The sequence below is a fragment of the Corvus cornix genome, chromosome 5 (assembly GCF_000738735.6).
Source record: "Corvus cornix cornix isolate S_Up_H32 chromosome 5, ASM73873v5, whole genome shotgun sequence".
NCBI classification, from domain to species: domain Eukaryota; kingdom Metazoa; phylum Chordata; class Aves; order Passeriformes; family Corvidae; genus Corvus; species Corvus cornix.
The window spans coordinates 8241852-8381071 of NC_046335.1; the positions used below are offsets into that span (position 1 = coordinate 8241852).

Below are 139220 nucleotides of genomic sequence, written 5' to 3' on the forward strand. Positions count from 1 at the left end.
ATGCAGGAAAAAGTCTTTCCGCAGAGGGTGCAAGTGGGGACCGACCCGTCTGGGGACAGGCGGGTCCGGGAGCCGTCCTTGTCACGGAAGTGAGAGCTCAGGTGCAGCTGAAGGATGTGAGGGCTCGGGAACACCTTGCTACAGAGGGGACAAATGCAGATATGCCCAGGAGGCACCAGGACGCCTGAGGAGATGTCCGACGAATCCATGTCGTCCTCACTCTCGTCTCGCTCTTGATCTATATCCTCCTCTCGGGCATGAGAGCTGCCATTCCCCGCGAACATGTGTCCTAACCCTGTCACTAGGCTTTTGGCTGAATTCCCAAAATGCTGACTCTCTGGACTCCTGGCTTCGCTGTCCTCCTGATCTGACAGCAAGTCTTGTTCATCTTTAACAAGTGGCTCGGTACCCTGCTGCTGGCTGTCGGAAGCCAGCTGTCCAAAGACATAGGAGGGGTGTAAGGAATCTCTCCCCGGCACAGGCTTGAAAGACAAATCCAGCGCGCAGTCCACATCACTCGAAGCCAGGGGATGGTTAACAGACCTTTGGGACAAAGGTCCTGTGGAACTATTGACATTAGCCTTTGTTTTTCCAGCTGCTGCGGCGCACGGTTCTGCCTCTGTCGGCACAGAGCTGACACTTATATGATCAGAGGACCAGGCGGGGTGACTGCTGACCTTTTCTTTGCCTGCTGCTCTCTCGTATTCTGCAACGCTGAATTTTTGTTTGTTTCCTGGGTCAAACTCGTGGACCAGGGGCACTCCGGCGTCTAGAAAATGCTCCGCTTTCTCCAAACTAGCCGCCTCATCATTAATCTTCTCTTCCGAACATAATTCTTTATCTTTCAACTTGCCCTTGCAGACTTTCACAATGTCATACATGTGAAGGTAGCTCGCCGCAGCCAGCACATCTTCCACCGGGAGACTGTTGAATTCCAGCTTTCCCTCGTACATGAATTCAAGCAGCAGGCTGAAGGCAGGGGCTGTGACAATGTCACTGTTCAGATGCACAATATCCCTTTTGTCTAACTGGTCCCTGTAGAAAAGATGGAAGTACATACTGCAAGAGGCAAGAACGGCTCTGTGAGCTCTGAATTGAGCTTCTCCAACTAAAACAGTACAGTCACACAGGAAGCCCTGGTGACGCTGCTGACTCAGACACTGCAGCAACTGGCGGCTATGGTCTGGAAACTCCATTCTTCCTTCATAACCTGTTCAAAACAGGAAAAACTTGAATGCTACTGTAAACTAAAGCCTCCTAGCAGCTGTAACAAACAGATCGGCTTTTTGGTAACCCAAGCCAAAGAAACAGCCTTGGAGATAACATTTACTGTTAATTGTCTGTAATAGTTTGGGGGGGGGGAGGGAGGGAGGAAAAAAAAACCCAACACAACATGCTTCTCATCCTTTCGCACCTGCTCCGAACAGGAAAAACTTGATTGTAAGTAAACAAAAGCTAGTAAAGCAGCAGCCCCTCCAACCTTTGTTTCTCCCACTAAGCACTTTAATAAAACTAAGCACAGGAAAGCAAACACACACCCCCCGAAAAGAAAAAAAAGCACATCAACTCCCAGGCTGTCTTCCCAGCAACGCTAACTTGGGGCATCTTTTAATAAAGCATATTCCCCGCGTCACGCACGCACACACACACACACGTTTAAACTTTATCCTTAGTCGTTATGCACCGAATCACAACAAAACAGCGGCGGCTGGCGCTGGGGGAGCGGCGGCTCTGCGGGGAGGAGGGCGCGGGGCAGAGCGGGGAGAGGCCCGGGCCCCCGCATGCGAAAAGGGCGGGGGGGAATAAAGGGGGGAGGAAAAAAAAGTTTCCCTTGAAGTTATTAAAAGCCAAGGAGAAAAATAAGCGGCGGAAGGCCGCCGGGAGGGCAGGGCTGGGGCTGCAGCCGGCTGCGTGCCGCGGCCGGGCGCTTACCTTCCGCGGAGCGCGGCGGGGCCGGCCCGCGGGCGCGGAGCCGGGCGGGCAGGAGGGAGCGCGGTGCGAGTGCGACCGAGGCGCGGCGGGAGGGAGGGAGGGGGAGAGGAGAGAGAGGCAGGCGGGAGGGAGGAGGAGGGAGGGAAGGAGGAGTGCTCGGTTTGCTAATTACACCGCAAGCTGGAGAGTCAGCTGCTCTGACTTCACTGCGATGGAAATGCTACCTCCAGCTGTGCGCCTTTTAATGCCATATGTTACTCCAAATCTCGCTACCAGCCAACCACAGCTTGCTGCCTTTTAAAGTTCCAGCAGCCCCATTTATAGCCCGCGATTAAATCCCACAAACTTGCCCCGAGCCCGCCCCCCCCCCCGACACTCTCGCCACCACCAGCCCCCCAGCCCGGACCCCACCTCCCGCCGCAAAGTTGCTCCCCGCAGCCCGCCGCGGTGACCTTCGCCGGTGCCCGGCTCCGCGCAGCGCTGGGGGGGGCCGGCGGGGGGAAGCACCGCGGAGCCGCTTGTGGGATCTCCCCGCTTCACAGCCGCGCTCCCCAACTTTGCGGGGAGGACTTTCCCCCGCCGGGGTGTGGCGTGGCGGTGGGTTCCCCCCGCGTTTCTTCCGCTCCGCGGGTCTCCCCGCGTTTACTCACCGGCGGGCGGCGGCGGCGCTCGGCGTCCGCATGTGCGCGGCGGCGGCGCGGGCGCTCCGCGGGCGCGGCGCGGGGCTGTGGCGGAGCAGGTTGTTCGCCGGCCACTCTCGCGATACTTTCGCTGCTGCGAGCCGCGGGTGCGGGCGAGGGTGCGGGAGCGAGCGGCCGTGTCCCCGTCTGGAGCACACAATGGCCCCGCCGCCCCGGCCAGCCCCGCCGCCGCCCGGCCGGTGCGCGCTGCCGGCTGCGCCCTCCCCCTCGCCGCCTCCTCCTGCTGCTGCTGCTGCTGCTGCCGCCCTCCCCTCCCGGCCGCTGCATTGGCAGCGCCGCCGTCCCGCTCCCAACTCCGCTGCGCCGCCGCGGACAGGGTGCGCCCGCCCGCCCGCTGCAGCCCGACGTGCCGCGGAGCGCGGGGCCGGAGCAGCGCGGCCGCGGGAGCTGCGCGGCGCCGGCCCCGCTGCGGGGATGGGGCGAGGGCCGCGGCGCTTCCCCCCCACATACCCGCCCCCCGGGTTTATCTGTAGTTGCGCGCCAGCTGATAAATACCAAATGCCGACGGATTGTTCAAGATGACCTTTTCGATAGTTGATTTGAATTTTAAATTTTAATTAGCTGTAATCGCAGCAAAAGTGAGCGCCCTGCGAGGAGGGGGGCGCGGGGTGCCCGCTGGGGTTCCCCCCCGGCTCAGACCCGGCAGACGCCGCCAGAACCCGCTGGGAAGCTGCGGCTGCCCCGCTGGAAGCGGCCCGGGATGTCGCTGCTCTGGGTTGTCCCAGAGCTTCGGGGCTGCAGCAGCGCCGGGAGGGGAGGCAGAGGCAGCGGGCTGTGGATTGAGGCTCCGGGTCGAGGTGGACGTTGAGGTTTTTGAGGAATGAATGTGAGAGTGCTGGTGGGAAAGGGAGAGTGGAGGGGTAGCGGAGCACCGGGGGCACTTCAGAGCTCCCCAGCGAACGCCCTGCCTGGTGCCAGTTTGCCAGATTGTGCTTCAGCTTCCAACAAGTACAGCAGGAAAACTCCTTTCCCTTTCCTTCCTCTAGGTTGCCTTGCCTAGATTGTAGTATCTGCAAAATAGCAACTTTTTTTTTTTTTAATCCATTTTCCCCACATTTTTCTACAATGGTAGCATTAGCACATTAAAACATCGGGTTTAATTTGGATTTAATTCAATTTAATTTGGATCTCTGATATGTTATATTTAGGCTCTTTGTCACAGGAGCCAGGGTCTGCATCACCAACACCACTTTTATCACATGAACCTCAAATGTTTAACTCCTTTTGCAGTGAATGCCAGGATATTTGTGTGGGTTTGAGCATTAATGATTGCATTGTCACAAAGCTCTTCTCAGAATAGCAATATTTGGTAATACTGACAGCTGTAAGGTTTGAATTGAAAAACTGCACCCCAGAATGTGGAGGTGCCCAGCGCCAGCGAAAGAGTTAAAGGTCCTGGGGTTAAATCTGTCACCTTTCAGTAAAGTGGAGAGCTTTATCTGTTTGTCCACCATGGCAGACAGGATTGGGGAGCTCTGTCCTTTAAAGATGGTGTCACTCTACAGTCACAGCCTGTACAGGCTCTACCAAAAGTGGAGCAATTTCTTCCCCAAAGTGCAAGTGCAATCTCCATGAAGTTACTTTGTGGATTTGCTAACTTGTGGGGTTTTGTTTTCCTTGTACACTGGAAATGTTTAGGCAGAATCTTGAGCTCATATGAATTAGGCTTCTTGGCAGAAATCCCTTATTTTGTGTAATTAATAATTCATTTTACCCTCTTCCCTTTAATAAGTAAGTTGAGAAAAAACAAGATTACAAAAAGAACCAAGGTTTTAATTCCTATTTGGATGCTGTAAGCTTGGTATAATTGTCTACAATCTCGCAGCGTCTTATTTTTAGGAAACCAATTTCAATTTCATGGTAAGTCCGTGGTCATTATCGAGTTTGAAATGTCAGAAAATATAACAGCTTTCCCATTTCCTCTAAGTATCCATTTGGCATGTTGCTGGCTTGCTTTTTCAGAACTTAGAAATACTATACTCACCTTCACACCAAGGCAACGCTGGGTACAATACAGGTGTTGTACTGATTTAGCTATGGTTGTATAAAATACTGGTAGTACAACTCTCTAATGTAAACAAGCACAAAGTCATTACTGGAAGCAAGGCAACAGGAAGAACTGCCCCAGAAACTTTATTCCGAGAGCTCCTGTGTTTTTGACAGCCCTCGTGAGAGCACGACAGGGTGAGCAAACTATCTGCTTTCCTCTCCCTGGCCCCTGAGCCCTTCTCAGGCTGAGGGCTCCCCTCCCACCAAACCCAGAGAAGGCTCCGTTTTCAGTCCTTCCTCAAGGGAGCAGAGCCAGGCAGAGCTGCTTGGCAAATACAGAACTTTGTGACTGCTGCCTGTGCTCGGAGGAGATCACAACCACTGTGCCACCAAACATCAGGATGGCTGAATGTGGATGGGGACTGATGGAAGCTGTTGGGAGCGACCATGTTGGGCATCCTTGTGCAGCCTTGTGCACTCCTGGGTCTGGCTAAAACCCTCCAACAAGCCTTTTGCTGCCCATGGAGCCTTCCAGAGTTGAGCAGAAAGCCCAGCTTTAGGGCAGAGAGAGAGTAAAAATCAGTGGTGCTGGCAGGGCTTCCACTTGCCAGGCAAGGCTAGCCCTGCTCCTGGTTGATTTTGCTGCCTGGATGCCAGCCAAAGCCCACAGAAATTAGTAGAAAAACCAACTGGATCAGGTCCATAAAGCCTGAGGACTTGCTTCCATTCTTACCCCTTTGATCCAACAAGAGTAGGTATTTACTGAGTGGGGCCTCTCTAGCCCTCTTTGTTGGCCAGATGCAGAAGCGGTAGCAACAGGTTTTTCATGTGATTTAATCGTTTTCTCTCTCACCGCATTGGGCAGAAGCCTCTTTGTGTTTGTTTCTACATGATTTCAGTGCTTTTATGTTCTTTTATTTTTTATAGGACATCTTCTTTGTGATAGTCCAATTGCATTTCAGAGGGAGAGTCAGGGCCTGAGACTGTCTAATACTTGCAGGATTGAAGCTATTTTAAGTGCATTGGTCATAGTGAGGTTTATTTGCAGAAGTTCCTCCAAACTTTTTCAAAGGCTGTTTTATCCCTTGCAGACAGCAGCAAGCATTAGAAGGACTGAATGCTTCATTCCCTCCTGTGAAACAGGGAGGAATTTAACCCCAAAAGATGCAGAGCTGATGGTGGTAAGACAAGGAGCTGCCCTTGGCATCCACGGAACTTCCCCAGTTAGCAATCTCCTCCAGCACTTACCCTGCAGTCAAATCCAAGGTCAGCATTTGGGGGGTTGCTCAGCTTGCAGTAAAGTCATAAAAGTGGACTTTCCCAAAGATCTTTTCAAGCATGTCATCCAAGACTCCACAAAGCATTAACTTGCACTGCTGCCATTCCAGACATTAATCAGAGCATATATTGCAGACAGTCTCCTCAGCAGTGTGCTTATGTGAGTCGTATTTGTTTTATGGCTGTCCTGCTGATTTCTCCCTGATAACGAGGCCCTGCGTGTGCTGCAGTATTTGTGAGTATATATTGGAGCAGCCAGGGCCGTTGTCAAATCACCCTACCAAATGGAGAGGCTGATGGCACTAAGCTGCATGTATAAATTACATATTGTTCTATTTGCCATAGCGTGGCTATCAATAAGGCTGCATCAATCTAGGAACACACATTAAAATCAAAAAGAACTCTGCAGAGGTACCACTGGCGCAGGTCACATTCGACTCTGCAGTGAGAGCTTGCAACATCCCTGTCCGAGCCAGCCAGGCATCTAATGTCACACCTGCACCTTGGCTCCCCTGTCAGCATCTGGAAGGCAGCTTTCACTCAGTTATTCATCTTCCATAGTTTCACTCAGCTTTCCTAGCCCTTAACTTCTGGTTGTTTGGGTTTTTTTTTACAGTCTGCTGTGTTCTGTTTCTCTAGAAATGGTAAATGAATGTACCTTTTCAGCCTTTATAAATCCATTGCTTTTTCAGTAAAGAGAGCACACTTCTTGCTTTGCAATGCTGAAGGAAATTTGCATGGCATTGATAAGGCACACTCTTCTTTCAGAGGTTTTTTTTCCTCTTTCACCCTTGTTCATCACCCTGGCAGCTGTATTTGAACATTGCTTGGGTTTTCTTTGCCAAATTAATTTTAAAATTCAAAGACAATTAAGCATGTTCCTTCCTTTCTAATATTTGTTTTATTTATTTATCAATGCTTGGCAAGGAACATGAGAACCCACATTATAAAATAACAGGTGTATAGAAGTTCGTAGCAGGATATATAGAGAAGGACAGTGAAAGGCCATAAATACCAGTGGACACTAAGAGACAAAACTGGTGTCTGCTTAGGGACCAGACATAAAATTTATCAGACCCAGACAAAAGTCTTTAAATCAGAAGCTGCTGTGTCCTGAATAAGGGTCCAGTGTAGAGTTACTAATTTCTTATTAAAGGAGAGAATTTAATTGGCGTTGCTCTATTTGTAAGCAAATAATGCACCGTCTTAACAATGCACTTTATTTTGGTAACTCCCAGAAGAGACCTTAATACTGCAGGAGTGTTTTGCTAGATTAGGACTGGGAAATCTCAGGATGAAAATACTTGCTAAGCAAAAAATATAACCTAGAATAAAGGGCTTTGTACTAGAGATGTTCTGATACAACTTTAGCAGCAGTTCCTCAGAAAACATTTCATCCCAGCACAAATCAATTTTTACCTCCAGCTACTGCCCTGAGCTTTGTAAGGCAGAGATCTGTCATATTTATCCCACTATCTGCAAAACGTCTCTTGAGCAGGATCCATTCCTCTCCTGGGACTTGTGGGGTTGGCTGAAGGTGTTCTTAGAGCAAATGTTGGGTTCCTCATTAGATAAATCAGCAATTTCAGGGCATAAAAGACTCTGTCTTTTCCCACATATGTGGTATATAATATCAGTCTTCTCTTAATTTTTGCTTTTCCATGGGATTTCCAAATCAACCTAGCCTGAGTACAAACAAACAAGTACCCCAGATGCCTGTTAAAATAAGAAAATCCCAGACATAACACTTTTCTCCACTGCCCATACTAAAACCTCCCTGTGTAACACAGCTCAGACTGTCATTGCTTCAGTATCTGTTGGTGGCCTTGGTGATACCCACTCCTGCCCTCCCGAAAACATCCCTGTAGCTCTACCAACCACCTCTACTATTCCTTTATCCTTTTATCAGGTACTGAATCAGAACCAAGCTCCCTGTTCTCACCTCCAAACCCTCTGTAACTTGGAGTGCTCACTGGCATCATCTTCTAACCCTTATTCTCCTAAGATGTTTTCTTCTTCCTTCACCCTTGTATCCTTTTTGTGCTGGTTTTTTGGCCCCTTCAGCACGGACATGTCTTGCTCTTTGCCACGCCTCAACCTTGCCTTGATGTTGCTCACAATGTAGTCAGAGGAGCTGGGATGAAGATTTTGGTGACACTGGATAGGAAGGATTTTGGAATGAGTCAGGGAGCTCTGTGCGGAGAGAAGCTGGGCTTGGTGTGCTGTCTCTGCTTGACTCCTTTGGGAGCCTGAATTCCAAACCCGTGCCTCTGAGAGCAGAGCAGCCCCAGGTATGGAGAGAGAAATGGGAGGCTAGGGATGAGGAGAGCAAGACAGACCATTTTTCTAGTCAAAATGAGCTGCTTTTGTCTGAGTACAGTAGCCATCACACTGGTTGCTCCACTTCCCTCTGATGTATTCAGGTGGAGGGGAAGTCCAGAGAATGTAATGTAAGAAATGCAAATAAAAATGTCTTTCTAGACTTCCTTCTCTTACGAACTGTCTGCCAGAACCTTCGCTCTCCTCTTTTACTGTTTTGCCTATGGTTGTATTTTATGCTTTTATGTTGCTCTTCTGGTAAAAGAAGAATTACTTGCTGTGAGTTTACATAACTTGCCTTTTACTGCTCTTAAAATGAATGTGGGACTTCGGTCTTAATTAGACTTTCACTGTAAGTCCTGTTTTAATGAATCACTGAGAGATGTGAATAACATTAAGCTTCAGAATGTGGCTGCAGAGTTGGATACCTGAAGCTGGTCACCCAACTGGGTCTGTGGGAAGATGAGCACTTAGTACCAAGGCGAAGGTGCAGTGAGGGGGAACGGACTCCCTGAAACCTGAGTAGGTTTTGAATTTAGCTGCAGGTAGACCCCTGCCTGTGGAAGAGTTTTGATTTCAGAGCCCGTACTTGTGTCCTCAACACTTTGCTCCTGCATCACAGCTTCACAACAAAGCAACAGACTTCACTGCATCAGGAAGTTCAGGCTGCAGTCTGAGATCCAGGGTATCACATTACTGAGTTCCTCTTGCAACACAGCCACCAGCCTGAGCTCCACCTGCACCCAGGGAGGAGAAGGATTTCAGTAGTTTGCTCTCAAAAATAAAGTGGGGTGGTAGAAATGTCAGAAAATGTACAAAGCCTTGGGAAAAAATACCGGCTCATTAGGGTGTACTCCAGATGCTTTTGCAAAGTGTCAGTCTCATCTGGTGAACCTGGTGATGCTTGCTAAAGAGCAAAATACACTCAGCACCAGACTTAACCTGGAGGCCAGCCCATAATAAATGGAAGGAACAACCTGGAATGGTGATCACCTGCCGGGGACCTGCGGGTGTCACTGGTAGGATGTCACCTGCTCACAGCAGAATGGGATGAATGGAGCACCGTGGAAATGGTGCAGGTGACCGTTTGGTAGACAAAGGGGTTTTGTAGAAGCCGGCACAATGATGAAATGCTCCTTTGCAGAAGGGGCCAAGCTAAAAGTAAAACTAAATGGCCTGGGAGAGTTGCAGAAGAAGTAGCAGTGGGTCAAAACTCTGTGGTTTTTACATCTCCCTTTTTTGTCTGACCTTCACAACCCAGACTTGATTATGTGCCTAGAGGGTCCATTGGGCTGGGGTGACTGTAGGACCCGAGGTTTTTGTAGCCAGCAGTGCACATGGTGTGATGTGCTGCTGCTCATGCCTCCCTTTAATTCCATAGTCCAAAAGGCTAAGTACTTATTTTCAGCCGAGTGAAATAGAGATAGCCTCCAGCTCTAGTCCTGAGCAACGTTCAAACTACACCTTTGTAACTGGGATACTCTCAGGCTCTCTGCTGCATCTTAGGGATGAATATGGGAGAGGATTTGTGACTGCATGCATTTAGACCAGACTCTTAAGAAGGCAAGGATGGAAAAGGAAAGCAGAGGTCCTTTTAAGATCAGTTCTAACAAAAATGTTGTTAAAGAGGAATTTTTTTTTTTTGGTTGGTTATTGGGAGTTACCTGAATTCCCCCAGCTCTTCCAGCACTGCATTTGATGTGGAGTCAATATTGAGAAGATAGGCTCTGATGCAGAAGCTGAAATCCAAACAATCTCTCTCCTAACTTGGAGATCAGATTTCCCATTTGATTCATGGATACAGGTAAGGTGGGAAAAAGTACCAAAGTTTATATAGAATGGAGATGGGAAAGAAAGGAATTGCAAGGTAAATGATGTTTTGAATCATAGGGTACTCTGGGAAAATAGGCAAACATCAAGGAACAGTGAAAGGATAAAAATGGTGAAAAAAGTACATTTTATTCACTGGAAAAATAAGATGCATACAGGCTAAATCCCACAATCCTTTACTCATGCAAGGATTCCTGTTGACTTAAATACTTGTGTAAAAGTATTTCTGTGGGTAAAGGATCCGATGGACTGCGTCCAAAACTGGGTTAAGGTTGATGTTTTCACAGAGGTGGCAGACAAAGACTGCCACCCCAGCTAGTAAATGACAATCATGGGACACGTCTTACAGGACACACCAAACAAATGAACAAACACACAAACAAAAAGCAACCTCTGCCGAAGTGCCTGGGAGGTTCGGGGTGGCGGGGGGCTGGCAGGAAGGTGACTCAGTGGCCTGGGAGGAAGGGTCGGTGGTGTCGGCTCCGTGCGGTGGCTGAGCACGGACCCTCGGCCGGAGGACACGGCTGCCAGCACAAACTCACACAAGTTGTTCTGGCGCCTGGCCTAGAACAACACAGGGCTGTTTTTTCCCTTTTGTGCTCAACTCTGTTGCACTGGGACAATGTGAGATTTTTAATTTTATACGCAGAAGGAAGAAAGTATTCGACCTTTTCCTTTTTTTTTTTACTTTTCTGTTCTCCACTGTACTTATCTTTATGTGTGGCGGTGTTACAAGGCCAGGTCAGCAAATACTTTATTCCAGTGACAAGTTTTTGTGCAAAGGTCACAAGGGGCGGCCATGAGTGATCAGGGCACTTGTAATAGTCACAGACAGATGCACTGCTCCCACCTTTTATTTTCCTCAATGGGTTCTTCTGTGGGCTGCCAGGTCCAGCTGATGCAGAAAGAGGCAGAGAACAACAAGTAGAGCAGTAGAAGGGAGGAGTTTGGTGGTTAAAGCCTGACAGACAAATGAGATAAAAAGTCCTGTCTCCCCTGTGCCCTGCTCTTGGCACCAGTGACTCAGGGAGCCACGTTGCAAACCATGTACTTGTCCAGGTGTGCCTCGATGGAGATGCAGAACTCTGGCCAGCCACAATTCTTCCCACATCTTCAGCAGAGCCATCAGAGTGAGCCTGCATGTTCCTGCCCAGCAGCACCAGGAAGGGCTCCACTCTGCCAACGTGAGCCCAGTCTGAGGAAGAACTGCTCATCACTCTTATCCTCCTCCAGGACTTTGCAGAAGGTGCCATGAACATGCACAGCCCCAGTCTCACTGAGGCTTAACTCGAGGCAGGTGCTCCCTGGATCAGGACCTAAATGGTTAATTTTCAAGTGGCTTCTTAGAGCAGATGTTCCCATGTGTATCCCCTCCTTCCTTCTCCTGACACATTTCCTACACAAACAGCAGATTGCATTGCTGCTGTCCTTTTGATCTGCGGGAGGGGGAGGAAAATCCCACACAAATGATATTAGTTCTCTTTTCAGGCAGGCTGGTGATGGTGGGTACGGGCATGTGCCTCCCTCCCACCTTTCCCTGCCCAGATGCCTTTTCTGGGACTTTCTTCTTTAGCCCCTGCCCCCTTCTGGAGCTGCTTTTGAGGTTGCTTACCTTAAAGTCTGGAAAGGAAGAGGAGGTAAGGTTGGGCAAATTGTGGAAAAATTATGGTTGCAAAACACTGCTGTCTGTCTGAACACATCCAGAGGCCGGGGTACTGTCTGCTCCATCTGCTGCCACGCTGCTGGCTCTCATGCCTGGCACTTGGGTACCTGCACTCCTTGTGGGCACTGATGAATTAAGCCACACTGCCTGGGGAGGCTTAAGTTCTTACCAGACAGGAGACTGTCTTTGAGCTTGTGTCTAGATCATTCCCAATCCCAAACTTGCTGTCCAGCCTAGTGGACATGGCCACATAGTCGCAGGGTGGTTGCAGAGGGACAGCTCTTGCATCCTCGGTGAGAGGGGACTCAGGGTGGGGTGGCAAGAGACTGCAGGATAAGATCATTATGGGGAGATCAAGCCTTCCCTCTTTCTTCCCAGATAAGAACCAGGAACAGCAGATAAACTCAGCAAGATTGCAGGTTCAGGAGGAATTAAAGGAGGTGATTGTCTATGGGATTGTAGTTAAGGTGTGCATCTCCTTTATACAGCACCTTCAGGGTGTCAAGACTGCACGGGTTTGGAGGACCATGAGAAAATATCATGGTCAATGAATTCACCAAAAGGTGTTAAACACAGTGCACAGATTTGGGGTTATAAAGCCACACAGTGCTGACAGCATGAAGAATATTCTGGGGAAGCATCACTGATTGCCTACCCCATTCTTACATTCATCTCACCACATCACTGCTGTTCTTTTTTGGAGAGAAGACACTAGACTTGATGTACCTCTGGTCTGTCCCAAGATGGCCTTTTTATATTATTATGCTGAGACAGGGAAGAAAGCTTCTTCTGGAGTCACTCTGGTATGGGTGGCAGTTGCAGAAGCCCTCTAGATGTGTGATGGAGATGATGAAGTAAAGGTGTGGTAGCTACTAATTTTTCTAGCATAATCCACCTGTGACTTGATTGGGGTGAAAAAGACAAACAGTTCAGTTGAGCTCCTTCCTAGAAAGATCGCTGGTCAGGAAGAGACTTTGGATGGCTGGGGGCTTAACACTGGCAGTGTCACTGGCTTTGCCACAGCAGCCATGTGGATGCACTGACATGGGGCAGGATGCACACGTGAAGCAGTCTAGCACTGAGCTGGCTGCTGCTGAGACATCTAAATGTAGCCAGTGGAGTTTCGGAAATTGGATCTTTTTCTTTATTTAATTTTGTCTTTTTTCCCTGCTTTAGCATTGCCCTCATTTCTAACCCCCAGCAGTGGGCTTATAGCATCAGTGCTCTCTCCTGTTGTCTTTGGAGGCTTGGAGGCTTCCATAACAAGCACCTGATTATTATGAGGGTGATGTTTCTTGAGGCAGGGGATGGGAAAGCTCAAACGTGACACTGTGACCAGCCAAGGCAGCAAGGCAGGGAGTGACTGATTGAAATGCTCTAAATAACAAATTCTTTTAAACCAAAACCAATTCCAAAGAGACTCAGCATATTTGCAGATGTTATTCATATAGAGGGAGAATCAAATATCATCAAATAACCCACTAAGCCTGACTTGCTCACTGGCTTAGATAGGATACGCTAAGCTTTGCATGTTATTTCACTCGATTTCTTGAGCTTGTAACCAGAACCAGGCAGTTTGCAGCAGTCAGCCCACATGTTCGATTCAGCTCCTTCTGTAGCTAAATTTATTAAAATTGCCCAAGAATGTGCACTGAAGCCATCTCCATGTGGCTGTTCACCAGCATTTCTGCAGAGACATCAAGTACATGAGGATCCTGGGAGGGTTGTGTGTATGGGGGAGGGTGTGTGCAGCAATGCGGGCTGGTCCGGGCACTGCCAGCACCTCTGCTTTCCTGGAACATCTGGGGAAGTGCCAGAACATCGGCCACTGGTGTCAAGCAGTGCTGCTCTTGCAATTGCTCTCACAGCAACAGGCAGCAGCAGGGAAAGGGAAGAACAGACTCGTTATACTCCTGCAAGGAAAAGTGCAGGTTGCTTTTCTTTCATGGTGTTTCATATGCGGCAGATTTTACAGTTGCGTTTGGGATGTTTCCTAGATGGTGATTTACTGATCTCTTCGGGTATCACAAAGGTCTGATGTTTAGTGCTTCACCCTGTCTCCAGGGGAAAAAAATAACCTGCCTAGTTCTTTGTTTTCTCCATTTACATTTTTTCATTATTCTTCCATTGCAACCCATCAAGTGAGCTCTCATTTCAAAAAGCACAGGGGTAGAAAAGCTACAGTTTGCTGTACTTTCATTTCCCTGTAACTTTGTTGAAGTTCATGAAATGATAAGTTGGAGACTGAAAAGAAAAAGCAGCCAGGAAAATGGGGACAAGGGAATCCCTCCCTCTCATCGCCCTGGCATCACCCCAACATCTTTCATTTCATTTTGTTCAGCAATAACAATAATAGGAAACAGAATTTTTTATCAAGTTATCAAGTGTCCTTTGTGAATACTCAAAAAAGGTAATGTTTTTCTTTGGTTCATTACCATAAGTATTGGCTTCACTGCTCAATACTTGGAAATGGAAAAATTAAAAATAAAAGCTTTGGAGAAAGGCAGGTTATGATAGGCACAGCCCTGCCACCAGGCGCTCAGACTCAATATGGGAGACAAGGATTTCCCCACAAGCATCAGAACCCTGAGGTCTCCACGAACCATAAGGGTACACTTGCTCTTAGACATTGTTCTGTCCATCAGACCATACTGTCTTTACAATACCAGTAAAAGCTGAAAGGAATTTCTTTGTCTGTGTCTTTCCCAAAGTTGCCATCATCCCTCGGTCCCAACCAGCATCCGGCCCATTGTGTGGTACAAGCTCTCCTTCCCTGATGCTTTTACAGGTCATCCCAGGAATGTTACCAGAGCTCAGGGCTTAGGTGGTTGCCCTTCACATCAGGAAACTGTATGATGCATTTCAGCACTTAAAAAGATAAATGTATCAGTTTCATTGCCTCACGTGTAATATATATTTATGAAGAATGTGTCCATGCAATTTCTACCACTAAATTTTTAACCCTTAGCAGCCCTTAGTAGCCTTAAATGCAGCAAGAATCAAATTATTTCCCTTTAATATCAAATTGTTAGTTATTGTGTGATTTATTCAAAGGCTGCAGCATGGAAAGTAAGAAATGCCCGTTGCTGCCAATCATATAATCACGTGGGGCTTAATCCTGTAAACATGCACAAGGAAAGTTACTTACATATCTAAGTCTTTGGTGCAAGCAGCCTGAACATGCATCTATACAGCATTTAACATGTAGGTTTTGAGCCAGCCTGGGGTCTTTGTACTAAATATGTAATAATTATTATAATGAGGGTATTAATGATTTGTTTGTGTGCTGTTCTTACATCTAGTGCCAAATATTATACAGAATGTGAATCTGGGAAGAATTTGGCCCTTCACATTTTATATCTGTAATAATCCATGACTGAATTGCTGGATTCCATCTCATTTGTATATGCCATATTTTTTTTCCAGAACATCTGTTTAAACCCACACTGGATAGCTGCCAGATTAGTGGAAAGGATATGGTATAAAGAAGACTTTTGTTTCCTCCGAGCAAGGAGAAAAAATAAGTTACAAGTTGGTGCATATTGCCGAGAAGAAGCAACTTTTCTCTCCAGAAGCAGATGTCCTGTAGTGTTTGAAAATGAAATGTTTTTGTGTCTTGCAGGCAAAGGTTCTGTGCTTCAACAATATTGATTGTCAGTTAGTGCAGGCTGTCAGCCTGCCGTGGTTAACCTACCAGTTGTTGGAGAGACAATCACGAGCAATTAAGAATCACATTTCGCAGTTTCAAATGCATCCATATTGCCACTTTATTCAAAATCCTTTTTTTTTTTTTCATGTTGGAAAGTACATTGGTGAGAGAGAGAGAAGGAGTTTTCTTTTTTCCTCCTGCCAACCATATTTTCATTGCTGGCCAAATTAAGAGAGATATATAATGCTCATAAAGTTGCTGCAGTTTCTTGATTAAAATCTTACATCCAGCACTCCTTTCAACATCAATCTATATTAATAAGGAAGGAGCACATTGCATTGCATGTCTCCGTGTTGTGCCTTAGACACAAAGCACCAGGGGAGCATCAGGGAAAGATTCAGCTGCAGAACAAGCAGCAGCACAAAGAGAAAAGGACTGTTCTTCATGAGGGTGGACCTTTGTGATTTGAAACAGGAAAATGGATAGGAAGATTAAAACCAAGAAGAGCCAAGGGCTTAGCAGTTGAAATTACAGCAGTGCTGTCTATGCAGCAGTTATGGGAATGGCTGATGGAGTCAAGGTAGCAAAGTGCTGAAATCAGCTTGATACATTAAGAAAAACAGCCCATGTGAGATGAAACATGGAGTACTAGACATTCCCAAAATCAGCAGTGCCTGGAAAGCCTGTGGCTTTTGTCACCCCTCTGCCAAGCATCCTTCAAGGCTTTGGTAGCTGGTGGCTTTTAAAGAGAAATATCAGAGACACTGGGTCTGGGCACTCTCTTACCATAACTCAATGTGTCACAAAGCCTGTGCCAGGCACTATGCACGTTATGTTGTGACAAACTGTGCATACTGTCACCTTGGTTGGTGGGTTTAGTCCAAACACCTGGGAACCATCTCAATATCATAAACCAGCATGACTTAGAAGGACTTTAGGGGAAGACAAATTCCGCCTCCTTTTCCAGAACTTTTCCATACAAAATCGTTTCCTAAAAGCAGCAAAAATCCATCAGTTCTTCCAAGGCAGCACACCACTCACAGCCTCAAAAGATATTTCTGACCACCAGATGACTCCCACCATGGGATTTCTCCACACCCCAGACCTCAGAAACCCTTCCTATGCCTATGTAACCTGCCTCTCATCAAATCCATGTGTTGTCTGGGTCCATAATGCTCAGGGCAATGGAACTGAGAGCAGCACTTGCAGGTTTTGTTGGTGAGAATATGCCCCTTGCAGACACATGAGGTTGTGCCTTATACACAGGGAGGGCAAGGAAATGTCAAGTCCTAAGCAAACCCGCACACATCGTTCAGAGATTGTCAAGAGCAGCCAGTAGAAAATGTCAGCACAGGCTTCACAGTTCAAAGGATCAGAAAAACAAGTTGGTTGTGAGCCTGTCCATGGGAAGGGTTTTTTCCCATCTTGCACTCCCTTCCATCAGCATTACAACCCCCCCCCTCCCCAAACACAGAGCAGCATTGAAACAGACTAAGCCAGCAATGGACTTGAGCTGAGTCCTACAGAGCTGCTGTGGCACCGCAGCACTGATGGATCAATCCAGTGAAATCTTCATGATTTAGGATCTCAGCAGAAGTATTTCAGAAAGGATGGGCAATTTGGGTCAGCATAGTACAAATGAAAGATGCTCAACTGGGGAATCAAAAGAAAAAAGGGAAATTATGCAGCTGAATAATATTGAGAAACCATCTCCTACGTGCAAATGTACACAGGTTCTGATACCAAGGCTGATATGAGTATAAAAGTGAAGAGTTTCATCTTTAGTAAGACTTTGTCAATTCAAAACTTAGATTAAAGGGATTTCTGTACAGTAGCTCTCTGACCATCTTCACCTCTTCTCTGTACAAAACACTTGTTTGTGGTTTCACAATCACATTTTCCTATTTTTAAAACATGTTTTCTCTGCTGTCTTGCTCTGTGAGAAAGACATTGAAACTGCAAGAGAAACTGTCTCAACAGAGGAAACTGAAATGGTTCTGTGCATGACATGTGAACAAGGGAACAAAGTAAACACCGACAAAAATAGAAAGCAGTGTTTTATTTTCTCTCTGATCTTTCATTTTTAGGGGATATTTGTGATTACAGAGAACTTCCAACATTTCAGGCAAATGGGAAATTTTTAAACAACTGATGTAATAGAGAGTTTAGGTGTTAGCATGCGATGAAACAATATCTTATTCTTACTGACAGCAGGATACAAAGATTGTTTGTATTTAGGACTCTTCCTGAACCAAGCAAGAACGACGGATAAATGGCTTTAAATGGACTGCAGATCTTTGCAGCACACTCCATAACTCTGATAGCTCTGTATCTTTGATTCTTCTAGGGTTAAACTTCCAAGAAAACTAAACATGATTTTTCCCTCTTCTCCTAAGTCTGCCTTTGAGCTCAGGAAGAGCTTTCTATCAAGCGATTCAAGCTGTGGAAGAGTACCCTGAGCATCTCGCTGTTATTTATGATCCCCAAAATCTTGCTCCTGGTACCAGAGATGAGAAACTTGGATCCACATTGAGAAAATCACTTGGTCTTATGCTAATCTCGATCAAACTGTTGACACTGACATTAAGCAAACATACTGGGGTGTAATTACATTTCACACTGATCTATGAAATATTCATGTAATAATAACGAATACATACATGCAATCATACAATATCATCATCATAAACTGTGGTCAAATACATATGATATTTGCAATGCTTATACCATGTTCATATAAATAAATATTCATTAGAACTGAAACTAATTACTGCATAGCTGATGACAGCTGAGAATATTAAGCACCACTACTGAATTACGCCTTCAAAGGCAATGAAATGACATTCATTTTCAAGTTGGGTCAGTTTATTTGTCCAGCTATGATAATATTTTTTTCCAATGGAAAGAATAATGTTTATACTAATTGTCATGAGAATGTCTAAGCATTTTCTGTGACTAGTAATCAAATTAGGGAGCTGCAAGTGTCTGTAACTACACTAATGTTAGTCTATTTTCATATTTAAAATTGGCCTTTCCCACAGCTCATTCACGTTTATGTTCTAGCCACATGTCCCACAGATAAATAAACAGATGCTCTATATAAAGAGTTAGATCATATTCTGAATGAGTGAGGAACATATGTCATCATTAAGAGAAGCTTCAGTGCCAACACTGGCATTAAGGTAGAGGAAAGAAAACAAGGAAGAACTTGAAATAGAGCAACATAATCCCAAGGAAGTTGTCAAAACCAGAAGAGAGGTTATTTGTGCTAGAGTTGGCAAGAAAATGTTGTTCGGCAGTTTTTACTGAAAAACAAAAGAATAGCTAGAGGAAATTTTGATTTTTAATTAAAAAAACATCCTCTGTTGTTGGTAGTTCTGGCCTGAAACCAAAGAGTATGTTTTTCTACCTTAACATGCCAAACTCCTATGTTTTGTTTGCACTGAACTTTTTGTGGGGTGTTTGAGGTGTCCAGTTTTCCAGTGAAAACAAGAAAACAAATAAAACTGAAATTTCCCAAGAATATTTCTCTTTGTGGGAGATCTAATTCTTTTTTTCAAGTGAGAAATTTTCATGGAAGTTTTTTTTTTTTACATGCTGCAAATGAAAGGAGGATATCCAGATATAGCTGATGATAGATCTTTGCTGTCTGAATGCAACCAGATGACATTGCTTTTATTGTTACTGTAGTGTTGTGTGCTTCATAAATAGAGACTGGAAAGACAGTTCATGCCCAAGAGATCATTGTAATCTAAATATAAGTCTAGAGGCTTTATTTATAAAATGTACAGAATCAGGGGTTTTTAATTGCATGCAGAAATATTGTTCAGAGAAAAGTACTATGCACACATAAAAAGAATTTTAGTTGTGAAGTTGTGAGAAAATTGTAGTGAAAACTCGTGCTATAAGTGAGAACAAAAAACCAAAACGAAACAAAACAAAACAAAACAAAAAAAAGAAGAGGAAAAAGTTAATCTGCAGATACCTCAAGGATTTATCTGCAATTCAATCATAGCAAATGAGCAGAGGATTGACAAAGAAAACCTGGAAAAGACCAAAGACGTCCCTGAAGAACCAAAAGAGGGAAGTGAACTCTGTGATGGGCAGAGATCACTGATGCAATAGGAGGGTTTATGCAGGATATTGATCCAAATGATGGTTGATTTCCCTAAATAACAATCTTCCCAAGACACATCCAGAGGTGTGGTGAATAATAATAATGATGCACAAAGCATTGGAAGGACAGAGCTCCTGCTACCCCAATTTTATTGCTAAATTCCCTAAAAAAGGGTTAATTTTTTGTAAGGAATCCACAGGAATTGGGGGATCCAAGGGTGGGAAGGGTGAGACTGTCTGGAGGAAAAGGAAAGACCCAGTTCACTGCTGTCAGTGTAGCATGGGAGGATGAGGATCAGTAAATCGGGGGCCAAGCTGGGGACCCTCTGGCTGATTCTACACGGAGAGGAGGGACGTTGTACATCTGCACATCTCCAACCTCCGGAGGAGGCTGCTGGATTTAGCAGCCACTTTTGGCTGCCAGTTGCATCGGTCAGTGGCAGCGTGTAAAGGTTTGGCAGTACACGGCCGGATCTGTGTGAGACTTGGCTGCCTGCACCATCTTTTTATGCACTTAATTTGAGAAATGAGTACACGACAGAAATTTCTCATGGCCTGACGCGACAGAAAACATCCAGTGCTTTGTAAGCTGAAAACCTCCCATAAAGCCCCAGATCCAGGAAACACCCGCCTGGCACTCTGGGTTTGGAAAAGAAACTTTACAGGAAAGCTGTTGAAAGGCTATTTGGAGCAGGATCATTCATAACAAAAAGCTTTATGCTATTTCTTGCCCATGGTTGTGCAACTGCCCTTCTGTCCAGGTCTTCAGCATTGGCACTAAATGAGTCGGCACTAAATGAGTCTTCACCAACCAGCCCCTGCCAACAGGTTCTGAACTCCTGAAAAGGGAGTGAGGGAAGGGGCAGCCTAGAGCAGGGTGGACGCTGTACTTGTCTTCTCACAGTTGTTGTGGCCATCACCACCTGCTCTGGGTCCGTTGGATAGGCAGGTCTTCTGAAGCTGTCTGGAAGAAGAGCAGAGCCATAGGTTGCCAAACACAGTCAGCAGGCCCTGGCAGACAGTTAGCAGTCAGGTATGTTCCTACCTTGCTCCAGCTATTTCATTTATGTGACAGTTTGGGGGAACCATCTGGCAGAACATCTGACTGACACATATCCAGCTACGGAAAGCTGAGAAAAACCAAAGCAGCCATCAGGGATAACAAAATGCATTTTTGTGCATCTTAAGCCCTATTCTCTTCTCTCAGCCACCAGATGTGAACCAGAAGTAACTCAGCTGAGGTCAGTGAAGGACAGGCTAAAGATGGTGTGATCTTTGGTTAAAATATTCCTGCCTGATGAGACAATCTCTTAACCAAGCCATCCAAATTTCCCTACTTGCACCATCACTGATTTTGTGTAGGACCTGGGATAGTAATTTTTCTTTCCCTCGCCTCAGTTTCTCTCTCTAAATGAGGGAAACAAGAGGCTGCTTTGGTCACACAAGTTGATATCTGCCAGTGCGTTCTAGAAGAGTTAAATATAATTACAGCCATTCTGGCTCCATTGATGATTGTAACGTAACTGTTGGTGAACATCTAACAACCAAAGGTAAAACAGGATCAGCAGCTGGAAAGTGAAACACTTTCAGTTTAGCCTGACTGTATAAAGCATGTTTTCAGGAAAAATGATGAACCACTGCAACAGCTTCCCAGCAACCATGGTGGATTGTCCATGCAGAGTATTTACAGGCCACCTAGCTTTTCTTTCTGATATTAAAGATAGAGGATCTAGAGGACTAGAAATGTGTTTTAACATTTAGCTTTCCTGTATCCAACAGCTGTTGTCCTCACTACTATAAATTAAAGATACTACTATCATGTGAGGGTAGCCCAGGTCTCCGCAGGGCTCAGATGCACGATCCAGTTACTGTGAGTGAACAAGCTCCCTCATGTCAGCTGAGATGTGGTAACTCTGTGGGTGCTTGCTCCTGCAAGCAATAACAACAGCTCCCTACAGCAACTGTAATGTGCTATCTCAGCCCTGCTTTCCCCACCACAGTCAAGCACCATTCTGCTGCCTTTACGGGAGGCAAAGCGGGCCCATGGTTACAATAGTCACCCCACTCAGTGGGGCTGACAAGCAGTAGCTTGTCAGAGGGCAGCATCTCAATTGAAGGTCTAATATTCCAACTCCACTGAGAAGACCTCTCTGGAGATGTGGTCATTCTTCAGTGGACTGTGGCTGTGCAGTGGCAAAGTTCAAACAGGGAGACCACAATCTTCTCCCCAGGTCTACGTGAAGTTCTCCAGCTTAATAAGCAGTCACTGCTGCTGCTATCCAAAGTAACTGCTTAAAATACTTTCTGCTGTTGGAATACGCCAGAACAGCCCTCCTCCCACATCCAGCCCCCATATGGAACAATCTAAATGCAAAAGAAATGACTAAAAGGGTGTTTTCGGAAATAATTAGGTCAATTAGAATGTAACAAGGAGAGTGGTCTAGACATAGAGAGCATTTAAATTAGCAACAAACTGCTCCATTTGGGTTCTTCAGTTCAATCAGCTATTTAATCATCAATTCATCTATGTGAATTCCTAGTAAATTAGGGAATTTGCTAATTTAACGTACCCTCAAGGTGGTGACTAAATTATGTATCAATGTCACTGATGCCTGCTCTGTCTAAAGCACGAGAAACACAGCCAAGCTCCTCAGAGTGGGGCTTTGGTGTCACATGCTCTCCAGGGATCACAAGAACTGGATGTGTTTTAGAAAGGTCCGTAAGGTTCAAAAAGAGACTTTGGTTCTGCATTAGCCAATCTGAATTTTGTTTAACGTTTCCTTGCCCAAACCTGAAGCCCAAGCTCAAAGCTGCTAATAAACGAGAGGGAATTGAAATGAATTTGTTTCCCAGCATGATTGTACTCTGAAGTGGCAGGTGGCCATTTTTGAAGCCAAAGGTAATAAACAATAATCACTTTTATAACTGATATGCCATAAGCAGATCTAAAAGTGGGAGATGACAAAGGAAGCCATAGCATCCTCTTACATGATATGTTAAGAAATTAGTCCTGTGGCATGTACAGCATATCTCCCAGGCAATACAAAATGCCATCGGTCTCTCCTAGTGGAGCTAACCCTTACCTGGGTGAACCTGGCGCCTGTGGAAAGCCGCACAAGAGTTATCCATCACTCAGGTCACTCCTCTAATTGTAACTGACACATTAAAAAAATCTGTTCTGACTCTATAATTGATGCCCTGCCAGAAGCCAAAGTGTCCCTCCTCTGGGGCTCAGATGTGATCATCTCACATCCTTCTTCAGGACTGACACAGACTTTGGTGAGACTGAAGAAAACAAGTGTGTGGTGTGTCTCTGAAAGGGACCTTTGCAGAAAACATGGGTGGGGAGGAAATGGAAGATGAGAAAGCTGGGTGGGAAAGAAAACAAAACTGGAATTTTTGAAAAATTTAATTTTGTGCTGCACAACCTTCATGTTTTACCCTCTTTACCATTCCCTTTCATTTAGACTCAGCAATTTGAGGAAGCCCCCACCGTGTAGTCAATAACAGACTGTGGATTCAATCTTGGGTCCTGCCTAGAGCAAAATGGATGCTATTATTTGTCACACAGTAGCTCTGCTTAAACACCCCGTAGGAAAGGGCGTGCTCCTGTCTGATGAGAGCAGGCTGACAACCCCAGAGATCCTTTCTGGATGGAGTGGTACCTCTACAGGCAAGAGGCAGCATCATTCTAGCACAAGGTGCTCTTTGTGAGACACTATCATCTGCAGGGGTTCCTGAGAGGTTACACGGTGATGGGAAAACAGGCCCCACGTCACAGAGTTCAGATGTTTCTTGAGTGGTATTCAAATGCCTGGAGATAGAGGATGGGTGCAGCCTTGGCAAGATCTTAAAAGCAAGATAAGGAGAAAGGAATAATTAGGCATCTGACTGGAGCTGAAAAATCACATCTCTCCTCAGGATTGGTGAACAGCTTTGGCTAAAATAAGATGCAGTTTGAATCTCTGCCAGTTGCCTGTATTAAACTGAACCCTTTTTTTTTTTTTTTTCTCTCCTTAAGATCAGAGATTGCTTTGTTCAGTGTTGGAGCATGTCAGAAATTCTTCTGTAATCCTTGGAAGTCTAAGTGGGGGGGAGTGGAGAAGAAGGAGTTACCATATTGCTGCATTTGGCACTGGGTGCAACAAAGTGAATGCTGCCTCCAGGTCTGGGTCTGGGATTCAGCAGGGATTTTGAGAAACTAAAGAAGCTGCATAGATGCAGTTACCCACTTTGCTACCTCTCCATGCCTGTTTTTAGGACATTTGTCTCGGTTAAATATAAACTCCAAAGAAAGGGACCCTCTGCTAATGCTGGGGCTGGCTGTATTCAGAGAAGTTTGTCCTTCAGTCCAGGACCTTGCACAGAGATCAGCTTCCTTCCATAGCCATTTGTGGGCTTTAAAATGACTTGCAGCCTTCCCAGATGGGCCTGAGATGGCATGGAGCTGGCCTCCCCAGGTCCTTGGGATTCTGAAAGTTTGCAAGCACCATCACTGAAGCCCAGAGCAGACCCAGGAGAGGGGTTTCAAGAAAAATACCCTTTGACTTCAGCAGAAAGTGAGATTATTTGTGCAATAAATGAATACACCAAGTATAGACTAATGTGGCCAGATCTGAAATGAAAATAAAGACAATTTTAGCATTCCTTTACAGTGCCTGATTGAAGAATTTGGTCACATGGCAGGAAAGAAGGTCACTGAAGAGAGCTCTTTTAACAGAAGCTCATTCGTATTTTAAACTGGTCACATGCCCTTTCATTTGTGTCTTCTCTGATGTGAGTCCCCTCCTCCTTCATCTTATTTACACTAATCTGTTTTCATAATTTGCTTTGAATTGCAAGCAGACTTTTCTCTATCAGCCAGTTTGAAGGGGCAGCAGAGGCATCCCCCTTGACTCCTGTTTGCCCTGTGTCCAAGAGGAATCGCTTCTCCTAACAAAAGAGCATCATGGCAATTGCTTTGACATGATGCATTTCATGCTGACTGGTCAAGATCAATTTTAGAAACAAACTGTAGCACGGGAATGTTGCTATTCTTCCATTTGTCTCTGCAGTCAGGCTCACATCAAACACATTCCACCTCACGTCACAGACCAGAAAGAAAGGTTTGCAGCTGAAACAGTGGGACTCTATCTGACACTATCAGAAGTGCTCCATAGTGATGCCACTGTGGCAAACACACAGATTTCTATCAGAGAAACATATATCATGCTCAGGAGGACAGCAGTGTTTGTAAAAGTGTGCAGTACATAATGAGGAGAATTTCACCACGCACAGCAAGGAGATGTGTCGGCGGCTACAAAGCAATAGACTTAATTCATACCTGCGAATAATTTGATCTTCAATTTTCCTCCACGTTACTCACTACACCCAAACAGCTTGTACAAGCTACAAGAAATTGTCAAGGAGTTATGGCTTTTTAAGATCTGACTTTCTCAGCACTTGCAAATGCAAGAGCAGAATGCTGATTAGCCCTAAGATGACATATGCATAAAAAAAAAAGGACCCCAGGAATATAATAATTCAAGGCTACTTAAAATGAAATGTGTTTTTGTAAACACTACACAAATAGTGATTTGGGGAATCTGAGCCCTGAGCTGAGAGCGAGGCTGAATGCATTTCCAGGGAATATGCAGTTAGTACCTCGACTGTGGTAAGATTACAATGAGCATTTTTGACTATTGCTAGCTATACATTTGAGCTGTGTGGGTCAACATGGTGACTCAGCAATCAAAGTTACTTCATCCTGCTGCAGAGGACTGCAGTTTGGTTTCCAGCACCACATTTAGGATTTCCAGGGGGAGCAGGAGATGAGTCAGGGAATTAGAGCAACCTTGCATTACTTAACTAGTGCTTGTGGCTTGATCAATGGCACTGGGAAGGCTCTGCTGTAGGGAACCCCTGCAACAGTGTCGCAGAGTGCTCGCTGCTACAGAGCGCTGTGGAGGCTGCCAGTGCACTCAGAAATGGGGGGGAAATAGAGAAGACAAAAAATATGCATATGGTCAGCAAATAATGTGAAAAATTACTGTAGCATCACATGGCAGGTATTATTTACCTTACTGTGAATTAACTGATGCATACTGTATCCCATCTGCGATACAGGCAGACACAAAACTTCATATTGCACGGCTAAAAAAATACTGCTATTTTCTAGGTACAGCAAATCCCTGGTAAACTGGAATGTACACAAAGCCCACAACATTCCTTAGAGCCAGGAGTGTGTCCTCGCTGGTCGGCTGCAACATCGGGCAGGTAATTAACAAATGCCTGGATAAAATGAGCAAGGTCTTGTTTATCAATCAACATCATATTAATTAGCTCACGTGTCAATTTTAATTGAAGCGATTTGTATTAATAATGGTCGTCTGTGCAAGTTGTGTGGCATACCTGCAGGGATCTGTGCTTGCTCCTGGGCTTAAATTTTGGCAAATATTCCAGCCTAGGAAATACCTTCACAATTTCAGAACACTGATTTTTGAGAGCTAAATAGCTGTGTAACTGATAGCTATTTATTAATAGAACCTTTGCATGGGAAACCATCACCTGATAACTACATCTGAAGCAAAAACAGAATAACAGTGTTATGTAAGAAACTCTCTAGCTGAATCCATGTCATAAAAAAGCTCCAATGACACACATAAGGGGGTAACATTATTTGCAAATTATAATAATGGCTTTCCACATCTGTTCCCATGAAGAGGGAAAGCTGTGTGGCTGCTGGTATTTTATTTAAGGTTTGAATCCATTCCATATCTCTTTACATTTTGCAAAAAACCCACAAACCTCTATTACTCTTCCTCATTTTACCTTTTCTTATTTTGTTAAAGGTAATGCTGTAGCTCAGGTTACTCGGAGGTTGTCATCATCCCAGGATCAGGTTGAGCCTCTTCTGGTACTGTATTAACCCAGGTGTGCTTTCAATTTAAAAATTACTCTGTGAGGACAAATATTAGGACAATCACAGCTGCTTCTGTGCTACTGCACATGATTGTTATTTTATCATTTATAGGCTTGCCAGAGCTCCCTGGTGCTGTGTGCTGTCCTCGCACTTCACAAGAGGCAACGCCTGCCCCAAGGAACTTATAATCAAAACCCGCAGAATGGGCTGGGAGAAGGGAATTAATCAATGATTGACTTTCTCTGCATTAAATACAGGAGTGTCTGAGGTATGGAGATTCAATGACTTGGCTAGGTTATGCAGAGAGTCTATAAAAGAATTGGGAATTGAAAGTAGCCCTCTTCCATCTAAATCCAGACATGTTGAGTCATCAGTCAATAACAAGACTGATTTCCATGGCAGTAGTGTTTGGAGGCTTTAATCAGGTTTCATGTCCTATTATGCTGGGTACTGTGTAAATATAGAATAACAGATACTCTCTGCAGGCATGTCCTTAAACAGATCCCTGCTGATTTCAGTGGAACTCTACACGTCCAGAAGGATACCCTGGGGTAGATCTGATTTTCTAAATAGGGATGAGGCACAGTAGGTGGGAGTAAAACCTGCAGGATTTATGGGGAACATACCATTATAGGTAATGGGTAGCAACTTCTTTGATCCCTTGTTTTATTTTGTAAGAGGGTAAATGAATAAAGGAAAATCATAAATTTTTCAGTGATAATCTTGTACCTATATGCTTAGAAGTATCTAAGTAGTGGTGTTTTACTGAAATGCAAAGTTTTTCTGCCCAAGAATAAATCAATAACACTTAGAACAACTTTGGCAAAGCTCTTCTCCAGTTTTTAACACAGTCTTTAGCAAGGAATAACCTTTTTGCTAGCTTAAAAGGTGGGACTGTGAAAGGTAGATGGAAAATAAAGATGCTATACTGGGAGAACTGTGAGCACGTTTGGAGGACATCTGCTAAGATGTTATCGGTGGCAAAGAAGCCCTGCCCATTCGGTGACATCATTCCCTACAACTGCCAGCCTGTCCTGGCAGGCTCCGGGGCTGCAGCGGGAACGCTGTGTGAGAGCCAGGCTGGATGCGGCAGAGGAACACAGTGGGCTTGATTCCCTCTGGGCTGGCAGGGAATAAATGGCTGAGGAGCAGTCGCTTCTCCAGCTGAATGCAGATGACAAGGCTGAGGGCAGTGAAGACTGCAAGGCCAGTCAACAGATTGATTTCTTTCATGGTTGCCCTTATTATTTTAAAAGTTAGTGTGTTAGATGAGCACCAAGAAGCTCCTGCAGCGACGGTGCTCAGCACTGGACATGGATATGCCGAGAGCTGGGTCCTGTCCCACACAGCCGTGGAGGGATAGTCTTTTCCTGACTTACACAGGTTCCTCTTGGACCCAGTTAATGCATGAGCCCTTCTGTTCCAGGCTGGGATGGGAAGCTCAGCAGACAGGCAGTGTCTGATGACTAGAGGTCCAAGAAAACTGATGCTACGTGCCAAGTATGGTGAGGGGTGGGGTGGGCAACCAAATAGGTATTTGTTACATCAGCACACGTGCAGGGGTTTTGAGCCTGAATTTTGCAGCACATGTGTCTGATTCTTATTCCTAATACCTTCTTAAACTTCTCCCTAATATCTTCTTAACTTCTGGATACAATCAGCTCATGGTGGCAGCAATGTTTTCAATACCTTACCCTCTACTAGCATGCTTGAATCAGGACTGTGTTGTTGAGGCAGATCTCCAGATCACACCGATTTTGTGCAGTTACATTTGTATCACAGACCAGTCTGGGAGTGCCTGAACTGAGCTCCTCCCTTCCAGTGAACCTAAAGCAGTGTGATCCTCCAAAGCAGTTCACATGAACTCTGGCCATCACTGGGTATATGGCCCATGGGACTCCAAATAAAGCTAGTCTGAAGTACCCCCACTTCACTGAAACACCTTTGGTTTGGAGATGGGGTCCTCAACATCCACAGAATCACTCCTGAAAACCACTCCTCCAGGGCCATTACTGCTCACACAGACCAAGTGCATTGCAGCTTGTTGCTCTTAGGGAACTTCAGGCTGAGGGCAGAGGAAGAGGGTTTGGGCTTGGAGAGGAGCCCAGCCCCCTCAGAGCAGGATGGACGTAATTCACTCTGGCCACAGAGTGCCGTAGCCACAAGCCTATCTGTAGGCACAGCTAACAAAACCAGTACAGAAGTAGCCAAAGGCTAGAAAAAGCACTCAAAAGTTTTGTGACAAGAAGACATCAGGCAGAAAAGAAGAACTCAGTGATTTCACTGAGGGCAAGTGGTAGCATAAGCTCAGACATCAAAGAAACATAGGAGAGAGATGCTCAAACAGAAAAAAAAAAATTATAAATAAATATTTTTATAATATATAAATTATTACTGCACTTCTCACAGGACTGCTTCTTGTATTAAAAATAAAGCAGAATATGAATATAAATGAAAACATCAGTAAGCACAATTTTGTGGCTGCAGTAGCCAGAGTGTCAGACCAGAATGATGCTGGAACGGTCACTTCTGCCCTTAAGTTTCCAAACTAAGTAATTTTGAGCAGGTGATTCAAAACATAGCAGATTGTTGTACACATGCAGATGCCATTAAAAACACACTGAAGAAATTATAAGCAATCCCCTCTCTTCTAGCATTGTTATGCAAATAATAAAAACACTTGCCAGTCCACTGGGTAAATGTCATATGTATATACACTTTAAAGGATATGGGAAGCCCCTGTGACCATAATGCTTAAAACCTTAAAAACTTGATTGCAGCTCTTGCTCTTTAGGAAACTGCAAATGTCATGAGGAAAACTGAGCTGCTCTGCACTGGCTGTTACCTGGAGATCAATGTGGCCAGAACCAGTGCTCCAAGAATCCACTGCTATGACTGTGCCCTCATCCAGCAGTGTGGCTGCTGCTCCTTTCACAGAGATCTGCATGTGTGGATCTGCAGGGGTAATCAACCACTGAAACAGCCCCCAAGTTAATATGCCCACACCTTGCTTAGCTCTGTAATTTTAGGTGAAGAACATAATCAGCACTGGGCGTGTGAGGGGTGGGAAGGCAACAGGAACCTGACAGTTTTTACTTTTCTTTTAATATGTGTCTATAATGTCAGTATTTTAGTCTCAGAGGATTTGCCTATCTGACTATAGTTAAGATCGTGATGTTCTCTCACACAGATCATTGGAATTTTAGCTTTTTTGGGTATCTTTCCTGATCTAAGAACTCATGATGTATTACTTTACAAGGAAGGGGGAAAAGCAGCAGTTTGAAGCAGACCTCAGTCCCTTCAGATCAAAACCCATGTCTTCTGATGTGCGTCTACAGCACCTAACGGTGCCTAGTCCAGACTGGGACTTGTGATTATTATTGTAACAACAAAAGCGGCTGCAGTGGGGTATGGCACAGAACTGATATATTTGCTATTTTTGTATGTTTCATTTAGTGCATTTTCTATGCAAACCAATTTGGTTCCTGTTTATGTACCAAACTCCCCATAGCATGTTTGCCCCTTGTCATGGCTATCATCATTCCTGGTGAAGAGGACTGTACTGCTCTCACTTTGGAGTTAACAGCATTGACACCCTGCCATCCCAGGGCTGTCCAGCTTTAGCACCCCGGTGACCAGGAATAGAAGCAGGAATCCAAAGCTCGGTCTCCTGTCCAGCCTATTCCAGGACTTCTAGCAAGCCATGAGGAAGAGCAGTAAGGCCTCATACAGTGTTGCTCTCCAAATTACCAGTCCAGCTGACACCCAGTTCTGTAGGAAAGCCATCAGAGAAGTACAAATGAACTCATACATCTATTTAGCCTCAAGATGAATTTCTAAAAAGCAAACCCACAATGTTTTAGCATGACTATATTATTTTTTCCAGAGAGCCTGCTATTGTTTTGCTATTGAGAAATACACCTTCAAACATTGGACTAGTTCAGATTTAGAAGCACAACTATGTTTATTATATCTGGGGATATAAAAAGGGAGGAACAAATTCACTGTTGCCCCACAGAGGTGCTGTCATTACTTGAAATAATGGAACAGAGCTTTTTCTACTGGGGGTTAACTCAGTAATTCCACTTCATCTAAAGGCTAGCAAAGATGCTAGTCTTTCTTCTTATGCCTGACTGGATAATTTTATCCAAAGCTTCATAATTTAAACATTTAGAAATAACTTTCAAAAGTGACACTGAATTAATTGTTACCTATATATGTGTTAAAAATGGATGGGAACAGGAGTGCCTGCCCTTCTGGCATGGTATCAATACACTGTCTGGAAATCATCCATTCTTTGCCACTAACTCCCACATTCAATATTTTCGAGTAATGTAATACCAAGGCACAGTTGATGCCCCTTATCCTGAAGCACTTAATAAACTAGAGTTAACAGATGTGAAATCTGAGGAAGCGCCCAGGGAAATCCAGGGACTTCCCTGAAAATTAGGGTTTATAGACTATAATCCCACTGATGATAGCTGAGTGATAAAACCCACATTGTTTGTATTTATAACAATTTTTGAGTGATTTCATTGTTCTTAAAGAAAAAAAAGCTGCTTTTGTTCATTGTTGATACAAAGTCACTCTTGTTGTTGCAGGCCAGGCACTTCCTACTTTACCTGGGTATTTTTATCCACAGTACTTTGCTGTGTTTGAGAGATAAGCCCTTACTCCAGACTCTGAATCACACTTCCCCCTCAGATTTGGGGAATGTCAGATCCAGATCAGGATCCAAACTTTCTAGTTTGGGCCTGTCTTTCATCATGGTAAATCAACAGTCGGCAAATCTAAACAATATGTTCATGTTGAAATCTGGAGGGGTTTTTTAAATTGTACTTCCTTTCTAGCAAACAACGGACGTTTATTTTCTTCTCTTCAGGACAGAAAACTGTTTACTCTATGATCTTATTTTTTAAACTGCCGCTTCATTTGCAGGGGGAAGTCCTAATGACCTTGCTCACCATGCAGCATGGGAGCTTATCAATCAGGAGAGGGTTTGTTAGGAAGGCAAGAAAGGTCTCCTGAAATTAGATCTATTACCATAGATCCCCCCCGACTGGACACAAGTGTTTAACAGCCAATGAACACCTATACTTACATGCACTCTTTATGTTTAGATGTAACCACAGTCTGAAGGCTCAAAATTAGTTGATAAATGAATTTTCTTCTTGTTTTTGTTAAGTAAAATACATGTCCTCTGAGCTGACTGCAAGCTTTGCCCACTGATGATGAGTTTAAATATATCTTTAAGGACTACCTGCATTTTAATACACACGAAGTATTTTGTAAGTAATGCATGGTAGGTCAAAATGTGATCACAAACCAAGATTTTTCCTTTCCATTACCTACATCTTAGAGAGTTCCCACAGCAATTCCATTCTGCCCTGGATAACTAGGCCAGTACCATGGGGCCTGCTTACTCTGCTAAAATGCCTGCATGGTACATTTTTAAAACTGTGCTGAGATATGCCCCAGTAAACCTAAAGGTGATGCACAGAAAATCCCATGCTGGTGTAGCTGCTCTGCCAGCAGGAACTGCTCTGTACGTTGGTGGGAAAGGAGGCATTACTTTTTTTCACCTTCCATGAAGAAGACTGAAGCATTTTCTCCTCTGCCTCATTGGCTCCTCTAGCACACCAGAGTACCCAAAATTCAGGAATCCATTTGATGCTCAGGAACCCTGATGACAGATACGATTAGTCAGACCTAGCTGATCAAAACAGGAGAAGAAAGTGAATTTCAATAAATGTTAACAATCATCAAAATGATACGGTAAAAAAAGGCTCTTATTATATCCAATGGGTTTGTAAAGGCAGAGCTATATTCCCCAGCTTTACTGCTGTAAATGCGTTTTATGTTGCCAACAGTGCAAATCTGCGGGAAGATGTGCTGTTTCCTAAATTCCAGCCAGCTTCCGATTGCAGAAATGTGATCATCAGTGATCGTATGTTTCTGAAGAAATCCAATCAGTTCTTACAGCCCAGTTAATGTTTATGGCACTGTCAATTTGAGAATAAGCAAAATCCCTTAATGACCGAAGATGAATTTTGATTTGGAAGGGCGGAGAAACGTTAATCTGTCATAGGTGTTTCCACAACATTGTTTTTTAGAGCAGAACACCTCTCAAAACCTTACCGAAAATATTGCCATGCTGTAAGCAATAGTTGAAGCAATTTGTGATGTTTTGAGCCATTCTTGCTGTGAGTGCAGGACGGCCTGGAGTGCAACATCCAGAATCGTTACCCTGGCCCTGGTGTTTGGTCATAGGTTGGACTCGATAACCTGTTTTTTTCAACCTAATTGATTCTGTGATTCTGTGAACTTGTCCATGCTCCAGGCAGCCGGTTCATAGGCCGAATCAGAAGAGGCCACATCCCTCGCGGGGCACGGCGTCCTCAGCGCCCCGGTCCGAGGGCCGGGACGGTGCCAGGGGAAGGGGGAACACCGGGCCGCCCGGGGCCAGGAAACACCGCCCCCGGGGCCTGGGGCCGGGCCGGCGGGTGGGCGGAGGGGGCCGGGCTGGCGGGCGCTGCGGAAGCTCGGAGGGTGGCGAGGCCACGAACCCCGTCCGGGGAGCGGCGCGGCGCGGGGCGGCCCCTCGGCACGGGCGGGAAGCGGCGGCGGCGGGATCCGGCGGCCGCTCCGCCGAGGGTGTGAGCGAGCGCCGCGGAGACGCGTGCGGGACGAGCCCGGCCCGGGCGGCGGGAGTGCGGCCCGGGGGTGCGGGGGGAGGCGGCGGCGGAGCGAGGCGAGGGGCGGCCTCGCAGGGCGGAGCGGCGGGGAAGGCGAGCCGGCAGCCGGAGCGGGCGTGCGAACCCCACGGGCCGAGCGCCTGCGAGAGGGGGAGGAGGAGCCGCCCCGCCGCCCGGGGATGGTGAGGAGGAGGCGGCGGCTGCCGGGAGCCCAGTGAGGCCTTCGCTCGGCGCCCGCCGCAGAGCCCGCCCGCCTCGCCGGCCGCCCCCTTCCCCCGCTCGCTCGCTGGCTCGCTCCCCCCTTCCCTCCCCTTCCCCTGCCTCCCTCCCCGGCTCCCTTCCCCTGCCGCCGCCGCCTCCTCCCCGGGCTCCAGCCATGTAAGTGACCCGCTCCCCGGCTGGGAAGGGCTGGGGGAAGGAAGCGCCGGGGCCGGGGCCGGGGCCTGCTCGGCGCGGCCGCATTGTGCGGAGCCAGGAGGGAAGGGAATGGACGGGAAAGGGGGCGGCCGCTCTCCCATCGCCTTCCCCGGGCGGGGGCTGCCCCGCCGGCCCCCGGGCACGGCCGGGCGGGGTGGGGGGCGAGGAGGGCCGGGCTGCAGGCGGCCCTGGCCGGTCGGTCCGTCTTGCCGGCGGGCCCGGAGCGGACAGGAAGCTGTTGGCTCCCCGGGGATGCGGTGGGTGAGAGGGCGGCGGGGCGGGGGGCTCCCCTCGGGCCTGCCCCCGCCCCGGCCCCTGCGCAAGCATCCCCCCGGAAAACGGCGTTGGGGGCGGCTGGGGGGTGGTTCGTGATATTTCTGAAACAGCGGCGAACAAAATAGCCAAGGGCCCCCCGTTTTTCCCACCTCCCCCGCCCCCATTTTCTCCCCTTGTCTTGTGCGGCCGCGTTGTTAGCCCAGCTCCGCTTTGCGGACCACTGAGTGTTTGCCGACGGGGGTGTGATTCTCTCCGTGGGCATTTGGCGTGTGTAGGTGGCTGTGCAGCGCTTGTGGACTTGATTTTTTTTTTTTTTGCAGTCGTGTTTAGCAGAGGTGTAGGGAGCTGCCTGCAGATGCCACCCCCGCCCCCCCAGGTGAAATTCTGCAGTTGCCGAAATGTTCTTAGAGACTTGTAGGACTTGTGTCTGTTTCTTTGTGAAACACATAATCAAGCATATAAACGTTCTGGTACTTTCAACATATTTTACTGACAGGACTGCTACTGATGCAGATACAGCTTGCAGCTTATGGGTGGTATGTCCCCCCTCCCAGCCACCCCTGTGGGAAATATTTAACTGTTTTGCTTTGTTTTCCTACCACGTCTATCATGTAAGAAGCAAATCCATGATTTGCGCTTGTTTGTTTTATTTATAGCACAGGAGGGATGTACATTTCAAAATACAGTTATAAAAGGGAGATACTAACACTTAATGCTGAAGAATATTTGTTTGCAGGTAAATAAACTTGACATACTGCATGACTAGTAATTACTTTCATGTAGTAGTTAATTTCATGGTGACAGCCACAACATTTGTCTGAGTTAGCAGATTTAAGACACTGGAACTACCTTGGATTTTTTTAAATAGGAGAGTTTGTGTTGTGTGTGGTGTTTATAGAACTGTTTTTGGTGTGCAGCAGTGGTAAATCAAATTTAAGAATTGATTCAGTGTCCACAAGTCACTTTTAGCTCCAGTATTCACTTACAGTCTTACAAAAATAAGTGATGTGATTACATTAACAATTAAATAGTTTCACAACTGACTTGATTTCTTTGGGGACAGAACAAAACTTCTGTTACAAATACTGTAAAATGTAATTTGATTAAAAACATCTCAGGTTGGTACTGAGGTTCCGAGCAGCACAGTTCTTAAATTATATGAGCATAAACTGTAAAAGGACTTGTTCTTGTTTGGGAACATAAAGAGGATTTTGTCTGGGTTGGAGGTGGGGGTATGAAGAAGTTGCTTTTCTGCCATACTCAGTTTTGAAATAGGTAGCTGAGTTTGTCCTATCAAGTTGTTGTTGTGTTTGCAGCATGGACAGTTGGATGTCGTAACATGAACAGCATTAACCTCCTGTCTATTGATCAGCAAAGGCATGAGAGCACAAATATTTCAAATTACCGTTTTGTAAACCCAGATTAGGTTAACAGATTGGGAAAAAAAAAAAGGGGGGAGGATGTGGCTGTAGAGATTTGTTTTCCAGTTACCGTTTTCCTCATAACTTAGTATCTGAGAAACCTTTGTGAACCTTGTGATCAGCTGCACTTGAAATGGCATGAAATTCCAGTTTAGATGTGGTGTCATTCGACACACAGCACATAGTAGCAAATACTGGTGACCACACCTAAGTCATGGCCCACAAGGCCTTTTTGTGAGGGAAGTTAAGATGGTGGAACAACCTGGTCCTTCTAAGCTTCCTTGAAAGCTGTCTGCCCAGATTTGGTAACTGGGTCATGGTGCGAAGCTGCTGCAGGCTCAGAGGGCCTTGAGCACGCTGGAATCACTGCTGCTCCTATGAAGCACCCAGGGCAGGATTTGCGTAACGCAGGAGATGTACTTCACTGGTCAAAGCCTGGTGGGAACATCTGTCTGTAGCTCCACTTGAAACGTTGGCTGGATCCCAACTTTTTTGTGTCTCTGCTGTTTAGGTGCAGTTGGCTGTCAGCTGGGAGCTTGCACCGGGAAGAGACTGTAGGTTGCTCATGGTATCCCATGTAATGGGCCTGAATGCACCACCCTGGCCCAGTCCAGTTCCTGTGTACCTCATGTGCTCTCATGACAGTGTCATGTGCCCACAGTAGGCAAACTTGGGCTGCTGGATCCTGTTTTGCCTGGTCCTGCTGCTGTGTGTGATGAGAACACGTAAGGATGTGCAGCACATTTGGGCTCAGGGTGTCCTGGGAGAATCAGGAATGTGCCACACCAGGACAGTGGGCACTGGTAACTGGTGGTGTGACAGGGCAAAGTGTTAGCCCAGGGGAATGCTTTGTTGTAATCTGCTTTCTGATCTGGGCTAGTGAGTACAGCCCGGACACAGTCTGACATGCCAGGACTGACGCTGGTGGGTCAGATTCTCCGTTTAGTCTCTTGCTTACTCTCCCTCATCAAGATGAGGTGATTACCATAGGTGCTTCTGCATCCCATAAGCTTAAGTTTCAACATCGGCCTTACGGAAGACTTCCTTTTCTTCCCGATCTGCTCTAGGGTGTGAGTGGAAACAAATACGAAACTTTGCATTGGAAAGAGGACAGGAAGTACAGATTAATATTTCTAATTTCTTAGAGAAAAAAGAAGGTGAGGATAATGTATAGAAGAGAACGAGAGAAGGAGCTCCAGCACGACGCTCCCAAATACGGAAAAGACGGTTCTGCTCCACCTTCTGTTGGATGGTTGGTTTGAGTGACTCCTTAAAGCAGGTTTTGCTGCTGCAGTGCCTAGGGAAGTGAGTTATCTCATTATTTATGAAGAAGTTAATAACCTTTAAGGAATTAATATGTACGCAAAACCATTGTCACCATGATACAATGCTGATGTCATGCCATTCATGATTTACAGCACTTCAGCTGCGTGAGGACTATTTCAGTGTTAAAAAAAGTATTACAGAAATGTGTGTTGAAAAACAAGCTAAGAGAAAGACCAAGTTGTTTAGCTTTTGACAGTATTCAGTCCTTTACAGACACAGACTGGAGCAGCCAGGTCATACTTACCTCAGATGCCCTCTCTTCACTGGGAACCATTCCTAGATGGCCATAAATGAGGACTGTAATCGTTCCTTTTTTTTTTTTTTTTTTTTTTTTTTTCCCTCTAAGGATTTTATGGAAAAGGAACTTTTTCTGGTTTACACATCTTCAGTAGTACACTGACCTATAGTTAACTTGCTCTTCTATTCCGAGAAATTACCCTTGCTTGCTGCCACTGTCTTCAGTAATGTCTCTTACTAAAATAGATGTATTAGGCACAGCCTGAATGTGTGTTTTAAAATACACTAGATTGAGCAGGTTTGCTGCTGTTAGAGCTATGTCTATGGACATCTTGTTAGACAGTGAGAAGGGATCCCCTGCTCTTCACATTGCAAATTAAAAATAGCTTAAATTTCTCCGTGTGAAGTAAGTGCTCTGACATGGCTGACTGAAGGACTGAGGTGGGGACCCATGCTGCAGGTTGGTGTCAGGAAATGTTTAATGTTTTCCCACTTTGTTGTGCCATGGCTTCTTTGCAAAACCCTCCACCCCCTTCACCATCCCTTTTCCCTGAAAGGAGGTGGGCAGGTAAAGACACATCCCTGAGAGTATGGCTGCAATAGCAAGTGGGAAATGTTTCTTGGATAGAAATGGTAGGGAAAAGGCAGTCCAAGCTGCTTGGACACCACAGAGAGTACAAAAAGTAGTTCCCCTGAACTTTGGATTTCTTTGTTGATCTGCTTTTTTTGGCCTTGTTGTCATTCAAATTTGGATTATTAGATGACAGTTTAGGTGATGACAAGTAGGAGGCTGCCAAGTGGTAATCCTGGCAAGTGTTAACCCAGGAAAACCTGGAGTAAGTTACCTGCAGATTGGAGAATTCTAGTCCTTCATGCTTTTTAATGTTTTTAATAATAGTATTGCCCTTTCTACAGCTTAGTTTGTCTTGTAGCTTCCTTTTTTATGTGTGGTTATAGGAAAGAATATTGATTGCTCAGTGCCTCTAAATGGTTGAATTCAGGATGCAGAGGTAGGATTGCACACTCCCTGCACCCTGTATGACACAAAGTTAGAAGTGTTAACTTTCACACCTGGGTGTTGCATTTCCATACTCAAGCTGTGATAATCTTGGGGGTTTTGTTCAACACTTTGCAAATTGCTCAAGCCTCTAAGTGAGGTGTAGTCTCCTCTTGACATCAGCAAGCAAATCTAGCTTGCATGGCTGTTGTGTATGTATGCCATTTTGAAAGGAAAAAGCCTGCTATGTTTGTCAGGTTCTATCCTAATTGCTCTGAAGTTAAAGGAGTTTGTTCCAAGGTATCTCTGGCAGCTGTGGATTACTGGTCTCTATTCTGCAGCATACGGTGTTCTCATATTTATGAAATTAGGAATTCTTACATGTCACTTGTTCCAATGTAATTTTTTGTGTGTCTTCCCTCCCTCAGGCAAACATCTGTTTCGTGGAGCTGATAATTCTAACTAGTGAGATCAGCAGATTTGTAATTTGGAAAAAAACCCCAGACTTACCTTGTTTCTGGGGAGGTCTACAACATAAACTGTTAACTGGAAAGGCTGAGGAACAGTAACAGTATAGGTTTGTAGGCAGAGTATCAGGGGAATGACCTCCTTTCTCCATCCATTCTGCTGGCAGTAATGGAACTTGTTCAAATTTAAGCTTCGTGCTTTGAACACTGCCTGTTTCAGATCACTCTGATGTGTGGTACAAAGCCCTCTGCCCCTGCTGAGATTTTAGTTCTAGGTTGGAATCATTTTGACCACCTGTTTTCTTCCATCCAATGTCCTGTCTTAGTGAGTTATGGGGAATTAGTTGCTTTTTAATCTAGTTTCTGATGGATGGCTATCACCTGCATGCTCAGAGATAATAGATGCACATGTGCCAAATGCATGCAGAGGTGGTATGTATTTGTTAGGTGGGAATGGGATGTCTTGGTGGTTGATGAGAGACTCCAGTAAAAGCCAGCTCTTTGGTGGCACTTCACAAATGCTGCTGGGTTTTGTTTCATTAAACTTGTTGGTTACTGCTGGGAATTTGTCACCAATTAGGTTTTTTGATCACTCAAGTAATACCAAATTGAATGGCGGCATGGACACTTCGGAGAGCACAGAAGAATTAAAGAAAAGCAGAGATTATTAGTACCACAAGCAGAAAAATAATCAGATTCAATTTAGAAAAATAATAAAAGCTAATGCATTTGGGAAGAAATTACATTCAGTGAGGGAGACAAATGCACAGAATGTTTCTGTGGTAGTCAGCCAGGAGCAAGGCACATTTTCAAAAGAAATTGCAATCTTGAGCCATTTAGAGAGGGACTTTGTCTCATAAAGCATGGGGTAAAAATCCCAAGTTGTGCTTGGGTATATTTCATAGTGAGAAAGGCAGCAGCAAACTGCAGTGGAGTTAAGGAAGAGCAATAAAATTGATCAGGGTGCTTTAAGGGCTGATTTGGGATAACAGAAAGGTACATGAGCTTATCTATGGTTGTTTGTATATCTCTAAGAAAGGTAAAAGTTGGAAATATCAAAGGTAGAGAAGACACTTTTTGGGGAGTTAAGGAGATCTGAGTGGGACTAAGGGGATGATGCTGAAGGTAGGAAAACGTGAAGCAGAATAGGAATGTTTACTGTCAGAGGCTTATCTAAGACATGCTGTGTGCTGGTTAATAGACTATTATCAGGCTGTAAAGAAACCTTCCAGGGGATGTTCTGGAAGTCTTCCTTACCAGGAAACATTGAAAACTGGTTTCTGTGATATTTCAGAATTTTTATTGTTGCAAAGAACAAGGTGGTGTTGCAGAGATGGAGGTCTAGTTAGGTAAGGTCTGGAATCCACCTGTAGTTCAGACTGCATCGGTTAGTGTTCTGAGTCTGCCCATGATCAGCCTACTCAGTGAAGGAGCAGGACTTTAGGAAGCATGTATTTTGGCACCTACACCTGCCAAGATAGAAAAACTCTTGTGGAGAGCTAAGCCCTTGTTTAAGATTTGTAATAATAATAAAAAACCAGAAAAATCCCAAACCAACAACACAGCAATGGAAGCTACTCTGTGTTGTATGCCTTGCTGTACATCTGTGCCATGCTTTGAGATGATGGTGTACTCTTCTTTTGATCCTTTTAGAAATAGCTGGGAAGGAGGAAAACAGAGGAAAAACTCTCGTCCCTCTTGTGGAGCCTTCTGCTGGAGTTCAAGAATTTCAACAGAGTGATCTTTTTCCATAAACTGGTTTTTCAAGAGACATTCCTGCCATTATGAATGAAGTAGCGATAGTGAAGGAAGGCTGGCTTCACAAACGAGGTAAGTGACTCTTCCCTTCTGGACAGTAAATTGACTCCGTGTCTCTCTAATATGGTGTTTAGCAGCATGTCCTCAAATAATCCATTATTTTCCTGTTCATCCTCGTGGGAAACAGTACATAGGGAGCGTGCCTGACTTTCTTTCAAGCTTCAGAAAATGCATGTATAAGGGGTTTTCTTGCGTGTGTGCGTGTGTTCACCAAAAACCGGTGTCAACTGCTTTGAAAATGATGATAAAGGCAGCAAGTGAAGGAGATGCTACTTAGAGGATAAACCGTAGTAAATAATTTTGGTTTGTATGTAGGTCTGTAGCTTTCCTTTTTGTGCTAGAAGGGAGAATTAAGATGAGTATTTTTGAAGAGTGAAAAATATGCCTGTATTTTCTGAGCAATGCTGTGCTCTTGCAGAGACTTGCTAGAGAATGTGCTATTCTGTTTGTGTCTGAATTGCTCTGGGTACCAGTGTCCTGGACAGGAAGAACAGCCTTTAGTTTGTGCACTTCTGTGCATTTCAGTTGTACCACTAATGACAGTTGATTTTTATAAAAAGTCTTTATTCTTGACAGAGTGGCAAAACTGAAAAAACAGTCGAATGTATCAGTTACGCTTTTTGCCTTCTTACATGTTTTCTTCCCAAAACAGTGGGCTTGTTCTTTTTTGGGGAGGTGTTCATTTTCAAGCACCACAGCATGGATCCTATACGGTACCTGACTTACCTGTTTCTTTGTATTCTACTATTGTTTCTTGGAAAGGAGAGAGAAGTGTTAGGTACTTTCCATGATAGCGTCATTTTTTTGGACCAAGAACAGAATCTGTGTGCTCCAGCAATAGGGAAGCTTACATGGTTCTGCAGACTCAGGATTTTTCTAGAGGGTTTGCAACAACTTGCCTGAAGGTGCAAAGGTGTAGCATAATTATTTATGGAAGAAATTTGAAATGCATTATCATAACCTTGGTAAAGGCTGGTGGTTCTTCAGCAACAATAAGAAATTTCTAGGAATTTAGAAAACATGTTGATAGTGTGTATTTTAAAAGGGTGGAAGCGTATATTTCTAACAATTGGATATGTAGTGTAGTTTCGCAGATTGATGCTTGATGTACAAATATTTTGTTCAACTTCTTTTAGGGCTGTGGGTGGGGGGTTTTTTGTTCCGGTTTGTTTCAGTTGGAAACACCTTTGCACTCATTAGCTTAAATAGCTCATTCAGTAATTCTGCTGTATCCAGGCTGCCTTGTTCTGACAAAGTATTTGAGAACTATTCTGTGTTTGGATTAAATAGAAGAAAGAAACACAGAATTATACTTCCCATTCCCATTTATGAATCTAGAAACTGCAAATCAGAGAGGTTTTTTTGGTTATAAACAGTGTTTTCAGGCTGAGTGTTTTTAACCATTTGTTGTTGCAATTCTTCCTGCACTTATGTGTAATTAATTTTTTTTTTTTTTTATTTTGAGGAGCATTGTACAAAAATGAGGGAGAAACATTTGTTTTAAACAGTATGGAAAAGGCATTGTCAGGATGATTCAGAGGCACATGTGTCTGAAACTTTTAAACAATCATGTTGTATTTCAGGTTTGTCTGTGTTTACTTTTGGGAACTGAATCTGTGTTGTTTCTAGGATTACAATAAAGCTGCTTTCAAGTAAGGAGACCTCTGGAGGAGGTCTTAGTAAAAGATGCCCACATCTCCTGATCTGATATTTTTTGTTGTTTTAAAATTGCCTTAGAGAAACAGATGATTATCTCAGATGGTTTGCTGATAATATTATGATGAGATGATGTGCTGAACACATTTCCATTTTCAAAATGTTGCTCTGCATGTTCCACATATTTGATGCTGCAAATTTGTGCCCAAACTCCGAAACTGTTAAACATATCTTGGCATTTTTTGGATGCCAGGTTTCCTAATCTTTTTAACCTGTTTCCCAGTGCGTTTTTGCCCTCTTGGTATGTGTGGTGACACCTATTTCATTCCACTCCATTGACTTTGTAATTGTTAATTCAGTGTTGTCCTTGTGAGGAGGTTTTTAGAAAGCAATGCTCTATCTTCTCTTCAGCCCGCCAATGTGTCAGCTCTGGGACTCTCTTGGTTTTTTTGGCTGTTTAGGGATAGTTTGACAAATTCAGCTATTTTGGCTCTGTCTTTGGTGGGGGATAACTTACCCAGTCTGTGTGTGCATGTGTTTTGTTAAGCATCTTTTTTTTTTTTTGATAATCTACATTTATTTCCAGACACTATCAGTTTGCTGGCTCTGCTAGTTTAAGTGCTTCAACCACAGGATGTTTCCAAAACTGATGTCTGATATGGTGAGCTTCTGAAGTCAAGCCATAAACAATAATTAGTGCAGGGAGGGACTGCTAAAGGGGGGGATCTCAGATATAGGAAACATACGTGTGTATATACATATATATAGTTTTTCTTTCAGATCATTTATAAAACCAAAGGTTGCACTGCATATGTTCTTTAAAGATCCTAGGGCTTTCTATATGTAAATATTTTAGGTAGTGACTGGCCAAAATCCAGACTGGACAATGATATTCTCTCAACCTAACGTTCGCCTTGGCTTTGGTGTCTCTTAGTTCCTGTCCTGAGCAGTTGAACAGTATGGCTGTGTGCAGTTAAGCAGTTGTTACATCTCACCCCAGCAGTGGCTTAATTTTGGTGGTTTTAATGATTTGCGTATGTGTAAATCAGGCTGCAAAGTGCTCTGGAGCCCTTCTGGATGGCAGGTGTAAGTAAGCATAAAGCCATCATTAGCAGGAGCAGGTGTTTCGGCCTGGCAGGGAAGTAGCATGGCTTTCTAGAACCGTAGGGCTGTTTTCTTCTGTCAGCATGCTTTACATTTATGTTTTTGTTTCCAAGATTAAAAATAGAAATGGAGAAATGAAATTAAGCATTGCTGCCTGACCGAGAGCTCTTGACAGTTCTCTAAGTCAGTCACTAAAGGAAGCTCTACTTCCAGTAGTGCAGATGTTTGTTTGTGCAGGGGCCAGTCGTGTCTGTGACATGTCTAACCTCAACCAGGCAGAAATAGAAGAATTCACGAATGAACTTTCCCCTCCCCATCCCTTTCCCCATTGGCAGGGCTTGGTGCTGTTACTCAAATCCCAGTGAGGATAGACTCTTGTGTGAAGACAGTAGCTTGTGACCACTCTTCGGATAAGTGCATGGCTGAACTGTTCCAACACACAGGTGGAGGAGTTGTGAAGGAGCTCAGGCTTGGGGTTGGTGTGTTTGTGTGTGTACATCCAGGGTATGCAGTCCCTGGTTGTGTGATGCTGAAGGTTTTGTTTAGTGGGAAGGGATGGGGGAAATGGTTTGATGCAGAGGTGCTATAATTGTGATTGAATATGAGGGGAGAAGGAGAAAATTATCTGCCCAAATTGCTGCTTGTTGACCTCTGAGATTATAGGTTTTCTGAATGTATGTCATGAGGATCCTTAATTTTGGTTGTGTGTGGGGAACTTTTTGGATAACAGAGGTGTGCCCAAGTGTATTTTACTTGCTTTACTGATCCATTTTAAAGATCTCGTTGGACTTCTTGCATCTTTCTGCTCTGGTCCCTGTTTATAAAGGTCCTTCTATTGTTTCCAGTCTTCATCCTGTTTTTTTTTTTTTTTTTTTTTTTTAAGTCTTTCTTCATGGCTAACAAAGAGGGGATTGTGCATTTTGATACTCTGTCATCTCTGTCCTCCCTAGTATGTCCGGTTTTCTTAATAGGGCATAAACTTGTATGAAAAAAAGGAGTCTTTTGGAGGCAGGGAAAGAGGGGGAGGGAAGAACATATACTGACATTTGAAAAAGGAAATAGAAAAATCTTGTTTTCTCAGTCTGAGAAATTAGAAGCAATTATAAGGAGCTGGAGAGACCTGTGTATTCATCTATTAATATTTAGCAGGAAATGCAGAGCTATTTTGTTTTTAAATAGTATATTAACACCACATAGTAATTTTAACCATGAGAACCAGAACATGTCCTCTAAACGCCAGTTTTTGTGGACTTCAGGCAAGTAAAACTATTTGACTGATAGAGTCTGTTGCTTACAAGCTGACCAAAACTAATAGAGGCCCTTAAATGAAAAATAATACATAAGACACTTACTCTACTTCTGGATCTAATACTTTTTTTCTCTTTTGGTTAAAGAATTATTTCTGTAATGAATGGAGTGATACAGATGACCTAATAAATAACAAGTGGCCCGTTGTGATTTGTCTTCTATAGCTTCACTGCATAAAATGGGTGCAAGATCCATATGTAAAATACAAACCAGAACTAAAATGCTGATTGTTGCTCTTTTAACTTTCTCTAGCAGAATAGCACAGATGGTGAACTTTAGCTTTGTTATTTTGAGCACAGGTTCATACTTTCAGTATTCTGCTGGTGTGAATCAAAAGATGATTTTACAAGATATGACCAGATATATTTTTAAATCAGGGGGTCTTTGGTGTTGCTGTTTTTCTTCACCTCTTCTTTCTTCTCTCTTTTCTGTTCTCACCATGTTCCCTACCTCTTTTTCTGTATGTGTGTGTGTGGTTTATTTTGGGGTGTTTTTTTGTTCTTACTTGGCTTCTGTCTGTCACTGGGATGTAGTGATGCACTGTCTTGATGACCTGTGTAGTAAGAACCTTTGAGGTTCAGATTAGTTCAAGGATCGTCTGGCTTTCATGGTATTTCAAAGGCTGGCTGTGGCACTTGATGCAAAGGATCCTAAGAGCCATCTGAACTCTGAAGATGCCAGCTATAGAGGGCACAGCTGCTTCAGAGGAAAAGCTGGGGGGAATGCAAAGGTAAGAAACAAGATAGGGGCTGAACAAAAAATGGAGTGGGGAAATTTGACAGAGGGAAAAAAGCTGATGCTGTTTCTAGAGCTGAAGGGTTGGGTTTATAGGGAAATCTGTTGCTCTTCTTGTTGGAAACAAAAGATAAGCTGTGTCAGTTTGTGGTTTTCCTTGTGTGTCTCTTTTTCAACACAATGGGCAATAGTTTTGCAATTCTAGCTCTTGGTTGCTTTCATTTTGCTTGTCCTGTTCTGGGAAAAGGGGACTGGGGAGGAACCAGGAAATTGTCAACCAATAAATCTGACCTTGGTGGTAGGCAAGATGCTAGAGACATTAAGAAAGGATGAGATCACAAAACATCTGGAGAAATATGAGCTGATAATGGCTAGTCAGCTAGACTTTTGGCGGGTAATCTCATCTGATGGAATTATTTGTGGAGAGATCATAGGAAACAGGCTGGATCCAGCATACTGTAAAAGCTTTGCTCTGGATGACAGGGTAAGTCAGAAGCTGAGAATCAGCTGGTACAGTGTAACTGTACTGTACTTCATCTTTGAAAGAGATGGTGTAGCCTAGAAATGGCTTATCTTCCTTTCACAGAGCAGACTACTTGTCTTTGACTCTCTCTGTTACTTTCCAGCATCCTTTCAGAAAACTTTCTTCCAGAACCTTTTTGCATTAAATCCATTCTTTAATCCACAACTTCACATTTTTGAATGGTGATGTCCAAATGTTTCTTTTTTCAGTAAAAATTACTCCCAAAAAGTCTTTATTCCAACATCTTCACAACATACTTTCAGTTCTTTAGAGAAGTGATGCTGGGTTAGATGTTTTTCTCATTGTAAACTGACTGGGACTTAAATGCAAGTGACACTAAACACTCTCGCTTTGAATGGCAAAGAGGAAGAGCTTGGATGTTGATGCCCACGTTATTTATGTCAGTCCTGGAAGTTTACTTTCATATTCTGTTTTATTGCACATCAGAAGGGAAATAAACTAGGTCTCAATTTTATCTCTAAAAGTGGGATAGCGTCATAAATTAATGTTACTTGTCGTTAAAAGGGATTTGAGAATGAGGGATCTAGGACGTTGCAAGCCCTGTAAAAGCGAGCCTGGGAACACTTGATACAGTGGATCATGCAGAAAGTGCCTGTATTAGCTTTGATTTTCTTTTTCATGGTTCCTTCCTTTTCAAAAAGGGAAAGGTTGGCCTCTGAAAAAAAAAAAAAAAGCTGTCCATGTTTTCTGTTCTTTTTTTTTTCCTCAGTAGGCATATTGAGAAGTCATCAGGTTTGGATGTAGGAAGAAAGAAGTACTGAGTGAGTATGCTATTTTGGGGTAAAGAGAACAAGAGAATAAAGCCTGCTCATTGCTCTTGCAGGAGTGATTTTAGGCAAGGTGCTGTGCCATACATTTTAAATTTGGCGCCATGTCCTCACTTGGAAATGTTTTCCCCTGCAGCCCCTACATGGATGCCAGAAGGTTCCTTCCCTTCCAATTGGTGGTGCTGCCACTGTATAAGCACCATCAGTTACACTCCTCATCTGTGCTTGTGGCTCCCCCTGCCCAAACTTGCTCCTGGTTAGCACTCCTTGCCTGAGACTTTTCATCTGAAAAAGCTGGTGAGGACTTTCATGCTCTTAGAGCAGTACATGGTGACATGTGGTGTCTCTCCTTTCATACACTTTATACGTAACTAATAATTCTCTTAAAAATTGGGGTGGTGGTTAGATTCATTTAGGAAACAGACCTTGATATCTATTGGGAAAAAATTTGCTTAATATTTCAACATTTAATTTTAATGTATTTTAAAAGAGACAGAGCATTGTAAAAACCAAATACCTGTCAGCTGTGTGGGTTTTCCCTTTTTACATATTGGAGTAGCTGGTTTACTAAGAAAAAAAAATTAGTTAAGTCTTATTTGAAAAGTCATCTCTCATGGGGGGAAAGACAGAGGAGTGATTATTATTTTCAGATGCATTATATTGTAGGTACAATGTGCTTCTTAAAGGGGGAACAAAAACCAGGAAACTATGTGAGGAAAGAGGAAGAAAAAGAATGGAGAAAGAATAGTACCATATTAGGTGTGAAGTAGTGTGTTTTTGTGAGAAACACTTACTGCAACTGAAAGGGGGAAATAATGAAGTCCAACTTAGAGTGCAGTTGGAAAACATGTTACAGACCTCTGGGATTATTCTCCCACCTCTTCAAGTTGGGCCAAAAATATGAAAAAGATAGCTGGTCAAATAACATTGTGAAATTTGTCAATTTATTCAGAAGTGCATGGTCATATTTGAGGACAGCCGAGGTAAACAATCATCACAAACTGTGGGCAAGCCAGTTACTGTTTCCCCGAGTCTCTTGGGTAAGTTGGGAGAGTATGTTTTGAAGTGCTGTCCAAAACCGAGGCCTTTGGTGAACTGCATGTAGAAATACACTTCAGAGTCAGTGGTTCTGTGCATGGCTGCAGTGGTATTTCATGCTCATTGAGACTGAGTGCAGCATCTGAGTCATTTATGGGACTATCAAATCAGTCTCCTCTGCCTGTGCTTTACTAATGGACTCTTAATGAGAACCACAGGACGAGCATGCCAGAGAAGTGGGCTTTGTGCTGGTGGTGAACCACGGCCTTTGCAGGAGATACCTGTTTCGGGAGGGAGCTCCAGCCTTAGAATGGTTGGGGACCTTTAAAGATCATCTAGTCCAACCCCTGTGTCATAGGCAGACACCTTGCACTAGACCATGTTGCTCAAAGCCCTACCCAACCTGGCCTTGGACAGTTCTAGGGGTGGGACGTCCACAACTTCACTGGGCCACCTGTGCCAGTGCCTCACCACCTTCAGAGTGAAGAATTTCTTCCTTACATCTTACGTAGTCTAAATCTACTCTCCTATAGTTTAAAACTGTGACCTGTCAATATGCCCTGATAAAAAACCTCTCTGTCTTTCTTAAAAGCCCTCATTATGTATAAAAAGTGAGCAATAAGGTCTTTCCAGAGCCTCCTCTATTCAGGCTGAACAGCCCCAACTCTCTCCACCTGTCTTGGAGAGGTCTTCAAGACCAGCATTTTTTGCTGATAGAAAGTCAAGAAGTTGACGCTGGTGTTCCTTGAACTGAACTTCAGGTGCTGATGAAGGTCAGGGCTGCTTACAGTAATTGCTACTAATTCTCAAAATTTAAGTGCAGCCCTTATGTTTATGGTGGCTTTATAAATCAGTTCCCCCTTGCAGAAGTCACAAGATTTTGAAAGTTTTGCCTGTTTTTCTTCCTGAAGCAGAGAAGCTTGCTAGTCCTCATGGTGTTGAGAAAAATTGGAAAAGATAACCTGAGTGCCTGCTTCACAGTTTAGACTAAGCAGAACAAAAAGGGCTGTTTAATTACTTGTCACAAAAAAGCTCAAAATATAGAGGATTTGAAATAATTTGAAATGTGTGTTTTTATTTTTCTGGCCTCTTAGCCTTAGCAGTATTAGCACCCTGCTATTTTTGCAGTTGTTGCCAAAGGGTCTGGGGATCACAAAACACATCCTGATTACACTTCAGAAAGCAAGCAATATGAAAAAAAAAAATTTCTTATTATCCGTAAGGTGCTTGACGGGTCTAATTGTTAATAGAAACATAGAAATGAAACTGTATTTGAACTGCTTTTCTGTTTATCATACTCAAATCTTAAGATTTAAGAGAAAAAATACTTAATTAAAATTTTTGCCGTGTCTTCCCATACAAGCCTTTGTATGTGCCATATTACTACTGACAACACTGCTGCTTCGTGCAGAATGATGTGGTTAAACTGGTGTGGAAAATATTTGCACTGACTAGGATTTATGCCCAGAATTACAAGGCTACACACAATTCTGTATATTTTTGGTTTTATGCCTACGTTGGGGCTTCTCAGTTGGAGTATTAGTAAAAGGTTACACCCTTGAACAACCTGTTAAGCAGCTCAAAATCCATTGCCAGGGCTCTGCAGGGTGGGAATACAACCTTTTATTTGCTGGTTGCTTTTCAGGGGCTTCCAGGCATGGATTGTCTGGACTGGTGTCTTTACACGTCATACATATCCCTGCGCCTGTCTGTGGTCAATAAACCATCTATAAATAGCAATCATTTAGCTAAGTGAAAGTGTTTTCTTTGTAATGTAGATTTTTGTCTTATTTTATCATTTTTAACTTTTGATCATGCAGTCTCCTTGCCTTCCTTTGCTCATTAAGTAGAATGAAATTTTGGGAACACCAAGGAATAATTCAACTTAAATAATTCGACTTAAATGTGTAGTTGCATAGATTTAGCTGCATTAAATGTTTATTATTCTGCTGGAAGTTTATGCATGGGGTAGTCTGGAATCCAGTTGTGGTTATCTGTGGTACAGTGCTGGTTGTGGGATTTGGAAGTTTTCTAGGTGGACACTGGTTTCTGGGCACAGGATATGAGTCCTATGACACTGTAAATTCACTAATCAAGTCATTGAGAAGTGCTCTTCATGCTGATGGGGCAGTGTGTTGAGAAGACCATGCTTGAGATCATAATGGATTTTTTTCCATTTTTTTTTTTAAAAAGAAATCCTACCTTTTTACATGGTTGTTAATAGAAAAATAGTTTATTTACTTGAAGCATAGAATGGATTGAGTTGGAATGGACCTTAAAGATCATGTAGTTCAACCCCCCTGCTATGGACAGGGACATGTTCCACTAGACCAGGTTGCTCAAAGCCACGTCCAGGTTGGTCTTGAGCACTTCTAGGGATGGGATGTTCACAGCTTCTCTGGGCAGTTTGTTCTAGCGCCTCACCACCCTCAGCCTAAGGAATTTCTTCCTACCATCTAATCTAAATCTGTTCTCTTAGTTTGAAACCATTCTCTGTTGTCCGGTCACTGTCTGCCTGTGTAAGAAGTCACTCTCTCTCTCTTTAATCCCTCTTAAAGAATGAAATCGGTGACTTTAATACTGCCTTTGGTGTTATTTTACAGATAGTGAAAGAGTAGGATACTATCTGATTTTTTCAATTTGAAGTTTTCTTTGCATCAGGGATAATTGTAAGTCTGGTCTTTCTTTTCTTATGTAGGTATGTTTTTACTATGGCAGAACATTTGAAAGGTAACTGATGTATCTCCTGATGTGGAAGTCAAAGTTGCCTTATTACTTCCATGATAAGAAATGTATTTATTTTAAATAAGAATTAGGGGAAAATTGCATTTTCATTTGTGGAAAACCAGTGCAAACTTGCTGGCAACAGCCTACAGCTGACTTGCAGTATCTCCTTACTGCCTATTGAACACTTGTGACAGCTTGTTTCTGTCATTTCTGCTGAAGTTTAGCCTGTAAAGTCGAGGTATCTTGATCTGAGAGATGGGGAGATGGGGAAATTACATCATCGTGGAAGAATAGCAGCATACTTAGCTTTAAAGCCATTCACTACTACATTGGCACCCCTTTGTTATACAGTGTAGCTGAAAACGAACTGCAGGAATAATGAACCAATCCATCTAAATCACAGCAGCTGAACAACTGACTGTTCTATCTCAAAATGCAAATGCTTTGTGCAGAATGGATTTAATTGTAAATGTTTGCTTAGTAGGGAATATGAGCCTTTTAGTTTGCGACAATAATTGTGAGTACAAAGACCCACAGAATTTTAGGGTTTACATAGCTTGTCCCTGTTCTCATAAAAATATTTCAAAGTCAGTTTTTTAAAATGTACCATTTGGCTTTTTTCTAGCCAGTGAATAGAACTCTAAATGCCCAATCTCCAAGTGGTGTTTTGGAAACTGAAGGATAAATTTAGCTCTATGTACTTAGATCAGACAAAATTTTCTGTTATATTTCTTCCAAATCTATGTTAGGGCTTTTATGTAGCTTCAGATAATAAGAGGAAAAAGTGCTGACTTTCAGAGCTTGGATTTGTTTTGCTGTGCAGAAATGGCGAGTGTAACTTAGAGTATTAGCATTTTCTGTGAGGTTCTACTAAGGTGCCTCTCAAACAATTAAAAGGTTACGGTGAGGAATTTCTTTTCTTGTCAAATGAACAAGCAAAATCCCTCTGTATTAAAATCTTCATTCCTTGTTAAATTCTTGAAGCCTGACCACTTGAGTGCAACTCAAGAGGGTGAATCTCTGTCGCTGATTTGAATGAATTAAAATAAAGCAGCATTGTCATTTTTGGGGGAAAGGAATAAGTTCACCAAGCATCATGAAAAAAAGTGAGAAAGCAGGAATACCTGCATCCAGGCTGTTCTTAGGTATCTGTGTAAGGAAAAACAGATATAACTTGGAAAACAGACCCACACACAAAATGTGCATGTTTATGCTTCTTTTGGCATTTTGTGTATTCTTTAATAGCCTTCACATGTGGATTAGTCCTTCTGAAAAAAAAGGCAACCAAGCCCCCTGAAGAATAGGCCTTTGTGACACTGGAGAAGTTTACTGCGCCAAAGTTATGGTAAGAATTTGTAAATTTTGGCTGCTGAAGTACTTCCTTCCTCTGCTATGTTTTTGTGTTGGAAACTTGTAAGTGTGGAGTAGAGGGTGTTTTTTGGTTTGGGTTGTTTTTTTTTTTTTAATGACAATGCAAACATTCATTTCACAAACTAAACCGCCCGTTCACATGACGCTGCTGCTGTATATAAACACCCTGTTGATCTTGTTCTGCAAAAGTGTTTGTTGGACTTCCTGAGTCATACGGAAATGCTCCACTGCTCTTCTTGGGGACTTGTGCTGTGGACTTAGGCTGTATCTGCTCAGATTTAATTTCCAAATTAATGTCCCTGAAAGACATGTTTTTACTTGGAACAGGGCCCTCAAAGTGGGGTTGTTTTTCTATGCCTCATTTTCTCTCTGTGTTTAAAATTTTTCATTCTGTTATCTTGGGAATAGGTTTTGTCTCTGTTGGGAAGATGTTTGGTGCTTCATAGTTGCAAACCTCTCTTCCTTTTCCATATGTTTCTTCACATGGGTCTTAGTTTGTGGCAGGCAGTAAGTCGGGCTGAGAGAGCCGTGCGGAGCACACAGGCCCAAGAGGATGCTGGTGACTGCACTGCCAGGTGAGCCTTCCCGGCAGCCTGGGATGCAGTGACAAGCTGTACAACACGGCTGACTTCACAGGGGTTTTCTGAAGCAACCAAGGGCAGAATTAGAGTCCAAGGCTGGACTGTCATGGTGACAAAATATTTAGAAAACATTTTCTTGCTTGAAACAAAAGCTTGGATTGTGCAACACAAAGAACTGTCCCAGTGTAATAAACGATGCTGTGTATTTTTAAAGGGTTCTGTGTGTTCCCTGACTGTCAGCTCTTGCCAGATCCAGCATGTTCAGGTAAAATGAGGCCTTTTTCCTCCAGACTGTTTCTTTTACAAGCTGGGTTAATTCTCCTCCTTTATGCAGTGGGGTTGCAAAGATGTGGCAGCCAAATGTGACCTTACATTTTGAACACAGTGGGACAGCCCTGTTAAAGACAGATGCAATGGAGCAGTGTCTTCTCTTCAGCCATGGTGGCTCAGCTGCCTTAAGAGCAGTTGCTTGAAACTTACACCTTGTAATTGGCATAGACTGATCTGATTTCTAGTGTGCTCTGTGACTAGACTTGGTGATTGCTTTTATTGGGTTAGAATGTGCTGTTCTTACTGCAGTAGGAACTTTTTTGTTCTGTAGGTGTTTCATCCTTCCGTAATAACCCATGTAACTTTTTTTGTTAATGCCTGAGGTTTTGTTATGACCCAGTCTTACCAATATCTACCCTCTGACTTGAATGGAAGCCACAGCACTAGAGTATCTGTAGAAGATTGTTCATTGGGAATAATATAAAATGATTTTAAGATGAGCAAACCTATGAGAACAGAATAAAGACTGCTAGCCGTCCATGTTCAGTTCAGCACACTGCACCATTTGGAATGAATGGGTATTTTTCCCAGTCTAGTCTGTGTTTCCTGGATAATACCAGTTGTAATTTCAGACAAAGCATGATTGTATATGTATCCCACCTTCTCTGCTTAGAACAGAAGGTGGCCAGATTTCTTTCTGAAAAATAATGTCTTGTCTCAGCTCTACAGCAGCTCTAAGCAGATAGGCTGCAGAGACTTTTTTAATCTTCAAAGTTGATTTTTTCAAAGTTTCTGTAGTTGTTGGACTATACTTTTATTCTTGAAAATGGAAAACAAAAGCAAAACATGGAGGGGGGGCATATACTTTTCTAAGGTTTGCATCATCTTGCATCTTTGTATGCTTGGCATGTAACCGTGTCCCATTCAGAGCACTGCTCTGAGCAGGGCAGAGCTCGTTCTTTGGGCTGCTGCTTTGTCCCTACCACTAGTTCCTCTGTTGCATTGAGCTACAAAACCAGCTGCTTTTGCTTTTCATACCTATTTTTACCATCTCTAATTTGCTATTAAGATGTTAACTTCTGCCTCCCGTTAGCCTAGCATGTGTCTATACTGTGACTACAACGTAGAGGCAGGCAAGCACTTATGTGCTTTCTCTTGTGCTACCCTTTCACACTTGGGAAATGGTCCCTGTAAACAGCTGCAGTGCTGCTTTATTATCCTCTTCAAAAGCTCTGGCTCCTTGTATTGCTTATAAAAGGCCCCAATGAACTTGTAATGTGTGTGTACTGAGACTGCTGTTGCCGGCGATGCCCGGAATTGGTCCCCCTTTTTGTGTGTGTCTGTGTCTGGCTTTCCATTGTCCCTGTCCTGTGACAGTCGACTCTGCAGAACAGGGACTGTCTCATTGTTCCATGTGTACAGCAGGTGGCTCAGATCCAGATGTGTACCTGAAGTTGCTGTGTACTGCAGTAACACAAATCATTATGTTGTAGAAAGCTGCATCTTAAAATAGGGGGGAAAAATTCAGATACATTGTAATAAGTTTTATGCATTTTTAAGGGTTGGGGTTTGGGTTTGTCCTTTTATTAATCCTCTGACATTTTACTGGTAGGATTATGCAAAAAATGGAGACATATATACATATATGTATGTGTATATATATGTATATGAAGTTCTCTTCACATTTTAAGAAACCTTCCCTATGGCCTGAGGAAAGCTTTGTTCTCAGGAGCTGCTCCAGGCTACTAGGAATGGGCTACTTCACAGCAGCTCTTATTGGTTTCTTGGAGAGGCTTGTTTATTCCTGTGACTAGACTGGGTGTGCTTATGGCAAAACCTCATGTTTCTGGAGACTTTCCTCTTTTCCGGCATTATTTTAGAAACGGAATGACACACAACAGGATGTGTGGTTGTAGATATATGTTCACGCTTCAGAGGCCGTGCATACCTTTGTGACCATGCACAATCCTGTGCTTTTTCTCTCATCATTCATGTGGTGAAATAAACCATGGAGGAACAGTGAATTCATTTCTCCTTTTTATGCCTAGAACACACAGAGAATGTATTGGTACTCGTCTTTCTGTTGGCGCTTAGAACGCTCAGACCAGTTACTGGAGGTAAGGACATTAAATGAGGGCCAAGCAGGCTTGAGATTCTGTTCCTCAAATTTGATTTGAAAATTGCAGTTTGATAAAGTTGCATTTGTTCTCTTTCTTGTGTTTGTATTTTTAAAATTCTGAATTACCTACATGCAGTATTAGTGTTAGGATTTCTCTTGTAGAGTTCTGAGTGGCCCCACTTTGTGAAGGGTGATCAGACCAGATCACCTCAAATGGCTCTTTTTGACGTAAAGTATTCTGTGATTCTTGACCAGTTTAATATTGGGATATTGGGAATCTCGTGCAAAGCCCACCTTGATTTTGAAGGAGAATAACAACCCCATTTGTAGAGGTGTTTTATTTTTGTAGAGGTGGTTTTATTTTTCATATTCCTTGTGATGGCCATCAAACAGAAAATAAATAGCAGTTCCTCAGTTGTCTGGAAAAACAGGCCTTTTCATTTTTCAGTGTTGGCTGGTCTGTTCAAATACAGAAGTTGGGATTTTTCAAGGGAAAGGTTCAAAGCTAGGAATAATAAACAAACTTTGCTTATTTACTACTTTTTGTAAGTGCTCTGGGTCTGTACTCTGAACCCAAAAGTTGCTTTTTGCTTTAATTGCTAGAATATCTCGTTTACTAAGATTGCTATGTAGGTCTGAAGCTGCTGTAAGTTTTGCTTTCGTTTGTTTATTTGGCTGTTGTTGCTGTGAGGCTCACTGTCAGAAAGCAGAAATGTTTCTAACCTCATCCCAGCCTTTCTCCTTCACTTTTTTATAGTCCTGGTATAAACGAAGGGGGAAAGATTTGGGGGTAGCAGGATGTGTGGTGGAGCTAGCTCTCTTCTTTCTGGTCACCTTCAAGCAGGGCTTCTATTTTGTCCCTGGTAGAAGTTGACTTAGGTGCCTGATAGTGCAGCCTTCAGAAGAAGCTGGTTGGCTACCGCTCCTTCAGGCTCTGGCAGAGGTTGGCTCCAGGTCCTTCAGACTCTGTGGCAGAGGAGGTGTGCTTTAGATGCACATTGTGTTGCTGGTGGCTGAAGTTTACAGCAACAGCCTGTTGTAAAAGTCAAGGCCTGGGCCATGGGGTCCAGCTTACCAGCAGCGATTGACAGAATAGTCCATGGATAGCAGAGGTGACCTGGAAGTTCATCATGGCTGAGTAGGTACCCTCAGTTATCACCAACTCACAAATTTATTCCTTTGTCCAGTCCTTGTGTCATTCATCAAGGCCTGTTCGTGATGGTTTAGTAGCAGTCTTGTCATTTTTTGGCCATTAAGATGAGCAGTCACCTTTTGGAGTAAGATTCAATAGACCCGGTAATCCATAGTGTCATGGACCTCTGCTATTTGTTCCAGGGTAATAGTCACCTCACACAGTTGACATTAAATGCTGCTTTAGGAATGCCCTTAAGTTGTAGATTATTTCATAACAGGTTCTCTGGATGGCTGCAACTAGAGTCCCAAAGGACAGAGTGAATTTTGGACCTGATGCGCTGTTTCACTTAGAAAAGAGAGCCTTTGAGGGTTGAAGCCTGGCTCAGCCAGGAATGGGAAACCTTGAGCAGTGTGCAGCCTCTGGAATTTGTTTTATCTAAGACAATGTTGTTGTGTGAAGTCTGGAGCCAAGGTCTCCATATGAAACTACATTAGACCTGTGTTTGGATCTGTGTCTGAAATGAGATATAGTATCAAAGGGACTTTTTAAAAATTTCTTACTGTTCTATAACCTAAGATGTCTAGAACAGGGAGATTCTTGAAGGATGCATGTCTAATACCAGCTTCCTGTTAAACTTTCACTAATTATTTTAAAATTATACTTAGGATCTGTCAGGGATGTTTTTAATTTTCTGCTTTGAAAACTTGATACGTCTTCCTTCCTTTTCCCACAATACCAGGATAATGGTGGTTATTTTGGAAGTTGTTTTCCTTGTTCAGGCTCGGACTTCTAAATGCAAACAACCCTTACATCTGATACTCTCTTCCATTTTTTTTGGGCTGGAAATGCTGTTGCTAAAAGCCATATGCATTTCCCATTCCTTGTGGCCCAGGGGAGCTTGGTAGGGCAGTCAAACTGAAGGCAGAGCATCTAGGAGGTGAAGAGGTGCCTGGTGTATGAGGGTACGATCCTGGAACAGAGAATCGAAGCCAGTCTTCCCCTGCTCTGCCACAAACTTCCTCCTTATACAATCACCTCGGATAGGGTTATTTTTCTCTCTCTCTGCCCCAGTTCCCTATCTGTGAAGTGGTGATAACAGCACTTCCTTACTTCATGGGGATGTTGTGAGGACAAATGCAGCTCAAACTGTGGGGCTCTTGGATACTGTGGTAACTGGGAGCACAGATGGAAGAAAGGAAATGTTCCACATAAAAGCTTTCTGTTTTTTGAGCCCAGTGGTAGATGATGGCACTGATGTGAATGTGGCTTCCACTGAGGTCATGGTTTGACTGGTGCCATGTCTTTCCTCCGAAGGTTTCCTTGCTCACTCCTGTGTGCCTACAGAAGCATTTAACGTCCTTCTGATTGTTGGGGTCCTTGGCTACAGGCTCTGTAAGCCCAAGAGCCTGGTAAGTCTTGCTGTCTGTTTTTCAGCCTGGCCTGCTCATAGTTACTGAATGGAGTGTGTGCTTCTGGCACCTGCCACCCAGGGCATTTCACAGACTAACTCACACCCTGGAAGGAGTTAAAAATACATAAGAATGGATTTTCACTTGAGAAATCCAAACTACTGTAGCAGTTACTCTGAGCAAGCCCTGGACTGCAGTGTGACCAAAAGAAAGCAGTTGTCCCTATAACTGGTTAAATTTCATAGAAACCACATCCTTTGTGTTGCCACTGACAACATAACATTCCTTAATGTTTGATTTCAAGCGAAGCTTTATTACCCAGCTGTACGTGCAAGCATACTTTCTTCTGAAGATTTTCTGTCCAGAGTCACCGCAGAGTGAAGCTCTTTCCATTTTAGTGTGGACTTTATAGTCTTGTTTATATACAGTACAAGCAGGTAAGAGACAGAAAACCTGTCTGCTTAACATGTACAATGTCACATATCTGAAGGGAAGGAGGCAGTGAGTTGAGTATTTGTTCAGTTGAATCTTGCTCATGCAAATCAGTTTGGTTTTGTGAGCTTTTTGGGCCAGGAGGTGAAAATATACTTCATTTATTGCTTGTTCCTTGGAACATGGCACTCATGTCATCTTTCTTGTTCACCTGCTTTGATAAATTCTATATTTAGTGGTCTCTGCCTACCACTTGAACAGGACAAAAATAACTTCAGTGTAATCCATCCTCTCTGTCCTTTCCACTCCACCCCTTCCCTCCCCTTTCCTGCTGCTAGGTTTAGGGCATTCAGTTGTTTGGGAAGTGGTGTTTGTTTTGCTTTGTTTCCTTACAAGTAGCACAGGAGAAGACATTTATACTCAGGCAAAAAATTGAAGAGTACGTAAACTGTCAGAAACACTTCCTCCTCTCTCAGAACATTTGCCGAGGGGTCAGAGTGTGTGCAGAGTGTGTGGAGGGAGGTGGAGCAGAGAGGTTGGGAAATGACTTGCATGTGGCATACATCTGTCTGACAAAGAGCCAACCATGCCAGGGGATAAATGGACAAACAAACAGTGTTTCAGTTCTGAACTCAGAGGTTGAACTTAAAGTTTGCACAGGAGCAACTCTACAAATAAGTTTCCAATTGGACCTTGACTTGTGTTGTGCAAACACATAGTAGCTAGCACAGAGGAGTCTGTCCTCTAAAACCCTGCCTGGGGGCACAGGCTGTGCTTTGCATAGCTTCTCCTGTGTCCCACAATGGGCATATATATATAAATATATATATATATATTTGTATGTGTGCATATATACCTGGTCTAACACAGATCAACACTGGCCAAAACCCCGAGAGGTATTTGAGTCTTAACCCCTTGCCTTTAGCATGAATTAAGGTGAAGTAGCATTTCTGTTAATGTGGCTGTGGACATTGGCTATTTTTGGATTGGATAAAGAATGTCCACTGAACTTACCAAAATGCTTGCTGTCTATGTTATCTGAAATATTATTGTCTTCCACTATTAAGCTGATAGGGATTTAAGGGAAACAGTATTGTTTTGGTGAAACTGCTTTGAAATACAGCCTGCCAAGTTCTTGTATCTTGAGCTGAGTGTTAGGTATATCGTTGTTCCTGACAGACACGTTGTCTGGAGATGTAGGGGGACTGATTGTTCCAACAAAAAATGTTGCTTTCTGTAACTCAAGCGTTTTTTTGATTAAAGATGTTAAAGAGGGTGATGAGGAGCAGAAAGATTGAGGGAAAACCCTTTAATTGATGCCTAATAAAACTCAGGTTGTTTTTTCAGTAAATTTTTCATTTCAGTATCTGCTTTTCAAAAGAAAGTGAGGTGGGTTTTTTTTCCTGTTTTTGCATTCACAGACTTACTGCAGGACAGAAGGAGCAAAGAGCTGGTTTTTAAAATTGGTCATGATTTTAAAGATTAAAATTCTTTGTTCTTCCTCCTCTTTTGCCTGTGTGCCTATAAAAGCCCAAGCCGTGTGGCAGTGTCAGGGTGGCAGTGCAGCCCCGTTTTGACTTGCACCCTGAGCAATGCAGATGTGAGCTAATTGGAGGACACTGATCGTGTAGGGTCTTCTGTGGTGTGAACCGTGCTGGGCAGTACAGTGGAACCACTCACCAGACTTGGCTTGCACTTAGGAGCCAAAATCCTGGTTTGAACCCCCTCCACTGTGGATTTTTAACAGGGCTCACTACCAGAGCCCACCTCCCCTCTGTGTGGTGGTGTTCAATTGCTTTGGCCCCCATGCTCAGCCCTGCTTTTAAAGCAAAGGGCCCTTGAGTTTCTAGGAATGTTAATTCCTTACTTTGCAAGCACAAATACACGCTCTGGGTATTTGGAAAGGAGTGGGCCCTGAATTTAGAGCTTACACTCCCAGGCACGGTGTAATCTTGTTAGGAGTCTGGGCTGCTGCGATGGTCCCGGGCAGGCCGTGCTGCCTCGCAGGCATCTGCTTCTCTGCTGATTTAGTCAAGTCAATATCCTCAGAACTGTAATTTACACTGTAATGATGGATTACACTTGTCATGGTTTACGGAATTTTGTGTTGTGTGTTTAATAAAAGAAAACACTTTCTAATGCTTATTATTTCTGAAGTCCAATACGTCTGAACTAAAGCTCAGTGTATGCAAGGCAAGCTATGCTTTAATTTTACAATTGTCTGATGGGACTTTGCGATTTATTTGTTGTTACTTCCTTAATGATGTTGCAGTCAGAGGCACTGTTTTGCTAAATGTTGTGTAAAAAGTAAATTGTAGCACAGCAGATGTTGGTATTTGGATGGATGTCGGTGCAATGGGGGGACAGCAACAGTCATCTCTGTCAGCTGTCTTCAGGCTCGGCAGGCCTGCTGCGTGGTTACTTTGGTGTGTAAAAACAGCTCGTTTTGCAACTGGGAAGTTTGGCATTACATTTGGCACTGAGCCATGTAGCTGGGTTAACACAAGTGTTTATCCAGTGATTTTCTCAAAATTGGTAACTTGGAGAGAATGTTATAAACTTCAGTACAAAGGAAGGGGGAATATGGCTGAATCTCTTCTTTCTAAAAGGCACTGATGTTTATAATCCTAAAAGGAATTTTTTAAAAATGAAGTTTATTTCCCTTGCCTGTTTTATTTGCTTTTTCTTCATCATCATTTTTCCAGCTTACTGTTTGCAGTTTCCTTTTAGAAGATTAAGACATGGAAGCATACCTGATGAAATGCCATAACCACCTTTTGCTTCATCCTGTGTGCTGTCATGAATTAGGTGCAAAGAACAGAGGACTGCAAATGAAGCTGTTTAATTGCCACCACCCAGAATTTGGTAGAAATTCCAACTGCAGCATGAAACGAGAGCCTGCATGTATGCGTATCTGCTGAGCAGTTGATTTCTATATGACCAATTACTGTAAATTTTACCTTTGGGTTAATTACAGGAGTCCTTGCAGGCCATCAAGAATTTTTTGTAGAAGTCCTGTTAATATTGGATATATTTCTTTATGGAAGTAGCAATTCAGGCTGCCTTTTCAATAGAGATGGCCAGGAGAATGTTGTAGTTTTCAGAGCAGCAGTTTCAATCAGATTTTATACCTGAAATTTGGAATCTGTTGATTTAATGTTCCCTGGGAAACTTTTATCACTAAGGATTAATTTTTCAAAACCATTTAAATCTTTACTGTACCTGTGATTAAATAGCTAGATGTTTTCATTGCTTAAAAAGGCTTCAGTTTCTTTTGGAAATGGGAGAATGATTAAACTAGGAAGTTTGGATTCTCTGATGAGAAGAAAAGTGTATAGAAAAACATTTCTCAATCCATTGATAGGGACCCAGTAGTGGACTTGTGCTTAGTTAATCTTTTAGTTGAGCTGCAATTTTACCACCAAATAAAATACCAGGATTTTTATTTGGGTCCTTTGTTCCTTCTTTTTCTTTCTTTTTTTAAAGAAGAGGGTGTTACCTGTACTGTCCAACTTCTATAGCCAAATGTGTCTTCATTTAGAAAACCATAATTTGCAATAAGTCTGCCCATAACCAAGGTTCATTTAGTATGTGGTGGATAAATGAAAATTGCAAGTGTTCAGAGACTGCTTTTTGGAAACATTTTTGTCTCTTAATTTGATACTCAGGCTGTAATCCTGAAGTTAAAAAGGTTTTTTCACAGGGAATGGGGAAATAAATGTGCAAAAGCATTAACATGGAAATAATCTAAACCTTATAGCTTCCCCAGACCAGAGGGTGGTACAGTCTTTGTGGCCAGCGTGACATTGGAACATTTTACTGCGTGTGTTGGCTGTGCATGTGAAGGAGCAGGGTCAGTGCAGCGATACTGTGTTCACAGCCAGGCTCCACGTTAGCTCTGTGTAACATACCTACAGTGTCTGTGTGTGTCTAAAGGATATAGCTTTGATATTTAAACTTGCTGGATTTGGCTGTGTGTCAAGAACGAGGTCCTGAGTGAGGAGCATACTCTCCCCATGGACTGGGCACAACCTGCACTTCCAGCTGCCTGCGTTGGTGCTGGGACAGGAGCAGGAGAGGACTGGTGATGGCCACAGGCACAGCTGGTGTGGCCTGGGGTGGGGGTCAGGCTGCCGCCTCTCTCTGCCTGCCTGTGCGCTCAGCCCAGTCAGCGCCTTCCCTTGTGCCCATCAGCTTGTCCCTTTGTCAACGCTGCTCTGATGCAGCAGATTTCAGCCAGAATTGTAGCCACATCTTAACTCATGTCTAGCACGCTTTTCTGCTTCCCAAAGGTGCCTCTATCCTCCCCCTTTCTCCTCCTGCTCCCCTCCCACCTTACTGGCAGCAGCAGGGTTTGCAGGGTGGCCTTGCTTGGCTTGACCCCTGGAGTGGCAGAGGAGCCCCCAGCAGCTGCCACCTGAGCTGGAAGTGTCAGCTCAGGGACAGTGGCAGGAAATGCTGTAAAACAGAGCGTGTGCTAAGCATCAAGCAGGGCTTGCATGCAGGCTTTTCTGTACCTTCGTCTGTACTTTCCTTGCCGGAAGTCCCTGAGGCACGAGCGTAGCCCCAGATGGCCTTCAGGAATGTTACACCAGGGGACCTGTAGGGCTTTTTCTCTCTCCTTTCTTAAAAAAAAAAAAGTCATAAGAAAAAGCAAAAAGTTGTCATATGCGTTTAACGCTTTATTTATGGTTTTCTGGTGTTCTCAGACTTAAAGTGTGGCAATCTGACTTTCCTGGACAGCTGTTTTAATTGTTGCAAGTTCTATACCTGATGGGTAGCTGTAATGCAGTTAGGCATTACAGGGATGTGCTTTGCAGTTTGTTTCGCTTCTGTTCTTTGGGGACATCCTAGTGAGAGTGGGAATATGGAACTGCAGAGAGTGGAGTGTGCTCGGTTATGGGATAGAGCTTTAAAGATTTGGGTAGATGAAGGAATGTGCATGGTGAAGAGCAGCTTTGTGGTGTGCTGTGCTTGGAAAACCGGGTGTGGAGGAAAGGTGGGGCCGATGCAGCAGTCCCTGACCTCAGAAGATCCAGTGAGGCAAGTGCCAGATTTGATGCCCACAGAAACTGGTGTGATTTTAGGGCAGGCTGGGGGTAGGAGGTGATATTTGTTTTTCCCCTGCTTATAGGAGCAGTCTGAATAGAGAAGATTGGAATTTTTGCCATGTCTTCCCAAAACAAAAGTATGCGGCACTGCAGACTGGAAAGTGCAACTCAAGCTCCCATCTTTTGTGTCCAATCTGCTTCCCACTTCTTTGTGGGGTATACTGTTAATTTTTTATTCTATTTTTAAAATGAAAAATGACTTTAGTGTAGCAAGATGCTGTTGGTAACAAGGAAATTAGTTTCTGGTAGCAGTGTCAGGTAGGTGGGTCTTCATTGTGTCTTTTTTCAGGTTAGTCTTTATTTCTTTTCCTCCTTGAAACAGATCTTGTGACTTACTGGAATACATCTCTCCTGGAGCTTGAAGCTGTTAGGGAGAAGTGTAATGAGCTTAATATAACAGATAACTTCAGGGTTCAAAAAATAGTTGTGATTATATGTATTTGTTTTTAGTTGCATTTTAGACATGTTTCCATGTTACAGGGCTAAATCGTGGTACCGCTGAAATCCAGCAGGAATTTTGCTGTTTGTTTGTATTAAAACTCAACATTTTTACTGTCTGTTATAAAAATAAATTAATTGTAATCGTGTGTCTGACTGAGCTTGTGACCCTGTTGAGGCAGCAGTATGGGTTGTGCTCTGCTTTATGGTGATGACACACCTCAGTCCAAGGCACAGAAATCCTTGGCAAAGTTTCTTACGCCTGTGTTACTCGGCTAAGCTTAGCACCAGAGCTGCGGTGGCTGTTCTGCTCTTACGCTACTCAGTGGTGAAGTTGCTTTAATAAATTCTCAGCATGCAATTAAGTTACTTTGCAAAATTCCTCCTAAGTGAGGCAGCACTCCTGTTATCTGGAGGAGATTTTCATTGCTGAGTTTGGGGTAGTGGCTCAGTAAAACTTATCTGTGGAATACTAAATTTGGAGGTGTAACCAGGAGGTTGCTATGATAACAAATATTAGAACTTGCTTTCTGGGAAGTGCTTCTAATTTTTCCATTGATGGCCATTAAATCCCTCAAGATAAATGAAATTTTTTATTAGAACTAACATGGTCTCCTTGTGCTCCTCCAGGATTTTGTAGACTTGCTAGTGACAAAATGAAGAAGGGAACTCCAGATTAACCCCAGCCCTATAAAGACACCACCTTTTTTAATGTTACTTCTTATTTTTTCCATTGAAATGTTTGCTTAACTTAGCTTTCATTCATTTTTCTACAAAATGCTTACCCAGTAGCTGTTTGTATAAACATGTTTAAAATTCTACATTGATTTTATTTTCTTGGCTCTTTTAAGAAATTTCCTGATGCACGGCATGGTCACACAATTACTGGTAGTGCTTTTATTGTAAGTGGCCAAAACCAAGTCCATGCATTTATGTTGAAAATTAGGACTCAAACCCAGAAGCTAAAGGATAACAATGCAATGCGTTAATTTCTTACTCTCCATAAATTGCTTATTTATTAAAGTCCATGTTCTGCAGCTTAGTTTTTACAAAGAGAGCTTTTTTTCCCCTTTTCAAACTGTCTCTGAAGTTGGTCCATATCATCTGTTTTAGAAATGCTGCTGTTTCCATAGATCTCCCTAATGTCCTTTAGCCTTTTTTTTCCTCCATTTCTTTACAATTCCCTGAGGTTTTGATTCACTTTGTGAATGACACAATGATGTGGTAATGGGAGCCTAGAAGAGCGAGCCAGGGACTTAAGGAGTGGTGGATGAAAACATCCTCGATGTGGATGTTTTCTGTTTTCTTCATGACTGTGTCCTGCTTTTTCCCTCCCCTGCTCTTGCTTTCCCATGGTCAGCCACACTCCAATCTACCAGGTCCTCCCTCAGCCTCCACAACTTCGGTATTTTAATGAGAAACCTCTGCTGAGTACTTTTTAGGTTTAATGTTAATAAAGCAAATAAATACATCATAAAAGTCACTCTTGCCTGAGTCTTTGACTCACCTAATCTTTTTTTAATAGGGCATAGTGAGGGAAGTGACCTAAAACAATTTGTAATCAATTAATGATGCTTTTCCTGAACATCCCCTATGTTTAGGCCACTTGAGGAATACAAGTTAACTGTGATTTCAGTCTTAGTTTGTTCTGAAAGAGCTTTGGTTTGTGTGTGGTTTTTTGCTTTGTCCCCTCAGACACTGCTAGTCTCTAGATGGGATTTACTGAAGAACAAAACTGGGTTTGTGATACTCAAATTAGGCATGTGTTCTGATAAACACAGGAGTCATGGCTAAGTGTTCTTAGGCGAAGAGGTAAAATAATTGAATCAGCTTTCAGATGCTGTCTAGAAAGCCCATCCTTGTTCAAATACACCAGGGTGTGTTGTGTTTGGTGTTTTTGGTTTAGTTTTTATTTTTCTTCGTATTTGTAGTAGACATAAAATCTTTGGAGGACTAAGTCACACTGTTTTTATAAGTACATGGGGTGTATTTAAGAGACTGATTTGCAGAAATATTGACTGTATTTAGACTGATCTTGAGAAATAGTTGTAGCTACCTCCTTCCTCTAAGAGAAGGTATTGAAAAACTTGCAGAGGCTTATTAGCTTAAGTGCCTTGTTAGCTGCTTGTGCTATTTTCCATCATAGTCAAGGTAAAAAATGACTTGGGGAGAAATAATTGTTCTAAGTATGCTTAATTCAGTTCAGTGAATCTGACACCTCCTCTGTCATATTTATTTATTTATAAAAATGGGAGAGAGTTGGGCACCTGTCAGAAGCAGAGAAATACATGATGGCACTTTCTGTTACAGGAATGTTTTATTTTGTTACAGTGCTGTAGCTGCTTGCAAGTTTATTGCAGAAAAGATTTCTCTAATTGTGTTGGGACACCTCATGGTATTTTTAAGTCCTTTTGTTTGCACCATGAGGTAGTGAAGATGCAATTCACTCTGAAATTGTTTTCAGGATAGCTTAAGAAATCACTTTATATTTTCCTGTAATTTATGTAGCTATCCTTAAAACTGCTGTTTTTAATGAAATTTCATTTACATCTTCTCCCACCGGAGACAGCTGTAGGTTAGGACTAGTCTGACTAAGCTGTGCCAAAGGTAGGAGTAAGGAGTTTTTTACATGCTGATTAATTCTCTTTTGCTCCTTTGGGAATATCTGGTATTGCTTAAATTGATTGCTGTAAGCAATATGGCAACATTTTTGACCTTCTAAACTGAAATTCAGCAAAAAAAAAAAAAAAGAAGGAAAATATAAACCTCCATGTTTCAGTTTTACATAACTATACAGTTGAAGTATAGTGGTAAAAAATACAGAGGTGTCATCTTCTGCAGTGGTGGTGTTGGCCGGTGATCTCAAACCCTTTGGCAGAGATGGAATCTGAGAACGTGGTAGTTGTCCATCCCCTGCATAGAGAGAGTATTGGGTGAGAATCTGTTTTTCTTTCTCCATAATCTGACTTCTCATCTCTCCCATGGCTGGCTTTGTGAATCAGAGCACCCGTTGCCTTCGTTAGGTGTTTCCCACCTGTGCTGTTGTGTAACTAAAGACAGGGGCAGCTTCCAGTACATTTACTTTTCTGCCTAGCGCTGTGGGAAGCCCTAAGCAAAGGCTGTGTGCTGCTTTCTGAAGTTAATTTACAGATGTGGGGGGCCAGGTGACCAGGAGTTGTCCTTCCGCAGCTCCCTTTGTTGCTCGAAGGCCAGACGGCTCATCCGTCACCCTTCGCCCCACCTCCAGCACCCTCTCCCTCCCCCCTCATATTCCCCCAAGATATGATAATGAAGCAGGTGCCCTGGATTGCAACTCTCCCTGAGCGTGAGAAATGGCAGGAGGTTTAGAAAAGCTGAAACCGAGGAGGAGGAGGCGGCACTTCTCCTGAACCTGTTGGCAGTCACGTCAGTCCTGGCCATGCACCCCACAGCCGTCCCACTGCCCGCGGGGGAAGAAAGCGGAGAACCGATTTGTCGTGCCTTGAATCAGCTGGTTGGGACTGCGATACCCCACTTCAGGGCCGTGCCAGGCGCAGAGGAGCTGAGCTGTGCAGTGTTGGCCATGCCCAGAGGAGATGGAAGAGCCGAGCTGTGCAGTGTTGGCCATGCAGAGGTGCTGAGCTGTTCCTGCCGCGCTGGCCTGGCGCAGTGGCCGTGGGCTGTGGGTGACCTCCCCACCGAGGGGCAGCCCCGGCAGCAGGCCCGGCCACCTCATTGAGATTCCAGGCGCAGGGAGCGCCTCTGCAGCTGTGCTGGAGGCGGTGGCCGAGGAGGCATCCAGAGAGGGGCCCAAAAAAAATCGTCAAAGAACCGGCCCCTTCGCTGCGCCTCTGAATAGGCAGACAAACCAGAGGTCCTCCTCTCTCTGCCAGCGTGTTGGGAAAGACATTAACATAACCTCTTTTTTTCCTTTCTTTTTGATTTCCCTAAGCTACCGAAAATCTACTGTGTTTAAATATCTTGTTCTGACAGTTTGCTAAGGGGAGCGAAGAGTGGTGCACCAGCCTGGTGGGTGTCTGTGCTGCTATTTTTATAAAAAACAAAACATATTTAAGATGAGCGTTTTCATTCGGGTCACCCTAGACTTAATTGTTTGGTGTCAGGTCGTTAAGATCCAGAATTAGCTCCCTGTACTTGGAAGGAGTTTGCTTCCGAGTGCTTTAGAAATGCAAAGGCAAGTTTTCAAGCCCGGCTTTCTTTTTCCAAATCTGTTTTGATTTCAGCTGGTTTTGAAGTGAGTGGACACTTACCCAATTTACTCAAGCAGTAAAAACTAGCTGTAAATCCCCGTCCCACTCCTCAGCACGAACTAGATGGCAGCTCCTGAAAGCTTCACGTCTTTAAGGAAATTGGCATCTGTTTTCTGAGTCCTTATTAGGCCGACAGGATGCAGACCACTCTCGTGGCCATTGAGGCTCAGAAGTGAGTCACTCTGCCTTTGACGGGTGGCACATTAGCGCTGCGATTGGCGTAACTTTCATGCTCCCTCGGACAGGAACTGGGGCTGTACAAGCAGGGAGTGTCGTACATCATCAGAGCGTGTGGGAATGTAGAGAAGGCTTGCATAACTCAGAAGCTCTAATTTTTTGAGTGTTAAGCTTAAATTCAATTAAAGGTGCTACTTCTGATGCTCAGAGCAGAAAGTTGAATGTATTATTTATCTGTAGATTTGTGGTATCCACTTGACTGCATTTCTTGTAACTGAGACCTTGTTTTCAGTGAGTGCTCCTGGGCTTGTTACTTGGTTACTTTGGGCCATAAGAAAGTTAATAGTTGGTCCGGTGCTTTTGTAAATATCAAGGGTAGCATTGGATGCTGACTTGGTTAACCTAATGATTTTTTTTTTTTTTCCAAACCATTGGTATGTATGAGTTGATTAAAAAAAAAAAGCAGAGGCTTCTTAAATATAGTCTGTTCTGAATTAAAGGGTGTGGTGTTGGCTTTGAATGAGCTTGATGCAGCAACAAGCATGCAGCAGTTGGTAAATAAAGATGGATTTTCTTTTGTTCTGCTGGTGCTTGCTGCTCATTATTCTCCACTTACCCCGTGAGCTTCCCAGGGAGTGGCAGCTGTTTCTGATGTTAGACACTCTATCAGTGGTAGACAGCTCCAGATTCGGTGAGATACTGTTGTGGAGAGGAGAGGAAAATAATCTAACCCTGCATTATTGTAAATCCTCAGCAGAATTAACTTTTCATGAACCAAAGGAGTTTTGTGTTTAACTTTTTCTGAAATATTCAGGCATAAGTGTGCTTTGCAGTATGTGTTACAGCGAAAAAGCTTTTCTGGCATGCGATGGATTTACATTCTAAGTGTGTGTTAAGTATTTTAATGTGCAGTGTGTGGGGGCAGACACAAGGCAATAAAGGGAAATCAGTCTATAACAATCTTTGTGTATGTTTCCAGATATATACAGTTTGGGAATCTTTGCAATTTGGAAATTGCTTGGAGTAAACAGAATGGTACATAAAGATTTTAAATAATAAAGCTAGCAAGCTACAGAGGAGTCTGTTTGGTTCCAGGATTTTATATGTAGGATTTATAACCCATGCTTTTGCTTTCCTGTCTCTGCAGTGTTAGCATTCTGTTACTGAAAACAAAGAAGGCTCTGCCAGGGCATTACACAAGCAATGAATCACAGAGGAAAAAATGTTTTGCTTTGTAAATTGTTCACTTTTCCATGGTGGATCATTATTTTTTTTTTTTAGTGTTGTCTGATAGAATTTGCCACACATGCTTGCATTTCCTGTACTCGGTACAATTCTTTATAGGGTGACTACATAAATGCTAATACTAGTAACTTGAAGTAACTTCTTCTTGTGATTCTTAAAAACAAAACCGCAACAGGAACAAAGAACACAGGGCAAAAATTGAAACAGCGCAGTTCACTCTTGAGGCATGACAGCTTGCTGAGTATATCGGAGGAAGGAAAAGGTGTTGATGTTTTTCAGACAGCTTTATCCCAGCAGTTCCACATAATTATTTTTTTGTCTGTATTGACAAACTCCTTTTCTGCCTCTAATACTCAGATTGGCTGTCACCTTTTGATGTGGTCCTTGTGGGCTGTAGGCCATTTATGGTCTTTTAGCTAATCATAAAAATATAAACTTATTTCTTAACAATATGTACTTTGTACACCTTTTTGATGACTGTTGGTGAATCGGTGTGTCCGAGCTTCTGCAGAGGAACGATAGCTTGCTCAGGCTTGAATGTAAAATTATAGTTGGAGATCATCTGTTTGGGGAGTCACACACCAGGCAGCGTCTTGCCACTTTTTTGCAGGATGCAGAAGTACAACCTCAGTCTGTTATATAATAAAAATGTATACCACAGATGCTGCACTGTGCCTCACATTCTCCTTGGCAAGAACAATAATCAATAATATGTCAGATTGCCGTGTTACAGTATTCATTAAGATCCAGGCATGTGGAAAAAATTTTAAATAAAATCATGTTAATTATTTGCAAATTGCAAAGGTGGATCAGGAGCCATAACCAGCTAAAGCAATGCTTAAAGGAAGATCCAAGCAGAATAATCCCTGCAGAAAGGCTGGCAGTAATGAAATCCTTGATTTTTCACACAGAAAGAGTGAGTGTGGAGGAGGATGCTGTATATGTATAGAATGCACCATTTTAAAGACTGTGATTAATCCTGTTAGAGGATGTGTTTCTAACAGAGAAGCAGATTGGTGGGATAAAGCTGTAAGAAAGTATGAGAGCCAAACATAAGCATCTAATCTAAGAGAACGTCTCCTGTGACAGTACAGTGTAATTCTGTTTAAAATTATGTATACGTCACTGAAAATAACCAGATAATAATTTCAGAATCTGCAAATAATTAATGTCCCCTCTGTAAATGCCAGTGGGGAAGACGTGTAGCATAAATTAGAGAGTAAGGGACGTGGAAGCTCTCTGTCTTGTCCCTGTTCAGATATTTTTTGTCCCATCCAATCTGGATTTAGTCCTAAGTGCGTGTATGATAAGGGGTATGTGGTGGTTCGTAGATCTCCTGGATGTGCTTTATGCAAGAGACGAAAATACCAATGAGTCAGGTATGTAACAGCATGTTCCAAAATCCTGATAGTCTGGGCAGCCACCTCCCCAACCTGCTTACCTGGCAAACCTCTAGTCAAGAGCTGGGCTGAGCTACGCCATGTATCTTCTTGTCCCTGTAGTCACATCTGTGGTGTAATAGTAATGAGATTGGAGTAATCTCACTGATCTGGGCCGAGTTGGACTGATAATTTAAATGTGAAAGGCTTCATAATCTCCTGCTGATCCCAGAAAGTTTTCAGCATTTAATTAAGGTCAGAATTAAAAAGATGATGACAACAAAACCTTCTACATTTTCCTCCTTGCTTATAAATGTTAAACCATGACAGGTGAGTTCTTCTGAAATTCCTGGAGTGATGATGACACTTTTGTAAACCCCTTATAGGTTGGTGTAACACTTAGAGCAGTAACAGTTGTCTCTAAAAAAACACTGAGAAGGTTTGTGCTCCTTTTTCTCTCCTCTTTCTTGCCCCATACCTGTTCCATCAGTTTCAAGTGGATGTTTTGTGCAGACATGGCCACTGCATAGGTGGCTCTGTGTGACTCTCTAACAGTTCAGTAGCTCTTAGTTTCTTGCTTTAGACTACAAAATTGAAAGCCCAGCAAGGACTAAAGAGGGGAAAGCAGCTGGTGTGGGCTGTGTACACCCGTGGCTGTGTGGTGTGGGCATTGGGCTTGCTTCTGCTTCTGTGTGCAGGAGGGAGAAGAATGAGTGTGAACGGAGAAGTGACACAGCTGCTGCCAAAGCAGGTTGAAACTGCACTGCAGACGGAGAGGAGGTCTGTGGGGAGAGGAAGGAGACAAAGCAGCTGCAAGGGAGTTCCTGGGGCAGGGTGCACTTCACTGGGAGAGAAATTACCAGTGGAGGAAAGCTGAGCAGCGGGAAAGGAGGAGAGTGAGAGAGGAGCCTGGGAGAACAGGAGAGCAGCAGAAGGTTGCCAGAGCCAATAAATCTGGTGAGCCTTCTCCTCTCACTCTTCTTGGTTGTTTGAAGAGCTTGCCAGCAGGTGAACCTGTGGGCATCGGGCACCAGCTACTGCAGGGCAGCATCACAGGGTGCACAGGCATGGTCCTGCTGTGGCAGGCTGGAAAGGAGTTCAGCTCCTAGTGTGCTCCCTCATCTTCTCCCCAGTGTTAAACAAACAAGTGAGAAATCATAAGTGAGAAGGGAGGAGGGTATGTTTGATGTGCAGCTGTGGGTGCTTTGTAGTTGACCATTTGCTTTTAAAATTTTTAAATCAGTTGTTGGGGTGAGCAGAATTGGAAAAGCGTGGCCAGTACTGTGGCCACAGTAACATTCAATGGCCATTCGGTAACACCTTGAATGAGATTTTTGTGATTCAGTTGAGTAGAAATGTTACTGCAGGACCTTGTAGGACCTAGAGGGGCAGCCTGGTACCATGAAAAGCTATTTGAGGTTCTTGAGAGACTGCCTCAGAAAACAGTGATCTGGTCAGTAAGCAAGAAACTGAAACATACTGACAGAAGAGCCATACCTGGGATCTCTGTCTTCCTTCCCTGAAGACCAGCTTAATAAATCCAGTAAATAACTGAGGTTTTGATTAAGTCTTTTCTTCTTATTCTACTGCTGGACATTTTGAATGTGGCTGTAACACAGTCATGCAAGTGTCACCTGTGGAGGTTACTCAGATGAGCAGTAGCGTGGTGTGAGCAATGGGTGTTTCTTCAGACAAAGAAAGGTGGCATATCTTTCAGAGTAGATGTTTGTTTTCTCCTTTGCGGTGGCTATACATCATCCAGTGTTTTCCCTTTCATATTGTGATATATCATCTTGTGTTTCATGCTTGAGATGTTGTGAGAGAAGTGAGTGATGTTATGTAACATAAGCAGAGAATTATCTTCTTATGGTCTAAAAGTGACTGTTCATTTGATAAAGCAGTTGACTAATTAGTAAATTACCCATTGTTGTTTAAAATACTTGCGCTGCAAAATGTAAATGAAAAAAATTTCTCCACTTGTCAGTATGAAAAATGACAATAGCAAAAATAATACATAGGACATCTGCTCTGATTTTTTTAAAATTTAAAATGCATTTAAGGCAGATGTTGCAGAATTTGAATGGAAATCGAAGTGGATAGAAGAACAAAACATAGCTGTTTACCTTTTATGAAGTCCCGTTTTCATGGCTAACATCACTACCAGTCTGTGACTCAGTGCGTGTCTTTTTCCACTGTTTGTATCAGACTGAACTGAATGTTTTTAAAACTGCTGCTGTCAGGATGACATGTAGTTTCAATATTAACAGAAATTATTGATGTGTCAGTATTTTGGGGTGTTTTCTGATGTTGTCTCCCTTTTCACATCCTGTCTTTCCAGGAGAATACATCAAAACATGGAGGCCGCGGTATTTTCTGTTGAAGAACGATGGCACCTTCATTGGCTACAAGGAACGACCGCAGGATGTTGACCAGCGGGAATCACCTTTAAATAACTTCTCAGTAGCTCGTAAGTGTTTTCTGCTGCTCCCTTGTCCAGTTTAGGGGTTGATGTCTTCTTGTAACATAGCTGGTAAGCTGCATCAGTGACACTCCTGCCCGGAGCAATGTATCTAAACACTAAGCATGTTTATTTGAGCTGATAAATCCCACTGTGTTTCTCAGGAGTGATTTGTGATGTAGAGGTTTGATGCTCTGATTTTCTTTTTTTTTTTTTTTTTTTTTTTTTAAGTTTTCTAGTAACTTACCCTTTCTGGTTATTGAATAAAATGGGTTTATTTGTTAATATTTTGTATGTATGTTACTCAGCAAATAGCTTTAAATCGAAAATTCACCCAGGTGCATGTACTTGGCAGGCAGGCGCAGCCAAAGCATTTCTGCCACCAGATCTGGATTCCAGTGGCATTGACATAGGTCAGAGTTACTCAGTTGTTGGCATAAAAGAATGCAGAGTATGCGCAGGTTTTAATAAAACACGCTTGGTTTTTCTTAATTTTGACCACAAACCCACAGTTGTTCTATCAAAGCCAACAAAAGGGTTTGGAAATAATAACATCTCCTAACCTCTGCACTCTCTCCTATGCAAACATTTCCGACTTTGCTCAGGTGCTGCAGCACAGGATGTGATAGAAGACACTGAAGATAATTTCCTTTTCTTGCTCATGTTTTTAACCTTTTGCTGTATACTTCCAGCTTTTATTTTCTCCTGTTCTTAATCTTTCCTGTCTTGTGATTTGCCTGTGTCTCGTTCCACCACTTAAAAATAGATCATTGTGGCACCTGTTATTAACAATGATCTGTTCTGTGCTCCTGGTGACTGCTGAAAGCAAAGCTCTGCAGAGAGAAGGGTAGGGGCTTTCCCTCTTCATTACAGGGTAGCTCGAAATACGGGGGTTCATCTTTGTAGCTGATCATTAAGCAGATATTTATTTTGGAACACCCTGCTCCTGGAACAGGACTGGGCAGCAGTAGGAATTAATGGAAATGTTCATTGTTTTTCCTCCAATAGCAGCGTATACCTGTTTTGAGTGATGATGGGAATAAATAATGGATATGCTGTTGCCTGGTGCCTCTGTGCAGGATGCCAAGAGTGCTTTGGGGCTTATTGTCTTGTTTTAGAGAGAGAATTGTCATAGTGTTTTCATTTCAGTAATGACATGGTACTTTCCTCTTTAGACTGGTATCTTCTTACAGATCAAGAAGGTAAAGTAAAGCAGCAGAAAGCCATTAATTCATAAATTAATTCAGTACTTGGTCTATAGCCAGAGGCTTTTAACAAATCCACTTTCTGGAGGACACTTCCATCCTCTTGCTGCTAACTGCATTACTTGGGCAGCTCAGTGCTAAGGAGTAAAAATGTGTCCATCACTTTTTCTTTGTCCAGGTTGCCTTTAAAATAGGTTAACTTAAATCAGTTTTCACAACAGGAATATGGTGCTTTTTTGGCAGATTGAGCCCATCAGTCTCAGCATTTATAGATAAACAGGTTTGTTACCATGGCATCGGAGCATTGTCAGAGAAGACGCAGCACATGCCTATAGATGAGTTGTAGCCTCTGTAAGAGGCATCGTGGGCGGAGTGGTGGGTGAGAGGATGTTCCCAGCAGTGGCTCTTGTGTGGTGAACCAGTGGCAGGTTGGGAAGGCCTTGATGACTGAAGTGGGGCCTCCTTTCTTGAAGTCGTTATTGTGGATTTGGGGCCACAGAAGCAGCTGTTTCCCCACCAGGATTTAATTTCTCATGTAGCAGGCAGGGCTGCCAGCACTTCTGTCCCTTCTGGGTGCCCTCCGCACTTTCACAGATTCACAGAATATTCTGAATTGGATGGGACCCACAAGGATCATCAAATCCAATTCTTCAAGTAAATGGCCCATAGGGGGATGGAACCCACAAACCTGGTGTTACTAGCAGCAGGCTTTAACCAGCTGAGCTAATCTCAGGGATGATCGTTTGGATGTATTTTGCACCATGGGCTTTCCCTTTGAACCTGCTTGCCTGATCCTTTCATTTAGGTTGACGTGTAGAGTTAGTGTGAATGAATTTGAGCTGCCTCTGGAGGAAGGCGTAGGCCAGAGCACAGGCCTGTAGAAGCCTCCTGCCAGTGAAAGGTGAGAGGAATGTAGATTAAATATTTTGTAAAAATTAATCCTTCTGTTTTCTTTTCCTCCAAGAGACCATGATAACCCTGACTTTTTTTGCTAATTAGTGAACCAGATTTTTTTTTTAATGAGATGGCAGGCTGTCTCTCTGTCAGTCTGTTCTTTGGAAGTGGTCCCATGTTTCTGATTAAAATCTTTACCCTCTTCTGCTGTAAAATAGTGTAGGCTTTTTTATCTTTGCAAGTAAAAGGACAATTTTTTTTAAAAGGGAATTTTATTACTTGTAGTGTAAAATTCATATTGAGTGATTCTGTCAGCCCATGAGAAGTAGAAAATAGTCAATTAGTGAGAAAACAGTGACAAGATAACAACTAATGGTGACCTGTCTTTTCCCTTATTAGGTATGAAGAAAGTATTAGCAATAAATAGTGTGTGATTTCCTTGTGCTTGACAGTCTCTTCTTATGCACTAGCCTTTTCCTTTTGGTCTGTGAGGGTTTTGATAATACATTTTTGAAAACTTGTTTCTAAGCCCCTCTAGCTAAAGAGAGGCTCACAATTTATTTTAAGTAACTTTTGCTTCACCTAATTTTCCTTTAAAAATAGCTGTATATCAATGTTTGCTGTGTTTAAGGAGATTATTTTCTGTGGAATTTACCTATTGGTGATTTCTTTAAAAAAAAAACCAACAACAAACAAAAAAAAAATCCAAAAGAACCCAAATTAACACTCCTGAAAGATGGTGCCTGAGTATTAAACAGTTTTTGAGTCTTATTTGTGTTTGTGTTCTGTACTTTACCACTAATAAAGTAGAAGGAATAAAAAAGTGTGTACCTAAAAGTTGTGCTCCAGAGCCCCTGCAGATGAATAACCAATAGAGGGTGTGTTGTAAATCTTGGAGATAAGTAGCCTTCATACCGATTGTAATTTTGGATTATCGTGTGTGTCTCCCTATTAGGTTATAAACCTTTAAAACCATATAACTGAGAAAAGCAGTATATTGTGAAAAACCACATGGAGAGAAGAGAGGCTGTTCCTGTTAGAAAGGGATTATTTCTCCCAGCTGTCAAAAAGGAAGATGGACTGTGGCGGTTTTGTTGTACTGCTGAAAACATAATTGCTCAACAATACGAGAGCTCCTTTTGGGACAGGACTGTGTCTCTGCAGTCAAGCATTTATCAGAGGGCACAGGATGGCTAGATTAGTGGCTGGATTTTTTGTCTGCTGTTACTAAGAGCCACCTTTGTGCAGGTCTGTAACTTGGTGCTCCTGGGCCCTCGCTTTTGCCATGCTGAACAGTTCAGAGTTGAATCTATCCAGTGGTGCTATCAGAAAACAAACACTTCAACATAATATTCCAGTTTGTCTTCCAAAAGTTTTATTTCTTCATCATTCTTTTTTCCTCATTTACCTTTTTCCTTTTTTTTTTCTGTTTCCTTTTTCCTTTTTCTTCATACACTTCCTTAAAGAAGCCAAAGCAGGTAATAGGAAGGATTCTTCCTTGACATTATTGTTTTAAGTGTGATGTCATTATACAGGGAGCAGCGTTTGACACTTTCATCGAAAGTAATCTGCCTTTTAGCTTAAGTGCTGGGAAAGCAAATATTGTGACATTTTAGAAAGTCACTGGGATAATACTAAGTGTCTTTCAAATACAAAATGGTAATTTCCATTTGAATGCCTTGGTGTCTATTCCTGTTAGGAACGATTTCTCTGTCCTACTTACTTTAAAAGACCAAACGCCAGGAAAGAATCAAGAGGTTCTTCAGAGCAATTTAAATAATTTTTAACAGGCTACTGTTTATACTACTTACTCTGGTGCAAATGGGGAATACTTACGTGTGCCTGTTTCACAGGAAAAACTTGTTTAAAGTGGGTAAACGACCCTTTGCCCCTATTTGAAATGTGACTGTTTTTATAGCAGAACCCCCAAACATGCTGTAAATTATACCTAATACTACACAGCATCTGTATCTGGCTCTGCTGGAGTGGTGTATGGTGCAGTACATGATTAGGGAAGGTGAATTTGGTGCTTCTCTAACTTCTCAACTACAGTGAAGAGCACACAGTTGGGTTTAAAAGTAAGGAAGGAACTACTGTTCATTTGTTTCATTGATAAAATCCATGTGATTGTCATATATGGTGAGAAATAAGTGGTAGTTTCAAACTTTCTACAACCTATGTGGTACAGCACTTCGGTAAAGCAATTTAAAAGTAAAGCCTTCTGTATTTCTTGATATGTGCTGTTATGATTGAGCAGGGTAATTAGACAGCATATTGTTCACTAAACAAAACAATTCTGGGTGACATTCTTGAATTATAGTGGTTATTAACTGACAAATCTCTATTATTCATCTTGCTGTATGCCTTAAAGATTGCTGGATCAGCAAGCTTAACAAATATCAATGGACAGTGCTGATTTAGGGGAAGAGTGACATTTAATTGGTCCCTTTCTATGACAGGAAAAGCCTTGCGTGGTTTATCATGCTGAAATTAAATGGTTAAATCTAGTATTCATGAGTAGTTTAAGTATCTGTGCAGCTACTTCAGAATGTGACTCTAAAGTGTTTTTAAAATCTAAGCAAAACCTCTCTGTTTATTTCTTCATAGCATTGTACTTCGGTACAAGTATGGGAGAACAGCTCTGGATTAGCACAAGGTTAGGAAATAGCCTGATGTTGTTCTTTGAGTCTTCAGGCAGATTCAGTGTCTTAGGGCTGCATTGTGCAGGCTCCTTGAGGACAAACCCAGCCTTAATCTAATCATGTTAAGCAGATAAAAATGGGAGGCAGAACAAACAAACAACAAATAAAGAAGGGCAGCTAAACTGAGATGGGCGGTCCGGGCACAGGCGTGAGATCTTTGAGCAGAATTTATCAGCACCAGGCACACGGGGCTGCGCCAGCCCGGGCACTCGTGTTGGGCTTTCGTTGCCATTCTGTGAGAGGACAGGGGTGGCTGGGAGGCCGAATCCAGCGTGGCTGCGTGGAAGTCGTTTAATCTGGGTGAATGAAGGAGTGCCGTTTATCACACAAAAGCCTTTGCATGACTCATTAATAAACTTTCTCTGATCTAATTGGAGTGGTTTAGTAGGATGCAGTATAACCTCAGCGTGCTATTAAAGAAAAATTATATTTTCTTGTCATGAAAAATGCAGTTACTAATTGAAAAGCTTATCATTCCAGCAGCAAATGAGGCATGAAATATATTGCCAAAAATATGGCACCCAAAAATACTGGCAGTAAATATTTTATCTTGGTGCTAATTAAGAGCTTGAACTTAAAACTGAGCATTCTAAATTTACACAATAATGAAATTAACCTAATGGTACCAGTGTAGCCTTAGTAACATGTACTGTTATTCTGGTGGATTCTGCCCTCGACTTGCACGTTGCTGATGGTGGAGGAGGTTCATAGCTCTAGCAGTAAACAGAAATTTCTTCTTGTCTTCATAATGCCTTTTTATTTACTTGGAAGTCGATTTAGAAACTGAAGAGAAATAACAGCAAGCTTGTGGTTTCATTAACTGCAAGGAAAAGAGTTTAATGCAAGAAAAAAACTCCCACAATTATGTTCTATTTTTTTTTCCCCTGCTCCCTTGGTTTCTTAATTTGACTTTCCTCTAGCAGGAGCTGTTTAATTAATTAGCTTTTCTATTAATGTTTATCTAAAAATGCGGTGGTTTGGCTCCTGTTGTTATTTCATTGATTTTCTTTTGTTTTTCAGATCTCTGTTAGTAGAGCTAAAGTGTACCCTTTATCAGGTGCATTTTTCTGGCCCTAATTTGAAGGATAAACACTTGTAAAATCCTAAGAAGCTTAAAGTAGTAGATGTGGTTTAAAAATTGAAAAAAATTACACTCAGCTCTCAACATTTTGATGAAGGAAGTGGTGGCTTTGCATGTAGCTGTGCTTCTGTAGCCTTTTTAGGTTGTGCTTAAACCCTGGCAGTGATGGAAGCTGCTCGCTGTGTGTCCGTGCAGCATCCGACTGCGGCAGCTCTCCCCAAGGCGTTTGGAACGGGGTCTTCTCAGGGGGTGCCTTTGCAGTTTGATGTTCCCTCTAGTGTTTGAGGGCTGGAAATGCTGAGTCTGATCATCATCAGGTTGCTGCAAAATGATCAAATGCTCTCTCGCAACTCCCTGGAAGCCATGGACAGGGTTTTATGTAGGAAGGTCAATTGGAGGGAATGTGGGGGCTCGACATTAGTTTCTGTGTATGTAATTGCTGCATTATCAAATGACTTCCCGACCTGCCACTGGTTCACCAGGTGTATCAAATGTGCTGTGCTCTGGATGACCTTTAGAGTATGAGACTTGAGTCTGAATGGCTTCTGTGTTATCACATCCCATTTCTGCTTACCTCTATGGGCAGACCAAATGTGGAGCCTTTCAAAGCAGAATTTGATTTCGGAGCTGCTTAGATGGCTATCTCCCAAGCTATTTATTGGTTTCATCAACACAGTAAATTGTCTCAAGTCTCCTGAAGAAGTACTTACAGAGATTTTTATGGCTGATTAATTGCAACAGTTTGCTAGATAAGAATAAAGACAAATGATTATTTAAACCTGCTTATGTACCATGACTCTTTCTTCCTTGATTGTGGTAGAGTGCCAGCTGATGAAGACAGAGCGACCTAAACCAAACACATTTATCATTAGATGCCTCCAGTGGACCACAGTAATTGAAAGAACATTTCATGTGGAGACTCCAGAGGAGCGGTATGTTTCATTCATATTTAATGCATAAACTCCTTGCAAAAGCAGATGCAAGTGTTCAGCATTAATAGTGAGTTCTTTGCTGAAGCTCTTATTTATCAGATGATGTACGTCTGGACTGAAAAGTGACAATTTTTGAGTGCCTCAGGTTTAGTGCCTTTTCCAGTGTAAAAGGTATTCTAAAGGGGGGTTTCAGAGAGTGGATTTTGAGCAGTGTTTGTAAATGAAGTGTTGCTAGGTTGGGTATCCAAAATGGACAGGTGCAGGTGTGTACCAGCACAGAGGTAGTTATTTCTGGAAACGTAAGGTTCATTTCTCACTGGAAATGTTGTGGTAGTAAAATAAAGAGTTTCTGACCTGGGAGTTTCTGGAAGGATGAGCACAAGTGAAATAGAGATTCAGGCAGAGTTGAGTTGTATCAAAATAGTTACCTTTTAAAATCTGTTTAGACACCCTATTTCTAAAGGAAAAGTTAGTTGTATCATTGCTGATTGCTAATGTTTTATGCAAATTAGATAATAAAGGTGATAGTTATCTGCTGCAGGTGCAGATTCCTGTTTCATCTTTTAGGAAACAAAGCTAAGAGCTACATCCTGTGCTCTCATCATTGGAGATTTGATCTTCTACCTCCAGAGAGAAGAGTTTTCCAGCACAGCTATTATACAACTACTGAGTATTTAAATATTTACTTGCTCTTCAGAAACTGAACTTAAATTATTCCACTACCATTGCCATAAGGGAGTGGGTATTTAAAACCCCAGTCCTCTCTAGATACGATACTGGCACGTGTTTATTTTGAAGACCAGTAAATTCTACCTAGTATTACTTCTTTTCTCTCATGTCTTTGCATGCACTGATTTATTGCTTTTGATTATGTTACAATGATCAGAAGAAGGTTAAGTCAAATTAAAAGCAAAGAAAAATAAACTGGTCCTTGTTTCTTTTAGGAACTTTGTGGTCAGTGACCCTAAAGGGAGTGAATAGCAGTTTCCACTTGGGGGAAGATTGTATTTCAGTCTTGTTTTGTTCCCTCCTAGCCAATTAAGTCAGCTTTCTGACATTTCAGGGCTCAGAGTGTTAGTCACCTCTGTTGTGTACTCTTGAGACATAAAAGCTGAGGGTGAAATTCTGTTCTTGCAGAAATCAGAGATACTCACTTCAGGAGGGCCGAGATCTCAACCAAGTCAGTAACAAAAGAGATATGAAGGTCAATATGCCTTTAGCTTTCTCTGTGCCTTTTAAACCAATGTTTGGTTTTTTGAAAGAGATGGAAAGTACAGAAGTTCTTTTTGTGATCATTCTGAATATAAAAATATGACTAGTAAATAAGAGCATGTGTTTGTGATGGTGAATGGAGTAGTTTGTGCTGGGAGTATAGGGAGAATGTTCAGAATGTGTGGCTTTACCTTGCTGCCCCCAGCCAGGGCTGGATGAATAGGGCACAATTCAGGCAAAATCCACAAGGCAGGAAAGACCTTAGGTGGTGCAGCTTTTATTAGATACCTGTGTGGGATTCTTTTTCCCATGGACTTTGCTTCCACTCGGGAATGATCTGCCTCTTCCATCCGTCACAAACTGAAACTCACGTGTTCAGATACGATTTTAAAAAAACAAAACAACTTCATAGGACCAGTGAAAAATTGGACATTGATAAGGATGGCATGGTTGTGCTGCAGATTGTGCACAGAGTTGATCAGCAATGGCTACTGCTGATCCTGCTGTAGTAGCAAAATATTTTACCTGGGATGTCCTTAGGAGAAGAGTTTAACCAGTGCCTAGAAAACACCAACTAAACCACCACATCATGTTCCCTGCATATATGAAGAGCAATAAGCATTTTAAGTTCAGATAGTCCACTGGATGTGTCTTCAGCCCCTGTGTGTGTCTTAAAGCCCATCCCTGGAAGCCCTTGTGAGTTGTATTCTTCATGTTCAATAAATTTGCAGTGAAATCGAGTGAAGGCCAAGAACTTTCACTTCAGTAGCTTCCAAAGGTGTGAAATCTCCCAAAGGACACTGGAGTGGAAGTGGTCTCCATGAGAGTTGAAGGGGTCACTGTCAGAACACCCATTGCTGAAACAGCTGTGGAAACTATATCGTAACCAAGACCTGTGCCTAAGATGAAATGTCACTGCTTTTGCTGACATTCTGCTAAAGTTTACACAGCAATTGCTGTACTGCTGTCATCATCTTTACAACAGAAGAATAACCTAAGTATCCTGGGCTTTAATACCTTCTCCAAGAACATCCCTTGTCACTAAAGCCACTAAAATTTAGGATACGTGTGCGAAGAGGTGCCAGTGTCCCCAGGAGCTGGATGTGTGTTTCAGTGCACTATAGAAATGTAGTAGTTGTATTCAATTGCTTTGTGATTCATGTAAGCCTTTTGCTTGTTGGTTTCAGCAAGTCTGCTTTGGTTATGTAAATCTCTGTATCACCAGGTCATATCTTGAGCTGTTGACTGAATGCCCACTAGAAATTCTGTTATCTGAAAAGCCTTGTATTATTTCCAGACTGGGTTTCTAGTATGAGTAATAAAGATATGTGATTAAAAATGCATTTTTACAGTGCTTGAAAATGCACATAATTTATTGTATCTTCCATTAATTCATCAGAGAGCATTAGTGATTCTGTACTGCTTGGTGATCTTTGCCATGGCAGATGGTAGTCTAAAGCCACAAGTAATGAATGTCTTTGCCTATATTTTGCCAGGGAAGAATGGACAAAAGCTATCCAAACAGTAGCAGACAGCCTCAAGAAACAAGAGGAAGAGATGATGGATTTTAGATCTGGCTCTCCCAGTGATAATTCAGGTGCCGAAGAAATGGAAGTTTCTATGACAAAGCCAAAACACAAAGTGGTAAGTGGGAATAGCAGGAATCACTGTTTTTTAGGTCTTCTCAAATATAGACTAGAAATACCATCAAGCCATGTCTGTTCCACTGACAATTACATGATTGGCTGTAGATGCAGCTTCTGGACGAAGCAATTGTCTGAGCTGAGCAGAGCCTGTCTGGGTCTGCCGGAGTTCTGAGTTCACATGTCCTTACTGGATGGCATTCAAGGCCAGCTCGGATCTAGGTTTGGTTTGCCTGTTTTCCTGTGGTACAAAGAGTGAAACCAAAGCTCCTGCTGGACCATGTGACTCTGTAAACTCCTTGCAGGCTGGTGCAAAGGTATTCTGGTGGATTTGCAGGATTTAGGGTGGGTCCAGTGGATTTAATTGCTCTGGATTAAGGGTTTAGGCTACCTCCAGCCAGCCACTGCAGTGTCTGTCCGTAGTGCTCCTACAGTTTGAGGGTTTTTTGACATTAGGCACTAGATAGTCTGAACACACAGGGCCAGGTCAGCAATGGCCTTCCATGATGTGAGTATGTGCCAGAGGAGATATATGCCCTGTTGACCCTTTTTGGGCATCTGTCTTCAACTTCCCTTCATTTCTTTCTACCCCCTTGTGTTCTTCTGTTTGTATTTCTGTTTTCCAAAGTGTTCCCACCTGTTCCTTCAAGAGGGAATTGATGGAACCTTTTCCTGTGCAAATACATTGTGGATTTTAGGTGGGCACTTCCTTGTGTCCTCATCTCACCATTATCATCCTCACCTGCTTTCGTAAGTTTGTTTCAGTTTGGGAAAACATATAAAGTTTTTCTATAAAAAACCAGCCATCCACCAGTGTCTTCACTAAGCTTGTGTGTTATCCCCTTGTGTCATGTCAGTGCTTTCAGAGTGATGTGGGTAGCTACTTTCATGCCACTCTGAGTTAGAGCTGCCAGTAGGCTTCTGGGTCTCTGGCTTAACAGATCCTGCTCTTGCTGCAGTCCTTCATAGAAATGCAAGAGCCACCTCATTCATCAGCTGGATACATTCTTCTGAAACAGTGACTGTCTCTTCCTGGACATGTTAGTGAGGATAACCAAAATGATTACTGGGGTCCTGGCGTCAACTGTGTTGAGCAGTTTAGCAGAAAGTCTCCTCAGGCTGCTCTAGGGAAGAATATGGAAAAGTTTGCTGTAGGGGGCATCTTAAAATCTTTCTCCAGACGAGGCTGCAGTGGCCTTTGGTTGTTGCCATGTTGGCCATGGTCACTGAGCTGATGGTACAGAGTCTCTGCTCAGCCTCCAGCACATTCTGATTCCTCCAATGATTTTCCTCACGGAGAGACAAATGAGAGCCAATGGCTGATCTGTGAGGCAGTGTCAGGGAATGGAAGGATTTGATATCTTGCAACATTTTGGGATGCATGTGTGTAGGGGAAGGGGCAGGTCAGACCTTGCCCTGGTGAGGCAGTGAACTGTCCCACACCCACCCAGCCTGGCAGAGCTGCCAGTCACTGGCACACCAGAGGCAGTGCTCCACTCTCCCCATACCCAGCTCCTGAGTGGCCAAATGACCACAAGTCCACCTGGGGAAAAGGCCCATGAAGGCCAAGGGATATTTAAGGCCAAACAGGAGGCCATCATCTTGTCTGGACCCTACCTCTTCTTGGAGTTTCGATCTGAACATGGCTGGAACCCAGGAGCTGGTTAGCTGTATGTGTGCTGTTCTATATCTTTTCTGTCTTCCTTTCTTTTTCTTCTGATTCCCTCTTGTTGGAATATTTCGAGTAACCTACCATCGAATGAGTTTAAAGTTTGCTAAGTTGAATGGTCCAAGTTAATGCTGTGAGAAGTGTTTTATGTTGATTGGATGTTGCAGTAAACCTTTAGCCAAAGTTGCCTGACTTTCTAAAGTTTGCCAGTAAACTTGTGTGTTGTTTTGACCCTCATGAGAGTATCTGGTTGGCATTTCTCCCGTGCATCCAACTCAGAATAAGGAGAATAATAAGAAGGTAGTTTTCTGATGTTCTCCTGCAAAGAGGTTATGGAATCCTGGATATAGAAGCCTAACCCGAATTTGCTCTCCACTTGCAGAGTTGTTGGAAGTAAAGCTTGATCAGACCCAGACAGAGAGATGTGGTCTGAGAAAAACTGGCAAAAACCGCAGGTACTTGCAGAGAATATTGAAATTTTGTCAAAAGAAGGGGAAAAAAAAACCTGCTAAGGGTTCCATATCAGAGTCTTTAATGGCTGCCCAGAAAGAGAAGCATGTGTCTGGAGAAAGAGCAGCTGATGAAGTTGCTAATTGCCTTGGAGGCTGAAACAATAGCTTGCCTCAGGGTAGAGTGAGAATTAACAGCCCAAAAGCAACTAGCAGCAAACCTGAGAAACCTGTTAAACAACTTTGTGGGGAGCCAAAGGGCTTTAGAGTTGCAAATTAACACCGTGGAGGGAGGTGTGGAGGATGAACCAGGGTCTTCCAGCCTAGGGGAGGAGTTGGGTCTCCCTGAACATGATGTCAACCCCCTCAGCTCTTGGGAGGAATTTGATGCAGCAAAGCCAAACCCCTCCCCAAACCATAAACTCCGCCCATGGGTAAAAAATTAGGAGGTGGGACTCTCTTGAGCATGATGTCACTGATGTCACCTCCCTCCACTCCTTGGAGGAGGGGTTTGACTCAGCAAAGCCAACCCCCACTGCCCCCCCACCGCAAGCCCTGCTGTCGAGAGGCAGAGCCAGTTGTGATGATACCACACTCTGCAACAGATTTGGTTAATTTGCAAGGGAAAAGTAGCAGTTGTCCTAAAGAAAACCATACTGAAAATGTTTTGAAAATTTCAGTAATGGGGAGTGAAATAAAGCTTTCTGAGGAGGGAGCAACCTATTGTGTGAAAAGTTTAAACCTGTTGGAGGGAGAAAATCTCATCCCTCTCCCACTTCAACATGTGATAAAATTACTGGGAGAGTGTGGGAGCCTGTGGGCTTCCAACCAATGCACGGGAAGCAGCTGATGCCCTGTCAGCCTTCTTCCATGTTATTGTTATTTATTGCAAAATTCAAGGATTGAGACCAAGACAAAAAACTCTGTGACAGCTCCAAAAAGTGAGCTGGGAGAGGGTGGTGAATTCAAATACTTTGAAAAGTTCAGTGGAAATAAATGGAAATTCAGTTTCCCTGTATTTGCAATGAAGCTTTGCAAACTCCTCCTACACTGCCTCCTCCTGGCAGCAGTGGGTATTGAGCCTTGCCTGCCACTAGAGGCTGGAGGCAGAACTGCTGCAGAATTCATAACCTTTTGAAAAGGGAAAAAATACTTTTGTCATTGTGCAAGTTTGTTGTTTTAGTCTTGGTAATAACGCGGAATGTTCAAGTATATCCTGACCAGCCAGAAGACTGGGTATATGTCTGGAAGTGGAATAAAGAGCTGCTTTATCAGAAGTGGAAAGGACTTTTAAGTGAACATGAAGCTGTGAGATTTGCAGCTGGAGGCATCTAAATTATGTGAATAAAGTTGGCTCTGGACAAAGAGAAACACAGAGGGACCATTGGGTAATATTGTAAACAGTTAATCCTCTGCAGATAAAGCTGCAACGAAATCTGAAATCTAAAGTGAAATACATGAAATGGTTTATCATTTTGTATTTTCAGAACAGTGTCCCCAGTATGCCAGCACAGCTCTTTGCTCCAGGTTTAGTCAACCACCCTAGCAGGACATTGTACCTAATGATTATAGTAGCAGGTATGGTTTCAAAGGGGTAAGCGAGCAAGAAAGGGAAAAGGACACTGCTGTCTTTTCTAAGGACCACTCTAACATCACACATGTAGAACAAATTTACATTATCGGTTGTCTTAAGGACTGGAGTCCAGATTTGCAAAATTGGATGTAACAGAATATGTAGATCCAACGAAAACAATTTTGTCTAAAGTGAAAAGGTCTCAAAAGGATGGCTGGCTGCTCTAACTCAGGTTTGCCTACATGGTGCTAAGAATGCTCATCAGTATTGTTAAGGTACTAGATAACTTAAGTTTCATTAGTGATGGTTGCATTTTTGATGTCTTCTAAGTTTATTTTCACAGGCTGTTAATTATTCAGTGAAACTTTCTGTGGCAGAGAACACAAAAGTTTGCCAAGTGGATGCTTCCTCTTTTCGAGCTAGGTCTGAGTGGAACTGAGATTTCTCCTAGAAGTGTTCCATGAGAGGATGAAGTGGTGACAGGACAGAGGAGTTGCTGTCCTTCACTGCACCAAGTGTTTACATGTTTTTATCTTACAAGGTTTTAAGATACTTATGTTCATATATGTTTATATAAGTTTGTTGGCTGCAATATTTTGAGATAGTCGTATTTTCTCTTGTCACCAGAGTGAGTGGAAAAGATTCCTCCCTCTAATAGTTTTGGGAGCTCACACATAGGATTTCATGTGATGATGGAAATAAATTTGTGTACCTCTTCCTGTCTTCTCAGTGCAAAGTATAAAATTACTGTATTGAGGGAAGTGTGCCTAGTAATGGTAAGCGATGTGTGAAGAATGATTGTGCAGAAGGAGGGGATGTTGAACTGTTGGTGGCCCTGGAAGGAAGGAGAAAGGGGGCTGACAATGGAGCTGAAGTGGAGCTGGGAAGTTCCAGCTGTAGATAAAGAAGGCATAAGTGATTAAGAGAAAAAAGGTTTGGGGTCTGAGAACTGCTGAAGGGCTTGGTAAAGTTGGAAAGTGTTTGGTCCAAACTCAGGACCCTGACTAACGTGATACGCTGCGGAGGTTGGAATGACTGAGTGTTGTTATATATTTGACCCCACTCCTGAGGCAATTCAGACTATTTGGTAGTAGAATTTTACTGAATGTTGTTTCTGATGGTGCCCACTGACCTCTTCCTCTTTCCATGGGTACAGGTTCTGGTAATTCCCCCGAAACCTGCTTGGTGGGAGGGATATGGGTGGCAATTTGGGACATGTATATTTGTTTAGGTTGTGCTGAAACCTGGACCTCTAAGAGAATGGACTCCAAAAGGCAAAGCAGCCTAACTATTGATCCATGCAGAGTTTGGCAAGGAGTGCAATGTATTGCACTATCAATAAGCCATAGAGAATCCTAAATTGAACTCGCCAAGCTATTTTGGAGCCCAGCTTACCAGTCCAACAAGTATCAATCATAATTGTATAAAATTGTCTAACATTCAAGAATGCCAAACCTCACAGAAGAGGAGTGCTGTCTCAAGGAACGCACAGGAAATCACAGACCAAATTGTTGGACTCTTCAGGCACTGCAGCTGAGAGAATGGTTCATGAACTCTTCCCCCGGATCCTGATTTGAATCACACCTCGCCTGCAGTTCTAGAGACTGAGGGGGTGGGGAGTGATGAACTGCACAGGAGGAAATTCACTAGATTTACGCTTTGGTTGTTGGAATAGCAATTGCCTGTTATATGAGTTCCAGTGTACTTTCCTGTTCTTTCCTTTCTGCTCTGTCTACTAGATTAGACCATGAGACAAGAGGTACCATTATTATGGTCCTGGTCAATATCTTGAGCCAGAGGGTGGTTGTCAGGGAATGGAAAGGTTTGATGTTTTGCAACATTTTGGGATGCGTGTGTGTGGGAGAAGGGGCAGGTCAGACCTTGCCCTGGTGAGGCAGTGAACTGTCCCACACCCACCCAGCCTGGCAGAGCTGCCAGTCACTGGCACACCAGAGGCAGTGCTCCACTCTCCCCATACCCAGCTCCTGAGTGGCCAAATGACCACCAGTCCCACCTGGGGAAAAGGCCCATGAAGGCCAAGGGGTATTTAAGGCCAAACAGGAGGCCATCATCTTGTCTGGACCCTACCTCTTCTTGGAGTTTCGATCTGAACATGGCTGGAACCCAGGAGCTGGTTAGCTGTATGTGTGCTGTTCTATATCTTTTCTGTCTTCCTTTCTTTTTCTTCTGATTCCCTCTTGTTGGAATATTTCGAGTAACTTACCATCGAATGAGTTTAAAGTTTGCTAAGTTGAATGGTCCAAGTTAATGCTGTGAGAAGTGTTTTATGTTGATTGGATGTTGCAGTAAACCTTTAGCCAAAGTTGCCTGACTTTCTAAAGTTTGCCAGTAAACTTGTGTGTTGTTTTGACCCTCATGAGAGTATCTGGTTGGTATTTCTCCCATGTGTCCAACTCAGAGTATATGAACCACTGTAAAGCCCTTTCAAATGTCCTGTTGAGCGAGTAGATAGAGGCCTTACAGGCAGTCATTTTGTCTTTGGTTTTCGGTGCTGTTCAATGAACAGCACAAGAAAACTGGTCTCCTAGAGAGGTGGGGAACATCAGAAAAAAGGTGTGGGTTTATTCCCTGGAATCAGAGCAGCGTGTGCTTTTTAATGAATGTCTGCACTGACAAAGAGGTCAGAATGGCTATGGATTAATACGTGGAGTGTTGCTTGCACTGTTGAGTCATGCAAAAGAGCATTCATTTAATTGAAAGCTTACGGTTTTCCGTGAATAGTTTGATTGATTATTTTTGGGAGTGCACTGGCATTCATTTTTGTGGAAGAATCATTTCTGCTTCTGAATTCTACTAAACAAAAGGATTAAAAAAATCACATGTGTGACATATGCAATACATTCTCTCGTGAACAGAAATTCTGGTCTGAGAATAGTTAGATCTTGTAATTTAGTTCTTCTTTATCTGTGTCGTTAACAGACCATGAATGAGTTTGAATACCTTAAACTACTGGGAAAAGGCACTTTTGGAAAGGTCATTTTAGTTAAAGAAAAAGCAACTGGACGGTATTATGCCATGAAAATTCTGAAGAAGGAAGTTATTGTAGCAAAGGTGAGTAGATGGGAAACTTGGGGACATGGTTCACCCTTGATACACCCTTTGGGCAAAGTCATGGGAAGGATTCTCAGAGTGCTTGTAAATAATTGCTCTGTTAGTGTTTGAAATGGACCCCTGATCTGGGGAATCACTTTGCTGATTTCCTTCTGCTTGTGTTTCAGGATGAAGTAGCGCACACGCTGACAGAAAACCGGGTTTTACAGAACTCTCGGCACCCGTTCCTAACAGTAAGCATTTCTGCCTCTGCTCAGTGTAACCTGACATTACAACCACCAAGGCTTTCCTTATTTTTTGTTACTTACCTAATGCAGCTGAGATTTGTGTTTTCAGAGTGGCTGTGTATTTTTGTACCCTTCCATTTTTGGGATGCTCAAATTAAAATACTTTTTAAAGTTTTCTAATTCTTGCAGAGCAGGTCCTTAGCACCTCTTGAAGACTGTTTCAGGGTGTGGTTTGACTTTAGGGCTCACCCATTTAATGACTTGCTATCTCTGAGAGAAGTATCTGCTTTCCTTGTCCTTCAAATGTTTGGTCTTGTCTTTGTAGCACAGATCAGGGTGACCCTGATCTTGTGACAAACAAATTCAGGAAGATATAGTGGGGGGAAAACCCTTTAATTTTGTCTTCGTTGTTTTTTTAAGCTCCCAGAAACAGCTCACTGTCGAATCAGAGCACTGGTAACGCCAGCCAAAGGATGGTGGTGTGAGTGTGTGGAATGGGGAGGGGAAGAGCAGAACTGTGCTTTATCTGCTCCTTTCTTTTTGCATTGTAAAGTCAAACCATACTCTCATTTTAGACCTCCAGTGCCATCAGTCTCTCTGGGCTGAGTTCAGATATTCAGGTTCCGTCTCAAGATTTTGTTTCTGATATTTATTAGAAGTTGTCTCTGAATTGTTTACAACTTATTAAATCCTCTAAGAGATTTTGTAGGATCCTGGTTGTTTCCTTGGGCCAGGTACAAGGGCTTAGCTGGAATTCAGACCTTTTAATTCATGACCTCTGGAAGTAAATATTGCCTGTATTGAGTATAATCAATAATGTTGACATGTCTAAAACCTAGTCCTTCATTTTTCTGGGAAATACATGACTGGTTTGAAAGTGTCACCCCTTGTAATGAAGACAACAATATCATATGCAGTATTTTCTTTTTAATGCTTTTATAAACCCAAATATCCAGAACTAGGGCTGTCCTGAGAAGTTAGCTACAAGACTGGGTTTAGCTTGGATACTAAGAAAAGGTTCTTGCCCAGAGGGTGGTTGGGCCCTGGAATAGGCTCCCCAGGGAAGTGGTCACAGCACCAACCTGGCATAGTTCAAGAAAAATTTGGACAACGCTCTGAGGCCCATGGTGGGGTTCTTGGGGTGGTTCTGTGCAGGGCCAGGAGTTGAACTTGATGATCCTTGTGGGTCCCTTCCAGCTCAGCATATTCTGTGATGAAAAATCTTAGTACTATGGCAAACAAGTTGATGTTACTCTTGTCATGGGAATACATGTGACAGGACTACACACAGGCACCTTGTGACTCTCCATCACAGCCTCCACCCGGTCTGTTTTTGTGAATTGCTCACAAATTGGTATTGACAGTGTTGACCAATCCCCTGGCAGGCTGTCAGCAGGGAGCAGTTGCAGGCAGCAGGGCAGAGACCAGGGGGTTGGTGTGTGAAAATACGTATGTGTTTCATATAAGAGGTCTTGTAGCCAGTGTGGTGAAACCTTGTGCTCCAGGGTTTGGTTTTGGTCTCTGATCTGAGAGTTGAACCTGTGGCCTGAGGAGGAAACTTCACAGTCACTGTTGGTACATTTTGAGTCCCTGTTAATGGGGCAGGACTTTGTTTTGCAGTATTTTAGGTGATAATAGGTTCTGCAAGGGATTTGTTTAATGTTTTATTAAATTTATTTAATGAAGTAAGTCCTCAGCTGCAACAAGAAAAATATAAGTGTTATATAAGATTTAAGGACGGAAAGTTCACTAAAATAGAAAATTTCATGTCTGCTTCTGAATATCTATTAAAAATGCTAACTGTCACTATGATCTGTCTTCTAAGTTTTGGTTTAAATCTGTTTCAGGCTTTAAAGTATTCCTTTCAGACACATGATCGCTTGTGTTTTGTTATGGAGTATGCTAATGGAGGGGAGGTAAGGGAAATACAATACTGTTTAATACTTTAGGATTTTCCTGTTCTACTTCTAATTCTGCTTGACATTATTTAGCTAAGGTCCATTTTTGCAATTCCAATTAATCCAAGTTGTCCCAGTTAAACAGAGCTGTTTGCAGGTTTAACTAACATTAAGAAGTAAGAGTCTTAATTTTTTAACTCCATTTTTAGAACATAGAGGTTTTGGGCATAGGTTCATATTTTATATGACAGCAATATATTGTAATCTGACAGTTAGAAGTTCAAGAAGGTAAGGTTGCTTTCTAGTTGCTCTCCAGACAAGTTTTAACACTTTAAAATTAATATTGTGAGTATACTTGGAGGGAGAACTAGAAACTACTAAACTACTATTACAGTCAAGAGGGAAAAGTTGGAATATTAGCATTTCTCTAAATCATGCATTAGGCTGTAGTTTTAATATGTAATTGTAGTTCAGTCAAAAATAGCTTTGTAATTTTCTGAACCTGTAAGACTGTAGTACATGAATTTATTATCAGTGTGCATCTGTGAATATGAGACATAATTATCTAATCATTTAATTTATGATGCTTTTTAACACATTTGGGAATACAGCTGAGTGAGGATGGGAAGGGGTTTTCTCATAGGTAGTAGCACCTTCCAGGCAGGATGGCCTGTGAAGTGCAAGACATAATTCAGAAACATCTGAAGTTAACAAATTATTGTTCTTGTAGTTGTTTTTCCATCTGTCAAGAGAGCGTGTCTTCTCTGAAGACCGAGCTCGGTTTTATGGGGCTGAGATTGTTTCAGCGCTGGATTACCTGCATTCAGAGAAGAATGTGGTTTATAGAGATTTGAAGGTATGTAGAAAAATCATTTTACAGGCTTTTGGGGTTTGGCTTTTTGTTTGTTGTTAAAAAAAGCAAATGATCCTGAACTATTAAGAAATTCTTTCCTGACTGAACTTTATCCAAACTGTTGTTGCAGCTGTTGGGCTGGACTTTACAGGATGTCTAAACCCTTTGATAGTCCAAGAGGCTGCATAAGGCATTTATTGTGACTCTGGCAGCATTTCAGAGAACATGAAGGGTTACTGGGCTACAGGGGTTTGATTTTCACTTGCCTGCTTGTGTTCTGAGAGAAATCTTGCTGGTGCTTCTGCATGGTGGAACATAATCCTGGTTTTACCAGGTAAATGCAAATTCACACTGTGTAGATGTTGCACTTCCTTGCAGTGTGGTCATGTCATCTTCAAAGTACCTGTTTGCAGTTAGAAAATTGCCTAAGCTTCAAGTTACTCATTTGTTTGGTGAGGACAGAAGGGGAAAAAAACCCCGACCAAACAAGATATCTCAGGGCAAACAAACTTGAGAAATTCTTGAGGAAAATGCAACAATAGCATTTTCTTTCTTCCTGAGAGGAGTTTTCAGGACAGGATGAAGGGATACTGGTAGTTTATTTAGGGGCAGTCGAAGATGAAGCATGTTCTGTAATGTTTTCAGACTACGTCAGAGTAACTCTGGGATCTCTGCTGGGATTTTGTCTCCCGTATCACCGTGATTTCCTCTGTAATGCACTTTATTGATGCACTGAGGAAACTGTCCTTATACCTGGGTGACTTTCTCAAAAATTAGAGGCTCAGGGTGGGATGAATACCATGTGCTGAGTATGTGTATCCAGTGATTCTCATTTAAAGGGTCTCTCTGGAAGTGGTTCCTTAACCTTGCATATGATTTCTGTTCTATTTGCTATTACTAACTGGCACAGACTTCATAAAATCAGAGTAAAAGGTGGGATGAAGTTGTGTGAGGGGGAATACTTAATATACTTTCAAAAGAACTGGTGTTCTATTTATGATAATATTGTGGAAGCATAAATACAGGGTTTATGCTCTGTAATCTTTCTATATATATGGTCAGTTACACCAAGACTACAAATTAGTTACTTAATGTTCCCTAAAGAGCTGAGGAAAATGTTACAAATGTATGTTTACATTTGTGCTCTGGCAGCTACTGTGGGTCTTACCTCAATGAGAATGAGGTTGAAAACTGATCTGCAAAATTAATGTCTTTGATTATCATGCTCAGGACCAGTGTGTGTTACAGGTAATCATGTCTTTTAATTTGGCTTTTCTTCCCAGCTGGAAAATCTTATGCTGGATAAAGATGGACACATAAAAATAACAGACTTTGGACTATGTAAAGAAGGCATCAAGGATGGAGCAACAATGAAGACCTTTTGTGGCACTCCAGAGTATCTTGCACCAGAGGTATGTTTATGTTGGCTGTTATGTTAAATTGCCTTCTTACATGCCTTCCATGGTAGCAGTAGGAGTACAGAATAATTCCTGTGCCATGATGTGCTCATGCACTAACTGCTGTTATATAATTACACATACTGAGACTCCTTTATTCATCATGATCTGGAACACATCTTTAGCATAATGATATGTGATAATTTTTTGGCGGGGTAGTATCTTCCACTTGAGGGAGTATGTACGTTTTACAAGAACAGTGCTTGTTTCTTGTATCAGACACATAATTTAAAAAAAAAACCTTTTAATCACTTCAAATATTACATGATAGATTACTTGATTACCTGTTTTGCAGCTTGCTGTGTGTTGTCCTGTTTAAAAGCTATCAATAGGACTTCACTTAAAAAGTAAAAGTACTGTCCAATTCTTTTACTATTTGAGGGCAGTAAAAGGTGACGTTTTCAGAAACAGTACAGACCAAGTTTTTTCTGCAGTATTTAGCATGGCATGCATTGAAAGTACTGACTGTTTTATGACTATAAAAGCACAAGGTACTTCTCAGTGTTGATTTGAATGCTTCAATTTCAGAGGAAATAAATCCAGGCAGGGGATCTCAGTCCCCGAACAGTATGTTTTGGGGAAATTTTGTTTTGTGCAAATGTTTTTTTTTCTTTTCAAGTGCAAAATGCAAATGTGCATTTGCAGGTTTGCTCCTGGAAACACTCTGAGTTGTGCAACACGGGTGGTGTTACAGCTGAGTTAGGGGCAGATCAAAAGTGAAGTTAGGTTGTAGGGGATGCGCGTACGCTCGGTGCTCTGCAGGCAGACGCTGCTTTCTGTGCCCGTGCTCCGATCTGTCTGGAAGCAGACTCCTGGGTTTGTAGGGCATGGAGCCTGAGCTAATATGGTGTACCTTGCAGAAGGGCTGCTTCCCTTCCAGTGGGGCTTTGCTTCCCGTGCTTCCCGTGGCGTTTACATTTCCATCCCACTTGGAGCACAGGCAGAAGCGAGTCTTGGGGTGCCGGCAGGTTATAGGTTGTTGGCACAGCTTTCCTCTGAGTTGGAGACTTGAGCATTGCAAACCTGCCTTGAACTGAACTATGAAGAAATGCAAAGTATGGAAAACCAGCATGGAAGGAGGAGTATTTCTTCTGAGAGCTGATGTCTTTGCTGATCAGCGCTTTTGTGCTCCCTGCTTACATAGTGGTGGCAGCATGCTCTTGGGTTTTGTTTGGTTTTTGTTTTTTTTTTAACTCCCAGCTGCTTTCAAGGGCCTCCAGTCCTTTGTAGTAATGAAGAACATGGGCACCTGTCAAAGTAGCTTGCAGCAAAGAGGTGGAGCCAGTCTCATGATGACTGCCAGCTTTTCCATGGATCACCAGAAGTCTTCAGTGAATCCAAATTGGGGTCCATGCACCACAATTTGACATTTACTGATGCAGAGAGTAATTAGCAGCATGACGGAATGTTTATTATTCATAAGCATGGCTTTTATTTTAGCTTCCCTCTTAAATCAATTGCTGAACTTCAGTTTCTCATCAAGGATTTTATGTGGAGGCTAAAAATACTTACTGTTTTGGTTTTTCCTAACTTGGAATATGGGGATTCCCTGTGCAGTTATGTTGTTCTTTCTGTTCTGTTATTTGCTATTATTTTTTATTTTTAATATTTATGATGAGTTGGCTCATCCAAAAACCCTGAAGGACAAATCCTTTTGATTAACTCAGTTCTCTCTCTTACTTGCAAATCCCGTCTGTGAGTTGGAGTGTTAAATTCTGCAGGCTTTTGTCATCGGGTTGATAGCATGCAAAAAATCTGGAAATTGTGTGTGAGCAATATTCCATGTGTTTAAGGTCATACATCCTTAAAAGCAGGGGCATTGATGCTCCAGTCTGCATTTGTAACTTGAGTCGGGTACAGCAGCGTGTCTGTACAGTTGTTGCATTGTTGGTTTTTTTTGGAATCTCATGCATGGATGACAGTGACTGAACCATGTCAACTTTGATGTGTCAGATGCATCACTGGCTGTGATGTTTACAGCTGTTCTGCCTTCTCTTTCAAATTCCATTGCTCAACAGTCTAGAGCTGCTTGTTAGAAAATGATGATCCCTTAATTTAAGTGAAATAACCTTGTTATTTTACTGCTCCCCAGCTATCCAGTGTGCTGCAATAAATCATGGATGAGTGCAATATCTTTTTTTTTACGGTGTATTTTTGATACTCACAACATTACTCTTTTCTATGCAATCACTAATGTGAGGGTATGCTCATTGTCCTAAAGAACTTTGAAGAAATAAACATTTTATATTCTGTTTAAAATTAATGGAGGTGAAGAAAATCACTGAAGTTAGTGATCTAGCTTATAATACAGGGTATTAATACACTTTTAAAAGTAACATCTGAAGTGTTTACTGCATTTTGAAAGCACCGGTAGCATTAACTACATGCACAACAAAGGCTTCCTTGGTTTGCTTTTTCTTTCAGTCTCTCCTATTGCATGTCTTGCAGCAGTTTAAAAAGTAAAAATACAAATTGGAGGCCATGTGAGTGTTTTATTTTAGGTGAGCCAAGCGTAGGGGAGTGCGAACAGGAAGCGCTTGTTGAGTGGGGTGACTCAGAGTGGGAACTGCATTGTCACACAATCTCTGTAAGGCTGGGATGCCTCGGGAAGGACGGGGCCGCTCCTGGAATGCAGTCCGGCTGGCAGCTGTGCCGGCCGTGTACATGGAGGGGGCAGCTGCACAGCCAGCTGTCGTTTGGTGTGAATCATAGGGCCGGGGATGCTGTAAATAGACCGACGTGGGGTAATCTAATACCTGGCAGCCTTTTGATTTTTACTGCAGGCCCTCTCCCTTGTTCAGATAATTAAGGGAATAATTAGTGAGTAAAGAGAGGCAGAGTGCAAACAGTTGTTACATGAAGTGCCTCGATGCTTCTTTTTCATGTGCAGAAAACCTTTATAGCAAGATTCGTAAGAGGTTAAGATCTTTCTTTTGTTAAACTTGCACCAACTTTGGCTCTTTCACCTTTTTAATTTTGAGTGTTAAGTATTCTGAATCGCAGGAATGTAAAGCTCACACAGACACCGTGCAGCAAGAAAACAGGATGGTGGTGCAGTTGTGGTTTGTGCTCTTAGCAAGAGTAATAAGCAGCTCAGTGCAGACCCGTGCAAGGAGTAAAGATGACAACTAAAACCTGAGGACAGGATCTGGAACATGAGATGTTGGTGTCAGCTACAGACAACTGCATAGGAGACACAAAGTCTAGAGAAGTCCTTGTACTATCCACTGCACAAGCCACAAAACTCTCCCCGCTCCCTTCAGCAGCCCGCTGTTCAGATGCTCAGAAATGCACTGTGGGAGGGCTTCTCTGGAGCAAGCAGAGAGGTGGAGAGCACTGCTGGGGTCCCGAGTCCCTGCACCAGCCACTGCTTTGCTAGGTAGAAGTGCTGGGGGAAGGGAAGAATGGACTGTGCTGGGCTCCTTTTGCTGTGAGACCTGGCAGAAATCCACCCCACTGACTGTTCCTGTGTTTGCAGCCCTCTAGGCAGAGGCAGGAGCGCCTTTGGAGCGGGGCAAAGGGTTGGAGGGGAAACATTTCCAGACAATTTGGCTGCCGTTTTACAGCCTTACAGCCTGTCAAATGTTAGGAGTGGTGTTCTGGTTCTTAGTGTTTAATGTACATTAGTCATTGAGTACTTGTGGGTGGTCCTTTTAGGATGTGCAGAGCCACCCCTTTGGTGTGCAGGTTGATAAGAAGATGGTGGAAATGTTTGGTTTTTCACTTTTTTCCTTTTCAAGGAACAGGTTGATGGTCTTTTCTCTCTGTACTGGCTCCTTGGTGGGTTGGGGTTTTTCTAAAAACTTGGATCCCTTTTGGAACACTCTGTGATGAATAAGGGAGAGTTTAACAGCTGGTACTGTAATCTGAGAACGGTTCTTGGCCTTTGGACTTCCAAAGGTTGTGCTTATCATGACCATAATGCGACAGAGAGTGGGAGAAGGAAGACAAGGAGGCTGCTGTAACATACCTGCTGCCTCCTTTTCCCCCCACTGCTCACCTAGGATGGTGAGCATGGATGCCACTTCTTTTCACGTGGTTCTTCTGCAAATACCGTGCTGGTAGATTTGGCTGTGTTGTGAAAGATGGACTAGCTGGGGTAAATTTTGCTTCTTGAGTTTTGTGGGTCATGCCTGGTTTGGGAGTATCTTCTAAAGCCTTTTCCTTACATTCTGCAGGTTCTGGAGGATAATGACTACGGCCGTGCAGTGGACTGGTGGGGTTTAGGAGTTGTGATGTATGAAATGATGTGTGGCCGGCTCCCTTTCTACAATCAGGACCATGAAAAGCTTTTTGAGCTCATCCTTATGGAGGAGATCAGATTTCCACGCACATTGTCACCTGAAGCAAAATCTCTCTTGTCAGGTTTGCTGAAGAAAGATCCTAAGCAAAGGTGAGGCTGTTACTTAATAGTTGCACTTTTTTAAGGTATTTGAGACAAAATTGTAATTTAATTTTTAATCCATTCAAAATGATTATCCAGCAAGCCGCAGCAAGTGGGTCTACTCATTTATTTTTAACTTTTTTATATGAGCTGACAGCGTGGATAGTGATAGGAAACATCTTTGGTGCTGAATTTCAGAGTATGATGGCTGCCATTAAAGCAAAACTATAGCCTGGGAAAAAGAAAGTTAACCCTGGCCGTAATGAATCCAGTGGCTGCTGTGAGTTATAAGGTGCTCTGCACCAAATGCTCTTACCTTCTGTCGCAGTTGAGACTGCTGTCCCTTTCCTGAATCTTTGTCTAAATCTGTGCCAGTGATTTAGCATCCTGCTTTGGACAGTAGGTGGTGATGTTTGTACCATGTTTGTGGTAGAGTTTATACCATACTCAATCGACTTTTCCTATTTCCTCCTTTTGTTTTTGTTTTTCTTTTATTGCTGTATTATTTAAAAAATAACCCTTGATTTAAAAACAGAAAAAAACGACAAAAAAACCCCAAGCTCTTAATGGCTAACAAACAGAAAATAGAACAAAATCCAGAGAGGATGTTGACCTTCGCACAAAGATAAACATCAGTTTAAAAACCTGCCATCTTGTCAACCCAGACATTTTTAAAACAAATAATATTGTGACTCTGCCCCTGATCTCCTGTCCTGAACCTTTCACTGTTAATGGGCTCCAAATGGGAAACCTTTCATGTGAGGTGCAAGCAGAGAATTCCTGTTTGCTTTCTGGTGTTTGTTTAGTCTCCGTGCGTGTGTGTGCACATAGCAGGAAAATGGGGTTTGCCACTACCTGGATACTTGTAGCAAGGATTTCTGTCATCACTGTAGTCTATTTCCATCACTATTTTTGATGGAAAATTCTGTTGGGAGGTCTTGTAATGCAAATCCACAGTTTCTAATACTGGAGGATTCATCTTGATGGTGACGTGGGGAGTGGGGCGTGGCTGCAGCCCAGAACGTGGCCAGCCTTGTACAAGGTGGCAACAGCTGCACCTCCTTCTGAAGCCAGCCCCTGCGAGGGGACCTCCAGGAGAAGGTTGTGTAATTGATGAGCAGCCCCCAGCCTCTGTGCTCTGCAGGCCTGGCTGCAGCCCCTGCCAACAGCATTCCTGTCCAGTAAAGTGCTGGGTTAAAGGCGATTGTGACCCTTTCATAGCTTATTCAGGTGGGGCCTTTCAATCACTGGGAACACAAGCCACATCTGCTGCAGTTTGTTCTTAAAGGAGCATCTCTGATGAACCAAAATGCAATTTGTTTACAAACAAAGAGCACCCACTCATTTCGAATTACGAGATTTTCCCAATGCCGGTAATTACTCCACAATATGCTTACTTTATACAAATAACCACTTCTACAGATGTATCTTCTGCAGGCTTGGAAGCAGCACTACTCTGGTCTGGTGGACAGGTGATTTTCATGCTGCTGGTAGAAGTAACTGTTGACTAGACAAGCCTGCACACATGCCTTATTGTAATCATGCCTATTTACACTGGTGCTTCCCAAGCTTTTTTGGATCATAGACTGTTCTTAAATACTGGTTTCTCCCCAGTCACTGTTCACACAACTTTTTAACTGAAGTTGTGGTTCAGCAAACCCCCTGCACTTTGTGCCATTTCAGGCAGCATGGAGAACTGATCTGGAAGTACTAGAGGTAGAAGTCCTGCATCCTGCCCTTGTAGTGTTATGTTCCTTTTTCTGGGTGGTCTGGGTGCTGGGGTGGGCGACTGGCATACTTGGTGGTTGACTCACACTGAGCTCATGGAGCCATATGGACAAAAAATGGCCAGGGAGCTACTGAAACACATTACTGAAAAGTTTTAAGATGTGTGGTAGTCTGGTGTCTTGGGGAGCCACTGTGTAATTCAACAGAAATCCCCTCTTCCATAAAGCCCGGTGGTGGACAGAAGTTGGTGTCATTGTAGTGTTTGTGGCAGAATGCATCAGGATTGGCAGCATAACTGGATGAACTTCAGAGCGAGATGGAGGAGGCAGCCAAAACCGTGAGAAAAAGGAAACTGAGAAATGTTGTCACTTCCCCTAAAATCATCAAAAAACCCAACCAACCCAACAATAAAGGTTGATATAATGAAGCTCAGTGCCAAGGATAGTTTTAAGTTAAATATCAAGGATCTAAAGAATTGTGATCTGTGTCTGTGAATTAAATCTTAAAAATGACCTGTTGTACCTGAGCTGGATTTATAGAAGCAGTGTTAGCACTCTGTGTTCAGTAATACCAGTTCAGTCTCAAACTCCCAGGCATGTGGAGAAAATGTGAAGAACAATAAATTGCATTCTGCTTTTAATCATGCCTGTTTTCTAAATTTGGTCATATGAAATCCACTTTGTAAGAGAAAAGGAATTTTGAAGTTTCTTTTGGGATTGATAGAAGTTTATTAATCTTGTAATGTGAGCCCTAATTTTCCTAAGAAGGAAAAAATCTATTCTGTAAATATTTCCTGTTAATGTGACCTGAAATTCCCCTTCATTGCTTTGTGACATGGATCAAATGAAAGAAGGTAATCAGAGCATTTTTTCACACATAAAACAACAAAGTTTTTAGCTTTTATTGTTATTTCTCTGGCTGTGGAGATTGCAGCCTGTGAAAGTGGGCATGGATCAGAGCACCCCATGTAAGCAGGCTAAGTTTAGATGGGTGGGTGGGTTTATAATCAGTGTCTTGCAAGCTCTGAATCTTGGCAGGCTTTTAACTTGAAAGAACTTCAGGATGGTTTAATCTGAATTTTGATCACTGGATTTCACTTCGTGCCTTAGTCCTTGTCACAGGCTGCTTTACCTGCCTCTGTGCTGCTGTTGGACCTTGCCATTCAGCAAGAATGAGAGGAAGATGATGCAGCATTTCACAAACTGGTCAAAGATCTAATGACTTCACAGAGTTGTGGTTGTGGCTTTGGAGAGCTGAAGGTGCTCCCTGGGACCTGGTGGTCAGTTCTTGCAGCCACACAGAGATCTGGTACTTCATTCTTCCCTAGCCATGGTGGTTCTTTCCACATCTGGAGTGCAGCTTTGGACACAGATGTTCAGGAATATCCAAGTCAATCAAGCCCTTACTTGTATGAAAACCAAACTCCTTGGTTTTTTCCCTTGTGAAAGGAGATTTGTAGTTAAGCTGTATGTCTGTGTCCTCTGTGGTGCTCTGCTACAGGAAGGTTAGATGGCTCTTGAGCACCCTTGCTCTTAGGCACAGGGAGGTCTGCAGCCCTCACAGACACTGCTGGAGTTGGAGGAGTTAGAGGTGACATTTGTGGGGACTGCAGGGGCCTGGAGGTGGTCCCAGCTAGCTGGTGGCCAGCAGGAGGAGGTGACCTTGAAGAGCTGGTCCTCCTGGACAGCACACTTGAATGCCTTGTGGACATGCAGAGTTTTGGAACCACACATGACAGGCAGCTTGTGTTTGCTCTGAAATGTGTGTGCTTCGAGTAGGAAACTGCTTCTGTCTCTACACAGCTCCAGTGTCCTGTGTATGAGCTGAACTGCAAATGCTCAAGTCTTAATGTTTCAACAGGTGTTTTGAGATAGACTGAGATTTAGCTGTTGTGTATGATTATTTTGGTCTAAATCCATTCTGTCCACAGCAATTTAGACAAACTCAAACGGTTCACCCACAGAGATCTAAACTGAAGCTGAGAAAAACGTGAGGCAAGTTTAAAGAATTTTTTCTCCCAGCTTTATAGAAACCACTATTTTAGAGACTTCCTAAGCTTCACCAACCTAAACATGGCTCTTGATTACTAATGTTGGGAAGTGGGAGCTTTTTCAGTGCCTTTTGGATCTACCATGTTTGTGTTACATGCATGTGGTTAATGAGGAAGTGGGGAAGTAAAGCTCAGCAAAGAGCTGGGAGTTAGCTGCATTAGGCTTTCCACAAGCTATAATCTCTGAGCAGGAAAGCACCCGAAGACTCTGTGTGCAGGCAGGGCTTTGGGAAGAATGTGGCTTTTTCCTTCCGAATCTGAAGTCATCAAATCATGCTGTTCTCAAAGCCACAGAGAGCTTCTCTGTGCTGATAGTGCCAGTCACAGGAAATTGATGTGGACACAGTTCCCAAATCCTTCCCTGTGGCTATTAGAAGCCTCTGAAGGTAAGTGCCATAGTAAAATAAGTTTCTAGTTTCCATCTTGACTGTATCAGAGGAGAAATGGGCATCTGTGTGCTCAGAGTTGTGAACACCAACAGCTTTTGCTGGGCTGTTGTTCTTGAGCCTGGTGGGAATGTTTGTGCTGTTGTAGAACCAGGTTTGGGGGCAAGGGTGGCTCAGAGAAATCATGTGAAGACAGGGCTAGAAAACTAGAAGTGTGCAGGTTCCTTTTAAAGAGCTGGGAATGGACTTGGGAGCTGAGCACTGTTTTTTTTACATGGGCAAGTAGAGATACATTATTTTTCATGCCGTCCACTAATTGCAGTCTTCCTTTGTGTTCATACACTGTATTTATATACATATATTAGCAATACGGTATAGTAAGTTTTTAAAATATTTCTACATGATGTGTCTGTGGAATGATGGCTGATTGCCCTTGATTTGTGGAGCACAGGCATTTGTTATTAAATGGTTAAAGGGACTTGAAAGCAGTATGCAGTTCCATAAAAATTTAAAATGTGAAAATCATTTAAGTTTAATATTGATGTTGCACTTTATTAATAATTTTCACTTTTGGATTTAACTAAAATAAGAAAGTCTCTCAAGTAGGTAGAAGCTGAATGAATAACCAGAATTGTTTGGCAGTTAGGTTTTGAGGGATGTTTTCTCTTGTTTTTCCTTAGATTGCTTTTTGGCCTCTACACTTTCTATTATATTTCTTTGTATACTGTACATTTCTGTAGCTTTTGCTTTGCAAGTCCTATATATACTATTTTTGGTTTTGTCTGAAGACTATATGTGCAGAATTTAACTTCATTATCCAGGAATCTTCTCAGAGCTCTTATTTCTTCTGTATTTTTCTTTATTTATTGCATGTCCCTATGAAAGACAAACCTGCTGCTCTTTACATTCTCACTGGTGCTTAACCATGATTTTTGTGTTAGTTGCCAATTTAATTTTGTTCTCCTTGAGAGGGACCTTTCCTACTAATTCTGGAAAAACAAAACTGTATTTTGCATTAAATCCATACCCAAAATAATAAGTTTCTATTGTTTTGCCGTTCTCTTTGACTGGATTTGTGTAATTTTTAAAAGGTAAGTAAAACATCTGGAGTCTTTCTTGGCATTTTCCCGAGTATGTGTTTGCCCTTCATGGAACAAAGGCTCGTATTAGATAACATATTCTGCAGAGCACTTGTACGTGGCTGCAGCCAGCCAGCCTTCCTGCCTGCTTCTGCAAGACACCATTCAGGTGCTTCTTCGCCCAGAGTCGCTCCTAAACTCCTGTGTAGTCTGTTGACATCTGTGGATAGAGGATTGACTCCACCCTCTTCATTGGCCATCATCATCTGTGCTGTGGAAGCAACAAGGAGTCTGGTAGAGACTTGGCAAAGCCGCTAGACCTGGGGGGAACCAGCCGAGAAATGATTACTCACAGAGTTTGTTTCTGTTCCCAGGCTGCCCTGGAGTTTGTCTCTGTTCCAGGCTGCTCCACAGCTGTATAAAGTGCTGCCAGGCAGATGGGAGAGCACCTGTCCAGCTTGGTTTGGCCCCTGGGACTCAGGGTGGACTTGGGTTAGTCTTAGAGCTTACCTGGGCAGGAGAGAGTCACCCAGGTACTGGAAGGCTGGGGAGCTGTTCCAGTGCACATTTTCTAAAGGATGTAAGGAGCAAACCCCTTAGGTTACTGTGGCACTGAATGGAAGAGGGCAAGGAAGCAAGCACAGCCTCTGGACTGTCAGGCACCTCTGCTGCTGGATTTCTCTGGTACAGCTGTGGCCTCTGCCAGTGTGCCTTCTCTGCAGATGGTGCTCGGGCATGGCTGAGGGGTTGAATGCATCAGGATCCATTCCCAGTTGGCACCGTGAACAAAGTGTTGCAGTATTTGACTTTCCATGCTGAACTATCATCCAGTGCTGTCCCAATAGCACTGTGCCTTCATTCTGCATTCCAGCACATGCAGTCTCAGGCTGTAAAAATACCACTTCAATGGGCTTTAGCACAGCTTTCGTATTTTCTCTGAGATTTTGAACCAACTCCCCCCTTCTATCCCCAGGTAATCATGAACTGGGGCACGGGGTTACTGCACGTGGCCCAGAGGACATTCAGGGCCAGATGTTGTGCAGCAATGGATGAGGCCTGGCCAGGTCTTGGCTTCAGGCTCAGAGAACAGGCCTTGTGTCCCTCATGTCTGCAGCAGTATAACTCTAGCCTGGGTCTTGACGAGTCATTGCTTCAAACTCTTGAAACACGGTCAATATCTCAGTTTGCCAGTGGCACCAAGCATGGGAGAACAGGCAGATCCTAGAGATCAGCCTGGGTGAACATGGTAACACCTTTTGTACCTGAAATCCTGAGTGTCATCTTAACCTTGTTACCTGAAAGACTCTCCTGCTAATTACCCAGTATCTGTTTTGTTTTCTCTGTGCCTGCCTTTGCTTGCAGATGTGGTTCATTCTTTTACAGAACATTTTAACCTCCACAGCAAAATTTAAGCATCAGTGCTCAAGACTTCAGCTAAACTGATCACATCTATAAGCTGTGTGGACAGTTTTATTTTGGAATAAAAGTGCTTTATCTTGATATACCTCAAGTCAATAAAACACCCTTTGTGCTTTCCTGAAGCCAAGGAGGAGGAAGGATTTGCATATACTGTGATATTATCACTGCAGTTGTCAACTGTTCTCTTTAATGGAAATTTAAATCAGGTTGCATAAATCAGTTTGCCTTAAAAAGCCTTGTCTCTCTTTCACTTCACATTCAGTTTTACTGCTAGCATCACTTTGCTCTAGAAAACTGTAAGGGGTAGTTGCATGTTAATGTAGAGAGAAGGATCTGGGGCTTAGACATTTTACTTTACAGGATCTGCTGTGGTCCCCAGGACAGCATCTTTCCTGAAGGGCAAATCTTTTGAATTGTGATTATTATTTTTTTTTCTTTGTCTAAGAGAGATCTTTGTTCTGTTTGTTAGCATGTTTTTAAATCTTTTGGTGGAACTGTGTTGAAGCCTAAAATAGGCCTTGCACAAAAAACCAAACACATTGCAAATGCTAGAACTGCTCCCAAATGCATTATATAAACTCAGAATTTCTTCAGTACACTGCAATAAAAAATGTATTAGAAAAATAACTGTACTCAAACATTTAATTACATATTTTGCCTCCTACAGGTTAGGTGGCGGTCCTGATGATGCCAAGGAGATTATGCAGCACAAATTCTTTGCTGGCATTGTTTGGCAAGATGTATACGAGAAAAAGGTATTTATACAACTGTTCTCCCAAGGTGAATTGTAGCTGTGGTTATGAATGTTTCAAATTTTGTTGCTCTCTAAAGGTACACAGAAACCCTCCACAGAAAAGGTTTGCAGTTGTTTTTAGCAACAATTTAAAATACTGTAATCAGTTTAGTTCTGGATTTTTATTTTGCAAAGATACGAGTGTCTCTTAATGAGATACATGGTTTTATGGCTGAATAAATAGGATGTAATCAAAATCGCTTCCAAATTTAGAGAGTATATAAGCTTTTAAAATGGCCTTTCCTGTGAACTCCTGTTGCCATTTCTTGCTTTTGACTGATGTATCCCTTGTGAGCCCAGAGTTATTGCTGGTTCGTGAGCATCTGAAGCCAGACTGCCTAGAAGCAGTAGTAGAAGATGGGCTCTTTTTTGCAACTGCATTTTTCCTGCCTGTTCAGTCTAATGTCAGCATTCAAGACAAGTCCAGACAAGTGTAGTCTTTCACATCAATCCAAGCATAATACAATTTTTTGTGTGCGGCAGAGGACTGATATGAAGTGTCTGCACTTCGTGGTATTTCTCATGGGTTTCCTTGAGACCATTCATTGAGTTTGTTGGCTTTTTAGTGGGAGCCACTGAAGCCAAAAGCCCAGCCCTTCCTGTAAGAATGTGTTTCATCAGTTGTCTATGCCTCACTGCCCCTTCCTTCTCAGATAAGCATTTCACTCCTCCAAGATGCCCCGCTTTGTGCTCTAAGGGTGGTGTGCTGTTGTCCTCTCCAATTGATTCTCACCAGCCATGTTTTTGTAACGCTTGTGAAATGCAGCCAGCTAAAACGTGGGTCTGCTGATTCAGGGTTCCCATCTAGTGGTGCCAGACAATCTCACTCAATCCCAGCCTTTCCTGATTTCCCTCCTTCCCCCAGCAGTTCCTCATGGTATCAGATCTCATTTGATCTCTAAATACAGTTTAGTTGTCCCTCCAGCTGGTGGGAGCAGGTAAGAAACTTGGCAGAAACTGAGTTCCCATATTGTAATGGGAGAATTGTCCAGTGCCTGTATACAGCTACAGAGAGGGCTGTTCTTTCACTTCCTCACAGATCTATGTGGCTAAAGGGAACTGAAAAATCATAAACCAAGGTTTTGTGCCTTGAAAGTGTAGATAGGACTTTAGACCTCAGTCCTTTCAGAGCATCCCTTGAGGGAGAGCTGCATGCAGTCATGAGGGCAGGAGAGAGTTCCATGGAGTTTATTCAGTATAACATGAAAAGTAGATCTGAATTCTGTTCTAAACAGGAAGTTGTCCCCATTTTCACCCAGCTGCCAAGCTGCATGCTTGAGGGTTTGCTGGTTTTATATGCAATTTAAGGTAAAAAACTGTCAATGAGGCTCAAATGTTTTCAGTGAAGTTACTTGGTATTTGGTGGTAGTCACAGTTCCCTGAACAGAAGAGAAATCACACAAGGTGGAGGCAATGTATTTATTCATAGGACTGAGAAAGCCTTCATAACTTGTCCCGTAGTGGTACTGATTCAGATTATTCTGAAAATTATCAGGAAATTCCAAATATTCACATCTTTTGGAGAAGACTGTGTGCTAATTGAGACTATTCCTGACTTTGGACTATCCAAGGAGTCTAGATCCTGGCTTTGCTCGTGTCCCATTAGTGTTTGCAGCTGAAGTAGGCGTGCTGTGCAAATGGAGAGCTTGTAGGTAATTGCTGCCTACATTCTGGGTGGTCCAAAGAGGGTCTTGCAGCATTTACCTGAAGTGCAGACCCATGGATTAAAGCTGGATTTTGTCAGCTGCCAAGAGGTGTTTGTGTGCTAGGCTTGGTTAACCACCATCTCCAGAAATGCTGAATGTGTATATGAATATGGGTTTGGGTAATCCAGAACATTTGCTTTGTAATTAAGCTTTTTGGAAACATAGCTTTGCTTTATATTATAAGGAGCTTTGAATAACTGGGGTTGTCCCCAAAATTTAAAATGTTTATTAGGCTCACCTGGAGGAGTCTGTCTCTGGTGCAGAGAAAGGTGCAGTTCAATTTGCAGTATTTTGCCCACCCACAAGCAAAACATACACAGAGATTTTAATCACATGGGGTTTTTTTCTGGTCCTTTTTCTCTCTTAAACCAGCATGAGCCTGCGGGTACCAATGCTGGTCTGCAGCCGTGGGAGGCTACAGGTGGCACCTCCCCACCAGTTGAACTGCAGAGCTATTGCAGTGACAGCTTTTCAGTAAAGCGACATATTTGCTTGTTAAAGCCAGCGTTGGAGCTTTCTGCAGCTTCCCCTGTTTCCAGCATAGCGCTCAGAACTTGACAGCTAGGGGGAAAAGATGTCTTGTGGGTGCATCATAATCTGTCTCAAATTGCTTTTAACAGATACTAAAATAAAAAGGAAAATTATACAGGCGGCACTAGGCCATTCAACATGTGTGCTGGCTTGGGATTGCTGCTCTGAGTTGTTCTGATGTGCTCAGTTCAGGTGTCTGCTGCAGTGCCCAAGTCCTAAATCACTCCATGCTGTGCACAGCAAGCAGAGCAACCAGGGGCACTGTGAGTGCCAAAACCACCATTAGGTTAAAAGGACAGATAGAGCTTCACACACACACATGCACAGCCCGTCAAAAACAAACCCAGGTTTGCTTCAAGAAGTAGGCAGAGGCTGCTGCAAGGAGAGAGAGAATAGAGTTACATGAGGAAGGAAGAATCCTCATGCTCCACAGGGCTTTTGCATGTAATATGTTGGTGTGATTTGATTGAGAAGTGTTATTAACATTATAATGTGAAGCATTCCCTCTTTGATAGCTTCAGGGGGAATGCAAGGCTCAGACTGACTCTTGACTTTGGGATATCCTATTTCCTTTTCCTTTTTAAATTCAGGACATAAAAAACACTTCAAAGGACCAAATATTTTTTGTTAGGGTAATGTGCCCAGCTCCTTTAAGCTGTTCTTGGGCACAGAGAATTGTGAGTAATTAAAAAAAAAAAGATGATGAATATATACCATAATTGTGCTCTCTTACAATAAACAGAGCTTCTATGTCCCTAAATTTTTAAAGATTGATTTTAAACAGTAAATGCTTCTTTGTATGTGGGAATGCTGCCATCTTTATAGATTACATTTCTTACAGTCTTTACATTGGAAATGAAGGCATTTTACTGGATTGTTGTGTGTATGACAGGACACTCTTAGGTGCTCTCAAAACAGATCAGAAGGACGATCCTGGTGACAGGGAGCTTGAAATCAGTGCTTTTCTTACTTGCTGACTTGACAAACAAATGATTCTTCAAATCCAAGCAGGAGGAAAAGTTGGCCGTGGGGAAGAGGTGTTTTGTATATTGAAGATTTGCTGATCTTTTCCAGGCAGTGATTTCTCTCAGTGTCGTTCTTATTTGTGCAAGTGCAGAAGTGCACGTCTTGGGGTCAGTGCATAATTCCAGTTGGAGCAATTTACTGTCCGCCTTGCTAAACCTTTCCCTGCAGCTTGGGATTGGAAGCCCTACGCTTCCTCAATCACGCTCCTAAATTGCTGCCTGGTGTGGCTGTGTGCTATTAAAAGATGGCCACACGTAACCCCGGTGGTGGGCGAGCGGGATCCCAGCGCGGCTCCCTGTGCTCAGGAGGGCGCAGAGCCGTGTTTACATCCTGGTTCTGCTGCCCCGTGCAGGGGAAGGTGAGCAGGGTCTGAATCCCGGCTCCATTGCCCTCCGAAGCTGTCTGTGTTCCAAGTGTGTACATCTGTATGCAGCCAGCTCCCCATCCCGCTTCCCAGGCGCGCTCCTCCTCCAGCCCCAGCCAGGCAGCTCTGCTCCATCTGGAGCTGCTCTTGCCAGAGCTTGCCTAGGTACACATGGATGATTTCCAGCCTGTCTGCCCAAGCAAGTCTCAGGAATAAACCCCAACGAGCACAACTCCTGCTGTAGCAAAAGGAGGATGTTCACTGCTGACTGGGCTCAGGTTTTTGTAAGCACTCCAGGTGTTTGAAGTTCAGAGTTGACATCAAACTGCTTTTGGGGACCAGGAGTATTTAAGCTTAATGTTGCTGCTGCCTTGGCCTAAATTCTTCAGGCTTGCTCAGACCTCCAACATGAGCTGCATGGGCACAGTAGCTCTGTAGCTGAAACTTTTTGGTGCATGTTACAACCGTTACAGCGATACACAAGATTAGCTGATCAGTTGGGTATCACTGAGCATCTTTCTTACTCATTTTCATCCTCCTTAAGCATAAATATGACTAGGTAAGGTTGACGATTTCCATATAATTATGTGGGGAACCAGTATGTGTTGTTATTTTTAAACATTGGTCAGCATGTTATTACTTGAAGAAATTTTTGGATTCTAAGTTTTTCTTCGTGCAGTTAAATCCTAGGGGAAAAAAATGCCTTAAATGCCCCATAAATAGGAAGTGCACACTTAAGTATTTTTTACTATTATTCCTTGTGAACTGGTATTTTTTAGACATTTTAGGAACGTAGGAAAAGGCGCTGTAGCTTATAACTACGTAGAATTCTACTTGTTTCAACAATGGCACTGCAAGAGCCTGTAAATGGACACTTTTTGTTTTTCATAGCTTGTACCTCCGTTCAAGCCACAAGTTACATCTGAAACAGATACAAGATACTTTGATGAAGAATTTACAGCACAGATGATAACAATCACTCCTCCTGACCAAGGTAAAGTTTTTCCAAATGTTTCTCACTGTGTTCTCCAGACCAGATGAGTCTCTTCAGCACACATGAAAAAGCATCAGTTTAAACGTAAGGGTTTTCCATATGTATTTGACCACGAAGTTGGTAAATTGAGGTGAAACTTTCCACATCTTTCCAGTTGGGGAAATGAGAAACCTGTTTTATAAGAGTGAAATTATTTGTACTGTTGTCTTTTCCAAATCTGCACATTCCCATTGGAAATCAGTGATAATAATGAGTTTTGCACATTTCCATATCCACATGCACTGTATATATGCAAGCAGTCAGTTGAGCACAGGCTAATGTCCATATTCAATCAAAATATTATATTTTTGTGATAACTGAGCATGTTTGATGCTCTCAAATCCCAATTGCCAGAAATTCAGAGCAGTGGATGTGGATTTAAGCAGTGCAGCTCCTAGCAATTTTAAATGGACATCTGAACAACTATTTTCTGAAATAACTGTACCATGCATTATCTTACTGTTGATTTGCTGAAAATAAAAAAAGGTAGCAGATGTTACCTGATGGTTTTTTTCGTCTTTCAGATGACAGCATGGATTGTGTAGATAACGAGAGAAGACCTCATTTTCCTCAGTTCTCCTACTCAGCCAGTGGAACCGCTTAATGTTTTGCCATTCAGAAACAAAACAGACTGCATTTTGGGGACCTTACTTCAATGGACACTAGAGAACTTTCTATATTATCAAGTTACAAACTGTGTTTGTATTACGACTTAGGTGAATTTGTAGGAAGCCTCACAGATTCTGTATTTAAAACAATTCTTTGATGCATTTTTGAGAAGGAGAACAAATCCATTCTTAAGTATTATGTCAAGGCTTTTATGCTGAATGACCATGGGTTTTTAAGAATATACACCAAAACTGTTTACTTTAGAAATAATTAAGGTATTCAACATATCAGCAACTCTGACCAGAAAATCCCCTTATTTTATTTATTTCATACAGTTCATTATCTAAATACAGAATCTGCACTCTGAACAATTAGATTTATATAGGAAGATATAAGACTTTAGTAGCTAGTGCGATAATATAAGCAACAAAGTGAACAAACTCTGGAGGGTTAAGGTTCAAACTCATTTTGGACAGCAGTGAAGTGTCATCCAACTCCAGAAAACCAACTATAGGAACAGCATTAATGGCCTCAGTGAGGTAAATCAAAAAGCAAAAGTTATTTTTGTTATAACATCTGCTACAAGACATTACATATCAAACTGAATCCGGTGGGATTGCCACGCCGTACAGATGAGTATTTCATTCTAGACAGTGCATTTAATGATTCCATTTGCATAGAACTTAGGAATACTTCATAGGATTGGCTTCTCAGAACCTAGAAAACGCTTGATTTACCAATCTAATATGAAAGGCAACAACACAAAATCACCCACTTCCACCACTGTACAGAAATACCACACAGGTCTAAGTGAGAAATCATCCTCATGAGCGAGTCGGCCAGACACGAGTACATTTGGCACTGAAGTAATGACTTGTTGCCACTTTTTTTTTTTTTTTTACAAAAAGATATATGAATATATATAAACACTTATGATTTTTTGCATCATGCCAGATCATTTCTTCTTTCTTGAGTGTGCATTAAAGGTATCAACCAACAGTTCATGGTGCCTTCTCACTCTTGAAGATTCAGTTTAACAGTGTTTCCCATGTATAAAAAAAACTAGGTTGAAACTTCATATGTGTTTGAATAATAATGGTGTTCAAAAAGTGAACTTTTTTTTTTGTTTTTCATTTTTAATCTTTGTGGGAAATCCCCCACACCCTATTTTTGTTGTATCATGTTTCTTTGTAATTTTCATAAAAGCAGTCTTATTCTGTCTCTGCTGCGAATAAAGTTATTCCATTGTAGGTTGCGTTCTTTAAATTGCGCCTTTTTTTTTGGTTTTTTTCATTCTCCTGACTGTATAAAAAATGATGATGTATTCCAGTTAAGTAGCATTTAATATTTTTATTTGAAAGGAAGTATATTATGAAAACCCTCCCTTCCCCTCTCCATCGGACACTCTTGTGCTTGCACATCAGCTTGACTTTTTTTTAACAACATTCAACTCTATATTTTTACTCATGATACTAAAGTTTCCCCCCAAATACAAATACAGTATTTGCAAATAAAATTTCTTTAGCAAGTTAGGTTCTTATTTCTTGTGGTAGGAGCCTTCTGAATTTGCAGAGATGCAAGAACTGCTCCAGTTTCTCAAGTTTGATGTGCTTATCACTGAGGGATTCAGGCTGTTCTGTTCCTCCTGAGTTGTTTCATCTCTGTGCTGATCATTATGCAAAGATAATTTTGGAAAACACTTGTTCAGAGGAATGCACCGTGTGCCAGGAATAAATTGTCTTGAGGTGAATGAGGACTGGCCTTGTTTTGCTGCCCTCCTGGTGCCAGCAAAGGTCCTGATCTGCAAAGGTATTTCTGTTCCACCACTCGGGCCAGTCTGTGCTGTACGATCTCTAACACTCTCCAGGCACTAATGTTAATCACAGCTGGGAGGTGGTTACAGAAGGCTGGAATGTCCTTTTTCAAACAAGAATACAAAGAACAAGATACGAACATCCAAGAACAACTGCAGTGTGCTTCAGACTGAGCAACAGGAGTTGCAACTGTAGTAAGCCATTAAACATCCAGCACGTTTTTTGGTTCAAAGAATAAGCTGTAATTCCCAGTGCAATTTACTGCGTGTTTTATGCAAGGAGGGAAGGGGGAAGAAGAGATCCATGTCTCTGTAGGGACTGGTGCTGGACAGCCTGTCCTGTTTGGCAGGTCTGATCTAACTGCTCTCCTTCCTTTGCTTCCAAGTCTTCATCTGAGTCTCCAGCCAGCCCAGGGACGAAGTCCAAGGAAACTCTTCTGCAAGTCTACAAGTCTTGACAAGTTCTGAACTAACACAACTCCGTGCATCCAAATATAGGCAACATGAGTGAGCAAAGGTTACCATAATCTGCCCCAGGAAAATCTGCTCTGTCAAGTGCAGGAGCAGGCATGGATCACGTTGTTTTGTTGAGGCTGATTGTGTCTCAGCATTTTTCTGCCAGTTGTTGCTGATGGATTGTTTTAATTCCCTTATATAAAATGGAACTCAAAAAAAGCTGCCAAAGATCTCTGAATCTTAGTATTGTTAGCAACTGAGAACTGTGAGGGCCACACCTGAGTGCTGGGTCTTCTGGACACTTTCCCTCATTTTGCCAGTGATTGTTCTAAACACCTTACCTGTTGTCCATAATTGAATGGTTATGGCTGTTACAGCTGCCTATCTGCAAACATAAAATGTGTTCTTTACATTTTGATTTAGCACAGAAAATCTTATTGCAAAAACCTGTGATTCGAGTGTCATTCATCTCAGATTCTTCTTGTACTATATATGCAGAGACTGCTTAAATCTTGCATGTTTCTTTAGCTCTTTGATTTGAAACTTCAGAACATTTCTAATAATCTCTACAGCCAAAACCTCCCCATTCTTCCTTCTGGCATTGAAAAACGTCACCATGCTCTGGTGTTGCACATTGCAGCAAAGATGGTGCATCCCAAGTTCTGAACACTGGTAGTGTATCTGTGTTACAGACCAGGAATTTGGTTGTAAATTCAGACTGGGAGAAAAACAGGAAAAAAACCCTTGGCAGGAGCACATGAGTAAGTTCTCTGTGTGCCTGTGACTGCAGTCTGGAATTGAGGTCAGCTGGGCAGTGGTTGAAACAGACACTGCTCTGAGTGCTGCTCGGGGTTAAGAGACATGGGCTGGAGCCAGGTAATTCTGCAAATTCCATTTTATATTCTCTGGTGTAACTAAAACATCCAGTACAATCCCATTAGGATATGTCAGGCTGTTCTCCCTTTAAAGTGGAGGAAGGTAACTGTGGTTCATAACATTCCCAATTTTGCACAAACTCTGACTTCTCACTGCCCCCCCTGCCCACCCTCCCAGTAGAATGAGCAGCTTTTTTTCATTTTTGTTTCTGCACCTTCACCCCTCCAGCAGGTGACCTCCACCTGCTCTCCAGCTCTCATACTGGCCTCAAGTGTCCTAGCTGCTGTTTGAATTTGTTCCCGGTTTTCCACCTGAGAAACAAATTACGACAGTTTTTGGAGGTTTGAGGGCAAAAACTTGCCTGGATTGTTTGAATTGGATGGTCCTTGCTTTAAGCGATGGTGAATTTTTTTTGCTGCTTTGGATTGTGTCTCTGTGTTGAAGTGCTCAGTACAACAGCATTGTGTTCTCATACCTCCTGAGTGTTTGTGGGGCCTTTTCAATCTTTGTCAGAGAAAATACCCTTTGCTTCTTAGAGAGCACATGCCAAAACAGATTTTTATCTCCAGTAGCTGGCTGTAGGATGGTGGTCTCAGATCAGAGGTCACAGCCCACAGCGGGTGTGCAAACGCCAAGGAGACAAGAGTTGCAGAAGCGGAGCCCACACACAGAAAGTGCCTGTGAGACTCACATGGATCTTCTGCCTGAGAAGTTTGGGAAATGATAACTTAGGAGATCTGATTTATTTCACTGTATCTGGAAGAACTTCAGAGATAAAAACACAGTTGAAACAGGCGAACATAAAGGATCTTGTTTCTTCAGTGTTGCAAATGAGTGTGTTTGTCTTCCACTTTGAGCGCGATGTTTTTAATAGCAGGGAGGTTAATTGCCACGAGGAGTAACGCGCAAGGAACACACAGTGCCTATAGGAGCTTATTATCCCCCTGCAGCTGAGTGTGCAGACGTGTGCCCGCTGTCTGCTGCAGCATATGCTGCATTCTAATCGGGTGATGACTGCTTGCGCTCTGTCCGAAGTCATTTTAAACAAATGCATTTTGTTACAGTGCTTGACACTTTTTTTAGTTACTGTAACTGCTGGTCACCACCCTGGTTTTGTGAGCCTGGTGGGTTCTTGAGGACCAAATCAAGGTCCTCACGTGTAAAAACTGTACTTCCCTCTGTGGTTTTTCAGCCTGCACATAGCTCAGTTCTGTTTCCCCTTCGCTGAAGTGGTGCTTCGTATGGGGCTTTTTGCCCGTAACTGGGTTTTGAGATGGGCTTTGTGTTAAATGTAACCCTGCTTTCCACACTTTCTTCATGTCCTCTGTCTCGTTACTGTAACTGCTTGTATGTTGCATTTCATCAGAGTTTTGAGTTTGTTTCAAGAAGGTAAGTGGCAACACAGACAGCATTTGCTGTATTTTCTGGATTCTCAAGGTCTCTCAAATTCTCCACATACACTACATTCTCCCTGCAGAAGATAAAATTATTTTTATGCTAGAGTGAAAATTCTTCACAGAGGACACACAAACCCTACCCCAAATGTTGTGATCTTTAGTTACTGGTAAACTCTTGTATCTATTCCTTTGTGCTGCTGTGTCCTTACAGTACTGATGCTGTTAGCCAGGAAGTTGTGTAGTACTGAGAAAATCTATATCAGAACAAAAAATAGTGATTGTGATCTTCAGCAGAGTGCCTGAGAGTTCATCAAAATTTGATTAAAAGGAGCATGAAATCCATTCTTAAGCATGCTGGACTTGATGATCCTTGTAGGTCCCTTCCAGCTCGGCTTATTTTGTGATTCTGTCATCCTTCTCTGCAATTAGGACTTGCTGCGCTTTAGAGGCTCCTTACTGTGAAACTGGGTTTTTATTTTAATTTAGTGGGGCACAGATCTGACTTTGGAGAACAATTCCAACACCTTCTCCCACACATTGGCTGGAGTCAATACAGCATTTGAGTGATTTTTTTTTCTAAATAGCTAATGAACTTTTCTCACATAATTTGATAAATTGCTCCAGTGACTGTTTATGGATGTGCAGAAAGATCAAAACATAAGCCCTTCAACAAACTTCAAGAATTAAAAATGGAGTGATATTATTTAGATGGTTGCAGCACATAGTAAGTTTTCTGTTTGGTGTGTTTAGCTGCTGTGATTGTTCCTTATTCTGATATTACTGGGAGAAATGAAACTAAACAGGAAGACAGGAATACCTAGTGACCATCCAGTAATGCATGTAAAATTAAACTGAGTAAAAACAGAGAGAACAAAGTCTCTTGGAGCAACTGCAGACTGGAAAGTTGGAGAGGAAGGGAAGTGGAAGAAAGCAGATCAAAATGTACTTATTTACGCAGGTGAGGTCATAAATTTAATGTGTAACTAAGATAAAGGGATTAAACTTAGTATCTTCCTTTACTTGATTGTAAAACTTTGAATCAGGTTACCTTTGCAAAGTTTTACTTTCTGTGATGACTTGCTCAGCACGAAGGAAGTGGAGATCAAAGGTGGCTAATGGTATTTAAAATGATCTTTTCTTAAAAATTCCTATAAGCAGCAAATTGAGTTGTAATGAGGGCGATGCTTCCTGGACTGCCCAGTTTTTTTTCAGGTAACTTTGAGAAACCTGTCACAGCTGTGCCTTGTTCGAGGTAGGAGAGGCATCCAAGCAATGCAGGAAAGCACTGAGTTTGGCTGGTGGTCAGTGTGTGAGTGGCACAGGGCTGTCTGGGCTTCCCCTGTGCAGAACAGTTGTGTCAACTTTCTTTTCAGATCACTGACAGTAACTCAGCTTTTATTAGCAATCTCTCAATAGTAAGAAAACACAGGTGCATGTTACAAGAAAGGAGAAGTCAACGAGGACACCTCAACCAGGAAGAAAACCCTGGATATAAATCCATTTATTTTCCTAACGGGTTCAGCTGCAATTTTCTCAGTGCTGAGCTGCACACGTCTGAGCAGCACCAGATCTGGGCACGCAGGCTGGTGGAGCCCTGAGCACCCGAGGGCTGCTGCACAGGAAGGCTGGAGCAACACAAAGAAGCTTCCAACTCCCCATCTGGAAAAAGCCCCCACAGGAGCACAGGCAATGGCAATGCCATCTGTCTTCTGCTGAGCAGATCTCCTCTCCTGGGAGCAGGGAAAAAGCTGGCACATGGACATGGTCTTTCAGTTCTCCGCTGCACGGAGGTAGGATGCAGATTGCTGGGTGGTACCTGTAGAGTCCAGCCTGCACTACTGAGTCCCTTTTCCCTTTTTTCAGTCTGTTTTTTCAGAATTCCAGTTCTCTTTACTTGCCTTTTGTCTTATGACATCATTCTCCTGTCCCTTCCCAGCAGACAGGAAACAATGGATTCCTTCCTCCTCCCTCACCTTCATTCTTTTTCTGTGCCTTTCCCTGTTTCTCATCTTCTGCAGTCCCTTCTAGAGGGTTTGTTATCAACTGACAGAATATCTTTTTAAATAATTATTTTCCTCATGCTGGATGTTCCTTGGGTCATTGTGGAGACTTCATCTGACCCAAATCCATAGGAACACTTACACTGTCTGTACAGACCCAGGTCCTCAAGTTTCATGTAGACTCTTCACTGGTGTATTTTGGCATGAAATACTGGCCTAAACAAAGAAAAAAGCAAGTCTCCTGTTGAGTTTTAAAGTGATTTCCTATTCCTATTGATATTTTTAATATCAATTCTGCTACAGGTAAGAGGAGGAGATAACTGCCCAGTGCCTTTTGTCACACACTCTTGCTTCTTTAGTAGAGTTAGAAGAGAATTGATTGCTTTAAAAAAATAGCTGGTTACCCCTTACTGTCTGGCATCCATTTCTGTTACAGGACATACCTAAATTTGTGTGGATTTCCAGCTGATAAATGTAAAAAAACTGGGGAAAACAAAACAGAAAATTTGTCTGTCCTTTATCTCACTTTGGTTTGCTTTGTGGTATGAACTATCAAGTTCAACCTATCTAGAGTTCTCTATAAATGTAGAGTTAAGTACCTGATAAGACACTAACTGAAAATTGCTGATGGAAAATATTTACATCTTCTCTTTAAAACTCTTAGAGACGCTTAACAACTCTTTAAAATGTGGGAAATTAAAACCAAGCTACTTCAGCATCCTCAAGTTCACTGCCTCAGTCTGCAGCCTTACATCCTGAGACCAATTTATCCACTTTTCTAGTGGTGTGAAAGGCTTGTAACAACTCAACAATATTGATAAAACTCTTTCAACTCAAGACTTAATCATGTCTTTTCCCATCCTACTGCAGAACCATGGAAAGCTTCCCCTCTCTGGCACCCAGCCCACATTGTCCCCTGGGTACCCACTGATCTCATTTTCTTAGAGGAACTGAGGGGGAATTCCTGCCAGGCAGCTCTGTGGAAGTTGCCCAAGAAGTTTTAACACCCTATTCCTGGATGATACTGTCCCATCCTATAGTTACCCTGCTTGGCTCCAGCTAGTCTGCAGATGCAGGTTCAAAATAAAACCAACCTCCATTCTTCTCCCTCCCCCCTTATTTGGGCAGCTAAGTGAAATCCAAACATATGGACTCCATAAATTCTTTGTAAATGGCCTCGTGTGAAACACTCAGCCAAAGCCATGGTTATCGTTAAACAAGTAATGACACCACTAGAGCATAACACAAATGACACACAGGGGCAGATCCTCAGCTGTGCAGCCCAGTTTGCCCAGTGACACCAGGCTGATTGCTACGAAACCAACCAGGAATCCACACAAGCCTTCTGCAAAGCTTTAAGAGGTGCCCTTGCAGTGCCAAGCTCTGAATGAAAGGATGTTCTGCAGTGTTTGTGGAAAAGCACATGTGAACACCGGGACAGGCTGCCCAGGGAATGGTGGAGTCACTCACCCTCCTGGGGGTATTAAAAGCTGTGTAGATGTGGCACTTGGGGACAGGGTTTAGTGCTGGTCTTGGCAGTGCTGGGTTAATGGTTGGATTTGATAATCTTAGAGGTTTTTTACAACCTGAAAGACTGTGGTTCTGTGACAGCAAATTTTCAATAAACACAGATCATAATCAAGAATGCATCCACAGCTAGGCAAACCAGAGTAAAACAACTGAAATAAAATACTGCTGGAGACAGGTTTAAATATAGACTGACTCAAAAGCATGTGAAGAGCTGTTCCACTGCTGGGGCAAACTGTCTCTCAGTAATATGAAATACCACAGGGAATGTGTCATAATAGTTTGCTACAACAAATAAACACACACACCCCCAAGCCCACTGAATTTTTTCAGTAATTATAAACTCTTACATGCAATCTAGGTAGTCCCAAAACTTTCTGAACAGTAATGAACCATGGAGCATGTTACATTAAAATACGTATCAAAATAATCATCTTAAATTTATGTCACACCTTCCAAGGAGCTCAGTTCATCGCACTTTTGCTTGTGTGGCATATGACCAGATTGTCAAAACCCATTCTTACAGGGTGCTGCAGGGTACTATAACTTAAGTGATTCATGCATGCAGCTGTTGGAACTGCTTGTTGGGTTGTGAAAAAGCTCGTGGTGCCAAGTGCTGATCTAGGAGAACTCAGATCTCCATCAGCCGCCTTGGCTCCAAGTTGTTACTGAACAACAGATGGTAGCAGGAGTTAACCAAACTAAGAAAATATTCTAAGTTAAAGGCCTCACAAGAACTGAAATTCTTGAGAAAATACAGAGAACAAGTGTTGAGGTTTGAACTAGTTTTCATGTCCAAGTGATGTATGCCACTGAACTTTAAAGGGTACTCTCATCTCTGGCAACACTCGTTATGGTGGAAGTTTTCATTTAACTTGGGCAGAAGCGACCATGTGTGGAATTAATACCACAGACATGTGAGGTACAGCTCAGAGCCACAAATCCTGCGCATGAAGCTGCACTTGCCACAATGCCTGGCACTAGGGAAAAGATGGAAGAACCCCAAATCATGTTGTTTTGCAGTAGATTACAAGCAGCAGCAATGAAGGGACAGCATCACGAGCACTGATGATTTCTTCAGCAGAACAAGGACAGCACTGCAGTTCACAAATGGGAAACTGTTTAGTGCTAAGGGGAAGACAAGTGCACAGGCTCTCACTGTGTCCTTATCAGCAGCATCAGCACAGAAGGGACAAAGTCAGTGCAAGATGTAAGAAAAACTGTTCTAGCAGTGATCCCAAACATGACAGGGGGGTACAGGAGAGGGCACAGAGTAAACAGAGTGAAGTCTCATACCAGTGTAGAAAGAAAGTTCCTCTAACTCGATGTTCAATAACTTCTAGTTCTTGGTCTCACTGAGACAGCACACTCCAGTATGAAATAGGTGAGGAACAAAAAGTATTTTCAGGACTTACAGAAGTTAGTGTTCAGCAGTGCTGATCCAAACTCACAAAGCAGTTTTCTGTAGTACTTCTTTACTCCGTGGCCTAGCTGAGCAAGAAAGCTCCTGCATTCCTGTGACCCACCTAAGTACACAAATTTCTTCAAGCCAGCTCTGTAAGCAGCAGTACAGGCGACTACACCCAACTGAGACCAAAGTTCTTTCACTTTCAGAGAAGTGAGGACTTTCAGAACAACCTGGAGTTAAACCACTTAAGAAGAAGAAACAATTTATGAAGGAAATATTCAAGCTGGCTTTCTTTTTTAATATTTTTGGGAGGAGACCATGAAAATCTGTACATTGACTACATATTTTCAACCTTACATTTTACTGTACTTTAACTCCTTATACTGGTCATCCCAACTGATCACAGTCCCAGGTTTCTAAGCTTGTTTTTACTCCATTTAAAATACTTCAAAATCTATTTTGGGGCAGTAAATAATCTTGCTATCATGGAAAGCGAAATCAGAACAATCAGATTACTCATTTGGGGAGGTATTACTCAGTGCAAGAAAGCGTGGGAGAACCAAGCTCCAAAAATGAAACTCACTGGGACGAGATACATAAAAGTGCATTAAATTCTGTATGTAAACTACTTGGTTGAAAATTGAATCATTTCTTTAGGCTCAGGAATCAATATTCTGCAAAATGCTGCACTCTACAGCACATCCCACCAAAACACCTAAGGATATGAGTAAGTTTGATCATATCAGTAGTTCTAGCAGAGTAAACAGGATGTAAGAGTGGACATACTCAGGCCACATAGCCTTGTACCAGTTCCTCATTTCTGCCAGCAGCAATCAATGCTCAGAACAGAAGAAGGCAGCAGATCTTAGAGTGCTGAAGAGTTTCAACAGTAGTATAAACTCCTAAGTGTAACCAAAAGCACCACACCTCAATACACAGCCTTGCAGTCCTCAAAAAATCATGAAATCCTTGTGCTTTTGGTAGACTCTGAAGAGAACAGATGTGCCCCATATGTGACCTGGAAGTTGCCAAGCTTCTTGTTCCCTTGTTTCTCTGCACTGCAGGGTCCCCAGGGCCACTAAAGCCTCATGAGCAGCAGTAGCAGCTCTGGATCTCTGGCACAAGGGGGTCTGTGCTGCCCCTGCTCTTGCAGCCCAACAAGGTTTGCCTTTCCCCAGGTGAGGACACCTGCATTCCGCTCATCCTCTGCTGCTCATCTCATCAAAAAAGCCAGTGAGGTTGGTCAGATGTAATAGGTCATTGATAAACCTGTGTGACTGTTTCCAATTGTGTTCTCACCCTTCTCGTGCCTGGATGTAGAGCCAGACACAGCTTTTGTGAGGATTCACACTACAATCTTCCTGTGGACTGAGGTCAGACTGATCAGCCCATCATCCCCCAAATTGTTCTCCTCAAAGGTTGGCACAATTCTCACCTTCTCTCCACCACCACCAGGACCATCCCTCAGGTGCCACTGCCAGTCAGCACCCCACTACACATTTCCTTGTCCAGCCTTACAGTCCTGCTCTTGGCATGGACATCACTGTACTCCTTCATGTCTTTATGAGAAGGAACTTGAGTAGGATATGTTAATTAAATGCAAAAAAAATTTGTGTAATAGGAATGTTCAGTTTGGGTTTTTTTTGGTGGGGGTTGTTTTTTGTTGTTGGGCTTTTAAGAAAAAAGCGGCATAACTTAACATGTTGGCATATAAACAACCTTATTTGTCATACTGCTATGTTAGAATTCAAAGGAAAAAATAATGTGATCAATTTATGCTTTTGCATTTGATTTACGTTGTGCTCTTTTCTGCAGGCAGCAAAATGGTCTGTTCTGAATTTCAGGCCATATTTTATGGATGGTACAAAATATTTGGGATTAAAAAACCCAAAAATCTGTTTTGGGAACATTTGGTTTTGTCCTACAGATTTATGAGGGGAGTATTTTTAAACACACTTCCTCCCCAAATCTGCAGTCCAATTATTACAGTACCAATCGAGCTTTGAGGACTTGAGGAAAAAACCCCAAGAATTTGGGTAACAATAGACACAAAACCAACATCGCGCTGCCACCCTGTGGCTTGGAGATGAAACTTCGGCTGCGAAGGTTGGAGGAGGGATTATGATTTATTTTAAGCCCCTAATCAGATTAAAGAGCACTTCTGCACAAGGAGCCGCTGGCAGCTGTTGAAATTCAGTGCAAGTTTAAGAGAAATCATACAGAACAGATCAGGACAGTACCTGGTGACACCATGGGGGTTCTGACATGGCTGTGTAGGTTATCAAGGGGACACCTGCCCTCAAAACCTACAACTGTGTCTTTGTCAGGGAAAGAAGAAACAGAAAAACATCTGCATCTTAAAGAACAAATGAGAAGTGGATCGTGATTTAAACTATTACACTTGAGTAAAACAATGTAAGAAAATACAATTAAATAAATCCTAAAATTTTAAGTAAATCCTATAACCACAAAATGTTCAAGCAATTATAAGCTCTGCAAGAGATAAGTAACCTAACATCTATCACAGGGTTTTAATGCAAATCACAACCATGAGAAATAAAAACTTGTAATAAAAATGTAAGACATAATATTTTGATTCCAGCTGAGTTTTTCCCCAGAGGAAGAAAATAAAATAGCAAAAACCCGGAATACACACCACCAGCAAATACTAAAGCTTGCATTACAATTGTAGCAGTTCAAAATGCAATCGACTGCAAAAGGTATGGTATTTTCTTATCTATCAATATAAAATATCTATATGAAAAAAAGAAGTTATATATATATGTGTGTGTGTTAGCTATTAAAATATACAAAGTGTGTGATCACTTTCACACTATTGCAATTATAATAATGTAAAATAAAAAGTAATTTAGAATAATTTTCTTCCAATTTCCACAAGAAGTATTTGTCTTTAAATTACATAGCTCCTACTTATTTTTTAAAGAATCATTAACATTTTCTGAGGCCTCTTGGCTACTTTTAATAGGTTAACCAATTTGCCTTACTAAAAACAATGTTCAAAGCTTTGCTACCTTCCCCTTCTCAGTAATGAAAAGCCCCAAAGAAAGTGGAGGAAAGAGCACTGGGCAACTCAACACGGGGTAGAGGTGGTGTTTCTCAGCCTTACCTGTCCTTATTTAAAAGCCTGCTGGGAGAAAGATGCTCTCTGGGAAGAGCCCCCCAGCACCCCTCTCCTTTTCCAAGCTGCCACACCCAAGGTTGTGCTGCAAAGTTGGACTCTGGAGTCCCTGTGCTGCTGCAGCAGTTTTGCTCTGCACATAGCTGAGTGCTGCTGTTGGGTGGGTTGAGGTTTTCCTCCCTCTGCTTGGACAACTCCACACATTCCTGCAGTAGGCTGGCATCTCAGCTTAGCCTGACAATTGATAGTAAATCACTGCAAGGAACAGAGGACAAAGCTTGACAGACATGGAACAAACTGTGGAGATACTCTGTCACACTCTATCCCAACTGGAGCTTCTCCAAGCACAGAGGGCTTCATGTCCAGGTCGTCAGCACGCCTGGAATCCAGATGAAAGGTAAAGGCAGGACAAACAGCTTTTAGTTGCAGGATTTGCAATGATGAAACAGTATTACACACCTAACCAAAAGTTACAGTGCAGCAGTAGATGCAAGTTTGTACACATACTCCATCCGTGGGAGCTTAATGACAGGTAAGTTTTGCTGGGATTCAAGTTTTTAATCCAGTTTGATCCTGTCAAAACCCAAGGACATCACACAATGACTAGTAGGGAGCATGGTGAAGGAGAAGTATTTATTCCTTGCACAGTGCTGGCATTTGCTGCTGTCTAATCAATCCACCCAGAGGCCAGTTGGGTGTTTTGAAAAGAACCAGGCCTAACAAAACTGGGGACAAAGATACTGTTTCCATTTCTACTTCTTGGCTGCACCCCTTCAAAGAAAGCTTCAGAAGATTTAAGCCCTTTGCAGACACTTCTGAGTGTCACAGCTGATGGCAGCAAACATAGCACAGAAGCAAAGCATAAAAGTCTTACCCATATTCATAAGGAAAAAAAGGACATTGTCTTTCACTCTCACCTGCATAATTTGGGGTTTATGCCCTGTCCTGAGGTAAAATACAACTGCACCTACTTATCACCTGTTCAGAAAGGAATACCAAAAAAAGTCTATGAATTGGCTACAGGTCAGGGCCCAAATCTGTAGGACACTAAAACAAAAGGAGGAGAAGAGGATGAGGTGCTGGTTATATTAAACAAAAGACACATGATTCACAGAATGGAGAGCTAACATTTATTTATTTTTATTTTTCATGTTGTCTGGATCACCTGTAGAATGGCTCACTTTCCTCTTGGAAAAAAAGCAAGACTTCTGGCCTGAACTGCAAAATATTTGGGAATTACTATGTGCACAGGACAAATGCTACTGAAGGAGACTACTCAAGTGTATTTGTTCTTTCCACTGAGCTTTTTACAATGTTGTGGGTTTGTTCTAACACACTGTGGAGATACTGGAGACTACTGCAGACATTTACCACTTTAGACTGTCCTTAAATATCTGGTGTCTTTGAAACCACACATTTCTAGAATTTACTCACATATTAGTCTTAAAAGAAATTGTTTTATCCTGATCAGATCTGCTGACTTCTTTTTAGACATAAAGATCTGCTCTTTAAGACATATGTCACCAGTAATGATATACAGGCCTCAGAAGTTTCTCATCCATCTGTAAAATCATTACTGCAGGATATTTTTACCCACCAATATGCTGGCTCCTCAGGGGATCTCCTTCCCTTGGAACGGCAGGCAAACTTTGATTTTTGACACTTTGCACTGAGCAGGAGGGGAAGAACATACAATAACAACAAAAAAGGAGAGTATTAAACCCAATTTTCTGCTCAGTTAATAAACCAGACAATTTCTCTGGCTCTCCTTTACAGTCCTAGGGGTACCCTATGTGTTGTATTGCAACTCTATTACAGCTCAACAATCAGTGGCAACAGACAAGCCCTTGTGAGTAGGAGTTAATTAGGCAAAGAGAAAAATCTTTGTACCTCTCACCCAAAGATTTTTCCCTTCACACAGGTTTGTTTTTTTTCTGTAGGCATTATAAAGATTTACAAACAGTCCCCAGTCTTACCTCCCATTGTTTATCTGAGAAATGCAGGACTAGAAGAAAAACTTTCCTGAATAATATTTGAGTCTTTTGGTAGACACAGGCAGTTTTCTCACCTTCTGAAGCCAGAGAAACAGATGTGGTAACCACTAAACCCCATTTCTTATATGTATGAAGCACCACCCCATGCAAGAGTTGGCCACACTGTTCTGTGCTCCTCCTGCCCTGCTCCTTCCAGCCTCTAACCTTCTTCCAGCCCTCCTGCTTTTCTTCTCCCAGCTCTTCATGCTGCATTGGGTATCTATCCTAATGCACAACCATCCTTCAAGCAGCTAGAGGATAACAAATAAGAACATTAAGCCATGAAATCCGTGTCATTGTTTACAGAGGACAGCTTTCTATGAAATACAGCACTGACTAAATGAACCAAAAACCCATTTCTATCAGCTAGTTTGAAACACAAATCATTTGTAAACAACATGTCTCATCTCTCCCAGAGCCTAGAAGCAAAACATTGTTTTCAGTCTCTTACCCTCAGGAGAGAGTAAGAAAAAGCAGACACATACTTAAAGGTTTCATTTTGAAAAAATATGCTTGACTGAAAAACACGTTTGTTCACTGCTTAAAGCTTCAAATGAAACAAAGCCAAGTTTTAAAACTCTTTCCTAAAACTAACATCTAAATGCAGTAAGCCACAGGTTCTTCCCATCCATAAAACTCAGCTTTGTGGTTTAAATGTTGCCACAGGAGCAACATTTTTATCTGCTCTGTGATACCTGACAGCTGGGAACTGCACCAGAGATCTGCCACCATCCTGACTTCATCTATTAGAACTTTGAAAAGATAGATAATGCTGTAGAATTCCTGCACACCCTGACTAATTCTTTCACTACTCACCTGACTTGAGACTTTGTTACAGGGATGAAGATAAGAGACATTTCTTAGTTGCTCAAAATGAAGACTGGAGTAAGAACCAGTGAAGTCTTCCACTTTAACTGGCTCCAAAACACGCAGAACAGGAAAACTAACCAGATCCATCAGCACATCTAGGCTGGCACAGATGGTCAGTCCAGGCTGGCACAGATGGTTGAGAGCGAAGTGACACCCCCCAGGAAACACTAAAGGGCACTAATGCTTTTAAAGTGTCTGCATGGTTATACAAAGTGCTACAGAGGCTAGAAAGGATGTCATCCTGCACCTCACTGTGGCTTATACACCCAAAGCCATGCCAGTGCAGCTATGAAGAACTGCTGCTCTTCAGCAACAGCCACCCCCACCCTTTGCTAGAGCATTTACCACTCTCTTTGGGTAGCTGCAGTATTCCGACATGCAAAAACCCAGAATGCCTCCAACAGAATGTCAAATAAAGGTGTCCCCACGAGGGAGAAGTCAGGCTCTCAATTTGCACTGCAAGGGCCTTTCCATCTCTTCAAACAGAAATGGCTAAAGTGGAGCAAAACAGGTAAAACAAGGTTATTCCACCCAAAACATACTAATCACAGTTGAGAAGACTGTGAAGCATGAGAGGCAGGCTTTGCTTCAGGAATTCAAGGCAAAGAATTTGAGAAACAGACCATTAGCTGTGCCACAAGGATTTCATTTTTTGTGTGTGTCAAATCTATTCCTTTTATCCTACAGCCTGAAATCAGCCACTCAAATCAGCATTTTCCTGAGGCAAAGGCCACCACAGTTTTCTCTTAGGCATAGTTGGTTTGCCAGATGAAAAGTCTTTTTTTTATGAAACATAGCAAAATCAGTAAAAGAAAACTACTTAGAGAGGCTGTTCAGTAGCACTTTACTTCACTCCTACAGCACAAACAATACTAAGCCTTTGCAGTGATTTGAAAGGAAAATGAGGAGTGAGCTGGTTTATGGAGAGGTACCCCTGAGCATCGACCATTTTCAGACCACTTTGTGAGCTATTTCTGAGTGGGTATTCAGGACAACATAAAGTTTATGGTACAGATGATCAACTCATTCAGGTAAGTTGCTTTCCAAGAAAGACCTTTCAGTGGAGGTACTGGAACATTAACTATTGAGAAAAGCTTTTCTACTCCAACCCTGGTGTGCTATTGCTCTTTCTATCAAAGTTACCATAGAAAGATTAAAACCATTCAAGCTGTCAGTAAGCACAAATTGTGATAGCTTAAAAAAAACTTAACCAGAATTAGCACTTTGTTTTATTTGGAAAAGCCTTCATGCCTGGCTGGTTTTCCTAGTTAGCTCACAAAGAAAATGTTGTGTGTGTCCAGAATGGATTCACACTCACCTGAAAGCACAGAAGGAGCAACTGATTTCTATTCTGATCCCACAAAAGTGTGTCCTAACATGACCAACATGTGGAGAGAATATTCTGAATCCTGTATCACATCAGGAACACCAGGTAAGAGCATAGAGTGGTCCCTTCCAGACAGGCATATCACAGCTAGGGAAAAGGAGAAAGCTGACTCAAAATAATCTAAAAAGCTTTAAAATACAAATGTTTATTTAGCTACAATATTTAAAAGTCCAGTATAAAGATATAAAACATAGAAATTCCATAACTAATTCACATGCTAAAAGGATTAGCTGTAAGGAGAAGACTTCATGAAATTCATGGACGTTTTAGCCACAAGGGTTATTTCATCAAGTTTCAGACTTGAAATATTGAACAACCATTGCAGAGAACTTGCTCTCCCACAACACCATAACTAGGGGGAAAAAAAAAACAAAAGCAGAAGAAACAAAGTCAGTGTGCCTACTGTTTCTGGAACATAACAATGGCATACTCTTCCATTATCAACTGCAACCATGGGACTCCCACACAGCACACTCAGCATTTGTGTCACAGAATTGTTAACTATGAGGGCAAAAAATTAAGATTATTCCTAGGGAGTGCATGCATTCAGCACTGACCAGCATGCTGTACTGCAGGTGGGAAAGCAGGAGAAATTTTTATCTCCTACAGCATTTAAATACGAAGTTAAACTAGAGTTGCACTAAGGTTGATAAGACTGCTTCAAACAGGCATCTTGGTTCACATGTTTCAGACAGTTTCACTGCTGCTAAAGCATGGGAAGAGTTTAAGTTCTTTACATGCATGAGCTAGATATCTGCTGCATCCAGCTTTTAGGGTACGTGCAATTAAAATAAGCTTCAAAACTCGAAAAGCACTTACTCAACAGTGGAGCACAAGGAGCAGGTAACCGTGTTACAGCAGCTGCAGAGCCTGCTGCAGCTCTGGCAGACGAACCGGTCACACTGCGCACACGCGTCCTTCACATCGGCCGTCCTCACACACGACGAGCAGGCTCTGGACGCTCCCACGGGCGGAACTGCTCGGCAAAGACACGGCAAAGAATGGATGAGCTTTACAGCAAGGCAGAGAAAGCAGCTGGGAGTCGCAGGAGCTGCGGAGCGCGGCGCGTCCGCGCACAGCTACAGGCGGCAGCACTTCGCAGGACGCTCGGGCAGGCAAGGGGACAGGGAGCAGCGCCTCTTGGAACTTTCTTGGTTCTTTCTCTGCTCAGCAGCAAGAGGCTAAGGGATTTTAAAGCAGAACATACACGCGGCAGTTCGGAAATCCGTCAGCTCAAATCTAACACTTCCTTTAAGTAAAGTCAATAAAGAAGAACTACACAGCACACAACTACTCATGGTAGTACAGACCGCCTTGTGAGGGAAAGCCAAGGGGAAGCACTGGTCTCTGTGGTGACCAGGGACAGGAACCGAGGGAATGGCCTGAAGTTGTGTCAGGGCAGGTTTAGGTTGGATATTAGGAAAAGGTTCTTCACCCGGACGGTAGTCGGGCACTGCAACAGGATCCCCAGGGAAGTGCTCACGGCCCCAACCCTGCCAGAGCTTAAGAATCATTCCGACAGCGCTCTCAGGCTCATGGTGGAAACGTCGTGGGTGTCCTGGGCGGGACAGGAGTTACCCTTCCATGGGTCCCTTCCAGCTCGGGGTTTGCGCGGTTCCGTGACACACCTCGGACACTCACCCCCTGTCCGCGGGCCGCCGCTGCAGTTTCCCGTCGTGGCCGATGAGGAGCTGCCCGCTCCAGCCGGGGCCCCTCGCCCTGCGCCTCCCCGGCCGGCCCCGGCTCTGCCGGGCGGGCAGCGGCCGCCGCGCCCTCCATGTACGCCTGGGCACCCCTGAAGAGCAGCCGCCGGGTCCTCTCTGCGGCGGGAGAGGAGAGCAGAGTGAGGGGCGGGCTCCCCACGGCCGCGGGCCGGCGGCCACATCCCCGGCGGGGCGGCCGGCCCGGCGCTCCCCCCTCCGCCCCCCGCTCACCGAACACCTCCCGCCGGTAGTCCTCGCCCCGCACGCCGCGGCTCAGCTCCCGCAGCCCCACGCGGGTCTTCAGCTGGAGCGGCGGCCGCGTCCCCGAAGGGCAAGAGCGCTTCGGCATGGCCGGGCCGCCCCGCCCCGCGCCGCGTCACGGTCGCGCCACCGCCTCCCCTCACATCCCGGCCCGGGCGCTCGGGAACGGCGGCCTCTCCGCTCTTTCCGCAGGGAAGCGAAAGCTTCCTTGCAGAGGAAAATTTCTCTTCCCGCCCCGTCCGAGCGCCGGGCGGGGTTGGCAGAGGCGCCGGCCGGCCCCGCCGCCCCGCCCGATGCCACCGCCCTGCAGGCGTCACCTCCGTGCGCCCGGAGCGGCGAGCGTGGAGCCGGCGGGGCAAGGCGAAACCAGCTCTGGGACTCGGGTTTGTCAATAAACCCGGAATCACGGAATCTGCTGAGTTGGAAAGGATCCACGAGGATCATGGAGTCCAACTCTTAGCCCTGCACAGGACACTCCAAAATTCGCACCATGTGCCTGAGAGCATTGTCCAAACACTCCTCGAACTCTGTCAGGGTTGGGGCTGTGACCGCTTCCCTGGGGAGGCTGTTCCGGAGCCCGACCACCCTCTGGGTGAAGAACCTTTTCCTAAACCTCCCCTGACACAGCTTCTGCCCATTCCCTCACGTCCTGTCGCTGGTCCCCACAGAGAAGAGATGAGCGTCTGCCCCTCATGAGGAAGTTGGAGCTGCAGAGCTTTCCCCTCAGTCTCCTCCAGGCTATCAGACCAAGTGACCTCAACTACTCCCCATATGTCTTCCCCACCAGACCCTTCACCACCCTCGTGGCCCTCCTTTGGAAGCTCTGTAATAGCTTTATGTCTTTCTTATTTTGTGGCACCCAAAACTGCCCCAAGCACAGGTGAGGCTGCCCCAGAGCAGAGCAGAGCAGAGCGGGACAATCCCCTCCCTTGCCCAGCTGGCGATGCTGTGCCTGATGCACCCCAGGACACCACTGACCCTCCTGGCTGCCAGGGCACTGCTGACTCATGTTCAACTTGCCATCGACCAGGAACCCCAGGTCCCTTTCCCAGCTCCCCTGTCTGTCTCTACATCCAGGTTTGCCCTGTTCCAGGTGCAGAAAGCAGCACTTTTCAAACTTCATACAGTCGGTGATTGCCCAACCCTCTAATTTGTCGAGGTCTCTCTGCAAGGCCTCTGCCTTCCAGGGAAGGAACAGCTCCTCCCAATTTTGTTTTATCTGTAGACTTACTTAGCATCCTTTCCAGTCCTGCATCCAAATCATTCATGAACCCTCTTTTCCCTTCCTGCAGGGCCCTGCATTATGCTGGGCTCACAGAGCTCTTTGTGCAGCCTAAACCCCCTGCCTAGGTTTGGGCTGTCTGAATGCTCTGGAACCAAAAGAAATGAGCACAGGCACAAGAATTCACTTTTTAAAACCACTGAAGAGGCTGGAGAACCCCTGTCTGGCCAGGGGGCTCTGGTGGGCTCCTCAGCACCAGCCACCATCAGGGGTGGGTTCACCACTTGCGGGCATATTAGCTTTTGGAGACTGACAGCTTCAGCTAAATCTGGAGTTCCCCGACGCCTTCTGCTGTAAAAGGGAATTACTGCAATTAATTTGGTATTTACAGGTGGGCTCTATAGCAGCCCAGGTGTGGTTTCGTGGGTTAAAAGCCTCAGATGCCATTCCAAGCGGCAGCCAGTCTGGTTACTATGTATATTTTGAAAATACATTGTTTTCCTCAGGGCAAACAAGTTTAAAACTGGTGTTGCAGTTCAGGTGCTGTTTTGTGTCACTTGAAGGAGATGATCTGTCAAGAGAGTTTTATTTCTTCCAGAGAGGTCCCTGCATTCAAAACTTTCTCTGTATGTACTGTGGGATTCTGGACAGAATCACAACCAAGTACAGGAGTGATTATTCCATGAATGAACTTACAGTCTGCTAAGAGTGAAGGACTTACTCATGGTTTCTTTGTTTTTTCTGGTCAAAAACAAGTTATCAAGTAAAGATGTACATTTCTTCCTGAAAGAAATAAAGAAACAAACAAAGAAACAAAGAAAACCTCTAAACACCAAAAACCAAACAATAACAATCTCCCCAAAAAGTAGTGACAGAATCAGCATTTTTTCAAAGCCTTTCTTTCATTTAAAAACTCATTAAAACTTCAATGTACAATTTCAATACTAGCACAAGATTTAGAATGGCAATAATTTATATAAAAATACAATTATGCAAGATATACAACATAGATCACTGTGTTGAAAATGGGCCACAATACCTAATGGACTAACTTTGTCTGGTTTCATTGCTCAAGTTCTTCCAAAACCATTGAGACACCAAGAGCAGTAGTACTGAGCACAGTGTCTAACTATGGCTGTAGAATCACAGGATATCCTGAGCTGGAAGGGACCCACAAGGATCATCAATCTCTTCATCCTGCCCAGGACAGCCCTAAAAATCACACCAGTGCCTGAGAGGATCGTCCAAACACCAAAATGATGAGAGTGAGTTGCTGAACTGCTAATAGTTTGCAGGTGCAACCACTCTGATTTCATAGAGGTTAATGTGATATATTTTTTTTTCTGTAGAGCTGATCAGCCCAGTCTTCTGCTCTGTGGAGTGGAAGCCATGGTTGTAACTTGCAGCGATTCCCAAAAATCCCTTCTGAGCTCCAAAATCTTACTCCTGCCACTGTTCCTTTATCTGTAAGGATTTCTGCTTTGGCTTTTTCTGCACATACTTGCAAATGCATGCTTAAGGATGTTCAGCAGAGTTTTCCAACTGCGTATTGAAAGCTCGTGGCCTTTTCTTTCTGTCTAAGGAAGCTACTTTGTACATATTCATTAGCTATACACTCTGATGTTCCTGAAGTTCTCTGGGGAACATTGGTTAATCAGAATGTAATTCCAGTTGGAAAGAGCCCTGTAAGGATAAAGGACAGTGGATCACACACGTTTCATTAACGTGGCATGGGATAAACGTGGATAAAAGTTGTCTGAGAACTGGACGAAACATGAAGAAATAACTAAAAGCACTATTCCACTTGTGGGGAAGGAGTGCTCTGAAACACTGATCTCAAATACAAAGTAGATTTGAAAGGGAGCAGCTCAGGCTGCTGGTGCTGTCACTGAAGAGTAAATTTAAGGGCACTTTCACAGAATCACAGAATATTCTGAGTTGGAAGGGAATCATAATGATCACCAAGTCCAACTTTCCCTGAGGTCTGATTACATTTGACACATTGCCACCACTACCCCACTGCAGGAATGTTCTGTTGCTGCTCTCTGAGTCAGCCTCAGGTGGTGACATCTCTTAATTGCTTTGCAAGACTCACCTTCACCAACACCTGCTACTTTGCAAGCTATGAAGGCAAAATAATTCTCTCTGCTCTGTACCAGCAGGCCTGAGCACCCTGCAGGGAGGGAATTGGTTCACCTGCCTGTCTTCTGAATTGTTACCCAGCATAATGGTGCTGTTTTATTAGTTTCAGAGCAGTGAGCCTGGAGGAGGATCCACTGGTGATTTAGAAGTAGCAGAAAGACCTGACCTGGCAAAGCTTGTTGGCGCTGAGCATTCCTGAAAATAAGTGCTGGTGATTTTTCAGGTTGCTTAATGAGATTCTGAATGTGAAAAAGCAGCCCAAATACATCCCAGATCAGTGAAGGTAACTGTGAAATACCACGATTTTGGTTTATCCTTGAAAAGAAAAATGGTATTTCATATATATTCAGTGGTTTCCATTTCCAGTAAGCAAATTTAAGGAGCAAAATGGACTGTTGCTGTTAAGCCTGTCTTTCCTGTATTCTATTTCTACCAGTGCTTCAAGAAATTCAGGGCAGACACAGAAGAACTCTGGGTGCCCCCTATGTCTGATTTTATGAAAAACAATGAATAACCATTCCCTACTGACTCTCTGATTAACATCCATGACTACAAAGTTGTCTCCACTTTTTATTCAAGCTGAAATACTTTTTGCACATTGAAGCACTCCTTTGCAGCATGTCCTGATCCACATCACCTGTGCCACATCCCAGTTCACGGCCTGGAAAACTGTGGGAAGTGAGGGAACCCTGGGTGCCCCAGAGCTCTGCACAGGCACGTCTCTGATACCTCACTGCTTGTGTCCCTTCTTTAGAGTACTTAGAAATACACTGAATGGGCAGAAGCTTCCTCTGTTTTACCAATATCCTGTCCTTGGGATCATGCTGAGCCCTTTGTAACAATTGTCATTGCATTCCTTTTGCGCTGAGACCAGTTTAATTAAGTATATCACATTCTGACCTGAAGTACTACAGACTCTGCCCACAAAACATGTAGATTTAGATTTTTATACTCTAACAAGCAATTACAGGTTTAAAGACTTTTTTTTTGTTTCTGATCCATCTGATTCATCTGTGACACAATCATAATAAATGTTTACCTGTCAGTCAATGCTTTCAACTACTCCAAAACATAATTAGAAATAAACAGGCAGATAAAAATCAAAGTGTAAGTCACAGACATTGCAATTCAATACTGAAAGCTTTCTTAAAAGGGAAAGAACTTACAAGCTTCGGACATGGCAAATTGAAGAAAATTCTGCCTTCTGTTTTAGACAGGGTCAGGAAAAATACCAGGATGGATGAATTTGGCTTTGTAAATCTAAATATTTATCAGTCTTACTTCTTTCCCTCTATGCCATGTTTTGCAGGAAACTTACAGTAACAAATCAAAGTGCTCCATTTCAGAAACAGGTGGCAGATAAATAGCAATCCAGACTTCCAAAATATTTTACTTTCCCTTCAAGTTCATTTATAGCAAAGCCCTCCTCTCCATGGGTTCATCGTAAAAATTCCCTATTTGTTCTATTCTTTCATTACTAGGCCATTTAGAAAGATATCGAAGCACATCACATAGAGGTGGTACACTGCCTCCTACACCTCTTTAAATATGGAGTTTCCTTAATTGAGTTGATACCAAATGAGTGGATATTGGCCAACTTGCTAGTTCTTCTCTAATGTTTTCATGCTAAAACAGTTAAAGGAATATTCTGGAAATTGTTTCAAGTGGAAAGTATATTATAATAGCTCATGTAGTTGGTCATGTGCCAGCATGCAGCCTGTGTTATATGGGATGGACTATCAGGATGGGCACACATCCCCTGTTAGGCCTGGGGTAAAGCACCACGCCCCATGTGCTCAGTCCCATTGCACTGTCCTTTCTCTGCTCTGCAATATGGATCTGAAGATAAAAAAACCCTCTTTGCATAAACCTGCTTTCACTGGAAGGGCTTGGGGCTGTTTTCTTTTTTCTATGTCCTTTTCTTAGTACGTCAGCCTTAACAGACAATGTGTTTACAGCTGGGCTCAGAGGGCTACACCTGGTTCAAACATTATCTGTTCACAAGGGCCTGTTGGTTTATGAGGACTTGCTAGCACAGAGTTAGTGCCCACATCTTGATGAGTTGATTTGCACATCCAAAAAATATTTGATAAGCCAGTGATGTGCAGGATTAAGGGCTGGCTCTTGAGACATGCTGCTGTTAAGCCAAGGCTCTGCCATCCTGGCACCCCAGCCAGTGCTTGCTCTTAAATTAGCACAGCGTGGTTGAGTTTCAGAGGGTGTTTCTGTTCTGCCAGCCCTGAGATACACCAGTGCTGCTCAGCAGATCAGAACACCCGAGGATCTCACTCACTAGAGGGCACCCTTAAAACTATAAATTGTTTTTGCTGTTACAAAGATGTTATTGTTGTGCTGATGGGGTTTACAAAAGAACAGCTTTCCCCAGGTTTTTTTCATGGTTGCTGTTGTTCCTGGCCCTTCCATAGTGTGCTTTCATTTCTGTAACACAGTTTCCTTTCAGTTTGCTTCTTTCCAGATTATTTAAACCTGTAGTGAAAAAAGGACTATGAGCTCTGACAGTGAGAACTGCTATTGCTGGCCTAACGTGGTGACAAGTGTATTGTTTTCTTTCTCTGCAGGCAACGATGTTTTTGATTTAATACTAGGTGGCTGTCCTAAGAATTCTTTAAATTTTTGTCCAAGCAGTGCTATCCATTATTCAGTGTGGATTTCTGTGGGAGAGGCTCTGAGAGGTAGCTTTCACTATCCCCACACAGTACAAGCATCCTCTCCCACACATGGCTTGGGAAGGGCTGGGCAAAACCTTCCTCACTCCATGCTGCAGCTGCATCCAGCCCTGCTCTTATTATCTTGTTGTGGAAGTGAATCCTTGCTTTGAGACAGCTTTATATGTTGTTCCTTTCAACATTCCCCATGTCTCCTCTCTCCATTCCCCAGAGCATCCGTTCAGATGGAATAACTCAGGGTCCATCTGCTCAGCTCAAAGGGACTGTCAGTGCAGGCTGGCCAAGAACCCAACTCTGCACTCACCATGTCTAACAAGCCATCCCCAGCAGCAGCCCACAAAATGTGTTTATTTTAAATATGTGTGGCTGTGTTGTCAGCCCTGCACAGAGATCTCTGTGCAGGGAACAGAAGCTGCACAGAGTCAAGGCAATTCCCTGAATGTTGCCAGGATAACATGGCACAGCTACAGGGACCATCACAAGGACTAATGTGGAAATTTCCTGAGTGCAGCCTTTGCAGATGAAATCCATTTATGCTGGGAAGTCTTGAAGGCACTCATTCTCTGCTCTCTGCGGAGCAGTTTGCATGAGTGGTGTGGTATGAACTATAAAAGTAATGCTCAGTCCTAGGCCTACCATCCAGGGTGCCAATTAATAGAATGAGACTTTTTTGTGCTGCTGGCATGTTTCCTCTGCATGGAAATCGTCAATGCATTTTGCGTAGGGCTCAGACTTTCATCAGTACCAGCTTTAGTATTTTAATTACATAGTGTGGGGCAAATCAATCTCTAATAGACAAAATGCCTTACCCTATTTGTAATGACTTAACTAGCTAACTTCTTTTATTTCTTTCACTTGACTTCTTTTCCATGTATATTAAAATCTATAACTTATTCCATGTATTTATGCTCAGAAGCTTCTTATGCATATGCATTAATATTTTTTGATTTTTTTTTTTCTGCATGAGGATTTCAGAGAAGATATTGGTGCAACACAATCCTGTCCTTCTTTTCTCCTTTCCTATCTGCAAGATTTAGAAGATCTCCAGATTGCTGGTGAAGGTGTTCAGCGTAGCCTCTGTTTCTAATACTGATCCATTATCACTGCCTAAGCTGTAGGAAGGGCTACCTAAATATACAAATGTAGCACCGCTGTAGCTGGTTCAAATATAAAACTGTGATACTGGCATTGAATAACTGATTGAATAAGGGAGAAGAGTAGCCTGACATTCCTCCTAGCTCTTCAAAATTCACAGCCCCCAACCAGTTTGTCCCAGGCATGGGTTGTTCTTCAGGCCAGGTCCAGCACCCAGCACATGAGCCTCCTGCTTTTTTATTACAACTTCAGTTCTTCTGGCAAAGCTGGAGATGTTACTTATTCCGGTACCAATATACACAAATAGAGATCACTGAAGCCATATTATTTTTTCTGCAGAACATATATACTAACAATCAGTGGACAAAATACTCAGGGAATGGGTTTGATGTCTTAGTCCCCTTTTCCAATAATCTCCTTTAGAAGGTATAGATAGAAGCTTAATGCTGTTTCAGAATGACAAGGCAAACCTTTTGTGAACTTACTCAGTAAATGTCTACAAGCTATATTTTATCTCAGACAGACATGACTGAGGCCCCGTTGGTACAGCTACAAACAGCATTCCTGAATTCTGAAAGATCCCGGCTTCCAACGAAAGCATGAAACAGTGATAAGAGTCATTGCCAAGGTCACCACAAAGGCACAGCCTCAATGGCTGGGAGAAATGAAGCACAAGAAAATTGAAGTATGAAATCTGAACTGCACTGCCTGTTTTCAATGCTATGAGGTGGGAACTGAGCAGCAAATCTGTGACCATGGTACTGACATACACTTGACTGTGCACTGGGAGCAAAATGAGTCTTATCTGTCTTGAAACTAGAACATCACATCATCTTGCTAGTTCTCCTTTTCTTCTTCACCCCTTTACTAAGGACACAAACCATGCCATTGCAATGGATACCAGCAGACGTAGCAGGAATCTGTGGTACTATTCATCAACATAAGTAATAGGAAGCACCTTCCCTCCCTCTTCTGGCCATTATCCCCCTCAGTACAGCCCAGCAGACCATCTGCTTTATTCAAGATGCAAGTGCACTGTTGGCTCATATTCATCCTGACATCTCATTTAAACCTCAGGTCGTTTTTGACCTGAGCTGCTCCTTAAGCAGGTGCTTCCCAGCGTGTACTGAGACATGGGGAACCCTGAGCCTCTTCCTGAGCTTCAGGAGCTTTCTATGGCCCAGCGCCCAGGCTTATCAATGTCTTTGCCATTTGTCAGCCACTCTGGAATTCCGAGCTCAAAGGGCACATTTCCATTCATGGTAGAGGGTTGCACTATTTTAAGAATCTCAATGGAAACATAACTCTAATTACTGTAGGTTTGACACAGTGAGTTTCCTCTTCAGAAGCAAAGAACACCATGAAACACCTTTTTATTATCGTGACTGGTAATACACTGTATTTCCACACTTGTCATTTTGTCAGACTCTCCAAAAGCTGACTCCAGCACCACTTGCTTGGGATCTTTTCCATTTACAGGCCAGCCAGGCCCACAAACCTCAGCGGCAAACACCATTTCCTCACATTTGAAGAATTAGGCCCAGCTAGCATGAAAAGTTTTGTCTCCTGTGGGGAAAGATGAAGGTGGATACTGCCACTTCTGCTGGAAGGGCACGTATAGTTGACTGTATTCTGCAGTCCTTAAGAAAACTTGTCTCCAGTGACTCCGCCCAGGGTATTTTAAGGATTTCAGCAGCCACCTAAACTGTTTGAAGTGCTCTGCCACTCCTCAGGCACTGTAAAGGTATCACCTGAAACCCAACACTGCTATCTGAGGCACTATTTACAGCCCTGCTATGTAAACTCTGGTGTCTGTGCTCAGCTCCTGAAAGGTAATGCCTGTCACAGGAAGGGTGTATTATCTTGAGACTGTGAAAACATTCAAATGCACGTCTGGGTTTTTTTATCCCTGACAAAGACATTTTCTTGCCAAACACATTTATTTAGATATTGTTAAAATTTGTACTGTTTTCAACCACTGAAAAATGCAGCTGTTGGCCAAAATTTTTTTACCTTAATGGAAGATATAAAGTGTATGTACTTACAAAAGACCTTCTTTCCTGTTTTATTTTTACCATCTCATGGAACTGATGGGCAAATATTTAATGAACAGTGTCTGCTCCAGAAATCTACAGATATTAAAAACACATGAAAGTATTATAGAACAACTAATTTCCTGTAAGTATATGAGATTAAATGGCAAAATCTTGAAATCTTTCTGTAAAACGCACTCATTATCAAAGCTTGTTTGTGATGGACCAGTGATTTGGGAAAAAAGGACCCAGTTCCCCACCTCCCTGAAGCAGGCTGTACAATCCCGCTTCTCTCATGCCATGGATCCATGTAGCACTGTGGCAGTCGAGCAGGCTCCATGCCTCAGGCATCCTCTTTGTCATTGGCAACCTGGATCTAATAAAAAGACAAAGCAAGCACTAACACACTCACTCATTGGTGACCAACAAACCCCTGGGTTACAGCTGATGGACTGCCACAAACAGGGACTTCTAAAGATAAGACGATTGGAGCTGGATTTCTTTTCTTGCCTGATGCCTCGTTAAAAGGGTGATGTGAGCTCATCCTTTTTGCCAACATCTGACACTTTAAACCAGCTCTCTGATGAACATGAAATGTTACTGGACAGGAGGCAAAGCCACTTCCACAGGGAACAATGAGTGGGCTAGAACTTGACCCCATGTTAAGAATTACTGTCAGAGGAAAGGGGCAGGAATGTCTATTATTTCCTCCATCCCAATCATCAGACACAGCTCTCCAGCTTGGGTTTGGTTCTTTAAAATTTTTTTGTGTGTTTGTGGTTTTTTTGGGGGTTGTTTGATTTTTTGCCTTAGGCATTGCCAGCCTGACATGGATTTAGATGACACTACTTCAGATGCTTCAGCTGCCAAGCCCATTCTATGTGAAATCAGACATATGTGCATTTATATT

General features: G+C 43.0%; 3 protein-coding genes across 4 annotated transcripts in view; 1 reads left to right on the forward strand and 2 right to left on the reverse strand.

Moving 5' to 3' along the window:
- ZBTB42 (zinc finger and BTB domain containing 42) overlaps positions 1-2785 on the reverse strand; it is a 3019-nt gene extending 234 nt beyond the window's left edge. Inside the window, exons 1-2 of one of the 2 annotated variants that reach the window (XM_039553180.1) lie at positions 2583-2785; positions 1-1210 (exon numbers count right to left, since the gene is read on the reverse strand). The exon at positions 1-1210 is cut by the window's left edge and continues 234 nt beyond it. In XM_039553180.1, coding sequence (XP_039409114.1) covers positions 1-1196 — 1196 coding nt within the window. In that variant the 5' untranslated portion in view covers positions 1197-1210; positions 2583-2785. Of the gene's footprint in view, positions 1211-1932; positions 1973-2582 lie in introns of those variants that run through there. The other variant, XM_039553179.1, reaches the window with a different exon arrangement.
- Positions 2786-33394: 30609 nt separating this feature from the next.
- Positions 33395-111512, forward strand: AKT1 (AKT serine/threonine kinase 1). Its single transcript, XM_039551775.1, has 14 exons — positions 33395-33451; positions 39868-40044; positions 72167-72295; positions 78989-79100; positions 81809-81956; positions 88587-88718; positions 88886-88951; positions 90793-90861; positions 91574-91699; positions 92980-93108; positions 97332-97546; positions 104867-104954; positions 109511-109613; positions 110177-111512. The coding sequence occupies exons 2-14, from the start codon at positions 39999-40001 to the stop codon at positions 110254-110256; spliced, it is 1443 nt and encodes a 480-aa protein (XP_039407709.1). The 5' UTR covers positions 33395-33451; positions 39868-39998; the 3' UTR covers positions 110257-111512.
- A 15771-nt stretch (positions 111513-127283) lies between these two features.
- Positions 127284-129414, reverse strand: SIVA1 (SIVA1 apoptosis inducing factor). Its single transcript, XM_039551776.1, is given in 5 exon segments — positions 127284-127519; positions 127987-128146; positions 128792-128870; positions 128872-128987; positions 129102-129414. Coding segments are annotated over 5 exon segments (531 nt in total). The 5' UTR covers positions 129220-129414; the 3' UTR covers positions 127284-127461.
- Between the last annotated feature and the right edge of the window lie 9806 nt (positions 129415-139220).

Excerpts from the sequence above, each read along its gene's own strand:
- AKT1 (XM_039551775.1), top strand. The coding sequence starts at position 39,999 with ATGAATGAAGTAGCGATAGTGAAGGAAGGCTGGCTTCACAAACGAG. Across the intron at positions 90,862-91,573 it reads AGTATGCTAATGGAGGGGAG|TTGTTTTTCCATCTGTCAAG; the intron begins GTAAGGGAAATA and ends TTGTTCTTGTAG. Across the intron at positions 104,955-109,510 it reads AAGATGTATACGAGAAAAAG|CTTGTACCTCCGTTCAAGCC; the intron begins GTATTTATACAA and ends TGTTTTTCATAG.